The sequence below is a fragment of the Brachionichthys hirsutus genome, chromosome 12 (genome assembly GCF_040956055.1).
Source record: "Brachionichthys hirsutus isolate HB-005 chromosome 12, CSIRO-AGI_Bhir_v1, whole genome shotgun sequence".
In the NCBI taxonomy this organism is placed as follows: domain Eukaryota; kingdom Metazoa; phylum Chordata; class Actinopteri; order Lophiiformes; family Brachionichthyidae; genus Brachionichthys; species Brachionichthys hirsutus.
In genome coordinates, this window is record NC_090908.1 from 2,064,726 (window position 1) to 2,208,904 (window position 144,179).

At 46.1% G+C, this 144,179-nt stretch overlaps 5 protein-coding genes across 5 annotated transcripts; 2 read left to right on the forward strand and 3 right to left on the reverse strand.

The window, feature by feature from the left end:
* Positions 1-6,406: 6,406 nt before the first annotated feature.
* klhl6 (kelch-like family member 6) lies at positions 6,407-10,515 on the reverse strand. The gene is made up of 7 exons (XM_068746434.1): positions 10,256-10,515; positions 10,012-10,177; positions 9,030-9,479; positions 8,689-8,926; positions 8,098-8,300; positions 7,298-7,511; positions 6,407-6,909 (listed from the first exon to the last, which is right to left on the reverse strand). The coding sequence occupies exons 1-7, from the start codon at positions 10,513-10,515 to the stop codon at positions 6,611-6,613; spliced, it is 1,830 nt and encodes a 609-aa protein (XP_068602535.1). The 3' UTR covers positions 6,407-6,610.
* A 1,697-nt stretch (positions 10,516-12,212) lies between these two features.
* LOC137902381 (immunoglobulin superfamily member 3-like) lies at positions 12,213-21,442 on the forward strand. The gene is made up of 9 exons (XM_068746466.1): positions 12,213-12,261; positions 12,794-13,168; positions 13,260-13,673; positions 13,796-14,199; positions 16,895-16,910; positions 19,633-19,992; positions 20,201-20,578; positions 20,767-21,156; positions 21,237-21,442. The coding sequence occupies exons 1-9, from the start codon at positions 12,213-12,215 to the stop codon at positions 21,440-21,442; spliced, it is 2,592 nt and encodes an 863-aa protein (XP_068602567.1).
* Positions 21,443-31,229: 9,787 nt separating this feature from the next.
* Positions 31,230-89,715, forward strand: igsf3 (immunoglobulin superfamily, member 3). The gene is made up of 9 exons (XM_068746468.1): positions 31,230-31,386; positions 47,521-47,901; positions 68,289-68,708; positions 71,423-71,809; positions 73,847-74,254; positions 76,893-77,318; positions 85,351-85,761; positions 88,727-89,164; positions 89,465-89,715. The coding sequence occupies exons 1-9, from the start codon at positions 31,230-31,232 to the stop codon at positions 89,713-89,715; spliced, it is 3,279 nt and encodes a 1,092-aa protein (XP_068602569.1).
* An 8,149-nt stretch (positions 89,716-97,864) lies between these two features.
* Positions 97,865-100,476, reverse strand: rpe (ribulose-5-phosphate-3-epimerase). The gene is made up of 6 exons (XM_068746353.1): positions 100,344-100,476; positions 99,916-99,995; positions 99,681-99,820; positions 99,268-99,402; positions 98,373-98,459; positions 97,865-98,287 (listed from the first exon to the last, which is right to left on the reverse strand). The coding sequence occupies exons 1-6, from the start codon at positions 100,463-100,465 to the stop codon at positions 98,165-98,167; spliced, it is 687 nt and encodes a 228-aa protein (XP_068602454.1). The 5' UTR covers positions 100,466-100,476; the 3' UTR covers positions 97,865-98,164.
* A 22,956-nt stretch (positions 100,477-123,432) lies between these two features.
* On the reverse strand, positions 123,433-124,560 carry ackr3a (atypical chemokine receptor 3a). Its single transcript, XM_068746269.1, has one exon. It carries the CDS (start codon positions 124,558-124,560, stop codon positions 123,433-123,435), a length of 1,128 nt encoding a protein of 375 aa, XP_068602370.1.
* Positions 124,561-144,179: the final 19,619 nt, after the last annotated feature.

A 144,179-nucleotide genomic window follows, 5' to 3' on the forward strand; every position in this document is an offset into this window, starting at 1 on the left:
CCTGAGATGGGTATTTAAAAACAAATACAGGGAAGTAAACTAAAATCTAATTGATCAAATTGTTCAGTCGGTTAAAAAAGAATCAGGCTTACAAAATAGAAAGAAACTTCTGAGGTCTAATAAATACAGTGAATAAACATAACCATGCCATCATATTAAGTGTAGTAGAAACATTTTAGCATGTTATAATCGTGTATTAAATGTTTATTAACTGCTCATAAATGCTGGACTGGAGATTAAGCAGCACCTTCTTTCTGCTCCATTGTATTTGTACGTATTTAGACTCTGGGTCAGATTTTGTGGCGTCCTCACCTGGGATTTTAGGAGCAGCGACGGACTCTAGGTTAGAAATGGACGCTTCTCTTCCGTCAGCAGCAGCGTCCGGGACATTTGCAAGCACTTCCTCTGCAGCGGCTCTGATCTCGTCTGGCTCTGCAACACCTCTGTAGATGTCATCATTATCCCGCTCCAGATCAGAAGGTGACTCATGCTCAGGCACAAAGGAGGTAGAAGGTGGTGCAGCTGGCTCAGGCGGGGGTCCGTTCTGTTCTAAACCTGAGACGTAGAAAAAAGAGAACGTAAACTCAAATGCTTGAAGAGATTCAATCGCACAAAAGCAGCTGTAGAAACTGGGATTTAATATGTAATACTAACAACTGGGAATCCAGACACAACACACTGATGAGTGTGTAACATGTTTGACGTGACTTATGTGATGGAAAATGACAACCAGTTTCAGAATCTCCAAGGCCATGACATGCTTCATTTTAACTAAACATTTTAGAATTTTGGGAAACGTTTCGCAGCAGGTACCGCTGACGGCGTCCGGTACGCCCTGAGGGTGGAGCCGCTGGGTGGAGGGAAGGGTCTGCGCTTTGGCCAGAAGTTCTGTGTTTTCATCAGCCTGAGGCAATCCCCGATCCGGCACTGAAAAGGATTGAGATTCAGAATCTTATCTTAGAACAAATGATGAAATATTTGCTAATGAGCTAATGCTTGATACGCTTTTTCACACCGGAGACACAGATTGCACCCAATGAGATCCCAGAATGCACCAGTTAGATTATTCATCCATTAGGTCATTAATAATCCTCATGCACCGCCTGCAGGGACCGGTTCTGCAGCATGCTTAGTTAGCACCATGCATAAGAGTTGGTGAAGATATGCACTCTGAATTCCTGCTCTTATCAGCAACACTCCCTGAACAGCAATGCGCAGAGCAGTCACCTGCACCCAAAGGGAGCTGCTCCACCCGTTGCTGCTACCAGTAGTTCGTTCAGTATTACAGGTCAGTGATGTTTGGCAGGAAAGCCCGGCTCACATTCTCCATTCCAGTTCATCCCAGAGGTGTTGGATGGGGTGCAGCTCAGCGCTCTCAGCAGCGAGTCCTGCCAAGTTCTTCCTCACCAACTCAACTTCTTAATGGACTTTGGGCTCTGCACTGGGGCAGTTACGCTGGAACAGGAGACAGCCTTCCCAGAGCTGCTCCCACCAAGATGGGAAAGAAAGAACTACCACTAGAAAAGCACTCAGAGAGCGCAGACCTCCCCCAAGCCGCTCGTTCCCCTCCTAACTGGATCTACACCATCCACATGGTGATCTGGATCATCATCAAAAGGTTCTAGATTGTTATTGGTATCTTTATACACCAACCATGAAAAGTCAAAGTGAATCAGAGTCGACGTGTATTTGTAACAGATTTATGAATCAGTAAATGGAGTATTTGTTTCCTAACTTCAATCTGGATCAGATCCAGAAGACATTCTGCATGATAGTGCATATCAGACGCCTTTATGACGGGGATTTATGGAGAGAGAGAGAGAGAGAGAGAGAGGTCCTTGAACCGAAGACTTAAGATTTCCCTTCGCTGGAGCGAAGGCTGAGGCGCGTCCCAATACTTTTGTACATATTATTTTATACTGAATTTACTGGTTCAAGCTTTTACAATGCAAACATTTTCTGCAGTTGGTGTTTATAACAAATTATAAATCATAATTTAATTGCAGTTTACATCTGAAACTGACCTCTGTCAAAATACTGTTGTGTACCTTGTGCTTCTTCTTCTTTTGCAAAACACGCTGGAAAAAGAGCGAGACAGGAGCTTTGAGAATGCATGACCATCATTGCACATATATTATACAGATATCCGTTAGCTCTCCTTAGACGCTGGATCAGCTTCTTGGATTAAAGTTTGTTGTTTTTACTGTACCTTTATGCCTCAGTTTGCAGAAGACAACACCTAACACTGACAGCAGGAGGGCAAAGCCAACGAGGGTGAGGCTGGCGATCAGCGCCACAGATGAACTTTTGTCTGCACAGAAACAGAGCAACTTTGAATTTCATGACATTCTAAAGCAGCAGCAGCCTGTTGGTACCAAAATCTGTTTGAAGCTGCGATTGAACAGAGCACGAATACATTTATTCTATTATTATTGTCTTGTACACAAAGTAGTACACATCATTTGCGTGTTTGATTTTCTGTCACCGGCAGCTCAGCTGAGATGAAAGAGCAAACTGCAGCTATACTTTCTGGATAAAACACAAAACGAGATCTCCCAAGAGCGTTCAGCACGAGGCTTTTTATTTGATTTCATTTAGTTTAAATTAAGCATAAACAATAAATTCAGCGTCTCTCACAGCCGATGCCTCAAAGTGAAACGTTACCTGAGTAGCAGCTCTTTGCAGTGAAGGAGGCCGTTTCGCTGCTCAGAGGGTTGCTCACTCTGCAAGTGTATTCTTCTTCATCCAACAAGTCTCCCAGATTTATTGCCAACTTTGGTCCGGACTTCACGGTTCCATGCGAAGTCCACTGAATCTGTACGGACTTCTGTCTGGGCTCGATAGAACAGTCCAGCGTTGCAGACTTGTTGCCGCTGGTGTCGCCGTTCATCTCGCAGGATATGGTGGGCACAGGAACCTTGTCTATATCAGCAACATACGGACACTCGCATGAAGAAATGTGCAGTCGGCGCCAACAAAATACGACGCGGAACATAAAGCGCATGAAATTATTAAAAAGGAGAAACTATAAACAGGATAAAACGAAAGTTGAGGCTAGTATTAAACGCATGGAGGCAACGGCTGAGAGGATGGCCGTGGCTAACGATGCAGGAAAGGACGATAATGTCGTTTTTATTAACCGTTTTCAACAAAATAAGAACGTTATGCATCACAGCATTTCTTACTTTGTCTCAGAACATCAACGCGTCTCGCTTTTAGCTGCTAAAACAATAAAAACGAGATACAAAGCAAGCACGCAAACCACCATTAAAATACCTTTTATAGGTGACATATTAAGAGACAATACTCTTTTTGATATATTGATCTGCAGAGTACGCCGCTGGGTGTGGCGGGACAATGCAGGCTTCATGTCTGTCCTCCAGTGGTTGGAGCTCTGAATGTTCAATTCCAGCTCAGAACGTTTAAAAACAACAACAACAACTCTAACAATCAATCACAAACGCAAACCAACAACTAAAAACTAGACGGAGTAAATTCATCTCAATAAAACCACAGCACAGTTTAAGGTTCACAGATTGCAACACAAATATTCTGCAGTACTGCACCTTTAATGTTTTACAGTGTTACGTCTGTAACTCAGTAAACGGCTCAATAAAGATCCGATGAACAAACGGCCGTCTTCAGTGATTCATTCATAAAGCACCGCAGCCTCACCGGCCTCGTTAGGCGAGCCTTTTGCAGCACGACAGCCTCGACTACCTGCAGATCTTTAGTCTTGTCCTTCTACATTCACCAGCCTGCTGCGCCGAGCTCGTCTAAAGACGGATCGATATTCAGGAGACAGGCGTCTCATCCGAGGACAGACCCTCCCTCCAGTACTCTTATCAGTATCCATCACCTAACAGCACCTTATAATCGATATAGGACAGAGCCAAAGTATGCAAAGCATCATAAGCGTGAAAGTAGAATTTTTATCTGACTTTAAAAACTTATATTAGCACCGCATTGGCTTATCGATATGGATATGGAACATCAATACAGTGCAGATCATCATTGCCGATTGATTAGCCACAGATAAACACATTCAGGTTAGTGAAAGAAAAAAAAAAGAGAATAAACTTACCAATCACCCTCAACTTGGAAAGCGACTCGTGTAGTTTCTTGTTCACAAATACTTCCGATTCATACTCGCCGCTGTCTTCGAGTCTCAGGTCTGCGATCAGGAGTTGAGCCGTGTGCCAATCCAGAGTGATCCGGCCCAGAAACCGGCTGGACACGTGTTCCTGATTGCCGTTAAACTCCACCACTTTGTCGCCATTCTGTTTCCACAGAATTTGATCGGCTTGCCCACTGATGTCTGCCGTCAGCTTGGCCTCCTGCCCCCTGAGTGCATATTTTGGAGACTGTCCAGCCACTAGTCACAGAGAAACACGAGGTGTCAGCTTAGCAGCTAATCCGGTTCATTCATTCACTCTCCTGAATTCGCTTATCCTAATTCATGTCACAGGTGTCCTCCTGACAATATTCAGAACGCTCAAACGTGTTTCTGGAAATGTAATAACTGGAACTGCCACTGAGAATTCATTTCACTGTCAGGTTGTCTGCCTTTATTCATCAAGTCTGATAATTGGGGCTTTTAAAATGTCAGAACATTTAAAATAGACGTCTCGTCAGACTTTCTCTACAGCTTAAAGCGATGCCTCAATATATTTGTCTCCTCAACCCAAACATGCTGTCAAAGCCTCTTTCCCCCTTTAAATATAATTACGAGGCGAGTCGTTTAACCACAGCAATTCTGTTTTAATTAAGGAATGCCACGAGAAAAGAGAAACAGTGGAACGAATATTAGTGTGCGAAGGAGCTGAGTGTGGAAGTGATGAGAGCTTTAGAGACAAAAGGATTAGTTAACACGCTGATTAACAAAAATAAAGAATACTTTTCATCGCATGAAAATGAGTTTTGAGACGTCTTACGTCCTGAGCTGCGTAGCATCTGAGTAACGTCCGTACCTGTGGGCAACCCACACACATCAGCATCTAACCCACCCAATCAGCTGATTAAAGGCACAGCAGCCGGCAACCCGCCTCCAGAGTCATTCGTGTGTTTGGCTGAAGAAGAGCCTGAAGCCGCAAACAGGATTCACACGGCACATCCGGTGAACGTACAGAACACCCCAACACCCAGATGCATCATCCCAAGGCATGCTGGGAACCCCAAGGCATGCTGGGAACCCCACCCACCCGTTCCCCAACGCAGGACGACATACAGCCTGAAGTCTGGTTAAATACTGGCTATACAGCCAAGTCGGACTGGATCAGGTTTGAGATTTATTTGGGAATTAAACTCAGAAAGTGAAAATAAATTACCGGTATTCTATTTGATAAGTGAAATTTAAAATATTTTTATTAAACTATTCTACTATTATTACTACGACTAGTCCCCTTCTCTAACCTCTGGGATGCCTGGCTTTAGTATTCCTTCCATCCAAGGCTTGAATAAATACAATACAATAAATTAAGGTACCGGCAGGACTGTTGTGCTGTTAGTTTGTACAGGTGTAACTACGGGAATAAAGTCTAATAAACACAATAAATTAATTTTAATATCCGGCATTTCCACAGTATGGAGGAAAATGTTTATTTGCACAATAGGTTAGGCTGTAAAAGTACATTAGAAGTACATTGGAAGTGAGAATATTCGTTTCTTTACGAACTGGACTCAAAGATGAACTTCACTCCAAACGAGATAAATCATTAACGTTTCATATCAGAAGAGAGAAGAAGGGAACACGATCTGAAGATAAACTCACCGAGACCGGAGGCGAGGACGACACAGGCCAAACCCAAATGGAAAGCCATGTCACAGCGGACGGTCGGGATCCACCGATCCGTCACGACAGGTGTTTCCGTTTACCTGTCGGGCCTCCAGTGCGGCGGCGGAACCGAAACGCTGAACGGTTATTTATTATTATAATTACTAATATCATCCGAACAACTTCGGAGCGTCCTAAAGTAAAGCGGGTCTACCTGCACACAGGTAAGCAGGGTGTGTTCTCAATAAAGGTTTACTGCAGCAGCGTGAAGTAACGCGAGCTTTCGGGTTCTTCATTTCCACGCCCACCGCAGTGGCCGCAAACCGGGCAGGGGCGGTGCTAGACACAAACTGTTATTGGGCTCATTGGTATGGATGCGCAAAAGATTCATGATAAATAACAGACAAATATATAACATGGCCAATAAATTGTAAAATAAGGTTATATTATTATGAAATATATTTGTACTATTCCTTAATATGTAATCATGATTATGTTATTATAATTAACTATTCATCATTAAACAATGTTATACTTTATAATAAAATAATGTATTTGTATTTATTTTCCAAGATTTTATAACATAAAAAACTTTGTTTTTTTTACAAAGTACAATTTTATTTCATAATGTTGTTTTTCAGCAGAATGACTTGGTCTCTCAATCAAAGCACAGAAGGCGGAGCCAGTCGAGTCATCTCTTCTTCTGATCGCTGCTGCTGCATGTTGAAGTTAGCCGCTGAGTGAACGGCCATGATCTCAAAGGATCAAGGCGAGGTCCAACCCTTTGAAGCTTTGAATCCACAGAATGATGTATGATATGATGATCACTGTCTCGCGTCACCGGCGTTCTGAAGCAGCCGCTATTCTGTGGATATGTGTGTAGGACTTCATCAGCGTCACACTGCCATGGTGGGAAACTCCCATTGGTAAAAAACACTCCTCTGTCAGTACCCCTTGGTCAACGTCCCAGCACATCACTGTGGAGATGACTTGGTTCTTGTTATCCCGTCCCCCAGTGATGAAGAGCTTGTTGTTACAGGCAGCGATGGCACAGCTCGCTCTTTCGCCCAAGCGGGTCACGAGGGACCAGGAGTCTGACAGCGGCGAGTAGCAGTACATGGCATGCATGGCCCCACCTGACAGCAGGGCGAGAACGGAATATGAGTATTTGCAGCTCATATGCTTTAAATGTAATCTGTAATGAATACGATTACAGCTTTAATCAGGGGTCCCCAAAATAATTTTCCTCTGAGGGCCACATAACTCTTCCCTTCTCTGATGGAGGGCCGGGGTCAGTTTGTACAGGAAAAGTGTGACGATCGCAGGGGTGCCTAAACATTTATTGTTTTCCAGACAGCCACCAAATAACCCTTTCTTCACAGAAAAAAAAGTCAGGAAAAAAATAATAACACTATTAATAAAATAAATTATAACCAAATAACCCTTTCCAGGTTCATCACCGAACCGAACATTACCTTTCTGGTCGTATTTGATCATCATTAAAATTGTCCACTGCTCACATACCAACTATATAGATGCGGTCCTTGAATGTGACGGCGTTGGTGCATTTGGTTTCAATGGGAATGGCTGCCCGCAGCTCCCAGCAGGCCGTGCCAGGCTCCCAGCATTGGACTTTATCAGTCGCCAGCTTTCCATTCGGACCTCCGCCGATCACGTAGATCCATCTGTCAAAGCTCGCAGCGGCAAAGGAGCTTACTCCAATCGCAAGAGGTGCGACCTGCAAGAACAGCCAGCAAAACATCCGAGTCAGGGCATGCAATGAACACGTGTGAGGCGTTTAGGAATTAATGCACGACGCAAAGAGAAACGTTAATGAACAAGCAGCCCGGAAATGTTTTTATTTACACTTTTATTTCTAAATGTCGGATCTTTGCCGTGATTACGGAGGCCGTGACGACTACCGATTGATTAGAAAGAATTATCATGTACTGTATCATCACTGCTGAAAGACAGGATAAATACAGAGGCCCAGCACTGTTTGTAGTCTTGCAGCGCTGCATGCTTACACAGCCGTTCTTATTTTTAACAGTTTGCAGTGCGTTGCATTGAAAATGACGTCATGGTATATCTCAGCATCGCTATGGCGACCGGTTACACTGTAGGGGGTAGTGTAATGAAACCATGGCAACAAAAAAACATGGTGAGCTGAGTAAAGTAGAGGCGTGGCGAGCTGACGCCATCGGTATAAAAGAGATAAAGACTTCACCTGAATGCCCGTCAGGATGCGCAGACAACGATTGTGCTTTTCACGATTTTTAGCCAACTGTTCTCCAGAATCGTGTAATGAATTCTCGTCGGCTTACTTGTGTCCAGCGGTTGTGAAAGGGATCGTAGGCCTCCACGCTGGCAAGTCTCTGAACGCCATCAAAGCCGCCCAGAGCGTACACCTTTCCCCTGTGAACGGCCATCTTGTGTCTCAAGCGGCCGGTTGTCAGGGCCTCGATTTGGATCCACTTGTCGAGGGCACCATTGTATTTCCAGACATCATGCTGGGTGTCTTTACCTCCTGCAAGAAGAGGGCCGTTATGCAAAAAAAATGACACCAGGTCAGGTGTCGTGTTACAATAAGGTCACAGTGGCGGAGGTGTCAGTTGCCGAGTCAGAAAATACCCGAAACCGCAGCAGCTGTTACTGCACCTTCTTCCTGTTTATTCAGTCGTACTCCATGGATTAACTGCTTCAAGTCACAAAACATTTAAATAAGAGTAAAAACACATCCATGTGATGAATATGCAAAAATGAACGCAAATGAATCAGAGCCACTCTCTCATGCATCTTAATGGACACGTCTCTCGTACGTACTAACTTTAACTTCAGAGAAGCATTATCTGCAGGCCGCACAAACGTCACCTCCACATGTCACAAAAAGCCTTCCGACACATGGCATCTCTCACCCGATATGTAAACTTCATTTCGGAAGGTGACGCAGGCAAACTCCACCCATTTTCTATTTTGGGATTCATCCTCCACCCCTGTGATGGGCAGCCCGGCGACCTCCAGCCGGCTGCGTCTGAGGGGGTCCAAACACGTGACAGTGGAAATGAAGCGTTCGTCTTTGGTGCAGCCTCCAATGATCAGGAACACCTCTGACAGGAAGTGCTGCATGCGGGGTTTGGTTCGCTCAGTCACCACCTGCGTTTTTGACATTAGAATATGAAATGTACGGATAATGTGGAACATGGTTTTGAGACATAGGGATGTGTTTACAGACGTGAAAACACGTTTTTGGTTTGACCTCCTTGCCGGTGAGATGGTAGGTGCGGGCCTCTTGCATCAGAGGGAAAGCCTCGCTGCAGTTCCGAATCAGCTCATCAGACTCCACTTTTTCTACAAAGTACGCAGGCTCCAACAGCGGCAGTCGCACATGCGAGAGTAACCTGGCCAGCGAAGGATGGCGTTCCTGTTGCCGGGCTCTCACCCAGCGCATGAGTGCTTCAAAAACACACTCCTCACACGTCATATCGAGGTCGTCCCTCTGTAGGACCGTCTCCAGCGACTCGGCTGGCAGCTCCAGGAAGTCGTGCTGCTGGACCACCCGGGAGAAATGAGTGGCGATGTAGTCCTGAGCCCCGGCCTTCAGGGTCGTCAGAGCATGGCGCTCGGCAAGGCTCAGGATTCCGATGCAGCTGTCCAGGTGCAGGGACTTGCTCAGAAAACCGGTGCATGCATCCACCACACGGAGGAACTGTGAGAGACACGGCTGCACAGGCGTCACTGAAGTTATGGGTCAAACAATTTTACCCAAAGCCCTGCAACATTTAGTAAAGTTGCCATTAGATCCTTGAACAAGCTGTTGAGGAGGTGAGCAGGAACGCTCGGGCCTTCTGCTCCTCAGAATACAGAACTGAATGTTTATTATTCATTACTTATATAGAGCATGCTGTCTTTCCAGACAAATCATTTCTAAAGCAACATTTTTTGATGATGTGCTCCTGATTTCTACAGAACCTGATGTGTGCCAGACAAGGATGGTGCAAAGTGAACGACGAAACAGTGCAGGGGTGTCCAACTCAATTAAACAAGGGGCCAAAATTCAATACACAGACTGATCTGGGCCGAACAGATTACTTCATGTTGATTGTAGATATATTGAACTGTCAAGTACCTGCAATATTCTGACCTGAAAAGTTCCATTTGAAAACATTGCAGTTGCTTTTTCCTCATTAAAATAAAGTGGTTATCCAGCTGGGCCGTTACCTTGGTAACTGTCATTTTACCTGAAACTGGCTGGCAGCCTCGAGTATTCTCTGGACATTGGCGTGTGTGATTTGGGCTCTGCTGGTGTAAGTGTACTCCAGGAGCAGGTCCATCGTCCCGCTGTCCAGCCCCTTCATGTCCACGCGCTCCTCGTGACTCTCCTTCAGACCGTTGCAAAACATCGCCCTATGCAGAAAAACATAAATGCTTTAAATCCAGGTGTCGCATCGCAGTGACGTTTCGCGGTACTGGATTTTATTTTACCTGAAGTAGTGACTGGCAGCTGCGAGCATGGCTCGGTGGCAAGGGAAGTCGTGTCCCTGAACAACCAGCACCACATCTGTTAGTTCTCTGTGGACGCGAAGGTTGTCCAACCCTCTCTGAAGCTCCGCCGGTAGACCGCCATCTTGCCAGCATAGCTCGCAGCAGGCCGACAGGTCCTCTCTCTCTGCCTCGTCCGGACTGGTGTCCTCCCCAGGAAGAGACAAAGGGCAGTCTGCAGTCCTCTCCAGCGAGAAACTCATCTTTCAAAGGACACACTGTTGCTAAATCTCCCTCCTCAGAAGAACGTTGTGCAGCTGCTGGAGGTTCAGATCCACTGCCACAAACGATCCTGTGGTTTCTGCTTGCAGCGCTTCAGTTGCACTGAAATGTGCATTTGTTTTTTTTTTCCTGCCGTCGTCATGCTTTCTGTTCCTGTTCTGATAGGGAACATGCGTATGCGTCAAAATGGTTGTCGAGACACTTCCTCTTCTTGTGTCTTCCTTTCTTGTTCTGCAATTCATGGCGTTTTCTGCTTTCCTGAGAATCAGACGCCACTGTGAAGAACGGGGAGAGCAGTCGGCACCATTTGGTCGGGATGCTTGTAGTACTCTACTTTCTGCATGCAGGGCTTGTGAGAAGACGCTGACCTTTCGGGCTTGCGAGCCTTTGAAGGGATGCGGTGTCGTCGTGTGACCCAGTTTCACCGGTTACAGATGTTTGTGAGTTGTGAGCAATATAATCAAACTTATTCCGTTCACTCCTACTTTTTAAAGTCTTGTGAAGATATTTTAAAGCAAAAATAAAAAAGCCTTTGGTATCAGAACTTATTTCTTACTAATATATTATACACACTACTACTACTACTACTACTACTACTGTACATTCAACTCCTCCCGTCAGGGATCGCCCTCCCTCACTACGTCCATATATCTTCTTCTGGGTCGACCTCTAGCCCTGTTCCCTGGCAGTTCCATCCTCGGCATCCTTCTACCGATATAGTCCCGGTCTCTCCTCTGGACATGTCCAAACCATCAAAGTCTGGTCTCTCTGACCTCGTCTCCAACACGTCTAACCTTCACTGTCCCTCTTATTGTCTCATTTCTAATCCTGTCCAACCTGGTCACTCCCAAGGAGAACCTCAGCCTCCTGCCTCTCTTTTCTGGAGCAGACCTCCTCTTCTCTAAGGTCTCCTCTACCTGCTCCCTGCTCTCACTGCAGATCACGATGTCATCTGCAAACATCTTATTCCAAGGGTCTTCCTGTCTCACCTCATCTGTTAGTCCATCACCATGAAAAACAAAAAGGGCTCACAGATACAAAAACGATTTTAATAATGGCTATAGAAGTACAGTACTTGAAATATGACATATATTGCTTTAAAATACTTATTTCACCAAATGACAATATTGCTACTGTATGATTGAGGCCAGGTTGCCAGGTTCTCTTCTTCTATGGTCTTGAACTCTCTGGAGGGATTTGGCTGTGGCTGGCCTTCTTGCATTCTTGTCTAGTCACTATCATCTCATCTGTCCTTCATCCTTTACCCTACCTTATCGTACCTTATCTTATCTTCTCATTTTTAGATTAAATTCTGAGCGAGGATTAACAGTTAATCTGAGAGATGCTGTTGCAGCAGATGCTTTATCTTCTCCACTGAGTGGCACTGTCGTCTCGTTGGTTTACAACGCCACTCAAACACAAACCAAAGAGACATGAAGTCATTTCCTTTTTCACTGTTTGTCAGAATTGGACCCAAACAGTTTCCCAGCAGAATTTATGCTTGCCTCTTCTCCTCTGCGTGTTAGTCTGCTGCAGTATTTGTAAACACAGCGCTGTGTGGAGATTCCGTGTGACTGTCTGAGCCGACTTACAGGAAGCATTCATCGCCTCGGTCTCTCTATAAGACGATTGATCACAACTGGTGTGAACGCTGTGTTGCTTCGGAAGCTGGTCCAGGATGAGCTGTTTCCTGCGATGCCTCTGTCTGGGGCTATTTGTGCACTGTGGTAAGTAGGACATTTAGTCCCTGAGTGAGAATATGGATTTCTTTCAGGAGGTTTTCTTTAATCTCTTACTTAAAAACATTGGACTTTGATTTTTAGTTATGTTTGTTTGTGCTATTATTTATTATTGACAATACCACTAATGAATAACAAATTTATGTAGTAAACCTTTTTTTCATTAGACTGAATTTAATTCTATTGATCAGTACCTTTTGACTTTTAAGATACAAATATATGCCTAATTGGAGTTGGCAAAAATGTTATCATGAAGCTGTAAAAGCAAAAACATGAGGATGAAAATGTCTCGTAACAAACCTTGATTTGATTTTCAAGCAATCGCTCTCATCAGTATTTATAGTGAATAAAATGAAGGCTTCACGGCGTGCACTGTAAGATGCTCTTTGTTGAAAAAGTAAAAGCAAACGGAAAGCTGAAGAGTTTTCCTTTATGCATCCGTGCAGCGCTGCAACAAAGTTAGGCCTTTCTGTTTAACAGCGTTTAAATAAAACCCTTGGTTGATCTGTGCATCCCTCAGGAGACGCCAGAGTTCACACTGAAGCGCCGGCTGGGCCTCTGTACCGGGTTGTGGGTTCGCCGCTCTCCATCTCCTGCAATGTGAGTGGTTTCGCCGCAGCCAGCGCCAGACAACACTTTGAATTCCGTGTTACGAAGCCCGAAAACCCCGGATTCGAGTACAACATCGTCAGCACCAGCAGCCAGGGTTTCAGCTACAGCATATTCCTAGATCGCGTGAGGAGTAAGGAGATCACCCTGACGCACTTGTCTCCGACCTCTGTCATCTTTGAGATACAAAGCCTGCAGAAGAGTGATGAGGGCGAATACGACTGCAGTGTAATTAACTCTGAAGCCATTTATGATGGAACCTACAGCGCCTCGACGACAGTGAAAGGTAACCAGACACCTTTCTGCGTCCATCGCATTGGAGACAGAAATGTCACGCTTCTCATGCTGTTTTGTCCATCTCTGATTCTTTGCTGTAGTAATTGACAACTCCCTGAGTGTCTCCACACCCGAGTCCACCTCGCTGGTCTTCAATGAGGGCGATGGCCTCACTTTAACTTGCCAAGCCTCCAGCAACACCGTCCAACACACCCATCTGTCTCTCGCCTGGTATCTTCAGAAGGACAAGGACAACTCTCAGCTTATCATTTCTCTGGACAGAGATCTCACGCTGCGGCCAGGCCGAGGGTTTGAAGAGCGTTACAAAGCTGGACTCGTACGGTTAGATAAAATAGGAGAAGCCACGTACAAGCTCGGCGTTTCACAGCTGGAGCTGTCAGACCAGGGTGGGATCTACTGCCGGGCTCAGGAGTGGATCCAAGACCCTGACCGCGCCTGGTACGCTATCGCACTGCAGGATGCAGAGGAAACTGCCCTGGAAGTCAAAAGCAGAGGCGAGACAGTTTCACCATTCAAACTTCACATCTCGATAAGTTAACCATCCGGCATGTTGTTGTTGTGACATCTGAACAGGAAGTCTGCGGCTCGTTTGTCTCACTGTGCTTATTTTTTGCAGAAGTGGTAAACGACTCATCATCCATGGCGGTGAGCATCTCGCTACATCCTACAACCCTGCAGGAGGGATACGAGCTATCGCTGTCCTGTAACATAGACACGCAGAACCTGGAGAAAAGGTTCTTCTCTGTAGCCTGGTTGAAGGGGGGTGTCGAGCTGGCTCGCATCGGCCCGACGGGCCTTCTGTCTGTGGGGCAAGAGTACGGCACGCGAGCAGAGGAAGGCGAGCTCAGGGCAGCCCGGATAGGGGGCAGGGATTACCGTCTCGTACTGCGGCCTGCCAGAACCAGCGACCGCGGGGAGTATACCTGTAGAGCATGGCCTCAGGACAGAGACCAGGACGGCGTCTTTACACAGGGAGCAGCCCAGGACTCCACCTCTGTAGGGGTTATTCCCCAACACACTGTGTAAGAAATAATTAAACGCACACAAAATGAATCAGGCAGACAAACTTCGATACTTTACCGGTAAGGAGGGACCCTGCTCGCCCAGCGGCTGCGAACAAAAGACCCCCCGCCCGAGACCTCTCGGCCTTTTTATTCACACGGTGAAAGTAGGTTGTCCCAGGTATTTACATAGATCCCTACCCCCTTCGATGAAACTAAAGACAAAGGGAAGTTTTCCTATGGGAAAACCTCGTGGCTTCCTCCATCTTTACAGTTTTACAATGAAAATAAAACGATAACCCTAACATTTCCCTCCTGGAATTTTCATTTCACATGGCCTAATATTTATACTGTAACATCCTTATCTCTATGGTTACTACAAAACATTCGGTGTTAACTAAACATGCTTCAAACACTATACTAGAACTAAACTATCAGAAAACAATGATAAAAAAGAATCAGTACAATCAAAATCAATACCTGAGTTATTACATTCATGATCTGACCTGAATCAGGGAGGAAGGCGAAAAACCCGTAGTTTGCAGATTCCATCTTAATATAGCATACATCTTTCAAACGGGAAAATTCCTTCCACAATCCAGCTGCACCTGCGATTATCTTAACGACCCCCAATCCAGGCATTTTAACAATCCTCCTAATACAATGTCAAACATCTCATTCATCGTCAACAAGGAAAACAAACATGAAAAAACATAAAATCAAATCAGTACAAAAACAATCAACATTCATTTCCACAATCTAAATGTCACTGTCAAACCCTTTATTCACAAATCCTACGTTAGCGCATTACCGATATTTCTCCTAGTTTGAATTACTTTAATATTTTACCAGCACTATCTTTTCTATACTGTAATTTGAAAACAGTGACATGATTATTTTATCTTTATTGCTCCAAAGTTTTAACACATCTGGAACATTCTGAACTCTAAATTAAATTACTACAATGTCTATATTATGTTATGGATGGATAATCATAACAATCTTTTACTGTCTTATTAACTCAACTTGTCACTAGAATTTAGCTACTTTTACTTACTCTAATGCTATCAAAAGTCATATGCCTAGACACTTTTACGTTGTTGTAGACTTATTACTTCTATTTTAGTATAATTGTTAACCTATCTTTCTATTAGCAATTGTTTAGTTAAATTTAGTTTATGAATTTAAATCTACATCCTGCTCATTAGTGTTATTTGATCTATTTTAGGATTCTAATTGCATCGTACGCTTCTCCACTTAATCATAAATTACTGACAGTTGCAATTAATATAGTATAACGATACCAGGTGTTGGTTAACTACTCCTATGAAACTCTCCTAATCTGCATAAATTACTTTATGACGTTCTTCTAGTCACACATCTCTAGACAAACATTCAAACAGATTACACTTTGGAATATGCAAACTGTTCTTGGTGTTAGATCAGTCTGGTTGTTCTCGTTCCTTGTCCATCAGCAAATCTTCTTGAAAGTGATTCAGCTTCACTGTCAGCGTTCTTGTCCTGCGTTACACTGTGAGGGTCTCTTCCTCACGGATCTTAAAATGAGTGTGATTCAATCTCTCACCACCTCTCTCTGATCAGACTTCCTGTCTGCATCTCTGGATCAGTTTGGCAAGAGACGTTTCCTCCTGCAGTGCAACAGATGGATTCAGGAAGAACTCTGGATGTTCACGTCTTGTTGGTGTCGTCAGCATGACCCTGAGTGGTCCTCCGTTCCTCGGTCCGGACCGCCTGCTGCTTCCTGATGGTTTCCATGAAGACGCCGACACCAAACACGCTCTGTAGATTCGCCCTCCTGTCGGGACAAAGAAAAACTTCGGCAGATCATTTGCTCTCTGGACATCGTTCAGAAAGAGTGTGCTTCATCTTTTCACTCAACGCTTCCTCTTCACCAAATCGATGTACTGCATCCATGGCTTTTGGTTTCTTCCGTGCATTGGCCAAACCTCATTTTAGCCTTCTCTACACTAGCCTAGCGCTCTGATATACAGTGACATCTGATCTGCGTGTTGTTTCAAACCTTACCACCTGATTCACAAAATCATTACCGTTATAACTAGTTATTATGGCTACTGGAACAGGATTTAGTGATTCTACACATATATACAGCAAACATTTTTTTTTTTTTTTTAGTATTATTTTTATTCTTCCAGAGTAATTATTGATTTAATTACTGCTGTGCAATCCCTCCTGTTTGAACTATGAACGTATTCCATGGTTCAAACTTGCTTCCATTAGTAAATCTAGTCTACTCTATCAGCATTAGTCTAACTTGGTTGATACAATGTCTCAAAATAATTCCTACTCTTACATCACATTCACAACATATTATATACATCACTCAATTTGGGATGAAATAAGTTCAAAAGAGTTTCCATGTGCCTCTCACCCTATGCTTGTCTGAGATGCTCCTATTGAGGGCGCCATGTGTTGGCTGGAAGGTTCAACACCTCCAGTCCGTCAGGCATCTCCTCTGCTGTTACTTGTCTGAGATGTTCCTTCGACCGTACAGCGCTTCCGTTGGCTGTCGTTTCTGCATCACAGCTTAGCAGTCTCTCCTGGTGTTCCTGGAGCTGCTATCTGCATTCGCAACTCAGAACAAAACACATTTCTTTATTGACACACGATAAAATCTTTGAACCTCTTCCTTCCTTCATTTCATGTTTCACTATTGAGAACCCGTATGTTGGCAGAGTTTATCTGCTCCCAGTCCAGTCCGGGATCTCTCCTGCTATAGTAGAAAAAGCATTAAATTTACATGTTATATTCACAAATGTCAAGTTCCCAATTCACATCTGAATTGATTCAAGTCTGTCTCTAGTCGTCTCATCTTCCTTCAGTCTGAAGTCAGTCTCTAACCTCCTTATCTGTCTTGTACCGTAGTCAAAAGTCCCTTTAGATGTGTGCGTGTGTTTGTGCAATTACCTGTCCGCCGTTGAATCATCACCAATTATTTTAGATTTTATTTAGATCCTGAGATTACTTTGGTTTTTAATCTATCAACAAACTCTGAACTCCTGCTACGTGTCTCCATGGATTCACCCTCTGTTTCAGAAGACCTTTTGTGGCTATGCATTCCACAAACCATGGACATGGGTCTGCAACCAGCCGGTCTCTCTCAAACAAAAAGGTGTCTCCAGAGAAATTTGTATATCAATGACTGTGCCGTAGAGTTAGCTACTCTCTCACAGCACAGACATGGATGGTTCTGTCATGCTAATTTGGAATTCACAAAGACTTTTTCTGCTTAAAGTCTCCATTTTGTAGTTGTCCTGGCCTCCATCTTGGAGGTGCCATGTGGTCTCTTTCTCCATGCTGCTCCTTTGTCTCTTCTGAAACGCTCAGAACAATCTTTGGAAGGATATCCCCCCCCTCGCACGAATGTCCAGTCGAGGCCTGCAGAACTGGTCGCCATTTTGGAGTTGTTGTCTGCATGATGTTTCTGTGCAGCGTCCATCTTCAATTCACCATGCGGCGTGTCTTTGTCTGCTTCTGAAACATTCTCCATCATTTTGAAAACTGTTAAACATTTTTCCCACTTTTTTCTTTTTATGGCATGATCTTGCAAAATGTCCTCTTCGGTTACAGTTCCAACACTTGGCTTCACTTACCTTGTTCTTTCTCCCATACTTACTGGTTGCCTTCTTGTTCCTTATTCTTTGGCGTTCTTCTTCCACCTCTCCATCCAAATCGTGCCAAAATACTTCACCTTTTCCTTTTGTTGCATTCTCCATTCCTGCATCAATTCTTACCAACCAACAATCCACTCCTGCTTTGCCACTCTGCTCATTTAATTTTAACATGTTGTGTGTTCTTTCTATCTCCTCTTTAATCCACAACTGGTGTAAACCTTCAACTTCCTCCTTCACTGGTTCATTTTCTGTTCTGACTCTCATGTGGATATGCATCCCCCTCAATGGTTCTACTTTCAAATGACCAGTGAATCCATAAATTGCTTCCCAAGGGTTTACATTCTCAGAAGAATCTGGGTAGCGATATTTCATATATTTTTTGTCCCCTGTTGGGATCTGTTGCTCACTAACAACAGGCTCTTTTTTCTTTTTCCCGTTACAAATCCCCATTATGCTAAATACAGAGTGTGGTTTATCAAAATACAAAGTTCTCACGGACCAATATTCAGATTCTGAACAGCAAGCTAGCCAGATGAGGCCTCAAAGTCAGCCTTTCACCGGAGCTTTTGCTCAGAACTAATATTGTTTTCGATGCAATTGACAGCCACCTAGATTCCTCATAAGCCAAAACAATATCAATCCAAAATGATCTTCAGCCGTTAACGGACCGTCAGCCAGATGACCAATAATGCTCAGACTTCATTCACGCAATACGCATTCAAAACACAGACACACTCCCCACGTGGCTAACCGCTCTCTCGCTCTCTCGCTCTCTCGCTCTCTCTCTCTCTCCCTCCCCCTCTGGCCAGACTAGTTCTCACTTATTTTTAAGGTAAACATTGTAATAATGATTCCTTCTTGCGCGTAACTTTTCATGCACACGACCGGCGTGCACGTAACTCATACGCGTGAACCCGCACGCGCGTAACTATTCATGCACACGGCCGGCGTGCGCGTAACTCATACACGTGAACCCGCACGCGCGTAACTATTCATGCACACGGCCGGCGTGCGCGTAACCCATACACGTGAACCCGCACGCGCGTAACTATTTGCGCGACCAGCGCGGGTTAAAGCAGCTGCAGTACTTTAACACAAGTTTGTCTTACCTTCTTTAAAACGTGCGTAGGATCGCTGTTCGGGCTCGTCAAACCGTCCGTCGGCGAACCGAAAGAGAAAGGCTGGCCAGTGAAGAAGTTGCTCCACTGGACTTTAGATCCGCTCCGTCGGAGCGCGTGCACGTTCAGCTTCCTCACCGCGGCTCGGAGACGTCGGTTATATTGAGCGCCGGCACTTCGAAGGACCAACTTATGTAGGGGTTATTCCCCAACACACTGTGTAAGAAATAATTAAACGCACACAAAATGAATCAGGCAGACAAACTTCGATACTTTACCGGTAAGGAGGGACCCTGCTCGCCCAGCGGCTGCGAACAAAAGACCCCCCGCCCGAGACCTCTCGGCCTTTTTATTCACACGGTGAAAGTAGGTTGTCCCAGGTATTTACATAGATCCCTACCCCCTTCGATGAAACTAAAGACAAAGGGAAGTTTTCCTATGGGAAAACCTCGTGGCTTCCTCCATCTTTACAGTTTTACAATGAAAATAAAACGATAACCCTAACAACCTCCCAACCAGTTAGCATCTCCCCCCACAGGTCAGCAGGCGAACCCAAACTGGGTGGCATGCAAACATTATTCCACTAAGAGACATGTAAACAATAAAAGGTGTAACTCATATTAGTTAAATATTATCATTTGTCATTCGTTATGTCACACACGCATGTCTTTCTCATCACAGAAAGTGGGCTCTCGCTCGAAATGCAAAATGCTCTGAGTGTAAACGAAGGTGAGCGACTGAGCCTCACCTGTAGAGTGTCTGGGGTCAAAGGTCAGCTCTCCATCACCTGGCAATACAAGACAGCCTCCGGTTTCACCAATGTCATCAGTCTGAGTCAGGAGGGCGTCATGGAGAAAGGCGGAGAATTCGTGAGTCGCAAAGTAAAGGCAACGCGGCCGGCAGCCGACACGTTCACCATGGAACTGGAGGAGGGCGCGCCTTCTGATTCAGGCGTCTACCAGTGCGCCGTCTCCGAATGGAAAACCCACACCAAGATCAGCAGCCAGTCGCGGGTCGCTAACGTGACAGTGGCTCCTGCAGGTACATCCATGAGAAAAAACGGAACCTCTTAAAAGTGCAATTTAATCCTAATTCATTTTCTGTGACATTGAAATATGAGCCTTTATTTAGAGCTGCTGTGTGAGACAGAGCAGGTGCAGAGGGACGCCTTTGACTTATGTTTCGTTTCCACTTTGAGCACTCTTGATTGCAGGTTGATTTTCTTTCCCGTTTTGGTTTTGTGCCACAGATTCGTTTGTGAGAGTGAACCTGATAAGTCGAAACAACATAGTGACCATTGGGGATAATGTGGAGCTGATATGCCGGGTCAGGGGGGTACATGCAGGCCTGCCAATCACCTTGGCGTGGAGCCTGCAGCGTGATGGCTCATCGCTGGACAGCATCTTAACAGTGTACTCTGACGGTGCCATCAGCTGGTCTGGAGAGCAGCACCGCTACCAGCTTCAAGTACAGAACAAAGGGAATGAAATCAACCACTATCTCCTCATCAATGGTGCGAGCCACTGGGAGGCGGGCCGATACCAGTGCAGCGCGTCCATCTTCTTGGCGAATGTCCACAAGCAGCTGCCGCCTTCCAACCAGCTGGCTGTGAAAGTGCAGGATCCAGGTACTGCTGAGATTTGTGTGTGTGTGGGGGGGGGGGGGGGTCGTCATCGTGTCGTCTCCTTGCAAGCTGATGGTCAGCAGAATAGCCGCTTCCCTGCCGTCATGCGTTGTGTTCTCCAGGTTTTGCCTTGTTGAATTTAGGTTTAATTATATGCACCTTTTCTTTTTTAACCTGTGTGTTTTTCACAGTTCAGCAACTGTCCATTTTAAAAGAGGAAATAGAGTTGAATGTGAGCACATCCCAGAATTTCAGCATCCCCTGTGACATCACAAAACAATCCAGCAGGGAATCGGAGTTTCAAGTCACGTGGTTTTGGCAGCAAGAGGCAGACGCTGAACAACGGCCTGTACTCGTAGTTTACCGGAACTCGACCTTACAGATGTTTGGGAGGGGTGATCAGATGAGATTCGGTCACCCTTTGCCCCAACAGTTCCAGCTTACAGTCTTGAAGCCGGGCCCAGAGGACAGCGGCGTGTACTTCTGCGAGGTAGAAGAGTGGCTTCCAACTCCGTCGCGTGAGTGGAGGAAGCTCGCAGTGGAAAAGTCAGGACACATGACTGTTGGTGTTCATGCAGATGGTAAGAAGTTCTTAATGCGAAGAGCAGCTGAGGATCATGCTAAAATGTGTGGCGGATAGAAATCATGTCTCCCTTTGCAGGAAATATCAAAGCCAGCTATGAGCCAGAATGCAGTTTGTATACATGGATCTGGATTCTGGTAGCCATCATCATCTGTGCGCTGTTGGTCATATTTATAATGGTGCTGAAGATGCATGGAAGCGTGGGAGGAAAGAAGATGCAGCAACCTCTGTGGATGGAGCGGCGCCATCTTAAATCCAAACCCTGTGCAGAGGATGGAGCCTAAAACACAAGATGAGAAGGGGGGGTGCACTCATCTATTTAAATATACGTTTACAAAACAAATAAGAATTAAAAAAGTTCTGCTCATATCTTTTATTCCAAGTACAATAATATTTTTATACATGCTTTAACGTGCTTAAATGTTTTAATTCACAGCTGGAGAGGATTTTGTCTTAAAGAAAAATAAAGTTCATTAAAACTCAGATGAAACAAGCATCTTCTTCTTCTTCTTCTTCATCTTGCAGCTGAAGCATCTTTGCATAATCTCTAGCCTTTCTCCACCATGAGCTTCAGACAGCCGAACTCGGCAGCAGATCAGCTTTGTGGCTTTACCTTAGAAGGGAGACACCTTCACTGACAAATTCTTTTTCATGTCGCGATGCAGCAGGCAGCTTGAACGTCTTTGATGGGGAGTCAAAGCGGAGCGTGCGACAGGAAGCAGCTCAGCAATGTGGAGCGTTTACAAACACGGTGATTAATCAAGCAGGAAGTTCTCCCGCGGTTCTGAAGGGGTGCCGAGGCCGTGTGGTCAGAAAAGACTGCCGCTCATACAGAAACTCGGCGGTGGTTTGGTTGCACAGATGCAAAGCGGAAATTGGCCAATTGGTTCTAAGTTGCATGTCTTACAAACAGTTAATTTACTTTAGAGGATCAACCGTGTGGTTGCTAGCTCTATCCCCACGTCCCGTTAGGGTTATTCACCATTTAATTTACAAGTTATGATGCAGATTGGTTAAATTAATATGTTATTATTTGGAATTGTTTGCTCATTTTGATAATTATTCTTACAATCCATTAAATTGATCCATTAACTTCCTTTTTAAACACCTTTGTCTTTGCCTTTTTTGAATGGTCCACAACAAACCGTCAATCATTTCCGTCTCCCCTCATCAGTCTTATCACCTGTCGACACTAGAGGGCGCTATTGATACCCGAAAGGCAAACGGGAAGAGGTATGGTCGTCCAGGTTAACACAGAGGTGGCTGAGCACTTGTCATTGCAGCAATTGGAGACTCCAACACTTTGAATCTGACTGCTTTGACGCGAGTTCTGCTGCAGCCTGAGTGTTGAGAGAGGAAAATCCACCTCCGGGGAGAGACGGGTGGAGACGCCGGGTGGAGACGCCGGGAGTCGGGAGGTGTGGGGGCGACACCTCAGGATGCACTGACGTCTGATGGTTGAACCGAGCTCGGGATGACTGACAGCTGGGTCTCCGTGCAAAAACAAAGGGGCAACACTTATACAGACACACACACACAAACTGAAAACAACGACACTCCAAATTGTTAGGAGCTGCCTGCCTTTTCTTGTTGGGGCCTGATTGTTATCTCCAGAGACTGTCAGAAGGAGCTGGAGAGTCCATGAAAACAACTTAAATGGTGCAATATGAAGTAACAGCCGGTTCTGTTCCTTGTCGAGGGAGCCCTCCAGAAACTCGGAGCTTCTTCCACCCCCCCCCCCCCCCCCCACCCCCCCTTTCACGGTCGCTCTGTTACATGTTGGAACGGCATGGATGCAGATGCTTTATCTTCACCTAAAGATAATGTAACATGCACCAGGCATGTTTGTCTTGTTGCTGCAATCATTCATCTGCATGCTTTGAGCACGTGCAGCCGCTGCCACCTTCAGTATAAAATTATAAGATATAATTTCCCTATGGGATTCTTAAATTCTTAAATTCTGTTTCAGATTCTGTAACATATGTGAAGACCACGATGTGCAGTCCGCTGAACAGATAGATGGAAATGGAGAGGAGGATGACTTCATTAGAGCAGCACATGCGGAGCATCCATTGACAGATGTGTTATAAGGGGGGGGGGGGGGTTGCTGTGTGTGTTGCGTTAAACAACGCTGTGCCCGTAGGCGCATGAATAAAGCAGCAAATCGGAGTATGGATTGAAGATGCTTCTCTTTTGTTGCTCATCCGTTTAACAAGACAGCAAAGACATTTCAGATGTTTCAGTTTGGGTTGAATTAAAATCGAACAGACTTTCCACAGCTGATAAAATGGCCGACACATCTGTGTGGGGTTTCTACATTCACGCATCAGCAAGGAGGAACCTAAAAAGTTCACACTGAAGTTGTTGACGGGAACTTTCCTGAGTGAGAAAGTGGAAAAACAACAGTTAAGCTGTTTAAGCGCCGTCTGCGTCCGGCCCGCCGTTATCTGATCCTGATACCGGCCGGCCGAACAGAAGCGGCCTCTTGGCTGAGAACGTCCCAAAATGTCAGCTGCCTCCAAAGCATCACTCGTCGGGGCCACGGTTTTCAGCGCTGACGCTATCGGGGAACTCGATCAGTAAAGGCCATGCAAGCTGCTAATCAGCTAATATATCGGCCCCTGGCGCTGAAGGCTTTCCTCTGAGCCGGGGCCCATCAGGAGCTCCAATCCAGCATGTTACTGGGGGGGGATAAGAGGGGAGAGAGAGTCACGGTAAATTTGACTTTAGCGAATGAGACCCAAAAGAATGAGACCTGGAAAGAGATTGTCGCCACGGCTTTAGGGTTAGCATCTCAGATGATCCAGCATGTTACTACTTCCTGTGTGCTTTATTTATATCCTGGTGTTTTCGTCCAGTCGTCTCATTGTATAGTATATCTTATAGTATATCTTGTATTGCTAGTCATGTTTCATTCGCCTTCTTTATTATTGATTTGATTTGTCTCCTCCATTATTTATTGCAGCAACATCACTGTAAACTTCACATTTAAAAGATGCGTTTTTTATTTTAAATACCGCAGCCTTCAGAATTGTTATGGAAGCAACATAAATGCACGAGGAGCCTGAAAATGAAAATGAATGGAGCTTTTTAGTTGCTGCTGAAAGTCGCTTCTCTTCCAGCCTTCGTAGATTTATCCCCAAGCCAAAGTCACGCAGGCGAATGTAGAAAAATAAATAGCTGCGCTCAAATCAGACAGCTCCATCAAACAGAGGCAATCTGATAGTATTTGCTCTGTTCTTTCGTTTAGCTTGGCCCTGCCAGCACCACCAGGAGACCCCTTCCCTGCTGAAGTGAGATCATTGTGCTCACAGGAACAAGTTCTCCACACTGCAACACGTGCATCCGACGGTCAATCTGGCAGCACTATATCCACGCCACGATGCCAGTTTGACGGATGCCTCACCCGTTACTAAGAGAGCTACGCTATATTGAGCTGACGCCTTCATCAGCAGTGGCTTAAACGCTGCCATCACCCCTCCTCTTCCTCTGTTACCAGGAACAACGCTCCGGTGTGTCCATCAGCCCCCCATCAGCCCCCCATCAGCCCTTCTCTGTGTTTTGGGAGCTCCTCGGGAAACTCATGCTGCTAATCTGCCAGCAAACTGCACAGTTAGTCCAGAGGCCTGGCTCTCTGACAGCATTCGTACGTGCACACATCTGCAGCCACACACACACACACAGGAGTAAGCACTTCCCCGTGATAAATATGCACAGCTGCATGCATCTGTCTGTGAGAGGTATACAAATCCACACAAACGCAAGTATTTCCTCCTGATGATTTGTGTTCTACTTACGGAAGGATATTTACTGTGTTCTTTTTCTTTTTTTTATTCTACACTTCCTTTCCTTTCCTATCTGCACAGGAAACGCTCATGTTGGAGCATATTCTTATTTAATGTGTTCAGAATCAATTCAGTGAATGATCTGATGACACCCCCCCCCATACCCTCCGGCTACCATGGCAACCTCCTCCTTGAGCATGTTAACAGTGAACATAAAAAACTTTTCATAATCATAAACAAGCCAGCTATTACTGCCATTACTGCTAATTTATTATCCTCACTCTCACCTTTTCCTCTGGAGAATCTTGTATCTGTTGAATCGAGGCTCTGCTGGTCCAATCGGGTGTGTAAAGGCTGCCCTCTCTCTCTCCCCCCTTCCTCCTTTCTCTCACCCACTCTTTCTTTCGCAGCAGCTGGTTGACGCGACGCCGAAGCGAGCAGGCCTGTCACACATCATCAGGGTCTTGCAGCGTGACACACGAGGCCTCGAGGGCACAGAAGTGGGCTGGTCCATGTCTACATGGAGGCTTGTCTTTCCCTCTAGTCAGAGTCAAAGCCATAATGGAGGTAATGAGAGGTCCCATGATACTTTTATGCGATGCTTTCTTTTATTCATCACCTGCCAGTCTCCCTTTAATTATAGAAAACACAGATGCAGCCGCCTCAAAGCTTCTCTTTTTTACTCCATTTATGATTTGAAACCACGAAATGGAAAATTATCCACGATATATGTATTTGCTGCTCTTTTGCAGCTTTTGAATTGTGTGCTGCAGATTTTGTAACGATGGGAAGATTTTGTCCTGTCTGTATTTTGTAAACATAATTGTAAATCAGGCTTTTCTTCCAATATCTCACTTTTTAGTCAAAATAAAATTTAACTTCCCTTCAAATGAGGCAGGAAATTGCTACGGCAATTAACAGTTAACGCGGATCACTTCACGTCTCCAGGAAACGCCATCTATCACCGTAAGGTTTTCTATTTTGCAATTGATTGAGGTGCGGCCAGGAATACCACAGACTGGACATCAACAGCAGGGCCCTACCATCCATCCATCCATCCATCCATCCATCTTGTAGATGAACGATCATAATCATCTCGTCTACAGCCGCAAAGCCGGAGACGGGCCTGAGGCCCTCTAGCATCTCCATCTTTTGGTTTGTAGCCGATGTGAGTTTACAGTAAGTGAAGTTAAACCGAAAGCCCTTCATCCTGAGCGTGTCTGTGCCACAGCAGGCCCATGAGGCAGCGTGCAGTAACTGGTGTATCTGTTGGTTAGCAGCTTCCTTATCCCAGCCAAGCCTCACGCTGTGATATCAGAGCTGCAGAGAACACGGCCGAGCCTGTGCAGTGAGCCCATCAGCAGGATAAACCGCTCCAAGGGGAATATATTTACCCACACAAATCAATCACGCATTTTATTTGGGGGAAAATCATCTCTCCACATCCTGTCATCACGTATTTAAAATGCTATTCTTCAACCTCGAAGCAACAATCGCCCAATGACCCCCCCCCAGCTGCTGAATGTCCTGAATAACAGCACGAGCACCACACAGCTAAAGGGAAGTACGCACATTCATATTCGGGTAAAATGCTTAATGTCATCAAAGCTTATTGGTTTACACCAAAAGCAGGATGGTTGCGCCTTTGATGTGGTAATCAGTTGCTATGATTTCTGTGTGTCGAGCACGTTCTAACGGCGAGAGGCATTCCCAACAGCTACGAGTGCAAAAATCAATTCAAACCTACTCAGAGAGAGGAAAGTTCATGCAAACGCTCAGGGTCATTTTAAAATAGTAAGTCCTGGATTCATGAGGTCTGTCTCCATCTGTGCTGGGAAGGTCAATAGAGTGTCTTTTTTTCTTTCTTCTCATTTTATAAATACATGCATTTAATTAATTTATGAGTGTGTGTTTGCAATGTGGAGAAATAGTTGCATGTGCAGTGAGTCTGTTGTTGCCGTTGGGGCAAATGTTCCGTTTTCTCTGACAAACACTAAAAGTGGTTTTAAAAAGCTTTATATTATAATGCCGTCGCTCATCAGCCATTAAATCCATGCTCAGATGGCTATGGCTGACCCACGTTCAGCATTTGCATGATCTTGAATAGCGCTTCGCTGAAACGTTTCATGCGCTTCAACCAATATCACGTGATTTGTGTTGTTGAGTCCACATATCTTATTGATTTGCTGTGAAATGGAAAGATCTTTTTTCGCCATGGGAACTCTCATTACTGTAAAACAAACTATAATTATTTCCTTTGAACAGCTTTCAGTCCTAAAGGTCAAATCCAAAAATCAATACCAGCCCACAGGACTCATTTCTGGTTTCCTGATGGAGGATGAGAATGTCAAGACTTGCGAATGTCAGAAGATGTGATTTGGGGGGATTGCAGGTCCTCTCTCTGGTACGAGCGCTTTGGGGAGGGATTTTTAACGTGCGTGAAAGTTTGAGAAGAATCTCGTCTCGCTGAGATGCTGATGCAGAAAGCCGTGTGCATCAGTTTATGGACGTTAAACAGCAGCGAGGGAGTTGGATAGAAATGACAGAAGCCTCAAAATGAAGATTTGCTGGGCGTAGCGCTTTGCATTGGTATGAAACCTGAGATACTCTTCAGATCAGACGCGTCAGCTTTCATAATAGGCGTAAGTGAAGGTGCACGTGTGAATGTCTCTGCGTGCAAAGTGTGCATGTTTGTTCAAGAAAGCGAAATGCATGGCTCAGCCTGGGGTCGGCAGGCAGCTCATGTTTCGCCTGTTTGTCAGGACTCAGAGATCAGATCGGCCTGATGAAGCCTCGGGCTCTACCTCGGCAGAATAACCAGCTTAGACGCCCTTATCACACGAGCAGTTTAGGTATTAGCCCTTAGCCTGCCTTGATCTACGCTAACACAATAGAATAGAGCTCCCTATTGTCTATTTCAAGCTTCAATTAAATTAAGCATAAAGGTAGATCAGCCGGTTTTACTCACTCGACGTTTAGAGATGATGTTCGTGATAACAGTGCGGCTGCAGCGCCTTCACACTTATCTGAGTTACACCAAACGCCTTGTGCGACTTATTGTTTGTCGTAATCATCAATTCCTCAACGTGACCTTTAACAGGATTTATTGCTGGCGTCCTGGCGACTGTGGCTGCGTGTCGTGTCTCAGGTTTCACCACCACGATGCGCCATTACAGATACAACAACACAAAAATCATGACCCCTTTCTAACGTTTCGCAGGTTTTGGATCCTTCTTAAGGAGAATATGGGGACCCCCCCCCCCCAGGAGATGGTTGCATAGCGATCACTGAAACCACCTGAAAGACTATTTATGTCATCTGCACAAAATGAATGAAAAATAAATCGAATTAACCAAAAAATAAGGACATAATGGAGTTTGTAGCAAAAACAATTACCTTTGAGTTAAGCTAGTAATGAAGGCATGAAAAGCAGAAATGGGTCCGAGTGAATCAGGAGGAATGGTCCACCTGATGGGGCTCCTACACTCTGTCCTTCCCTCCAGCCACATTCCCACTGCCTTAACACACTGCCAGGCTCGCCCACCAGATGCCCATTCTGACTACAGCCCCCCCCCCCAACCCTAACCCTAACCCCCCCACCTGGACCTGCACCTGCATGTTTCTGCCACTCAACTATTCCATCTCTAGATCGCTGAAGTCATCCTGCGGCTTCCTCTGTCTCAGTCTGGCTGCTACTCCCATTGGCTTGGCATTACCTAAACTTTGAATTTAGCTTTTTTTTAAAGTGTTAGAACCATTTTCCCATTAAATCCCATCCTGTCTGAATTTAGTAGGTCTGCAGTAATGATTTCTGTCAAAGGGAGGCAGCCCTGTACCCCTTAGTGCTGCTGTCAAATCAAATATTCTTTCTTACTCCACACACACAAGGTAGTAATTAGGACTGAATACAGATGCCATGAGTTAATGTACAATCATTAACTCAGCGATGGTTTGATAAGACGATCTTAAACTCAGCACAGACGTCGTCTCGGGGACTCTGTATTTGAGGTAACAGCGATCCATTGACAGCAGTGTGAAACCCATAAACCCATAATTACTCTTTAACGCCTCTCAAACAAAGCCAGGCGGCATCAGACGTGTGTTCAGCATAGCTCAGGAGCAGAGGTTGTGAACCTGGGTTTGATCCTGCATGCTGTGTGGCTGTGTAATGATGGGGGGAGGGGGGGGGGGGTTGCTAGAGGGAACCAGAGACCTCCGAGTTGCAGAATTCACTTTGAATGCTGCGCTCACAGCTTCAGGGACCCAGTTGTTCCCATTTCTCCCAGTTTATTAACTCTAATCTAATTCTGAAATGTAAAAATAAAGGATAGAGCTAAACAACAGTACTCAGAGTGATACATCCCATGATATATATTTCTGTAAAAATAGATCAACTTTCACGTCTACTGTCCCTGTTTGGCAGCTTAGAATACAAGGTGATTCAGAGGTACGGTGGTGTATCATCGGCGCATCCAAAAAACACTTTTTTGCCCACATACTTCCTCTTGCAGCTGTGAGTCATGCCGTATTTATAGGGGAGTGGAGCTTGGCGAGAATGAGTTGCACTGTTCTGCAAGCACCAAGCCCAGAACTGGAGTTTGTGCCGCCGCGTAAACGCAACTTGTATTGGCCAGCTTGGCTTGCCATTAATTGATAGCATCTGCTTTGCTGCTGTTACCCAACAGCAAGAAGGACAAGTCTCTACCTGCGATGGATGGTGATGAAATGTGTGTGTTGTTGTACGATGGGGTCAGAGTTTGGACTGTAAGCTCTCGTCTGCCGAGTGTCTCGGCTGGCCTTGGTGCCCTGGCTGTCAAGAGACAGCGAGAGAGCAGCATTTGTGTGGGACTTTGTCCAGTACACAATAAATGAATAATGTATGACAGTCATTCTGTTTGCTCATTGGGTAACACACACACACACACACACACAATAAAGATGGGAATGAAAGACAAAAGACTGGCAAGGCAGAGCGAATAGGAGAAAGCAACACAAACACATGAAGCTCATTACGCTCAGGTTTAAGGTCCCAAACGTTGTTCTGCTGCGTTTAATGAGAGACGTTGACATTATCTCCGTGAGGCAGGAGTTCATCCAGTTAGCTCTTTAATTGTCCGTATTCTTTATTCCAATGTTCTATTACCAGGTGTGGCCTTTTGTGTGAAATTTGCAATGTAGAATGTCAAGACATTTAGATTTGATGTAATAAACCACACCCATATTAATAATAAAAAAAAAAAACCCACTTAAACCGCTAAAATAAAATAACTCAACCAAAAGGAAACAAGGAAAATCCACACAGGAGGGAAAATAAAATAAGACACAAACACGCATTACACAAATTCTGTGTGGCCCAACAACAATAATTACAACAACTTGGAAGTTATCTATCTATCTATCCATCCATCCATCCATCCATCCATCCATCATCTATCTATCTATCTATCTATCTATCCATCCATCCATCCATCCATCCATCATCTATCTATCTATCTATCTATCTATCTATCTATCTATCTATCTACTGTATCTATCTATCTATCTATCTATCTACTGTATCTATCTATCTATCTATCTATCTATCTATCTATCTATCTGTCTGTCTGTCTGTCTGTCTGTCTGTCTGTCTGTCTGTCTGCTGCAGTGACACAGTTGCCTTTAAACAGTAATTATCAGCAGATAATAAACTGTAAGCTTTGGTCCTTGTTGTAGTGTTAGCTCTGTCATCACAGACAAACAAATAAGAGTTCAATAAACATATATTGGGTGGCACGGTGGCGTAGTGGTTAGTGCTGTTGCCTCACAGGTTTGGTTGGTATGTTGTCCCCGTGGGTTTTCTGCTTAAGCTGCGGTTTCCTCCAAAAACATGAGCGTGTGCGTGAGTCTGTCTGTCTCTGTGTGGCCCCGTGCTGCGCTGGCGACGCGTCCGAAGTGTAGCCCATATCGAGCTGAAAAAAAAAAGTCTGATAGCATGTCTCAAATACACGAAAAAAGCCGACCGGAGGTGAGGAATAGAGAAAGAGACAGAAAATCGTAGGATTGGCAGCAAGTCCACATTAATACTCTACAATAAGAGCTGCGGTGGTGAATAATGAAGCTGCTGGCGGGCTGATGCAACGTAAAGTGACTCTGAATGCATGCAGCGCCTGTTTGATTTGTATAAATCAGCTCGATTATGTAAAAAAACAAACAGTTTGTGCTGATGACATAAAATGATACACTTGACTGCAGCAGCTGTGGATAATCGAAGGTTATCTAACAGTGCAGAGTGTAATTCCCAGCTGCGATGGGGATTGCGGAGCGAGACATCGGGCTGTATGAGGCTTCGGCTGCGGCGACTCGGCTCACGTTGAAGCCGAGCTTGAAGAGCGGCGCTCTGAATTCTGCTTGGGCCCAGCTGGAGCGTTGCCTTCTGCCTTCTGTCAAAGCCAATCGTACAGCCGGTAAATCAGACGGGCTCCTCCGACTTCAGGCTCGCCTGAATGGAATCACAACATCAATGCGATTCAACCACATGTGTGGAGATTAGGAGAAATACTCAGCTGGGAATGTCCATCTTTGTTGACGGATCACACAGTGGTTGTACACAACGCCAGCAGTCTCCATAATAAATGCTCTTTTTCCCCCTCATAATGCGACTGGTGCTCATGACTAATTCATACCAACCACATATTGCAGCATAACTTCTGCTTGACAATGAAATGTTACAATTTCTCTGTTGTCTGTTTATCTTTCCACATCTGGATAATGTCCCTATCCCTCCGACTCCTCTTAGGAAAGCCTTTCACGTCGAATAAATACAGCTAGAAGTGGCTTAAAAAAGTTTTTATTGCTTTTTGACTGCATCAGAGTAAAGTGCTCTTGTTTACTTATTTAAGAATGTCTCTTTGTTTCAGGGATCATTTACGTAATGGCGTTCTCTGTTTACCTTGGATTCCAGCCGGGGTTTATCAACAACACGGATTAATGTGTGATTCCTATTCCAATGAGGCGATTCACAATAACACACCAGTTTGCGTTGCGTGCATCTGATTATTTATGCACATGTTTATGCGTGAGCTGCCTCAACAGTATAGTCCTCCATGCGAAACCCATTCATGTTCCTATTCCTGTGGAAACAGAGAAAACTGTGGAGCGGAATCGCCGATATTCCCGTAGGACGGGCCATGAAATGTGAGTATGATGAAATAAGAGAACAAATCTCTCTCCTTCGCACGTCGAACCTATCGCAGCTATCCGGCGCAACCTCGTTGACACCGGCTCAACACGAAGCGCTGTAAGGATACTGAAATATTAAAATGGGAATAAAAAAGTGGGGCCGTGAAAGTTCACATCAGCGCTGAACGGTTACGCAAGATACGGACAAAAGAAAGGCACTGGCTATCAAGACTTTATTGTAGGTGATGGATCCTACAACGCCGACTCCTCTGTTTCCATGGAGACCCGTTGTGATCTCCAGCACCCACTATACTCGCAAACATTCCTCTGAAGCCTTTTTTCCTCTCTGAATAAACACACTCGTGGATCTGCTCTGAAAACCGTTGCACGGGGGGGTCAAAGGTTATCTCATATTCATGGCAAACAAGATAGATGATAAGATAAATGACATTATAGCTCCTTGTAAAAGCCTGCCTGTTCTAACTGTTCTAACTGTGCCATCGACCGTCCGTGAAATAACGGAGAACGTCCTGTGGAGAACGGAACTAAAATTAGGTACAGCAAGCCAGGTGTAATGCACATGTCCCACCTTGCCGCATGTTTAGCTGCACGTTAGCTCAGCTGCACTGGACCTGGACCTGGACCTGGACCTGATCAAAGGGCTCCTTGTGGCGTCTGATCCCGGTTTGTCTTATTAGTTCTGCTGAAGCCTTTGTCTTTTCTGTGCTAACGTGCCGCACGCTGCCTCTCACCTCCGATAACACTGTTTAAAGACAGGGAGGGACAAATGGATCCGCCCCCATTACGTTATTCAGTTTAACTGTTATTCAGATGTGAGGATGCGGCATATTACTGGCCTGTATTCTGTAAACATCTCTCAGCGCCTCGGGGGGGCGAACACCTTTTACCGGTTTTTCAGAAAGTTTTATCGAAGCTGAAATCTGTGAGCCGGGCAAAGGCAGAAGAATTATCTCTACTGGATTCAAAAAAAATGGCGTTCGTGCTGCATTCAGGCTGCGTTTGGAACGTGAAATTCCCAGTTGATAAAGAGAATACCAGATGGGTCCGCAGCATTACGTTGTGTATGCACATGCAAAGGCCTGCTCATTTATTCATGTATTACACGGGAGGGCGCTTTGGGCCTCGCCACTTTGAGGCCCTTCGGATGCTATATATTTCTGTCCTTCCCACATCGCTACGCTCTTTCACGTCTTTGCACCGAGACATTATTCTCTTATGTTCTCTATGTTCAGTTTCCGTGCACAATCCTGTTCACTCTTTCTATTTTGAGATCCCGCTAATGACGCGGCGGCAGAGCAAATAGCCGAGCTCGTGTCAAAGGGGCGTTTGGTTTAGCTGCTCCTGATCACAATCAACGACGGATGGGATTGATCCGTGACGTGTCGGCAGAGAGGTTCTTGTTCTGATACAGCAAAAGTTCCCAAGCGGAGTGGCACCTCATTATGTTGGCTGCCAGTTGTGTGTTTGTGTTGTGTTGTGTTGTGTGCGCCATCTATAACACACAGGCTGCTGGTTAAATTATGCATGAGAATGTGACTTCTGTGATCAGAAACAGTAAACACCATAAATGAATGGTGGAGTGCTAAAACCTGGAGTTACTTTATTCCCCTTTCAAAGGCCCTGTCATTGTAAACTTCACAGGAATAGCATTTACTGATGCCCCCCGCCCCCCCCCACCCCCCAAGGTGGCTCCAAAATAAAAGGCTGGGAAAATAGCGCGCTTTAGAGACTTTAATTACGCCACTTCGCTTATCCTATTCAAACCGTCAATGGCCTGTCCTAGAATGTAAATTCAGAAATGCAAATGAAGCCCCCACACCCACACGCACACGCACACGCACACGGCCGGGGCGTGGGCACTGATTGGGGGTTGGGACTCTTAACAAGCTGTTAAGTTCTCAAAAGTGACAGAGAAATAAAAGCGGCTGATAAGAACCGAGCTGGGCTCGAACGCGCGTCATGATGGAGATTTATTTTCGGAACGCACGATTGTTCTGATCGTGGACGCGCGCGCGCGTTTGAGGCGTTTTGTCTCGAGTGATTGAGAACCAGATGATTAGAATGGAAGACTTCATTGATTAATCGGATGCATTGTGTCAGCGCGCAAAGGCGCGTCTTCCTCATCTCGCGCGCCCGCCCATCGGGCTCTCCGTGGGGAGGCAGTGGGAGATTGGTTCGAGTCTCCGGGATTTCCGTGGAGAGAGAGAGAGATCCTGCTCGGGCTTGATTTTTTTTTGGGGTCTAGCCCCGCGCCATCAGACCCCCGCGCTGTTCCAGCCCAGCGTGTGTGAGCAGCTTCCCGAATACGCGCAAGTCACGCAAGTCTTTCACCGCGGGGGGGCCACCGGCTGGGAATCGTCTCCGCAGTCAGCGGGGGGGGGGGGGGGTTGGGTCGCCCAGGCGCCAGGCACACACGCGCACACGCGCACACGCACACGTCGTCGGCAGATAGGTGAGCGTGAACTCGGGCAGGAAACGGCGCCCCGGTCGTTTTGGTTTTTAAACCAGACGCCGGGATCACCGGCTGTGGATTCGGTCGAACCTCCCGCTGCGCGGTTCGGGTTCCGGACCAGCGGGTTGGCCCATCCGAGCCTCGCATAAAGGGAACAGTGGAAGTGGATCTGCGGGACAATGGCACCCGGTGCGCGGCTCCTCGTGTGCGCGCTGCTCGGTAAGTCACCGGAGGACGTTCAACCTTCGCTCTTGGCGTGAAATGTTCCTGCTTTGTTTAGATGTGTCCACCGCGGCACACCTGCGTGCGTGACGCGCGCGTGAATCGCGTTGGTTAGTTGGGAGCGGAGCGACTAGTCAGCGTGAGTCACGTGGAAGTGGGTTACATCGGTAATCGCTGCAATATTGACAGATGTGTGCGTGTGTGTGTGTGTGCGCGCGCGCGCGCGCGCTGAACTAGGTTAATGTTATTTGTATTTAAGTCGTAGATTAACCCTATACACCCCGACCTCCTGCCTCCAAGGGATGATCATGAGACAACCTGCTATTGTTTGTAATTTACTCTCACATGCACGTTATAATGTATAGACCACACACGCACGCACGCACACACACACCTACACACACACCTGGGTCACACGTCACCAACACGTCATCCCTTTAAGTTTCCACTTTTTACATTTGCCTGCAATTCATTGGATTTCAGGCAAATGCGAGTTGAAGCCTGATAACTCTGACACGCGCACGCACGCACGCACACACACACACACACACACACACACAGTACATCCTGCCTGTGAACTGTCCCAAACACCAGATGGCTTTACTGTTCCTGGATGGGGAGGCCTGTCGGTGCTGGGGGGGGCAGAAGTCTCCCCACAGAGGAGCCGCTTTGGGCCGGGAGGATTACCAGTCTGCGTCTTGCGTTAGAAATTCACTTTCATTGAGATTGGCTGAGGATCTAATGACACCCACCCCCCCCCCCCCCTGTTTGTTCACTCTGACGACGCTGATCTCGCGGTGGCTGCAGGACGATTACGTAATAATCACGACGCTTTGGTGTTGGAGAACATCACAGGTGGTGCTGAGGTGTGGGCTGGGGGATCATCAGCACGAATCGGGGGGGGGGGCTGGTGATGAGCTCTAATGGCGTGCTGTCAGCATCACCGGTGATATCAGGCTGGCGCTTCTGCAGCTTGACAAGTTGCAAATAAATCCTCCACAGCTAAAAGGACAGCTGAGCGACAGAACGTTCATTGGCAACACTTTTTAATTTATTTTTTGATGATGATTGTGTTTAAGTCAAATCAAATAAAAACGACACAATCCTCGTCTCGCATGTGAATATTCTCATGATCGTCAAAATGAATGCGCCTGAGGCAGAAAAACCGAGAAGCCTGAAGATGTCGCATCGAGCTTGGGAAACCTGAAAAGGGTGTGTTGCCCCCCCCCCCCCCCTTATAACTCAATGAATCAGTAGATTTAGATAATTTGATTAGTTTATTGCAGCCCTAGTATAATCGGCTGAGCTTCACTATAGCAAGAAGAACAAATGTCAAACGACAAATTGAGAAAGCCTCGCGTGCATCATGGCACGGGCCGATGAGTCTCGGTGTGACGCGCAGCATCATCGGCGTGGCTGAGGCCGGCTGCGGGTTCTAAAGTGTTCGGGTAACACCGGAACGCTTCAGGGCCGCAGCATTCTTAACACGGCACCACAGAATATCAGCCGCTCCGCGCCGTCCGCGTGAAAGCATCTGTGGGTTGTGTGCGATCAGCTGTCTGGTTCCTCCGCGTTCCGACCCGCTCAAACCAGAGTGTGTTTGTTAGAGGGAAATAAAGGTGCCCGACAGTCGTGTGAGAGGGACGCCCTTTCAGTCATTGTTAAACCCAGAGGTGCCACTTAAACAATGTTTTGACAGGAAAAGCTTACGTGGGGGTTATTCATGCTTCCATTTTGCAGCCGTGTGTGTGTGCGTGTGTGTGAATGTGTGTGTGGCACCAGGTTTGTGATATATAAAGCATAAAAAGAGTTGCCAGAAGCAGTGACTCTTTATTAGCTTTAAAAGCAGGATGTGATCCGTCTTCCCCGCAGAGTGAAAACCGTTTTATGCTTTTTCTGTCTCGTAGCTCGGCATGCAGTGTAACCACCTTTTTTGTTGGGGGGGGGGGGGGCTTCTGTTTGTGCAAGAATATGTTCAAAATGTGAAGCCGTCTTAAAGAACCTGACATGTCCTGGTTTATCCAACTAAATTGAAATGTAATACGTGAGGCTGGCTGGTTTGACTGTGAAATGCCTGAGTGGTCTCCATTACCGGGCTGGCCGGACGGCGGTCAGGAGGCGCCCGGGTTCTGACGAGCCGCCATTGGTCCAGCTTTTCAGCTTTAGAGCAGCCTCACCTCAGACTGAGGAACATCTCGCCGCTCTGCTGTCTCCTAGAATTTTCTGGACCTGCTCGAGAACATTATTTTTGTTTCACACCGTCGGGGGTTTTATTCACATCTGCAGGGTATGGAAACGAACTGTCAGGCCTTAAACGTGCACCGACTGGATTTCTGCACACTGACGAGAGGCGTGCGTGAAGTTTAAATGATAGAACACACTGCAGGCTTAATGCTATACGGTGATGCAACCCACAACTCGAGACTCCGTACAGGAATAGATGAAGATCAGCGACTACCTGGAGGGGGGGGGGGAAATAAGCTAGACTGGTTGAATCGCTCTGCTTCAGGGGAGGGTTGAGCAATAATATTATGCTTCTTAGTCGGGGAAGTAAAACCTTCAAGTGAAAACGGCGGTGCCATCATTCATCCCACCCCCACCCCCCCCCCCCTTCTCCCTCTGTGTCCAGGAGATGTTTTCTAATGTCGTTTCAGTCGTCCTGATCCTTTGAGATTTTTGATGCTGTTTTTGATCAGTAGTTTAAAGTCAGACGAGGCAGCAGAACAGGAGCCCGTCATCGACACCATCGAACTTTGTGCTCATCAACAGACAGAATGGAAAGACAGTCCTCCTAATTGGCCCAATCGAACTGCATCAAGCAGCTCATTTCCATTTTAGAATACACTTTTTTTTTATGGGATTAAAACAAGCCCTTTTGTGCAGGTGAAGAAGGGCAGCTTCTAAAGTCCCCGAGTATGGATTTGATTATGTGCTGCATCACAATTACCATAAGTGCTGGAATTTAGCCGAAGATTTAAGAGCCACTTTTTCCATTTCCGATATTCTCATTAAAGCCGCTGCGCTTTGTGAATATTATGGCATAACTTGTTTTCATAAAGTTACATCCTTTTTATATCACCAGTTGCAGAGGAAATGCGTCTGCCGCCAAATTAAAGGTGACTTGCTTGTCATAATCCTTTTAATGGTGATGTCAGGGTCATCGAACAGGCATCTCAAACGTGACCCGCATTCAAAGTTTGCAGTGCCACACCCCTGCCACTCCTCTGTCAGAAACAAGGATGACAGCTGGAAAGCCCCCCCCCCCCCCCGATCCGGCAAACGGCAGCTTGTGTGTGGTCAAGCCGAAGCGTCTTCTTCCTGTGCGTCTTCAATCAGCTGTCGCCGTGCCGGGAATGCCTTCCGTGCTTCCGTAAGCCCCGGCTGACGCTCAGAGTCGTCTAGACGGCGAGGCCAAATGCAATAAGTCACCGTCTCGCTGTTTGTGTCGTTGATAAAGAAAGATTTGCCCTGTGTGTGTGTGTGTGTGTGTGTGTGTGTGTGTGTGTGTGTGCGCGCGCGCATGTGGCTGTCCCAGGTCGCATTGCTTGTTATTTTTGCCTGTTGCCTGCCATCAGGAACAGAGGACCTGCTTCCCTCTAGAGGGGGGGGGGGGGGGCGTGCAGCTGTCTGTACCCGTGGTTTGCTGCTGCTTGTTTGCATCACAACCACCAGACCCACACCTTTTGTGTAAACCAATGACAAGATGCCTTTTGTGCGCTTGTTTTTTCCAATATCACAACACTGTTTAGTCAACTTAACTAAATATTCAGGACGGTCCAGATGTAACTCGGTCAGAGGTTATTCATCGTAGATCAATAAATGTGTGCGAGAGTTAATGGTCTAATGGAACAAACCAATGGTTATTGTGCTTCTCGTGTATGTAAATCCTGGTTTCAGTCGGTTTGGTTTCAGAGACGTGTTTCCTGCTTGGCGTTGTCCATTTACGGTCCGGCACATTATTTAGGTCTTGAAATTTGTCCTACTCCTGGGACACGTTGTCTCCGTGAATCAAGCGCCACGTTTCATTAATTCTGCAGCTTGTTCAAATTTCTGTATTTTGGGGGGGGTGTCTTTAAACTCAAATGTTAGATGCAGGAATGCTGGACCTCTGGGGTGAAGATGGAAGTCACGGGCTGGTGGCAGACGTTTTCAGAATGGACTGGTGAACAGGAGTATTTACTGATTGGGTATTTATCTACTGGTGACGCTCCACGACTTGCAGATCATTTAATGACACTGTATTACAGACGTCACGGCTCGCAGGTTATCCGGTAGGAATGGACAACCGTTCCTCTAATGGAAATTCAGAGATCATTGAAAATCGAGCGTTGAACTCGCTGAACTTAATCATCAGTAGAGCATTAAACGAGAAGTGTGGAGGATCGATGCTGTGACGTAGCCTCCTCTTCACACGAGATGAAGAACTTCCTGCCTGGGGTTAATCGGGACGGCGTCTGGAGCCGGAGCAGAGGCAGCACCTTGTCGGGGGGCCGAGGAGCAGCTCCTCCTGGCTAGCAGTCCGGGCTCTCCTCATGTCTGAGATCGTATCTCATGTTTTGTGACAACAACTTAACAACATGCCTTTAGCGGTTTCATCGGTAAACACTTTAAAGTGTTCTTTGGGCTGATTTGCATGGAGCCCTGCTTCCTGCTGACTCAAAGCATGCTCCAGCTGCCGTCTCCTCCTCCTCCTCCTCCTCCTCCTGCTCCAGCGAGTAGCCACTGCCACCCCACCCCCAATTCCTTTTAAACAATGCTATCCCAAGCCCACCTCCTCGTCAAAGAGTGCTAATTACAACTTACCCTCAAAGCTGATATTATCATCTTCCTCACAGTGTGGTGGGAAAATCTGTTTAGGAGAAGCATTCACTTTGGACTATTTACAAGCCTCCTCGTTCAGTTACAAGACCAACCCAGCCCCCCCCCCCCCCCCCCCTGCTGTTGGTGTTGGTGGAGATGATGACTGGTCTTCACTCCTCCACACACAAGCACCCACAGCGGCTGTCTTTCAATGTCAGCCACACTCCAACCAGGCAGATTCCACAGCAGTGGGATTCACGCCAGGCAGCGTCACTATGGCGACGGCTCCTCACCTGCATGCAGCCGATTGCCATTTAGTCTCGCAGCATGCGTGTCTAAAGGTGTTTGTGTACGGGAGTAAATGTCACAGTGTGCGATACATAAAAAAAAAAAATGCTCTTACACGCCGAAGAGGAGCGCTTCACCACGATGTTCTCGTCCTGCGCTTTTCCACTTCACACCTAAAACCGGATGTGTGTGTGTGTGTGTGTGCACATAATTGCTTATGCATAAATGCATGAATTTTAAAGCGAACGTCTTTTACTGCCTGAAAGGCAAAATAAGCCACAATGGCAGGAAAAGCCTGTTTGAAGTCGATTAATTAATAGTTAATTAGTTTCCTCTCCGATCTACAGCGTAATGCACAAACATGGGAACCGATAGCAGGCTGCCAGTCACACAGAAACCAACCGCTGTACCCAGAGTAGACGCAGCTGTGAGGCCTAATTGTGCGCAGGCACAAAATGGATAATGACCGAAGATAGCGGGGCTTTTATAGCATCGCATTCTTACACGACAATTAAGATTCAAACAATCAGCTGAATCTGCTTTAACAGTTGTTCACGAGACAATAGAACTTTTGAGTTGTGTGTTTGTTGTGGGGGGGTAGCAGGTGTCCTATAGCGTTAATGGGTTTGAGTATGGCAGTAGGTAGAGGCGTGTGTGCGTGTGCTGATTCACAGTTTGTCATCTCGCCTCTCATCGTTCTGCAGCTCTGAACAGGAGTGAACCATAAATGTGATGGTTTATCCTTACTGATCACGATTAGCTAATGCTACCTGCCCATACGTTTTAGCATGGCGCGCAGACAGTCCCTCCTCTTCCTCTTTTCATTGCTTACTGATGGCCTGCAACCATCTGTCACGCTGTAAATGCTTATCAGGCCCCCAGCAGAGTTGTAGATCCGCTCTGCAGTGTTGAAACTACAAGAGGAACTTTTGGCATAAGTGTTTTTCTTCAGCATCACGACCTTTCAAATGTTCTTGAGAAACGGGGACTGTGGGTGAGAAATGTTCCTTCCGCTCGGCCCCTTTGTGATTTATGAGCTGCTCGCAGTATCTGATTTTATTTACGTGCTGCTGTTGTGTTGAATCAAGTATGAAACGAAGCCATTGTATTGATGTAGCATCAGAATGGAGCTTGATTCTGATTTGTGAGCGAGCAGTATGTGTGTGCGCTCAGCCTCCCTCACAAGGCGAGGGAGGCGACTCATGGCGGTGACTTATCTTTGGATTATTTATCCCTAATGGGAATGGTAAGCAAATCATTTCAAAAACACACAATTGGCAGGCTTTAATTATATTTACATGCCAGGATGTCATTGTAGCTGTGACATACGTGACTGTGGAACTTGGTTCTGATGCGGCATTCCTTCTTGGCTACAGAGCAGTGCAATTATCCCCCCCCCCCCACCTCCATGTTGAGGGACGGGAGCCATACAGCATTTGATTAACGGTAGCTTTGCAGGGCATGTCTGGCATCGCGGATGAGGTTCAGAGAGGAGTGTGTTTTGTTTTATTTAAACAATCACTTCAATCAAATAAAAAAGCTATTTTGCATTGAAGCAGCTGAGTGTGTAGGAGGAAGGATGAAGAGGCAGCTGTTTAGCGAAGAGGGAAAGATTATGATCCACCCCATGCCGTTGACACGACAAATCCTGCATCAAAAACGGATAGGAAGAAAATGTTAATCAGCCCGCGTGCATTTCAGATAAGAAAGCAGCAGTCCTTACACTTATTTAAGTTTACAGTGTGGTGACCAGAAACGCCATCCCGGCGGTGGGATCAGGGCCCAGGGCCCTGGCGCGCCTTACAGTTAGCATCCGGAGAGCAGGACGGCGCGACACAGAGCGAGCTCACAGCTGTGGACTTTATATAGACTATAAAAAATAAATCAGAACTCTTACTAAAATTGTCAAATCGTTGTGTGAACAGGAGTGCGGCCAGATATCGGGACGTGGTGAATGATTGCTAGCGTTGCTCATTCCAAAGCTAACACAACCGTTTCTTGGCTGCTTCCTGAGGTCTGCTTTCTGTGACGTTGCCAGGCAAGCAGTCCAGACTTCAGACCGCCGGCAGCCAAGGAACACAACCTTTTGGACACGCATTATTCTTCTCTGTTTGGGCACCGTCAAGATGGCCATGCCGCTCCTCTCCGTTCTTCGTGCTAAGCTAAGCTAACAGGATGGCTGCAGCATTGGATTTGGCACACGGCCACGGGGGGGGGGGGGGGGTGGCATCAATCTTCTCATCATCCAACTGTCCCCAAGAAAAATGGCTTCCTCTGAAATGTCAAGCTGTCTCCTTAAAAGCAGATCTCCCCCCCTCATTGTGATTCAGAGAGAGAGCGAGGGAGGGGGGGGGGGGGGATGCAATATCTGAATTTGCAAGTCGCCTCTTTGTACCCCAGCTAGCGGCTGGAGCGCCTGAGAGCGAGCCCAGATAAATGTGTTATGTTCACCGCTCTCTTCCTCGCCCTCAGGCGTTTTCTCCCTGCTTTCCAGTATTGTGAAAAATGTGACGGGGATAGATGCACCTCGAACTGGTGACTCCCCCCCCCCCCCCCCCCCCCATGTAGCCGCCCCCCTCGTTATCCTTGTGTTCACACTGCCTGGTCTGTCTAATTGAGCCATGCAAAGATCAAATGCTGAAGTGCAGCCCGTGCGCTTCATCCTCCCACGCTCGCATGCTCGGCCGTTCTTGCTGATTGCGGCTGCGTGGACGGAACGGGCTAACTGTTTGTCTCCGTCAGTGGCCCGCCGGCCCGGCGGACTGGATCTCTAATGGAAGTTTGATCGCTTGGCCTCCTTTGGCGTGTTAAATTAGTGCAGTCTCTTTAGGTGCTTAGGTTTTCAACGTGCATCTATTTGACGTGAATATCATGTTTCATTTCGTGGCGAGGCCAAACGCCACATAACTGTGTTGGCCACAGTTTGGTTTTTAGTCCCCCCCCCCCCCCCCCAAAAAAAAGGAGAGGTTTGTTGAGTTTTCAGAAAAAGGATGCAGCTATAACGATGAATAACATAAATCTAAAAAGACATTTACGGTTCCACCGCCTCCCCAATTTACTGCGCTTGGACAGATGGCTGCAGCCGCAGGTCCATCCAGGCAATAGGCTATTACTGAACCTTTCAAACGAGAGTCCAAATACAGACTTGGCGGCGCCAAGAAGTGGCTCTTCTTCACAAGATGCTTTTATTTATCAAAGTGTTGTCGGAGCTGCGCTGTCGCTGGAAAAATAAAGTGAAATAAGTATCTGATTATTACGCCGGCAATAAAATGACGCCATCATGACAGGCCTGATGGCTTCGTCCCACGTTGTAAGGAGCCAGAAGTTGTTGCAGCGTGGATTCCTACCTGGAGACGGATGTACGAAGAGGCCTGATTTGTATCTGATGCTGTCTGGAGCCTAATGATCAAAAAAATCAAGGATCTCTCAATGATGCGAGGAGGAAATCGAAGCCAACATGTGGTTCATGTTATGAGGTTTAATCACCGTGGGGTGAGGAGTGAGCAGTCACACATCCACTTCTGTCATGTGGATGGAGTCGATCAGAAGCGATGAAGGAGATCGTCCTTGCGTAGGTCGAAGCGTAACGAAGCGCACACGCGGGATTATTCTGTTGCATGGATTCGGGACGGGATCCATTTGGAACTGCGCTCGCATCGTCTCTATATGTTAACGTTTTCCCCGCTTGAAAACGTCTCCTCTTCCAAGACTTTCATCTTTCTCCCTCCGGTTTTCCCTCATCGTGGAATCTCTGTCTGCCTCGCTCTCGCTCTCTCTCTCTCTCTCTCTGGTAATGATGTTAGAAGGGTCAAATGCTTTCAGGGGCTGAGCGGGAGAAGGAATCGGGAGTGATTTTGGAGAATGGTTAAGCAGCGCTGAGGAGTGTGAAGAGGAAAATACTTTTATGCTCTTCATCTTTCGCCAACGTTTATTTCTCCCCGTCACACTGAGGCGCAGCAGATTAGCCGGTGGGATGCTTGTATACCTCCTTGCTTTAATCGGTACCTGCCGTTCAGCAGCACCCTGGAGGCAGTTGTCATTTTGCGTCCTCCCTCTACCTATTTTTCTTTTCCTCTTTGCTACCTTGCTCTGAGAATCTTTTGACACGGAGGATAACCCCCCCCCCCCCCCCCCCCCCCGTGAGTTAGGACATTGACTGGATACCTGCTTATCCGTTATTCATGTTTGACTGGCTGGAGCAACTTTAAGTCCGAGGATGTGAATCATCTGGGCTGGGCAATTCTGCAACTTATTGTGGAACAATAAAACACAAATCAACACTGTTAATAAAGTTATCAATGCTTTTTTTCTTCTTATGTTATCCATGTGTGGCTCATCTTCGATCACACGTCATGAGACATGTCATGATTGTCACGCTGTGATGTTCTTTCATTTTCTGCGACTGCTTGTGCATGAAATCGACGTCTCTCTGCATCGAGTCAGAGAACGGCAGTGGAAATGGAGACGACATAAACGCCACCCTCATTTCACTTCACAACCTGCCATCGTGTCTGATTACCGGGACTTGGTTCTGATAATATTTACTTAGCTAGATACCGTAACCAAGGAAAGGATCTGCTCGCTAGGGCTGAAATCATTTCTTGAGTAGTTGATTACTATTTTTTGTTATAAACCCTTTGAAGGCAGGTTATCATGGACTATTGTTTGTGTCTAATATTAAAAAAAAAGTGAGAGAAGGTGATGGACATCTCAAATCTGTAAATTGACACATCGCCATGCCGCTGTGGATGTCCTGTGTTTTTACACCCTGCAGGGTTTTTATTATACACCTTACTGGGTGTGTAATTATCCTGTGTCATAGAAAAGTGATGTGACCAGTAGGCATGCTGCTGCTCCTATTGAGAATAAGACACTGGCCACAAATGATTGGATTAGTGTTTAACCCCACTTCCATTTAGCATAATCCTCTTTGCAGATTTGTGCGTGTGTGTGCGTGTGCGTGTGCGTGTTTGAGTCGTGTGCTCCCGTGGCCCGTATCTGCTTCGGCCGACAAACATCAAGGTTATTTAGAGCGCTTGTCTGTTGACTGGACGTATCTTTCCTGCATCTGTGTTGGAAGCAACCAGCAGCAAATTCAATAGACGGGATACAGGAGAGGAGAGCTGGGGGAGAGAAAGATGGAGGGGGGGAGCAGTTGCCAGGTATTTGAGATATGCAAAGATTGAGCTGAGCATTAATAATAGAAAATCTCAGGCCTTGCTGAGAAAATATGGGGAGTTGAGGATCAATCTGTGTAGCCGGAGGTGAATAAATGGGGGGGAGGTTGCAGGCACAGGTTTACTGTGGAAAGTTGGTGGAATAGAACGATAATTTGAAGGTCTGTAGGGTTTGGAATGTCATTGTCAGGCTTTCTAAACAGCCTGCAGAGCGATGGGCACTTTGAAGTTTCACAGAGCCGCTTAAATCCTGCCTGCAAGATGCAGAGAACCGCAAGGCAGAGAGCAAAGACAGGACTGTACAGACAGAAGGGGCAGGACGAAGGAAGGGTGGATGAGAGGAAGAACGGAGCGAGGAGGAGGAGGAGGAGGAGGAGGAACGCGGCACAGTATGACTCGTGTGTTTCCTCTGATGGATGAGTAGCTGCAACACGAGAAGCGGTGATGCAGCGGTTCAGCTCTGACCCGAGACTGGGCGCCGCCAGATTAGCACAGTGATAGCGGCCAGGGAACCAATGGCTGCGCCGTATTAAATCACCCCGTTAACATGATGCCTTCACTTTGTCGTCGGTCAGTCTTATTTGGGAGTCCAGTCTTGAAGAATATTTTTAGGACTCAAGATTATATTTCTTATTATATACATCGAATGAGCATCAGGTGATTTATAATATTTATGAACAATGCGAGCAGTATTAGAGATGCTAAATGTGTAATTGTTAAACATCACTAGTTGACTATTTTTATAGTTTCACACCTTCCATGCCGTTCCTACGATGTCCCTGTGGAGGCGTGTTGTATTTCTGCTGTCGTCATAATGTATACAGAAAGTGTTCCGCCTGCGGCATCAATGAGCGGAGTTTCATAATTCACGACCTGGTTAATTGTGGTGATCAATCCATCCAATAACTAATCAATAAGGGGTTTTTAATTAATGTATAATTTCATGGCAATAAATTCCATTCAGAGTAATATCTGGGTTTAAACTCACTGTAGTGAGCTCTAGCTGCAAGAACAAGTACCGGTAGTTCTCCATCAGCGTTGCACTGAAGGTCATTAAGGTCACCGATGTGTTTGGTTCTAGATCTGATCAAAACCAATCTGCCCTCGTAGGCGTCGCTCAGCTGCTGGCACTGATGTTGCATGTTTGTCACCTGATGATGCGGCGCAGTTTCATGTCAGAAGGCAGGAACAAGCCGCGCCGCTCTTTAGCTTCACAAACGCTGCTGGCGGCACGTGTGACACGGAACCAAAGAAATCGGACTTCTAAAACCACCAGCGGCTAAACCGCTAGCTAAACTGCAGCCCAGCACTACAGGGAGGGGGGGAGGGGGGGGAGATGGTTACTCTGAGAACACGGAGGATGTTGAAGTTTAAAAGCTGTTCTGGTGCATTATTAATGCCCAGCATTGTGCTCACACACACGCACACACACACACACAGCATCTTACAGACCCTCTCTCTCTCTCTCTCTCTCTCTCTCTCTCTCTCTCTCTCTCTCTCACACACACACACACACCAAATGCAAACACAAACACAGCTGCACTCCTTCCCCGGTTGCTTGTGCAGAGCGGAACCGTTGTACTCGTAGCGCTGTCTCGATTTGGGGGTGTGTGTGTCGTCTCTGGCTCTGCCCGCTGTTTGTGTGTTTGAGCATGTTACGGGTTGATGTAACATTTAGTCATATGATGCTGACTGAATATATGGAGAACGTACCCAACGGTCATCACTTGTGTCCCACCCCTCCTCAAAGTTCCACGGTAATCCGTCTCGTAGGTTTTGCGTAATCCTGCCAGCAGACACAGACAAACGACTGCCGGCGAAGAGGTAAAAAGTAAAACTGCGTTCAGCGACTGAATGTTTAAGCTGAATTCATTATTGCCAAAATCAATGTGTTCAATTACTATTCTTTTCCTTCCAGGCAGTGGTTTTAACCTCAGGCATTAAGTGTACTTATTCTTCAATCTGATTTCCTGGTCTGCGGCTTTAATCTGTAGTCCGTGCCCGTCCTTTCTCAGGATGGATGTGTGTTGCAGCCCATTTGAAAAGCACCTATGAAGCTCGACACGCTTCAAACACCCCACTGACTCGTGCTTTAGCAGCTCCCACTGACCTATGACCTCTCGTGTGCCTCTCGCCTCGCTGTAGTACTGTCCCGGGGTGACGGGTGAATGCGTCACTTGGATCTTCGCTGTTCATAAGCGTTGCTGTGAAAGTGTTGGGACGACTGTCCATCTGTGCATAATGCAGCTGTGACAAGCACTCTGCAGGACGCTCAGCTGCACATCGCATTGTTTCTGAACCTCCTGGGAGATGTGTGGGGTGCATAAACTCACTCACATTGCTAAATATTTAAATGGCAGTTTAGTAACCCATGTTCTCTCCTTTCCTTCTCCCTGCCTTCACCCGACCTGCACTCTCTCTCTCTCTCTCTCCATCTCTCCCCCCACCCCTATCTGTAGTTGGTGTTGCTGTGGCCCAAAGAGTCGTCACGGTGCAAGAAGGACCCCTGATTCGGACCGAGGGCTCTCACGTGACCATCTGGTGCAACGTGACGGGCTACAAAGAGGGAGTGGAGCAGGACTTTGAGTGGTCCGTCTACCTGCCGTCCGTGCCAGACAGGGAGATCCGCATCGTCAGCACGGCTCAGCCGAACTATGCCTACGCCATTTATGCCCAGCGGGTGAACGGCAAAGAGATCTACGTGGAGCGGCTGAGCGGCGACTCGGCTGTGCTCCACATCACCAAAGCGCAGGCCAAGGACCAGGGTCTGTTTGAGTGTTACACCCCCAACACGGACGGGCGCTACCTGGGTTCCTACAGTGCACGCACTAACCTGACCGGTGAGTCTCTACATGCACTAAACATGCACGTTATTAGAAAAATACGAATTAATGTACAAAAACACAACAGCTAAAAATGCTTCCATTACTACAGCATAATAAAAGTCCAGGAATGTGCACACACCCAATGCAGCGCACGATTCACACAACTGTGCATGTTATGCACGACATATATAATTAAATATCATTATGAGCTGGCATCCAACACAGGGGCCTGATTTGTATACTGTAGCACCTTTCCAAGGGAATTTGAAGTGACAGTACTAATGTGATATAAATATTTGGCAGGGATTAGCCCACAATAATAAGCAAGATATTAAAAGATGCCACTGAGAATAATAGTATTATTGTCATAAATAGATATTAATTATCATAGCAAAAAACAACCTCAACTGATTCTATTCTGGAATGCGTTTGTCCCGCCTACATTTGTGGACTTCAATTAATCAGGACCTCAAGATAAACATTCATTAAAGCACACCATTAATTAAAGTGAAGTAACAACCTCAGTCTGTAGAAAAAACGAGACGTGATCCCGTCCCTTCTAGAAGTGGTGAGGGGGGGGCTGTGAACTTCTAGGGTCCAATGACCGTGGAAAGCCAAGGACTCCCATCTCACACACACACACACACACCACACCCAAGCCATTCCTGCGGTCCTCGCATTCTGGATTCTGTCCTTGGAATGCACCGTTTTTCTAACATGCCTGGTGTATTTGAGGAGCACTTGTTTCTGCCCTCCTTATCTGTGTCAGACGTTCAGATAACTAGCCCGCACCGCTGAAGACATAAATATCGCAGCTGACATTCCATCCGCTTCTTAAATTTGACCCCCAGAGAAGGATCAGCCGTGTCAGAGATGAAGACTCAAAGTGCAAGCCAAATTGTTATTGACAGAACATTTGAGTTGCACTTAATTTGCCATTTGGCGTTTTTACTGGAAACGGATTATTTTTAGGTATTTTCGGGCCAGACTGCGTAAACAAAAGTCTGCTCAACAGATCAATAGGCTGAATAAATATCGCCTCATATGAGCAGAATGATTAGATTGTGGGTCAGGGTGCTGGAGCAGGCCTCTTTAAGCATGCAGTATTTATAGAAGGGTGTGGGTGTGTGGACCATTGTTATCTGAGCCACCCTGTGTCTTTGACCTCTTAACCCACTTTCATGGGTCACGATGCCGGCTTCTTCCGATCGTCAGCCCCTCTACGACACGCCGGCAGCTGCACGCCATCTCCGACAAACAACACCGTGTCCTCCATCCCCTCCCCCCCTCCTATTCCTCCTCTCCTCCTGTCTTTCATTCTGTCATCTGTCTGCATTCATTAGCCTTGACTCCTTTTTTATAATTTGTTCTTGCCCTGCTGGTAAAGAGACTTTCCTGAGAATGCCTGTTTCAAGGTCGGTGCTAAAGGACGACCACAGCAGGAGAGGGAGGGATGATAGAGGGCGAGAGAGAGGACATGAGGGCCGGACAGGAGGTATGTGTGAGTGTGTTTCTGGTGGAGGGTTGTTTGGATTAATAAAAGGGTTAGGGGGCCACATCTGTGCCCTGAATGTTGCATTAAGGCTCGCTTGCAGGGTTGTTTCCATCCACTCACCTGTGTGAAGAATGGAGGAGGGTTTTATGTGGAACTTATTACCCGTAGCCGAAGGAGGAGAACAGTTTCTGCAGCATATGTGGAGGCCCTTCCGATGCTGAGACGCTGTCTTTTTATATCTTGTGTTACATGACTTCAGCTGTGCGTGTGCGCTTGATTGTCTGAAAGGGCGCTCCTGATGTACTGGAGTCTTTTCTGAAGAGGAGCAGCGGATGGAAAGTGTGTTTGTTTTGTGATACTAATACTTGTGATATTAATCTCCAGATAAATCACAATCTGGATCTCTTCAACCCTAAATAACAGCTCCAAGCATCACACTGCATTTAGCAGTGACTGAGATAACGGTATTTCCCAGAGAAGCGAGTTTCCAAACATATCCTGAAAGTAAGGCCAGTATTGGCAGCTGGGGTGGCTGTGGCTCAGTTGGTAGAGTGGGTCGTCCAGTGATCAGAAGGTCGGTGGTTCAAATCCCAGCTCTGACTGTCTGCATGTCAAAGTGTCCTTGGGCAAGACACTGAACCCCAAATTGCTCCCAGTGGGTCTGGCCGCACCTTGCATGGCAGCAGTCGCCCACTGGAGTACGAATGTGTGTGTGAATGGGTGAATGTGAGGCCTCATGTAAAGCGCCTTGAGCACCGCGAAGCGGTGGAAAGGCGCTATATAAGTGCAGTCCATTTAGTCCATTCATTTAATGCATGCTCAAATTTAAGGTGTGTGTATTTGTATTTATATCTGCTAGATACTTCATTTATAAATTGTGTTTTGCACAAACTTCACTGGAGTCAACATTACCGTTGTGTTTTGGATCTGTGTTTCTTTTCATTCCCTCCATGGAGAAAATGGAGACGAGGATTCGGGAATAGCTTCTGTCTGTTCGTCGCATTTCATTTACAAGGCAGGATTTAAAAACTGCTTAAAGTTCTACACGATGCAATCAACATGAATGTCTTTTGCTAATTAGTAACTTTCATAGTTTCCATTTTAAATGTTCTGTTTCCATGGTTACATATTGAATTTAGGTTTAAGTGGGATTTGTTTCGGCTAGCAGCTTATGAGGCATAAATCAAAAACGTAAAAACCTTTATTAACTTTCACACAAAAACTTTACTCACACATCTCCCATGTAATATAGAGGTGGCGTTAATTTAAGCATTCAAGTCATTTTCTTTTAGAACTTCAGAACTTTCATCTTTTTCCATCTGTGTATTGTTGAAGAGAGTTTGCTTCTTCTGCAAACAGGCTTGACCCCGACAGAAACCAGGTTTGTGTAAGAGACAGTCAGACAGGAAATATTTATACAGATGTTTATACGGAACGTTACTGATGGCGAACTTCCTGTGAGTCTTCCATCGGGGCATCCTGAGTATTCCTTGCTTCTCATTCTTGAATTGAATTTAAAATCTGTGGAGAAAACAAATTAATTTGCCGACCATAATGAATTTATCAAACGTGACACAATGACACTCTCTTAGCGCTTTGATCTAATTTAACGGAGTTCTAAAGAATCGAGCCTTGAATTTTCAATATGGAGTTCGTGGTTCCAGAGGGCGCCCCATTGAAAAGAGGAATCATTTTCCTTTGCCTGTAACACTATAAACATGTGACACAATGACACGTGTGATTATTCTCATGGCCTTCATTCAAGTCATGCAATAAAATATTTTAACAATCAACTAAAATCTCTCATCAAATTGGGGGATCCTGTAGCAAAATCTGAGGAGTCACTGCGATGATTCATGGATGGGTAGATTTCAAATAACATTACATTTATATAATTTAGTCATGGATTTGTCAGATGGTGGGGGTTGTTTGCTCTCTGCTCGGTGGGCAAATGTTTTACAATCACGTGTTTAACCTGGATGTCGCCAAGCTCTCTGCGCTCAAAGGCCACATGTGGATACTCTGATCTTGGAATTTGCCAAAGCTCCGTGTGTTGTGTGCATTTGTGTGCCAGTTTGACTTCCGCCTACACATCAGATTGTGGGAGAAAAGGACAGCAGCCCGATATGGCCGTCATGTTTGTCTTTATCCTACGCACCATCCTGCCAGCGAGCGAGTCCAGCACCCAGCAGAACAACACGCCTCCCCGAGACGAGCTCCAAACCCTCCCTGTCCTCGGCCGAGCACGGGAGTCACCAATCTGGCAGATCCACAGATTCCAGCCTCCGCGTTTGGCAGCAGTCGTTCGTTCCCAGCACTGCTGTAATGTAGCAACGGAGCCAGAGAATGAAAGCCTGGGTGGATTTCAAACAGAAGCATTCTTGGTTCTTTCCGTTGTTCACTCCCACCACATGAGAGAAAGGAATAAAAGGTTTGTCCTCGGATGTGTGACACTAGAAAAAAAATCACATTTGGCACTGAGTGGTGCTGAAGAAAAGAAAGCGAGATGGATGGTAAGAAAAGGCGGAGACGAGCAAATTGAAAAAGAAAGGATTGGGACAGAAGTGACAGATTTGGAAATGGGCAGTGGGGCGATGCTGAATGGGGTGTGTGTGTGTGTGTGTGTGTGACCAATAAATGATGGGTTTGTCCTCGTGACTCCAGTGCGATTGGTTGCACCTCCCTGAGGCATTACCCACAGTATGGCTGGAGTTATAGGGGCGTGTTTTAAATGGTGCCTGGCGCCTGGCGATGATGTGATTCCTGAGATTATTGCAGCCACTGACTGACGTACAAACTCCAAATGCAGTTAGCCTGCACGAACTGAGGAGGACGGGAAGGGAGGAAGACAAAAGGCTGGAGATGCGATGCAGGAAAGTTCTGGGTGAATCATTATCAAGTTATTAAAGTTGAGGTCATTATAATTAGTTTCCATCGGCTGAATGCTGAAACTGACCCAACTGTGAGTTAAACGAACACATAGCCAAGATGTCATCCCACATTCTGTCCATTCCAGCGGGTGACGCAGAGGCCCCGCCTCCCAAGTTGCCCTCTCTCCCTTGGTCTTTGTCTCCTCATCTTCTTGCCGCTCCTGCCATCAATCCAAAGGTCCCGAGCAGATTCAATCCGGGTCGCTACCTCTGGCTCCCGCTGGTGTTGGACTTGCAGGGGCATGGCTTTGTCAATAAAGCTGTGCATTGACTCAAAGGACAAAGACTTGAAAGTGATTGAACAACACAGCAAGATGAGGGGGTTGGTGGCTGGATAAAGACGGGACGGCAGAGGGGGTGAATAGAAGAAGGAAACGTACAGCAGGAATGAGACTGTGTTTAGAAAGCTGAACTGGAGGAAATGTCGTTTCTCTGTCTGCTGCCGTCGATTGGGATCAGCGTTCTGATTGGAGCGTTTTATCCTCCGTCCTCGCCGTGACTCTTCCAGCTCTCGCTTCCCCTCCATTATCCTCCGTCCTCGCCGTGACTCTTCCAGCTCTCGCTTCCCCTCCATTTCCTCGCTCGCCTGAGAATCACCTCTGTTTCTTGCACAAATCATTTCCCACTAGCAGTCCGCTGTGTGCAGACGTGTGTGTGTGTAAGCACATTTTCTGGCTTGCCATTTCCCTGCAAATCTTATCATCTTTGGCGAGCAGGACTTCCTGCCAATCCAACCCCTCATGCGTGAACACAAACAAGCCCGTCACTCAGGACAGATGTTGCACCCATAATTGAGTCTGGGAGAGAAAGTGCTTCATCCTGTCCACTGAACATCAGCGAGAAGCGCTGCAGCAACTCCGGGAATTACTGTGGTAGACAATACAACTGCAGAATGTGCAGCCCTCTCCGGCTGTGAAAGGCAGAGACCGGCAGCAGGCGTGTGGGAACGGTTATCTCAGGCTTTGGCTGGGAAAAAAATTAAATCCTCAAAGCCAATTTGGGTCAGTAAAACCAAATCAAAAAATAATCAATCACATCTGTCTGTTCCACACTATATACTCTAGCTGCCTTCTCGCAGAGACTTGGAATTAGGACAATTTTCAATATTAGATCGTTGAACACATTGGCACATTCAAAGAGGACCACTTTCAAAAACTTATTTTGCTTGTGCAGTGAATGTCCAAAAAACACAAAGCTTGTCCTGTTGGCTCGGGATTCGTTCCCTCTGGTCTGCACAACCTGCCCACACTGCCTTGAATACTGGGGACCCAGTGGACCCTTGAAAACCTTGGATTAGGATGGAGCATTGCGTCTCACACAAAATAGTGCTTGCTGAGTAGTTGTGTGTAAGATGCTGCCATTAAACTTTCAAGCGAACACCATCGTGAGAATTCCTTAGCCAAATTCAAGGAGAGCAAATAAACCTCCATCTCTTCACAATCCCAATATTTTACACCCAAACAGATCTATTTCTCCCGCGCTTCACATTTCATACTTACACATGCATTTCAGGCGGTATATCTCACTCGGTGTAAGAGACACACGTCCTGCCCGTTCTGCTGACCCTGCCTTGAATACTCAATGGACCGTTGAAGACCTTGGATGAGGATCACGTTGAAGGACTGCACCTAATGCAAAATATTGCTTGCTGTAGTCGTACGTAGGACCAGATAGGAAGCCGTCAGAAGCTGTTTGCCGTTAAGCTCGACTCTAAATGTAGTCTGTAGACTATTTCGATTCAGGTGTAATGGCTTTGAAGCATACTTTATGAAAATGGAAATAGCATCAGACGTTCTTCATTTAGCACAACACCCACGCTACTGAGCTAGGCTAATGAGAAATAAGTTAATTTTAACAAGTGTGTTTGTGTGTGTGTGTGTGAGAGAGAGCTCACTTATGTTGCGTGTGTATATATGTTTATGGACATTTGTATAATGAGCTAAAGATGTGCTAGCGTAGTTGAATTGATTAGCGCCAATCCTCAGGGGCCTGCCGCCTCTCCTCTGTGAGATTAACAGAACAGAGTCACAGTTTCAATATGAATTCTGCATTAATATGGATGTGAATGGATATGCTAATGAGTGTTTGTGCTCATGTCGTAATGCGTGTAAGTAAGAACAGGTAGCCTCCAGGACTCGAGGATGTGGTCCAGGGCAACGCTGCGTTGTTTGATGTCGGCGGCGGCTTTGAAGCTTTATCTGAGTGTGTGTGCCTCGTTCAAGTCACACATCTGATTTAACCCCCCTCACACACACACACACACACACACAGGCAACAAAGTACATTCTAGATGTGTTCATACTGTATGAGCATGCATGGATATTTGAAATGGTAGAGTACTGTAGCTGGGCAACTCGGGGTGGCTACTGGGCGACTCGTGGTGGCTACTGGGCAACTCGGGGTGGCTACTGGGCGACTCGTGGTGGCTACTGGGCAACTCGGGGTGGCTACTGGGCAACTCGGGGTGGCTACTGGGCGACTCGTGGTGGCTACTGGGCAACTCGGGGTGGCTACTGGGCGACTCGGGGTGGCTACTGGGCGAGTCGGGGTGGCTACTGGGCGACTCGTGGTGGCTACTGGGCAACTCGGGGTGGCTACTGGGCGACTCGGGGTGGCTACTGGGCGAGTCGGGGTGGCTACTGGGCGACTCGTGGTGGCTACTGGGCGACTCGGGGTGGCTACTGGGCGTCTCGTGGTGGCTACTGGGCCACTCTGGGAGGCTACTGGGCGACTCGTGGTGGCTACTGGGCGACTCGTGGTGGCTACTGGGCGACTCGTGGTGGCTACTGGGCGACTCGGGGTGGCTACTGGGCGACTCGCGGTGGCTACTGGGCGACTCGGGGTGGCTACTGGGCGAGTCGGGGTGGCTACTGTGGGCGGGAAAACATTAAGATGAAGAAACATTTTGTCTGTCTTAAATATTTGCTGGTCGGTAGCCAGCAGCACATGATGCAAAGCGTTGTCATAAATATTGAATGTTACATCTTTGCAACTTTCAGTGAGCAAAATTTGATTGGATTGATTTGGCCACAATGCAATATTATTGATACGCTTTCTGTGTCAGTTTTAAAAGCCAAACTGAACCACAAATGCTACTTCCACTCATCTCAATTCACAGCCATGCAGCGTTGGCCTTGGCGTCGGAGCCCACCAATGCCACATCCTCTGATGATGGATACGGTTTAAGTCACAGCAGATACTCCTTTCAAACCTTCCTAAGGGCGTTTGCTAAGTGCGGCGATGCTTTTACCACCTCCCTTCTCCGTCTTGGCATCCCCATCGTGATGCTGTCACTGTGGATTGCTGATACCGGTTTAAAGATTAGCATTGCACCCAGCTCATTAAAATGCTAATCACGGCCTCATTATTTGCAATGGGAAAGGTTTAGCTAAAATGTTTGATGGCGGGGATTTAAGTGTGGGCCGCTGAGCCAGCCGCCGGCTTGTTTAGAGTCGCAGTGAGAGGAGGAAATGGATAGGAGTCAAAGGTTAAACTCATTTGAAGCAGCACCAACTTATGCAAAGTGAAGGTCCTTGTGCTCCGTCCCAGGGACACGCCGCGATCTCACGTCTGCAGTGCGGAATGTAATGAGTGCACACTCTCACCAGAGCTCCGTTTGGTGTAAGGCAGCAGACAAACGGTGTGTCCACCACCTGTACCCCCCCCCCCCCCATGCCGAGGTGGGTGTTGGAATACAACTGATGGGTGCAGGGTGGGGTTGGCAGCTCAGACAGTTGCTCCCTCATCTGCTGCCTTGCCAGGATGCCTACCTGGTGAGTTTAGGGCTGCCCATTTCCCTCAGCCGCCCTTTTGCCCCCCCTCACCATCAAAGACACTGCCTCACACACCGATGAAACACATGCACACCTGCTATTATTCACCTCTGGCCAGATCCCACACATTGAAGCGACGCTCCAGATCGTATCGTTTTATCTCTATTCACAGATGCGACTGTGTTCCTGGAAGTATTTACAGGTGCACCTTTTTAGGGGAGAAGGCATGTGGAACTGGCCTAAAGACGGGGCTTTGTACACAGATTAAAACACAGTGATATGTTTTGTAAGTCTTATTTACATACACTCACTCACACACACACACACAGAGAACTGGTCAGATGGCTGGGGCTATAACTGGTTCTATCCTCGGGGAGGTCTTTAATTGGTCACAGTGCTTTACCATCTGGGGCTGTGGCAATAGATGGAGGGCGGGATGGAGGCAGGCGGGGGGGGGGGGGGGGGGGGTGCTCTAAGGGCTGTGGAAAGGGAAGAGGAGCTGGGATAGACAGTAAGTGCAGCATGGGGATGCAACGTATTAGTTTTAATGCTGGCACCTGCAGTAATATTAGAATCATAATATAGTTGATAAATGCTGTTTATAGTGCACGAGTGGGACGGTGTGTGAGCGCGGAGGCACGTTTGTGTGCCTGTGCGTGGCCACGCCTGTCTGCAGACCAGTTATTGCATGGCACCGTGCGTTTGTGCTGAAGTCGGCAAACGCACCAAAACTACACACACACGCACACAAACACACACGCTAACAACCTGCAGGAGGGCAGAGATGAGGAAGACGAACTCTGGCGGCGTCCGCCGGCGAGGAGTCGCCCGTCCGGAGCTCAAGGGTCTGCTGTAATTGGATGCATGAGCGGAGAGAGAAAGTATGTGACAAATGAAGCGATGGAGAAAGTGGGTCTGCAGATGAGAAGAGGAATGTTGGGAAGAAAGGAGCGGGAGAATGGACTGAATTGGGGCTGTGGGTTTGGGGGGGGGGGGGGGTATTTCATGTGTGTAGGCATGATGAGCAAATCTTTGATGTAAAGGATTTCAGTCAACGATGGCTTTGCACACAGCTCTTCTGAAATGCTCTTAGGAAGATTTGTCTTTCATACTCCCACCTCTCCCCCGACTACCCCTCCTCTCACGCCTTGCCTTTTAATCTCCCGCTTGCTCCCCATCTTCCTAACACACTCACTCAGGCTCGTTTCCTAGCGGGGCCCCAGCGAGAGGTTGTGCCATAGCGTGTGTGTGTGTGTGTGTGTGTATTAGTTGCTGTTTACATAAAGAGAGAAGAAGAGGATTTAACACCATCTCATATTTGAAAGCAACTCTTCACCGTGGATTCGTCTCTTATCGCGGCATTCAGCTTTTAAACGCCGCGCCACCGTTCCTCTGCAACAATAATGGAAGCCCACTTCTTCGCTCATTGCCCATCTTTCTTTTCTTTTCTTCTCCTTCTTTCTCCCTTTGTGTTACCCTCTCTGTTGGAGCGGTCCATATAGAAACCTACAAACATTAATGCCAAACAAAATAAAAGATTTACTTAAATTTTCTTTTCTGGGTTCCTCTTACGCGAGTAAAATGCGAGTCACCATGTATGATTGGAGGAATAGTCCAACCCAAACTCATTATATAGTTGGTACAATTCCACACATGGCTAGCAGAAACTCTAAAGGATCTCATCATTGGTTTCTTCATTTTGATTATTTTGTACATTTTTAGGCACATTTGAAATCATGTTTCACGTCATTCTGCTATTGTGTTGTGATGGAGGTCGTGGTCGATCCAGGTAAGCACAAATTGAGTTCTTTATTTTCCGTGCTGTGGACATCCACAAATCTAGTCTTTTTATTGGAAACTTATTTCCATTTTATTTTGTTCTCATGTCTTAATATTCTATTTTGTGTTTCTTTGAACTTTTGTTCACATTTTGCTTATTAACCTTGTAATTTTCTGAAATAGTTCATTGTTAATTCTAAAGACATATTTAAAAATGTACTCGTATATTTATTACTTATAAGGTAAACTGAGAGTCTTTAATTGACACTTGAAGCGGTTTGAAACCTCCATTCATTATCTTATTTATATCTTTCCTGGCTCAGCGAGCCGTAAACCCGACGCTGACGATCCGTATTCTCGCTTTCTTAAGTTCATGAACATAATTTGTAAATCACAGTTGCCTGTTTTCACATCCTGCAGACATTTTTAGTAGTTCCTGACCTCGAGTTATATTTTTCAACTGGCAAATAATAGTTTAACAGTTTATTTTATCTGTTATTTGTGTCTACCAGTTCTTAAGGGAAATATTTGGCTGTTTAGCTGCTTAAAGCTCCACCATTTCTACACTTCTAATGTCTGGTTGTGTCTCGCTGCTATTCAGGTTGTAGCAGGAAGCCCCCGGTCAGCCCCCAGTTAACCCGCTACAGGCTCCGTGCCAACCAGAGATGTTCACGTCATTTTTTGTTCGTCATTCCTTGAGTCTTTTATGGGTTCTAATGCCATCCGCTCTGATTAGACCACTCCATTAAGGAGTCCAGTAATACTGCATTAATCTATAGCATCATTATTGATCGTTTGGTGTGACGGGATATTACAAAGCAACATGAAACAAGTCCCTGTTTGAGTCCAGTGTTCCTGGAGTCCACAGCACGGCTGGTTTAGGCCTACCTGTTAGCCTGCTCGCTGCAGCTCTTCATCACACGTCTGACTACACCCAGTCAAACTCTTCCTCTGCGCCGTATTTAAGAATGACTTGATTTTGTGACGCATTTAATTATCTATTATCGTATTTTAAGAGGCTTTTACAGCAAAGCTGCGAAACTGGGAACGTTTGATCAGCAGCATCGTCACACAGTTTCTATAAAGCTGAAGGGAATATGATGAAACATCAAAAAGAGAGCGCGAGCAGATATAAGTACAAACAGCGACACAGTCGAGATACTGAACTTTCAAACCTTAGAGATTCAGCTGCACGTAGGAGCTGGAGTTTCTACTCCTGTTTCTCTCGGGTCGCCTGCACAGGCACGAGTTTGAAACTCTGTACTCTGCATATTTAGAGCGCAAATGGAAATACAAATCTGTGCAGCCAAATGTACCGATGGGAAAGTCCAATTAGCTGTAAAACCAACACAATGAGCTGAAAATGATGAATGCGTGGCAAAGTGCAGAGCTGGTTGATCATTAAGCGACGCCTCGCACATCGTTCACGAGGCCGTGAAAGTTCTTCAGGATTCAGCCCAGCATCATGAAACACTGCACATTTTGAAACACTTTTAATATTGATGCTGTGTAATATAACGTTAAAAGCTATTATCTATAAAGAATTACGTGCGTGCGTGTTGTAGTTGCACATATCCGGGGATTTCTATTCTCGATGTAATGAGACGCCCTCTGAAATACACTGTTAATAAGCAGCACCCCCCCCCTGCAGCTGAGTCACAGCTCTGGAGGACATGTTTGGGCGAGCAGAGGGGAGCACCTCGCTCCCTTGTACTACCCGGTGTGCCAGGCAGCAGCTGTCCCTCCAGGCGTGTCTGCGTTTGTGTGTTTGGGTGGGTGTGTCAGCGAGACGGTCGGGTTTTGATGCTTCTCTGCTTGAGGTATAACGAGCTCTAATAGCCGCTGGGCCTGGCTGTGTTTCTCGTCCCCTCGCGCACAGAGCTGGTGTCGCTCCTTCTACTAGTTTCACGGCCCTGCAGGATCAGGAACGTTTGACTGACACGTAGAGTAAAAGCTTGTAAGGGATCAGTGCTCGGCGAAAAGAGCTGGGGGAGGAAGGATGATGAGAAAAACAGAAAAAGTGATAATTGGGTGGTGAACAAGCAACCAGCCAGACCGAAGGGAAAGGCGCTACGTGGTCGCGAGAGGAGGGTGAGGATGAGGATGAAGGGGGTGCATAGATGGGACAGAGCCGTGTAAAGAGAAAGTAACAAATGCATCAGAGATCTCTTTGTTAAATGAGGAGTCCATTTTCCCTCATTGTGACCCTTGTCTGGTACGCACACACACACACACACACACACACACACTCACTCAGACGGATGTTCCATTAGCAGGAGAGCCAGCTGAAAATCTCGTAAGAGCAACTGGAAGATCTCTCACATCCTCGTTTTATCGCTCCACATTTCCAGGAGACGGGATCTCTAACAGAACTGCGTAAAGGCCTCATGGATCGTCTGAGACAGACGCCAACACTCGCTGAATTCCTTCAGCCTCATTTTCAACTTTCATTATATTAGTTTTCTATCAAATCTCTTAAAGAAGTAGCCCTGGTCATTGCAGGGGTATGAGACTGGGTATATTCCAGCTGTGCACGGCTCAAAGGAAATGGCGTTTGTGAAAAATGTCTATTTCATTTTAGTGATTCTTCTGACAAGCGATGAGTTTAAAATCTATTTAATCAAGGCCCTGCATTCTTCAGATCCACTTATTATGCAGGAAAAACAACAGTTTGAATGTGTTGATTTTGTCAAACAGATGAACAGGTTCGTGACAAAATTACAACAAAATATATTCTGCTTTGCAGAATCGCGTATGCCTCTGATTAAAATGCTGCCGTGTCAAACGATCAAACATCTGACAGTTTTTCAGAATGACGGCTTCCTGCTAGTCACAGCTGCTGCAAAGTGAGGCCTCAGTCACCTACAAGCAGACTAATGACTGCGCTGTAATGATTCCCATTAAGTAGGCAGGTCCCGGGACTCCATCAACACCCCACCATCAGACTAAATGTGCATCACGCAATTACATTTAGTTATTGTGATGCTTTTGCATTTTATTAGAATCCTTCAATGGATTGTATTTTTTTTTTTTTATCCACCTCTAATAGTTTGCACACGCTGAAAAGCAGCAGTCGTGATCTGGCCTGCCAGCAGTTCTGGTTTTCCTCCACATGCCAACGCACCGAGCGCTGCGGCCACAAAACACGGGACAATAAGAGGAATAGTTGGAATATGGAGTTTTTCCAACTTCCCAATTCCACTTCCACCTTTGTCATTTCTGAATTGAAATTGAAGCTTAAATGTAAGCCATTGTGTGAGACGCAGCCTTAGCGCTATCTGTATAAATTACCATCCAGAACATATTCAGAATCCTCTTCGTAAGACATGTTAGCTTTATTAGCTAGCCAAGTCAGCCTCTAACGTCCGCTGTCCTAGCGATATTTGAATTTGACATTGTTGAAAGTTGCTGGTTAGTACAGAGGAATATATTTTATTCTCCTTGTTTCTAAACTTTTCTAGAAATAGGAATTTTTTATGTTTAAATCTTTCATTTTCACAATATGCATATAGTTACAATGCGCCAGCAGCTACGATATGGAGGTTGCCACCTTGATCGCCCCCTTGTGGCTGACTGGAGTAAAGGTTCTACATCAATATTCATTAACCACTCAGGAGTTGGGACACAGGTCAAACTGAAAACTTTAAAGTGCAATAAACTTTTCTATCATTTCAGATAGTATCACAAAGATAGATATACAATTTTAATTTTTGTATTATTATTTGATGCCCTTATCACATTTGACTTTAGTACAAGGTGGCAGGGCTCATATCTGGAATATTTTGGATTCATTTTTATACAGGCAGAATGTGAAGATGTTTTAATTTTAATTTTTTAAATGTCAATGAGCTGGTAATAATCACAGGTGCTGTTGAATTACAGTGGCCGCTGGCCAGATCATCCTTCAGCACACAGCAGAGCGTCGTTGAGTAAATTAAAATATAAAATCCCTGTGTACTGTACGGTGTACAAAGAAATAACAGGCTTTAGTCTATGCTAAACAACACATTGTTAGGAATTCACAGGAGAATGTCATTTTCACAAACGTAGCATTTTGACATCAGAACTTAATGAAGGCATAATTTCCCTGGATCCAACAATGCAACACACCTTTTATTCCTGTTACATAACACACACTCACAATGTGAAGACATCGGAACAGAGAGACGACAGAGTGGTGCTCCGTGCCTCCACTCATCTCGTCCTGTGTGTGTTGTCTTATGAATGCACCCCGTGCTACGGAGCCACGTCCTACAGCACGGCCTTCATCTCCAGCCTCGGCCGCCTTTTCTTTGTTAAAGAGGTCACCCACGCTCCTTTTGTTCTGGCTCAGAGGCGGCAGCTTTGTTCATCTTCCCCTCTGCTGCTCCGAATCCTGTCCTGATTGTCTGCACACACTTTTAGGGAAAGAGAGAAGACCTCGGTTTGTAACAGTTTTCTCTACAGGTTGCTTGTGGGATCTGCTTGACCCCCCCCCCCCCCCCAGTCTCCTGAGAACGTTTTCCCTCTATGTGCAGGTTTTTCACCGTGTACACTATCTATATATAGGCTACAGGCAGAACAATGATCATCCATCTACTTCCTGCATATCCTGCACAAGGACTTTTGGTGCGTGTGCATCATGGGTTGTTTCTCTTTTGCGTTGTTTTCTGTTCATCCTCGCATTTCTTTTCTGAACTCTCTTACTTTACTCCTCTATCTTTGCACCTGATTTTACATTTGAGCCACTCCATCGCCCAGCCTGACTCATCAGCAGCTCACAGAGAAGAACAATGGACTGAAGGATGCGAATGAGGCAGGTGTGGGCATACTTCCTGGATCTATTCTATTATTTTCTGACCCAATACCACCTGCATATGTTGCAGGCTTCCTGGGTAAGGGACGCTTGACGATGAGGCTGGACTCGTATGAAGTGGAGCTGAAGATCGCCCACTCGCTCTGGTTCTTTCTCAGCAGAGTAATTAACGATAATTACCCTGCTGGCTTTGCCAAATGGCCGTTTGCTCTTCAACATACAAACACACGCTTTCAGGCCAGAACACACCAAAACGCCTCAAAAGCTTCATGTTCAGATCATAGACTGATGCGGACACCATCTCCATACGCCTCTGTGACACAGGAAAGGTTTTAAGGGACCAGTGAGGGCAGGAAATCTGATTCAGGAAATCCAGTTTGCTTTAAAGACGCATGTTTATTTTGAGATGCCAACGGTTTGCAGAATTAACAAGACATTTTACAACTGATTTTACAGCTCTGGAAACGGGCAATTATCGTGCCTGGTTATCACAAAGTAAACCGTTGAATTAACTGTTCACATCATCACATCCTTCAGGAATATGGGCCGACAAAAAGCTGATTGGCCGATGCTGCGCCTCACCAGATGCACCGCCAGACCAGCGTTTTCTCTCCACCACTCACCCCCTTGATCCGAGTACAGCATTACGGATTCTGAGTCGTGCGTGTGTGTGTGTGGGGGGGGGGGGGGCTGTGCCGATGCTTGACCTCAACCCCGCCAGGCCTTTGGGATGAATTGTAAGCTCGGTCTTATTACCAAACGTCCTCGGTCGCTGCCCTCGTTTGGTACCTGAAATGGAGCAAATCCTTTCAGCCACTTTGCAAAGTCTTGTGAAACCCCTTCCCAGCAGAGCAGGGTGTTAGTTCAGTGCCCATACTTGTGATGTATAACAATCGACTGCATGTCTATGCATCCATGTTCAAGGTTCCCAGTAGTCTGGTTGTGCTTAGCCGTTAGGGTCAGCAGAATGTCCAAGCTGAGGCAACGCTGGTGCCAGACGCTCGGTGAAAAAGGGAACGCAGCCAGAGACCTGCTGCCTCCACACCTAAACAAACAAAAAAAGCATTTACGTTTGTGTAAGTGAAGCGGAACACAAACGACATCTGCATGGAGGCACACGCACACGTTTGAGTGTCTGTATCCGCGGTAACATCAAGATGCCAGTTCATCCTTCAAGGCCACTGCAGAGGACAAGCAAGCATTGCAATTTAAATTCTAGCCGTTCTTTCTTTAGTCTTAATGTACCGTCGCAGATGGATGTTAAAATCTTGACAGCTTGCAGAATGTACAGGCAGATCAAGCTTCATAAATTATCATTATCTTCTTTTTTATTTTTTTAAACCTCCTCTTCTCCATTCCCCCCCCCCCCCTACACACACACACTTCCATCCCTGTGTGACTGGACTTAAAAGGCCATCTTGAGGTATGACAACCATCATTCACTTCAGAGGGCTGAGAGTGTCGGGGAAGATCTGGAATGGAGGCGGATGAAAGCAGGAAATGCAGATGAGGCAGAGCAGGAAGAGAGTACTTTTAAAGATTTATAAAGGATTGGCGGCTTCGGTGTCAGTCACAAATGCAGAATTACACGGGGATGCTTTCTCCTCACAACCTCGCACGAGAAGCCGGATCTCAAAATGAGACTTGCGGATTCATCGGTGGAAATGTTTTAATTGCCACGCTCTGAGACTCCTGTCACTACAAATGGGATCCTAAAAAGGAAAATTAACCATAAAGCCCTCAAGTCCTGGATTGGTTACTTACTTCATGGCTCATTGACTTATTTTGCAGCGCTGATTTGACAGTGCCAAAAGCTTTGGCTGCTGTAAGTGTGCTGAAACGAGCCATTCCCATCAGCACCAACTCTGGCAGGTTGTTGGGAGGGTGCGGGGGGGGGAGGCGAAACATTCAAAGGATATGAATATCTGATATTTGCTATTAGTAATGCAATTAATGTCTTTGTTTAGCCCTAATTCACATGACAGTAACCATCCCTTCATCCAGCTGGATGCTGTTGTCACACACCCCCCCCCCCCCCCCCCCGTTGTGGATGCTGTAGTAGTTTGTGTGCCATGTCTCTGTACCCGTGTTTTGCACTGGTTCCATGTCGCCCTTTAGGATCTGTTGGCTGTTTTAGAACCTCACTGATCAGAGTTGAGCCTCGTAGTGAAATAGAATTTAAGGTAAAGCAAATACAGAGTTCCTCAACTGGTCACACATTAATAACATCAGAATCAATAAAGATCTCTGCTTATATCCTGGCTTTCATATTGGACAAGTTTAATATGTCAATACATTGTCCAAATAAGCGACGCACCTTAGTGTGTGTGTGTGTGTGTGTGTGATGGGAATGCCATCGCTGCTCTTCCTAATCCTTCTCAGATTGAGGCTCGGGGGGGTCATTGAGGCCTGCTGGATTTTCTGAGCCATCTGATTGGTTCTGCTCACCCCACATGTCTTAGCATAGAGAGCTGATTGGTCTGGAGGACTTAGGGGACCTAATCTTTTTCTGAATTGGGCTGGTGTTGCTGTAGGTTTTATAGTAACTACCGACTATTCTCAAAAGCCTTCGGTGCCTTGTGGGAGGGTTGCTATGGAAACGGGAAGTTGTAGCGTGGGAGTGTTGTTGTGGTAACAGTGTGTCTAGCCGAGGCTGCTGTTGAATGGAGGTTTGGAGGGGGCAACTCCAAGTTCATTAGGGAGCAGAATCGGATTTTGATTATGATGAAAATGATCTTCTGTCTCTTTCTAACGCATCACTCAATGACCTGTCATCGATCTTAAGTCGCCTCTCCTCCACCGGCCCCCACACCTGTTAAACCTGACTTCACTGAGCATTATTTAACATTCGTTAGAATCACAAAATGATTCTACCTCTAACTTTGATGAGTAGTCGCCACAATTACATTTCAGCACACAACCAGCAAACACATTTATCTGCAGGATGGCTTTAATGCTGCCCATGACAGCCGTTAGCCTCGCATGCTACGGGGCTGTTTATCGACGAGGTGATGCAGGATGCAGGGTGGGGGGGGCATATTTCAGTCAGACTTCCACAGTGTTTTCCAGATAGCTTGATGCGTTCTCAGGTAACTGAGATATTTGTTTCTGTATTCTGCGTATATCATCTCACTAGAGTCCCGCCTGATTGATCCTTCTCTTTGCTGCCACTTCTCTCTAATCAGCGTCTTCTTTCATGGTGAATCTTGTTAAACTCCAGTGACCAGATGTCAAAGCCTCTTTCCTCGGCTTCCTCTCTTTCGTTTCTCATATTTGTTTCATTTCATCAGCAATGCCTTTTTCCTCTGTTTGCTCAGACCCTCGTCTTTTAGTTTCTCTCATGTTTTCATGCACAGACACACAAACTGTATGAACGGTAGACAACTGTGTGTGTGTGTGTGTGTGTGTGTGTGTGTGCGTTGAACTGCATAAACCAGCAGCTGGTAGCCCTTCCGGGTTATTCTCAGCCTCCAGGAGAAGTTATAAAAAAATAAAGATATTAATCTCTATAGTGTATCTGGGCAGATTTACAGTATCCTGCTACTAGCTTCAGCATTAAGCCAGAATATTATTATGACGGGTGCTAACATGGTAGTAAAAGTGATCGTGGGCATTTGTTATTATTAGAAAAAAGTGGGACAGCAAAGTGCCAGACTTCGTTCGCTCGTCCAGCCCTCAGACGTCCTGTACAGACGACACAGACGACGTCTGTGTTATACTGCAGGGCGTGGCGGGTCAGGGCGTGGCGGGTCAGGGCGTGGCAGGTCAGGCCCTGGACCGTCGGGCCCGATGCTCACTCATCGAACTTGTATTGTTGTTGCGCTGTACTTGTACTGCGATGACAATGACAATAAAAGCTGTATCATTGTCGGGATTTTAAACCCTCCTTAACACCTAAAGTTCATCTCGGTGCATAATGATGATGATAGCAATTAAATTAACAATTGGCAGTGTATTATATCGGCATTTAACGCTTGCAAGTCATATAAGTGTCATAATGTCATGAGGAACTGACCTCCCCTGAAGGTCTGATCCCAGAAGCGCTCCTGTTAGGGCCAATTACAGCGTCGGGTCAAAGCGACCAATCTCCATCTCCTCGTTTCTGTTCAGGCTCTGCTGTGCAGCAGGCAAGGCGATCTGATATGCCCTTCCAATAAATCAGGAGGTTTGATGAGAAGCGCAGGCTTTAGTTTTCTTGTGCGTTAGAATAGAACTGCTGTTAAAGCAGAAATGAACATTTTATTTCCCTGCTTTGTTTTTGAGATCGCTGCTCTCCCTCTTTTTTCACTCCAGTTTCTGTGAGCTCCACTGATCTCTCTTTCTTCCCCTCTCCGTCTCTGAGAAAACTTCAAAAGCTATTCATCTGCAGCAACTGACAAATCATGCAAAGTATGCATTTGGAATATTACATCGGTGGTCCTTGATAATTATTACATTGCTTGTTCCCAGATATGGGGTCTGGTTGGGGGGCATTCTGGATTACCTTTTCACTTTATTAAACAACAAAAATACCAATACACAGGCATCAACAACCAATGATTAGGATTATGACGATGCACGTTGCGTCACAGTATGGGAACGAAGAGGGGTGCAGACTTGGCACTGGCACCAGAATGTCACACAGATAATGCAAATTCATTTATGTTTTTTCTGTTCAAACTAAGAGTAAAATATCTGGACAAAAATATTCTGGATCCGCCATTAAGAAATATCATAATTTTGTTAATAAATCACATACTACTGATGGTATTTTTGATTCTTCCAGATGCCAGGACACGGTTTCCAGGGTCATGGAATTAGGTGGTGTTGAATTGGCGTGTGTGTTCTATTCCCACGGTGCAAAATTACGACTATTGACAATGGAGGTGTGTGCTCTGACTGCTTTCTAGTCGTCGTTCTGTCCTTCAGTCCAGAAGTCTTGGACTAGCCAGCCTCCCTATTATGGTACCCCTGCGTCTTGTTTTGTCATAGCAGGTGAATAAAGGAGAAGAACATACCTCAAACATACTAATTGTAGTCTTTACAATGAAAATCCCTTAAGATAGGGATAGCCAAACACTGCGACGGAGCATTCCGCCAGCGTTGACCCTCCGTTTCCAGAGAGATGGTCTGTCTGAATTCATTTCAGAGTCCCAAGGGCACAAGATAGCGTCCGTGTAGCCCCCCTCCTCAAAAAGACATCTGTAGATGGGTGTCACTGCTTTCTTTGCTGTCGTAAATGCACGACTTTTATGGAATATGAGGTATGAAGTTGTTATGTTTGCTTCAGACTGGGGGGGGTTCGGAGGGAACCAGCTGTTTGAGAGCGAGAGGATCCCATCGAGGCATGTGGAAAGTCATGGAAGGAGGAGGAAACAGAGGGCAGTCTCCTGCATTAACCCCTTCTCCTCTCACTGGGGAGTAAATCCCCTTCAGACCCATTTTCAGCAGAGCCTATTTCACCGCGACAGTCGGCCTAAAAAGAGTCGGCCTTTCCACGTCTTCCACATGTAACAGTAACAAGATTACAGTTGTTTCCTAAAGTAAAATAAAAATCATTTTGTTTAATGTTCTGCAACGAGTCCTTATTTAGCCTCCTTAAACTGCGTGCTAATTCTCTGTCCTCTTCTTCTGTGCTTTTATGTCTGTAGTCGTCGCTGACTCGTTAACGGTGACGGCTCCAGCCCAGACTCTGTCCAAGGTGGAGGGCGACACGCTGCAGCTGACCTGCGAGGTGTCGCGGACCACCGTGCAGCACACTCACCTATCGGTGGGCTGGTACCTGCGCTCTCCAGAGGACGCGACTGCCTCGCCTCAGGAACTGGTCACCCTGTCTAGGGACTTTGTTCTGCGCTCCGGGGGGCCGTACAGACAGAGGATGGCGGCGGGGGACCTGAGGCTGGATAAGACCAGCGCCACGTCCTACAGGCTGACGATCCACAAGCTGCAGCCGGTGGACCAGGGCCTGCTTTACTGCCAGGCTGCCGAGTGGATTCAGGACACCGATGGCAGCTGGTTTGCTATGACCCGCAAGCAGAGCGACAAGACTCAGCTCCGCATTCAGCCTACTGGTGAGTGAAAAGGGGGGGGGGGGTTCTGTGAAGGTTGATACGGGGTGAGTGAAAATGCCAGTTGAGCTCCCTCCGCTTGTCCTTTTGACGGATAAACACAAGAATGCGTTCCAGCTTTCTGGAATTGCTGATCAGTATCTCAGCGTAAGCTCATTAGCTTACTAAAAAGGGCTCGACCAGACCTCCACAGACCCGACACGTCTGCTTGATGGGTAACGTTTGTCACGGGAGGCGAAAGGATTCCATAGTTTCGTTTTCCCCATAAACGAGTGGCCCAGAGATCAGAAGCCAAAAGACGTTTCCCTCGTGCTCGTCTAGTTTTTGCATTAGCAGGAGAAGCCATGCTGCTTTAGTGCGGCTGCCGGCTCTAAAGGAGGAGAGTGTCTAAGCGAAGGGAGGAAGGGAGATTCCAACTGGGGAGAGAAAAAGAAAGGGGGCGAGCGGAAGGCCTGGGGTGATGATGATCTAACAAGCGGTCGGAGGTGAAGCGGCAGACACAAAGACGGCTTCACACACGCTTTAACCTCCCCACCGACCCCATCCCGTCACACGCTCAGCCACATCCCGCATTCATGAAGAAACTCCTTGTATGCGTCCTCGGAACTGGCCAATGAGCTGCTTTGATATGAGCTCATTTTCGAAGGCAGACAAAGTGGCACGTCAGTAAATCATTTAAGCATCAGATCCGCTCTGACCACATGCAGCTCGGTCGAGCCTGATAGCGCGCCGAGGAAAAGAGGAGGATGTGAAGCGGGTTTGTCAGAGGAGCTGGCGCCACTTCAGGGAAGAGACAATAGAGCCCTCCTCTCAGCGCTCCTCCTCTCTCTCTCTCTCCTCGGTCATAATGGATGGAGGTATTGTCTTGTGACAAGAAGAATACAACAGAGTTGTTTGTAGCCCTGGAAGGAAGTTCTAGACGTTTAGTAGACGTTCAGCATCAACGTGCATTCATTTTGACGTCTCTAGTTCATGGATTCACAGCGAGGGCACCGGTGGTATTCCTCAGGGATCGCTCCTGGAGTTGCATCTGTTCATCTTCATATTTGACAGAGAGACTTTTGGAAAGGAGCAGCTCCTCCATTAGCTGCTTGTTATAAAAGATGGAGTGGATCTCAAGATAGCCCCCATCGTAGGCTAATCACAGCTCCAGCGACGGAGAGCGACGCGATGGACAGAATCCTAATGGAGCTTTCACTCTCGCTTTTTATCATTTCTCCCTTTCTGTCACTTTGTCACTCATCCTCCTTTCCCTCGCATCTCGCCTCCTTCCCTGCAGTCACTGATTTTTTCTCTCTCCTTCACCTCCTTTCACCTCCTGCTGCTTGCATGTAATACTCTTTTCTTTTTCTTAATTAACTCTAAACATTGATGCATGCCAGACCTGATTATTTTTCATCTTGGGATTCTGCTTCCTCACAACCGGACTCTTCCGGAGCTCCTTGCTGAGTGATGGAAATTTCTGTCTTCTGCTAACTTCATTGTTTAATCACATTTAAATATCTTGCAGGAACAGAAAGTTGATCATTTAGGCTGCAGCCTGCTGTGTGACCTACCGCAGCATTAGCTTAGCAAAGTTCTGTGGAAATAAGTCCAAGGATTTTTCTTTTAAATGCCCATTCAAAAATAAATCAGGAGTCTTTCATGTTATTTATTTTCAGGTTCCCTTTTATCCAGATCTACTCCTAAATTTTCAGACTTTTTTTCCTGGCTCTGACCAATCCCTCATCTCCATCGTGCATTTTTTTATTTGCTAACAAACAAACTAACCAACCACTGGTTAGAAGTAAAAACATAGCCAGAGGTAAAAACGACACACAATCTACAATGGAAAGATGTTCCTTTTGTGGACCATTATCTGTGTAAACTACACCCCCTCTCCCTTTTCCCAGGAAGTCGGTTTAAAGTCTTTGTAATTACAGCTCGGGGCGACCACCTCTCTGCGAGGCAGAGCGCTCGTCTTTGATGCATGCCATGCTCATCATCTGGAAATAAACGCAGCAAATAAAAAGGGCACAAGCAGCTGGACGCATGCATGCAAACGCAGCTGCACGTGCACAGATGACATGCATCGTCTGGCGAGCACCAGCGGTGTTTACGCTGACGGTCGTGGCTGAGACTGTGCAGGAGGGGAGGAGAGCGTCTGACTCGGTCTCAGACTGCTGAAGAGAATTTTAATTAGATGTTTGTTTGTTTGTTTTTATTTATTGCAGAGGTGAAACCGGGGGGGGGGGGGGGGGGAGAGCAGCGCTTTTCTGAAAGATCAGCATTTGAGTGGAATGATGCACTCTGCGACCCCCCCCCCCCCCTCAATTTTCCCTTTGGCACTAATTGATGCCATTTTATTGCTCCACTCTTCCTTATCTACCTCAAACACCATCTGCATTCGCCCCACACTTCCATCTCCGTTCTCTCGCTGTTTTAACATTCAGCCTCCTGTGGATATTAAGAAAACAGCATCGTCATATATATTTAGACAGACTTGTTTAAACTTGAGAAAACAGGTTTACAGGTAATGTAATGAATGCCATTTTCTCCCAAGAAATCTAAACGCAGCTGCAGCTTTAAATAGAATAGATCAAATTCCCATCGCATGATGTGCAATCCTCCCAGGAGGGAGTTTCGTTTCACAAGCGGCACCGCTTTGTGAACCCACCTGACACTAAACATTACTCGAAGCATTCTTTTTTTTCCTCTTCCCCGCCCTTTTCACTCAGATCGGGACTTCAGCATCCAGGTGAGCACCGAGCGACGGTCCTTCACGGCCGGTGAGTCGCTGGAGCTTCGCTGCGCCATCGAGGCCCAGAATGTGCCCGAGCGTTTCTTCTCGGTGTCGTGGGTCTTCAGCAGCTCACCGGTGGCCGTGGTGGGCCCGAGTGCCGTGCCTCTCCTGGGCCCCGATTACGTCGCCCGCGAGGCAGCCGGTCAGATGACGGTACGTAAGGAGGGCCCCAACGTCCACCTGCTCAAGCTGCAGCACCTCCACCCGGAGGACGCGGGGAAATACATCTGCCGCGTGACGGAGCGGGAGAAGACGCCCACTGGAGACTTCATCGACCGCAGCAAGAGGTCGCGCAACGTCCAGATCACCGTCCAGCCGCTCAGTGAGTAATGATCCGACCAGGACGCCGCCGGCTCAGGTTAATTTTATCTTCATATAGGCAGTATTGGATGTCATGCAGGGCTCCCCGCCAGGTTCTGCCTGTAGCAGCACGGTGTCTATTGTTTACTGAGTAAGAGGAGAAATGATCATTTAGGCTCAAGGCTCGGTAAGGCAGCTTTGTGGTCCTGCCCATTGCCTTGGCTTACCTGGGTTGGAGGGTAATACTATACTACACTATACTATACTATAGTATAGTACTATAGTATAGTATAGTATAGTATAGCAGGATAATGGCGAGCAAAAGGGACCAGACTCAGGACGGCTGAGCTCACAGCCATGGAATTAAAGCATGGATGAAGAAAAGAAAAGCTCAGTGGCCCTCTAAGTGGTCCCTCAGGTTAAATGAATGGCTTCGGCTGGAGATGGACCCCTTCAGATGGGTTAAACAGGGGCGTCTGGTGGGGTGGTGTCAGACAACCTTTTAAAAGCCTGCTCAGCAGTCACTGATTTTTCTCTTCATCTTGGCGGTAGCGCTAAAAAACATCCTCCTGCCTGTGTGGTCATCCGTTCATCACTCCTGCCTGTCTCCAAATGCGGAGCTGCTACCAACAGAGCAATATCTCCTCTCCGCTGACGTTACCGTCTCCTGACCGCTCTGCACCCCACCGCTAAATAAGCCCCAAACAAAGGTTTCCAGCCAGAAGCGGTCTGCAGGGAGCATCTCTGCATGGGAGGCTTTGTTTTCCCAACAAAAGACCTTAATGCCCATAAATACTGTTTATAGGGTTTACACAGGATAATGGCCGCAGTTATTGGAGGAGAACGCACATGAAACACAGAAGTTATGATCAGGTGGACACGTACTTCATTAACAAACTGGCCTTGCATGCCCACCGTCTCTAAGGTGCAAACATGCACAACATTTTAAGCTGCGCTTCATCACTATAATTGGCGGGGGGGGGGGGTATGGAGAGAGTTTCTAATAGGGGTTAAAGCTGATCAGTCAGAGGTGATGGCAAAGGAAAACCAACCAGAAGCAGAGTGCTTCTGGCAAATCAAAGGTGATGGATGAGTTTACCGTCCCAAAGAGGAAAGGAGACGGAGATATACGGGCAGAAAGGACGACGACACAGGTAGGAAGAAGTGCCATGATGTAAATGTGGTGCAATTACACACAATGACTTTAATATAAATGACACACAACCCTCTAATAATCCTCTTTATGTCTCTGAAAGTGATCAACTTCAGTATACTCTTGGCTATAGAAGGAAAAAAAGCAACTTTGATGCTGTTGCAATGAAATAGAGTGAGGAAGAGGAAAGGGATGGAGGCTTTACCCTTTGTTCATTTGGGCGTGATGGAAGTGAGCAGCCAGTTTATTCCATATTCACAGAGAGCTTGTCCTCATTAGGAGGACTGGCAAGCTGAGGGAGACGCAGCGAAGCCTGGCCTGAGGGAAGATCCGAAAGGAAGGGAGAAACCTTAAGCCACAGCCCCGGGGGACATCAGCCCTGGCCCCCGCAGAGCTGAGAGCGCTTCTGGGTCGGCCACAGCGCCGTGATGTTTGATGCACGGTGAAGCGATGAGTCAAAGTAGGAAAACAGAGCAGAAGGGCCAGTAAGGACGTTTCATCCTGCTCTGCTTCTGAAGTGCCACTGAGCCCTGTGATCTTCGCTCTTTGGCGTTCCCATGTGGATTTGGTGAAAAAGCCACACAGGTTTCAGAAAGAGAGTCTGAGACCACTCACAACATCAGGATGGCCTCCTGCACTGGCTGCACCACCGATGTGCCCGAGGCCAGTCACCAAACCGCTCTATTGCCCTCTCACACACTCACACTCGCGCACCACTGCTTATACTCCGGGGAGAAGACTCAGCGATTTGTTTTATTGCCCCCAGCCTCCGGTACTGGACTCTCAAAGTGAGATTTTGCTTTCTCCAGGATGTGGAGTTGAGCTGAGTAACTTTTTCTCCACTCCGTTTTGTGTTTTATCTCTTCTCCTGCTCACTTCTATGGCCGTCCCTCTATTTCCTCTTAGAGAGCAACATCACCGTGGCATTGTCCAGCAACTCCTCCGAGGTCCTAGAGGGTGATGTGATCCAGCTTACCTGCTTCGTCCACGCCGCCACCGGCCCCCTGTCCGCTACGTGGCTGTGGACAGACAAGCAGGCCACTGGGCCGGCCCAGGAAGTGGCTTCCGTGGATCGAGATGGCACCGTTTGGCACAGTCCACACTACAGCGAGCGCGCCAGCTACGGGGAGATACGCGTGGAGAAGGTGCGGGGCGACGCGTTCACGCTGTCCCTGTATAACGCCTTACCTGGGGATGAGGGCCAGTACCGCTGCACGGTCACCGAGTGGCTTCAAACTGGGGCTGGGCTGGAGCTGAACTGGGAGAAGATAGGAGAGAAGTCGGCCACCAAGGCAGCGGCCGTCAAGACCGTTGGTAAGATTCCGTCTCGACATTTAGCAGCTGCGGCCCCTCCTGCTGGATGGAGTACAAATGTGAACGTGTGAAGGATGTATTAACCTGCAGGGTGGTTCTCTATGACAATGTGAGTTTTCTATGTCTGGGTGTGTCTTTTTTCCCCATGATATTGGTAAAATATCAAAAGCCAGTGACTCACACTATTTTAAAGATGGAGAAAAAGTGATTAAAAATCTGCATCTGCCTCTGAACACGTCAGTGGAATGTGGTAAAATTCTGATAACTTGCTAAAGATGCAGGTGCAAAAGAGAGAACCCAGTGAGACGTATGGTTTGTGATTTGCTAAAGTCTGGTGAACGGGGCAGGCAGGGCATGAAGGCTGCGTCGTAGAACACACACACCATGGTTTATTCATGCACCGCTCAGGGGAACGAGCTATTATGACACACACACACACTCACACACTTTCACACCACCCAGCAGCAGTCACATTCAGTGCTGCCATGACACCTCATTACAGAGTGGCACACACACACACACACACACACTAAGACAGAATTATTAGAATGGAAATCCAGCAGCAGCGTGTTTCACAGGAAAGTGTGGGTCCACTCTGAGAGAGCTGCGTGAAGCTGAACATCCTCCGTGCAGCAGGAGGAAACCACTGGAGCGGAGCAACACAGACACACACACACACACACAGACACAAACACACACTTAAAACGAGCTCCAAGACGAGAAATGTCAGTCTTTAAGTGGCTATTTGTTCGGGCAACAACAAAAACATTAGTTTGAGGAACTTATTATGCAAATCAGGAGGCAAATTCTGAATCTGCTTGTCGGTAGATTTGTTGTCCGACATTGTTGCCCCCCCCGAGTGTGTTGATCAAAGGATCTTCTGAATGTGTGTTGTTGTGCGATGGTCAATTTATGAATTCCAACTAATCTCGGATTTGTTTTTGACTTAATTTATCTTTCGACTTTGCTTTCATGAAGTCCAAACCTGCCACACAGACAGAAAACTGGACAGCTTGTTGTCTCGCTCGTTGGGTTATAGCATCTAAAAGATTTCAAAAGCAAACCGCCTCAGTTTCCTTATGAGACCCGAGCCATGATTGGGCTTCACACCGGCGAGTCGTCTTTGGCGAACCAGTCTACAGACTACAAGACATTATATATGTTCAGTCTAGTTCATAGACTCTTCCGGTATGGACCTCCTGGCCGGATCGGGGGGGGGGGGCTGCCATGATGCTGGGTGGTGAGGGTTCATTCCAGATAATTGGCTCACGGCTCTAAGGGTGCCTGAGGTGGCGAGTGATTCCAAGTCTCCCATTCAACCTCATGCATCTCGTACAGTGAATGAAAACAGCTCATCCATGTTAATTCACAAAAATAACAAGACAGAGTTGTATGGGTAAAGAGATCAGCGTTGCAATCCTCTTTTCTGTCACGGTCAGCCAATGAGGAAAAAGGATGGATGAATGGAGGAGGGGCCCAGATAAGAGATGGCGTACGAGAGGAGAGTTATCGTCTGTTGGAGAATTATGGCCCTGGGCGGCAGTCCCAGCAGGAGCCGAGTCTGGACAGAAAGTCATCGATTCCACGCCATGAAGGACACCGGGGGGGGGGGGGGGGGGGGCAATGCCTGTCGGAGGGAGACAGAGTCTGGATGACGGAGAGGAAGCGACAGGAACATAATGGAGAAATCTGCAAAGTCTCAAGGAAATGAACTCTGAAATCAGGCTTCGTCAGCATCCCTCCCGTCCACCAGCCTCTGTCTTTGTGTCTTTCTAATATTGGAACTCAATCATTCAAATTCATTTAAATGCTCTGAAATAGGCACAGAAGGGCCCTTTTATTTAAGGGACTTTTTAATCTCATCTCTCTCCATCTCCCCCTGACTCTCGGCTCCCATTCCCTCCGATGTAGACGTATCTTGGCAATAATGTGGGGAGTTGGGTGAATGTTTTCAGCCTAATGAGGATAGTTTAGATTTGGCAAGGAGTTGAGTGGCGAACATCCGTGCTGAGTGGAAATCTCTCCCCTGGGTTATCTTTGTTGCATCATCAAGTGCATTTTCACACAGGCATAAGGTAGCGCGGCCATACGAATGCACACGCATCAGTGAAACTGCAGTCTTTCAGCTGAGAGAGATTCTTGCAGAGATTATGAGCTTTTTACCAGCAGGGTCATTTCCATTGACACCATTATAAATGCATCACATTTAATGTTGTACGGATTTAATTGCAGACAAACGCAGACGAGGTAGGCGGAGGACGCAGCCGTCCTCCGCCTACCTCGTCGGCGTTGCTTTTGCTGCGGGACGAAGCGTTTGATCGACCTTTGCTGACCTCTCTCAGCAGACCTGTCATTATTCTTTGAGACCAAAGTAAAGTAACACAAAAAGGGTTGTTTGATAGGAATCCAAAGCTGTTATTAGAGGCAAAATTACAAAAGAATATAGACTTAAAAAAAAAAAAAGAATTGGTAATAGAAGGTTTTTAAGAGGTTTTTCTTTCAGCCAGAGTGAATACACCTAAAGGGAAGCCAAACTCTACAGCAGGCCGTGTTGTGGTATTAATCTGTGTTTGATGGGTTCGTCATTAGTCAGATAAAAAGGTCATTTGACATCCTTTCCTTTTTCTCCACTGCCTAGAATCCTCCTTCATGGTGTCGGCCTCGTCACGAACACCATCCATTAACTTCGGCGACTCTTTTGACCTCCTGTGCCTGGTCAAGCCCCGTCACAACCCTCGTGTCCCCGCCTCCGTCACTTGGCGCTTCATGCCGGCCGGCACAGGCGCTGACGGTACGGAGCAGGGAGGATTCAAGGAACTGGTGACTTTCACTCGAGAGGGCACGCTGCAGTGGGGGGAGACGCTCCTGGGGCTGGGAACCCGCACCACCGTGGACCGATCCCACTCCAACACCAACTTCAGGCTGTCTGTGACCCGGGCAGGGCGTCGCGAGGCTGGTAAATACCAATGCACTGCCATCCTGTGGAGGAAGAACCACGACAGCAGCTGGAGCAGAGTAGCCAACCGCACCTCCAACCTGCTCGGGATCAGCGTCCTACAGCCAGGTAAAGTCCCAACGCTGCATGCCACACGGCGAAGTGGAATCGACACAGACCAGAGCACAAACAGGGACAGACGCACACAAACACACCAAGCTTTAGCCTCTAATTGGAGTGTGTGTGTGTGTGTGTGCAGGGCAGCGTGGGGTCTCCTAATGGAGCACATAGAATAGATTGCTCAGTATCCCACAGGAAGTGAAAGCAAAGTGAAAAAGAGTTGGAGAGCGGAGGATGGAGACAGAAGATGAGAGAGTGTTAAAGACAGCGACAGTGATCTGTCCTTGAACCTTTTTCCTCAGCGGAGGCATTAAACCGTCTACGCGGCTCTCATTGGCTGTCTGAGCACACACAGCCCAATTAGTGGCTGAGCAGAAACGACAAGCGTGGATACACACACACACACACAGTGTACATTACAGCTTTACTCAGGTGAAGGTGCCCAAGGTAAATATTCATCCGAAACACCACGGCGGTCCGGATGAAGATTCCAGAGGTGTTTGGGTGGGATGAGAAACGACTGCTTTTCTCTGTGTTGTTATTTTTGTGGTCTTCACCAGCACATGGATAAATATGTGCGAGTGTTCAGTCTCTCCGATGTTCAGGTGAGGATAAGAATGATACTGCGTTAAGAACTGCGCTGATCAATAACACTTTCAGAGTTGGCCAGTGGAATGTGTGTGTTGTGTCTCCTTCCCTGTTGATATTGATCCGCGTACCGATGCCAGCCATGAACGCCCCCCCCACACACACACACACACACACACTTACTTGACTGAATGTGTTCTGACCTTACCCGTTCAGGCAGAACGCAGCATCTCTGGGCCCTTCAGTGCCCATTTGGAAATCCACTCGTCTTCCTGAACGCTCGTTTACCTCCTCCCTGATGCTCCGTTTACATTGTTTACCCTTAACTACAAAAGTCTCCACCGCACAGCCTGACATTTCGCAGGGGAATTCATGTTGGAAGCTCCTCCCACTCCATTTACTGGCAGCATCTTTGGTGGTGATGCCATCAGCAGAAGAGCCAGTCGGTGGCCACAGCGCTACAATCATTCTGCGTGAGGGCACGCTGACTGGGGGGGGGGCGAGTCCTTTGTCTAATTGGAAGCTGAATCTGGCTCGGGTCCTTTTCATGCGGCGCTCGTCTCCTCCACATCCTGCCTTTTTACGGGGGTTTAAGGTTCATTACCTTACCCTAACCCTAACCCTAACCCTTCATTAGACGGATGATTCATTTATCAGAATGCAGGACATCTGTTCCTGCCTCGCCTGGTTCTCTAAATGTTAACCGCTGCTGGTTAAATGTGGGACCATTTTCACATCCTCTCAGAGGTGTCAAATTTGAACGAGGGGGGGGGGGGGTAATAAGGTGTGAGCAACCCTAACCCTAACCCTAACCCTAACCCTAACCCAAAAGCATGGAGGGAAAACTAGCCGTCGATCCAACCGCCATGCATCTGAGATAAGTTGAATGGACTGATACAGAAGCAGCCAGCTGGTCAGCGAGATGATTCCAGTAAACGAGCTGGGCGCCTGCAGGCCAGGCCAGGCCCGGCCCACTTCCTGTTCCAGAAATACATTAGCCGCTCAATGCCCGAGCGAGTCCCACGGGTCATAACCGGGGAGTCCACGCCGTATCTGCACCCACCTGTAATGTTTTTACGTCCCGTGTTGGGGCACCAGCAGGGCCATAATGATCCACCACAGGCTCCATGCACACACGAGTACACAAACCATTACGCCCATGTACACACCAAGGATGCCATGCACAGCAAAAGTGTGTTTTCCTAATAGCATAAAACAATTCAATATCAGCCCTCGCCCAAAACACACAAACAGGTGCACAACGCCACGTGCGGTAATATTGGATTTCACCTGATTAACTTTTCTCTCTGTCTCTGTCTGAAATGCAATAATGGGAAACACATGTTCAGCATGGCAGATCACCAGGGAAGCCTCAGTCTCTACGACACAATCTAATATCGACTCATAACTCGAGCTGCACACACACATGCAGAGGAAACACACAAAACTAATTATAGTGAATCTTCCCTAATGGAGCCAGAGTTTAGATTAATGATGGTTTGGGGATAAGATGTGTTCTCATCGTTTCTGCGTGTGCGTGCTTTATGTGCGTGTGTCTGACATGAGAAGTGGGATATTAAGACCATCTGGTTATGGGCTGAGTTGGAATGATGATGATGAAGAGGAAGGGGAGATTTTCCCATCTCTCCGTGCACACCTACGCCTGGCTGGCTACCTTTTGCTCACATGATCAAACATCACAACGAAGGGATGGATCCTCTTGTCTTCGTCTCTTGTTTTGCTCTCTCGTGGTTCCGCTTTGAGTTAGAGGATATATGCTTCCTACTTCATCATGCGTGCCTCGTCGTTCTCTCGTTCTCTTCTTCTTCAGGGTGTATTCCCATTTAATATGGGCTGGCACGAGCAGATGCTGCTTGTGCTCTCCTTTCATGCCAGTGAAGTGCTTGCCACCCGTCCTGCATTGATGGCAGTGGCACCGCTGTGGTGATCGGGATGTGGATGGGGGGGGGGGGGGCTGCCCGTCTTCATTAGGGTCCTGCTTATCACACTCGTGCCCTCCTTTCTCCCTCCCGCTCCATCTCGGCTCTTCCAGAATTTGTTCAAGCTCTTCCCATAAGTCTCTTTGAATGTCTGCGTTCCCCTCGACTCGCACTTAGCTGCATGTTTCCCTTCCTCGCACGCCCCCGGTTTTTCTTTCTCACTCTTGTGATTTTTCAATATTTTATAATTCCCTGCTTCCCTCTTCCTCCTCGTAATTCTCTCTATTATGTTTACATTTCTCCTCCAACAGCTCCTTCACCATTGTTGGTCTGTCTCCTGCAGCTCGTACGGTGTGCAGACAAACAGTGGTCAGACGGCGCTGGCCGCGTTTCCCTCTGTTGCACACGCGTGTGAACACAAAGGGTCATCGTGGGTGATAAATGGGGAGCCTCTGAGGGGCGCGCTGGAACAGAAAATCATTCCATAGAAGACTTTTGATTCATCGTGCCTGTTTGAGGCATTCAAGGTCGGGCTTTCCTGCCCTTGTCATCCTCATCCTCATCCACCCTTATTCTTTCCCGAGGAAGAGCACGGGAACATTTCTCTGTTTAAACCCAATCCAATCGAGGCCTCGATTCCTTGTTCAGCCAAACCCGCAGACACAATGAGCGCTTCTCTGTGTTGTGTCCTTCAATCTCTCTTAAGTACCTGTGCGTGCACGTGCGTGCGCGTGTGTGCACGCGCAGGTGTAATTGAAGTCGTAACTCAGAGCTAGCTACAGTGCCGCCGCTCCCCATGTAAATCAGCGGCTAATAGTATAAGAGCAGAGCAGGAGAGGCTCAGCAGTGCTGCCTCCTGAATGCAGACACACACACACTCCCACACACACACACACACCAGCCTCTAGCGTGTAATATCTGAGCTCCCACTGTTCTCTGTGCTTTAATGAGCATAATGTGTTTTATGCTTATTGGTCGGTCATTTCAAGCACACACACACTCACACACACACACAGACACACACACACACCCACACACAAGCGGTTTGTTTGTCTTTATGTTCTCCAATCTGTTTCTTTCGGGCCATTAATCTACCAGCGTTCCCGTCTCCTGACCTCCTGCCCCCCCCCCCCCCTGCGCCCCCTCATGTCCGGCCGGCCTGCACGACCTCGTCGCTGTCGGGCAGGGAGGAAGAGGGGAAATGCAGGGCTGTGTGAAGTGATGAAGGAGAAATGGAGTATGTATAGAGAGCGGCTGCTCTGTTTGGATTTGCTCGTGGCTGCCGCTGTGAGCAAAGTTCCCCGTAATTAGCCCAGACTTAATGATATCGGAGGGAGAGTTGGGAAAGGGGATGAACGAGGAGTTGTAATTTCCCTCTGACACAATGGGATCATAGATGCATAGCAGTCATTAGCATAGAAATTAGGCCCCCGGTTTGGCAGAGGAGCCACTCTTCACTCAGGGGAACCCCATCCCTCTGATCCGTGCTCCCCCAGCGATGGAGGTCCAGACGGGCAGGGTGTGTGCGTCTTTGTGTAGTCAGTGCAGAAAGCCACAGTAAGTTGTTCAGCTGGGGATCAGGGCCCTCGCTCATGCTGGGGGGGGGGGGGTTTGGCCCTGGCTGTGCTAATGCGAAGGCGAAGGCGGAGCAGGCAGCCGTTAAGACTAAGCCCTCTGCAGCTTTCAGAAATTCCCCCAGGAGAATGTTCACACTTTCCGTCTTTTACATTTCTCTCATCTGCACCAGGTTCTCTTCCTCCTGCGAACTCATTCTCACCCCCCCCCCCCCCCCCACTCTCTTTTAGTAGGTGTTTGCGAATATCTGTTTAGTTTGCTGAAATCTCCTCTTTTACTCTCATCCTGTATTCTTTAAAACAAATCCTCCTTTGTGAGTCTACCTCTCTACTCGTCTTCATCGTTTTATGTCTCTCCTAATCTCTTGGCCACTCTGGCTTTCTTCATCAGAAAGGAGACGTGGTCCAGTGGACATTAAGCATGTATTCCACTCGACTTTCAAAGGACCAAAAGAAATATCAGAGAACCCACCAGCAGCCCTTGTGTTTCCACTTCATTTAGGCATCATTAATATTCATGAGATCCCAGGTGAGCCTGCTAAATATTCCGGTTTGTGTTAGGTGATTAGGAAGAGTGTGATCAGGAGAGACAAATATCGTCAACGGTGACCGGGGGGGTGAAGAGGTGACGACCGATCAAAACAAAGACGGCGATGAAAGGGAAATGAGACCGACGTTTCGTCCCGTCTCGTATTAAAAGGCTTCACCTGCAGCAGGAAGGAGGGAACATGGAGCCTCTCTTTGATCAACACTCGTCCCAGCACTTCCTGCGCCCCTTTGAAGTGATCCTATATTGTTTCATGTGCTTATGTGTGGCATGTCTGCCGACGCGTCTCGGTGTCGTCCTCCAGCTGGACTCGTTTTCATCTGCTTGGCTTCACAAACAGCCGTTTTGTGCCGAGGCTTCTGGGCTTTGGGTTCCACTTTGCTGTTTCCTCTCCTTATCACAACCGGGCTGCTGCTCATTTCCTTTGTGTACTTACCTCCGCTGATAAATAAGAGGAAAGAAGAAAACGCTTGGTCTCAAGTCTTCTGTTCCTGTATAGCTATTGAACGAAGCAAATCCAGCACACTTGGGTGGGGAGCCGTGGATTCAATGGGCCAATTAGTGGCTGCGGTGTGTGGATTTGTGTGTACTGTAGTGATGTTGCATGAAAACACAAGTATGCCAAGTTGTTAAAGAGACACTCGGTTCAGCTCATATCATTCTGCCTCATAAAATATTTTTTTCACACACACTTTGCAGGGACATAATTAGGCCATTAATTAAAGGTAATTTAATCGTGCCACCAAAAGCATCTTGCCTTGTTTAATTGAGTCTGCTCTTTGTTTTTACTGTGAGATAAGACAAGTGGGGTCCTTAAATTAATCTCTCCCACACCATGTTGTTATCGGAGGGTTTCGTGGGGGGGAGGCGGGCTGGCGGCGTCGTGAAGGAGAGGCGAACATTAATTCTTAAACGCACGGTATGTCATTCCTGCCACTGGGGCTTTTCAATCGATACCAAACAAAAGATGCAAGCAGCACAGGATCGTGGGAGTTGTTGTCTTCGTTGCCGAACAACTGTTCGACACAGACGAGAGGCTGTTTCACCGTTTTCATGCCGTTCACTGGCCTCTATTTAACCCGCAGGGACACCGAGTGAAACGCATCGCTGCCTCGGGGGAACAGATTTATATCGGCTTGAACGTAGTTGGAAACAATTTGGATGAAATAGAAATGCATTTGAGCAAAATGCGAGTGGGGGCCCGGCTTGACTGACACTAACGCAGTCAGAGCAGTAAGAACAAGGGATTCCAGTTATGGATTTATCTGACGTTGTGGGGGGGGGGCCCTTGGGGCTGATTAAAGACACACAGCGGTGAAGAACGTGTGATCTCACTGCAGCTGAGGGAATGCACATAACAGAAGCTGGCTAACGATACATGATCGAACTGCAGCTCTCTCCTCTGCAGGCCCTCGGCGATATACCGGGCATCCGCTGCACTGTGTGCACGGCATGCAGAATCTTTGGCTTTTCCTACTGCCTGTGTCAGCAGATGCGATGAGATGGACGATGGGGACAGACACGTCTCAGGCTGTGACAAGCTGCTGATCTCTGAGACATTTCACAGCAAGGACGGCCCCGGAGGGAGGAGAGACTTGAGAGTTGTTTCTGTTAAGAAAAACTCAGCATTTCTCAATTTGACTTCCCACTTTCTGTCCGTCTGCCACCATTTTTTGACCCTTTGTCTCTCCTCGTGCTCTCGTATCGGCCAATGATGCTAGCAAGTATAGCTTGGATTATTAGCATTGTTTATCTATGAAAAGGACTTTCTGTATCGCTGATATACAGTAGCATGCTCAGCCCTCGGTGTTTTCCTCCTGGCTGCCGATTCCATCTTCAGATGGAAACGTTTGAGAATTGCTTTGTCCTGTGCCAATCCAATCCCGCATGGTTCCACTTCAGGAGGTTCAGAGGTAATTCTCCTGCATGGGGAAAAAATGATTGCCAGGATTTCACTGGGCTCTGCTGTAATTTCAGATGGGGAGATTGTCAGGCTTCCTTGTAAGTCTCCTGAAGTCTCTTGTGGGTCCTGAGGCGATGATGGAGACTAATTTCAGATGCTTGTTCAAAACACAGTTGGGTGTTCTGGCGGTGCAGCCAGCCATCGTACGCACAGTAGGTACAGTGCAAACATGCCGAATCACAAATGGTGAATTTTTGAGCACCACACAGCAATCTGTGGAAAATGGTGAGATTTCCTGGGAGGCTGGTTGAGAGCCTAAGAAGGAAATCAGCCGGTCAGTTTTGCGTGAGCTTGGAGAGCACAGAAGATTGAGATATGGTGGATTCTTCAAGAATACAGCAGAAGAAAGGGCATGAAATGAAAGGTCGGTAGCAGCTCATCAGCAAACGTTATGTTAATCTGGTATCAGACTTGCAGCATCAATGACAAAGCACGACTCTTTTATTGATACCTTATTCATGAACAAGTAGAACTTTGATCAGAAACATTGATCCGTCTCTGTTCTGTAATAGATGATCCTATGCAGGCCAGTTCGTCGCGGGGTCAACACGTACTCTTACGTTGCTGATTGAGATGTTTTCTGCGAGATCTGTCCATTTTCTTTTAAAGAGGCTTGAAACTGTAATTAATAAATAAACATACGTGGTGCATTAAAAATTGCCAAGCTGTGTGGCACCTGTTTAACACGGCGTATGATAGTTTCAGACTAATCTAAACCATCCAATATTCATTTGAAACATCTCTCGATCTCCTCGCGGAGCAGCACAGAACGTCCAAACGGTTCATGTGTGTTGCGTGTAGACTACAGCCGGTCCTGGCATGAAAGAAGACAATCTCACTCCCTCAAGCGTGTGACAGCAGGGCCCTGCCAGCAGTCACACCTGATGTACCTGCAGCTAATCCTGTCCCACGACCCAATGTCCCTGTAACCAATCCTGTCGGAGCGCTCAGCTCCTTCCTGACATCTCAGTCACACCTCTGTATCATCTCCACCCCCTCCTATCTGCCGTCTTCCTACCCTTGCTTGACTTTCTAAGTGCATTTCTTCTTCCCTTTTCTTGCTGGCAGACAGACTGACAGACCCCCTACCCCGCTTTTCTCTCCTCTGTTACCTAATTATATCCATACCCGTGCTTTACTATCCACTCCCGTCTTCTTCACCTGTTCTGTTTTTTTATTTTTTTACGTACCACCAGACCTTCTATTCCCTCGGCTTTGATTCGTCTGACATTTCCTCTTTATCGCCTCCCTTAAACACCCGCCCACCTACCTCCCAGGAATAAAACCATCTTCAGTTTCTCTATCACAAAACCAAAATGACATCGTGTACCTGTCACCCGCGCTCACATTTTCTGACACCCAAAGGATTGACTGTCTTCCCTCTCTCCTTCCTTTCACCCTTCCCTCCTTCCCTCCTCGTTCTTTGCAGAGAGCAAGCTGCGGGTGCAGAAGACCAACCAGTCTCAGGTTTACCTGGAGAACAGCCGAGTCAGGATCAACTGCTCCATTTCCTCCCAGACCAGCCAGGATTCCCAGCATGCCGTGCTGTGGTACGTAAGGCGCGCAGCCGGGTCAGAGACCGACGAGCTCCTGCTGAGAATTGAACGCTCGGGGGCCTTTGAATACGGCGCCTACGCGGACGAGGAGAGGCTGCGGCGGCGGGTGCAGGCCGAGAGGTTGTCGCCCCGCCTCTATGTGCTCACCCTGAACAAGGCAGAGAGCAGCGATTCCGGGACGTACTACTGCCTGGTGGAGGAGTGGCTGCGTGATCCAGATGGAGACTGGTATCGACTCTCCCGGGACTCCTCCGGGTTCACGCAGGTTCTGGTCAGACAGCCAGGTGAGCAAGTCTAGATCCTGTAACATCTGTCTATTCCCTCAGGCTCTGCTCGAGGTGTCTCACCCTCATGACTTTCCAGCAGAGCTGCTCAGAGCTGAAGCCCTTCCAGCTCGTATGTGCCATGCAAGAGACTCTGAATCCATGCACTGATTTTTATAGGGAAACTTTTTCTGTTTTGCAACTAGCTTTTTATCACTGCAGTGTAGAAAATAAACATTGTTAATTAAACCTGCTGCACCCAGAGCTCCCAGCTCATTTGCTGACAAAAGTCCTCCAGGTGATGTCTTTTGCCAGCTCTCAGATTGCTCTCAGAATTTCATTTTCCTATGCCCCCGACCTCTGTGCACAAAAAGAGTCAGGTGGAGTGAGAGAGCTGCCTTTGCTGCTGCGTTGGAGCGTCTCTCCAAACTGTGCAGCACCCATCGTATATGAATCTGTTTCTCAGACAGGCCATGGTTTTCTTGTCCTGCTCCTGCAGCTTGCATACGTCTCGTTTGAAAAGTTTCTAAAGCGTCTAATGGTTTTATCTGCATACAAGCTTGTTTACCAGCTGAGCGTCCTCCAGAACTGTCATGTAAGCACCAGCTTTTTTTTGTACCACTAATTTCAGAAATATTTGCATAGACAGCCCAGTTTATGACAAGACCATTTTCCAGCAGTAAAAGAATACTTTTGATGCAAATTCCACCACATCTCCTCATCTGCAGTCGACATGCATGCCCCCAGATTCAGATAAATAATAACCATCCATCCTTCACATAACCTTTCTGTATGAATCCAGTCAGACACCAGCTGAAGGTCACTTTTCCCAGACTACTATGAGCGCAGTGTTCTTCTGCCAGCTGTCCTCTTTATCATGCAGAGAATAATCCCTGATATGGCATCCGTCCAGCCAGAATGAGGCTCGAAACGGCCTCACATGAGCCAAAAGGGCGAGGAAAGCGCGTGCATCCTACACAGACGTGGAGCTGACGCAGATCAGAAGTCATACAAATGCAAATATCTGTAAAGTTGTGTGTGGTTTATTGTTATTTGTGTGGCAGGGCCTCGATTTCAACTTGGACTGGGAAAGAAAACTGACAGATTGCATTTGGAGACTCACTCAAGGCCTGCATTTTAATGTTATGCATGTTATTTACAACAGTAGAGCTATTTACCTTTGATGAATCATAAACATCTACATAAAATGACTAGAATATGCTGATTAAAATACCATAGATGCTCAATAAAGGGTGAAAACATGCATTGATCGAGGAAGTCGTCCAGAAAGCTGTTTTATCTGGAGGGAAGAGGGGCGCCAGCACTGACCGTTCTGAAATGTGAGCGAGAGTAAACTGGAGTGGGTCGTCGTGCCGCCCCTGCAGGGTTGCAGCATACCAATAGAGGCGGGCAGACATGCTGGCCTTAGGGCAGGATCTGACCAGCTGGAACGCTAACCGACTGGCTGTAGCTCCGGGCAGCGCCGCGGGACTCATTTATTCTGTCTTTTCTTTATAGATGCACGTTTTAAAACATGTATTCTCCTTGTTTGCAGTAATTTGGATTCTGTAACATTAATTGAAATTAACGGGAAAAGATTCCCTGGCATAAATGCTAAAGGTTATCTGTGAAAAGCGTTTAATCTGATTAACGGTTTAACGCCCGGTGACCCCCGTCTATCAGCTAGTCACGCAATCTGCACGTTTTAGAAGCTCGAACAGCAAACGTCTGAATGTTTCTTTGATTTTATTGGTCCTAATTGCTCTGCTGTATCATATTAAAGTTATATCTTCATGGATTTAATGGAGCATAAATGCAAAGGGCTTTAGAGTGATGGTGTCCAAATAGTCATCAGTGTTTTTACAGCTTTTCTCAATTAGTTTAGTTAATTTCTTGAAACTGCAATTCCATTCTGAAAACACGTTTAGCACAATATCCAAGTGAATAGATCTTGTTCATCGAGTGTTGACTTCTCAGTCTAATGGTTTTTCCTTCTAAAACAGGCATCACATGCATAATAGTCTGTTCAAATGTCAAAATGAATCAGCATCTGTATTGTGACCATGAAAACGCACATGAATCTCTTGGAACATTGGATAACTTGAAACTAGAACTTGACTAATGAAGAGGGAGTTTCAGACGACCAATCAAACAGTGTGTTTAGTTGCCTGACAGGTGCTGTACATGATTGGTCCAGGACTGAAGACTTGGCCATGACATTATTGGCCACCGGGCCACAGTGGGTTTCGTGTTTATTATACAGTATGTTACGGCGTATACATTTTCTTTTTACTCTGATGTATGGAAGTTACTTTAAGTGTGTGAATAAAAAGGTACAGTTTCCGCAGCACAACGAGTGCAGTGTGTGATGTCAAACCTCTGCGGCTACACAATTGTATTCTGTTAGCTCGACAATAAAGACGAGCACAGCAACCGTTGTCAATGAAGGACGGGGCTCAGGCTGATAGGAGGACATGAGGGATGCTGCAATGGTCATCTGTCATGGTGACACAATGCCAAGGGGACGGTGCATTTTGGGACCCCCTCTATTTATACGGGAAGGGAATTTAGTTTTGATACAGTGTTGGGAGAGACGTGAGCTTTTACGAGTGAGCTGTGGTGAGCTCTAAGACTGTTTCGCCAAATAGCCCTAGAGATTTTAGAATGTACTTTCTGTTTCAAGAAATTAGTCAAACCAATGGAGGAGAAATTGTAACGCAGGAGGAACAGAGAGCATCAGTTTACTTTGGGTTCGTCTCCCTCAATATCTCACCGTAACAACTATTAAAAAGTTTAAAGTAAAGTGACTTTAGCTGCTTAATAGCACATTTGTAAATTCCAATGGCTGACAGCAGTTGTCATTTACATCACAAGAATTTATCTTGACGCATTCAAACATATTTACTGGAATATCTGTAAATCCATTGCATTTCAATGCATCTCTGCTCTTTCTGCTCCTCTTTCTTCTTCTTCTTCTTCTTCTCAGAGGTGCGACTTCAAGTGGAGGAACTGGATTCAAATGTGACCGTGGAGGAGTCTGACGCCATCCAGTTAGGCTGCAGCATTCCCTCGCAGTCGTCCCGAGATTCCCGCTTCTCTGTGTCCTGGTATGTGGAGCATGAGGATGACGAGGACCAGCTGGACGAGGAAGGGAGAAAGCGGGAATGTGTGTTTTCCATCGGCCATGACGCTGTTTTTGGAAATGGAAATTGCAGTCCAAGAGAGGGGGTGGGGCCTAACTCTCGCCTGCAGTTTGGGAGGATGACCTCTGACCAGTACAGCCTGACCATCCAGGGAGCACGGCCAACAGATGCAGGTCGATACTACTGCCACGTAGAGGAGTGGCTCCTCAACCCCCGCAATGCATGGTACCGCCTGACCACCAACAACTCCGGGGTCACCACGGTCAACGTGGTGCAACAAGGTGGGTCACCTTAAATCCTCTGAGCTTCCAGGCATTTGGGCCGAAACGGAAACGATGCAAGTCAACTTTGAATGTTTACGATGGCCCAGTTCAGATTGACAGACCTCTTGTTTAGCATTAAAGCACCAACACATGCTAAATAATAATGTAGACAAGCTCTGCTTGGAAATAGGAGTGTAGAACAGACCAGTTTACCCTTGAATGATGTAAGACTCACTTTTCAGGGCTTGTCCAAGACGTTTTTTGTTCTGTTTTTTTGCATCTGAAAAACGTGCGTTTCTGTTTTCTTCTGTTCTACAGAATCCACCATCCAGTCTGTGGTGTGCTCCAACACCTCTCTGTTCTACTTCATCTTCTTTTACCCATTCCCCATCTTCGGCATCCTCCTCATCGCTGTGCTGATTGTGCGTTACAAGAGCCGCAGCCACAGCAAGAGTCAAGAAGGCAAGAACGGCGCCCCCCTGCTGTGGATTAAAGAACCTCACCTCAGTTACTCCCCCACCTGTCTGGACCCGCCTGCGCTCAGCCTACACCCCGGCTCCGTCGACTAAGCGGGCCCCCCCCCCCTTTCCCCCTGCCTCATCCAGCCAACACAATTCCAGGGAGCAGATCTGGACTCCGCCTTCAGACCTTTCTGTCATTCACTGCTGTGTTGAATTAGTCAATCAGCTGATCGGTTTAAACATCCCCACCCTGGTGGCTGCCTGTTTTATGTGACAACAGTGTGTGTTTGGCTGTGTGCACCAGAATGGGTGTGCCGTTTCAGCACGGCTGATTGGTCGAGTGCGATATTGACGGTCTTCGTTTTACGTGAAGCTTTGGTCCCATAGCTGCATTTTTATTTCTCTTTCTTTGACTGCTTGTTTCATCACGGCCAATCCAGGAAGGACATTTAAGAGAAGGGTCTCAATAAACGACTCTGGCGCTGAGTGGATGCCGAAAAAAAGTCTCTGCACTTATCCAAGAGCAGCCACAGCCTGGGCCACTCTATTGGTTGCCATAGTGATTCTCTGCACCCACTGACTCTGTAGCTGATGACTTGGTAGCCAGGCCGCATAGAGACAAAGACGGAACACATGAGTCTGTGTCCTAAGCGAGGATGTGTACCTCCTTGGCAGACAGAAACGAGGCCTCATGCGCCTCAGAGAAGACTGCTCCACTCGTCCCTATAAAGAGACGTCGAGAGAAATGGGAGGGCTGTCAGACATGATGGAGAATGAATGATCAGTCCTTTCCTGTAAAGATACACGTGACCCCCCCCCCCCCTAGTGCCAAGACATCCTTATTTCCACTCTGTCCTCTGCAGCTGATGTTTGAAGTTTTAAAGACGTGGAGAGGAGACGCATTGTAAATATGTCTGCTCATCTACTCTGGGTTTATAGGCAAAAGGGCAATTTTAGTGAAATCACTTGAATTGTCCCGTTTAAATAATGTAGTGGAGGTTAACTAAAATTAAATTCTTGCACACTTCTTTTGTGTTTCCCAATGTGCGCCCCCCCGTCCCGTTTTAAAATATCAAAGCTCAAAAGATGCATTAAGAGCCACAGTGAAAACACACGTGTAATGAACCACTCTAAAGAATTCGCGTTTGTAGGCGTGCGTGAATCTTTTGACTTTTGCTTTGAAAGATTTTGTATTTATTATTTTCTACGACTTTTGATAGCTTTGTAAGGCTTCTTTTTCTTTTTTTTTCTTTTTTTGCGCCTTGAAATTCTCTAAGAACCATGCCGTTTGTGTTGCCAGGCAACTGTACCAAGCAAATTATGTCAGTAGCCTGTGTGTTGACAACGTGGTAGACGTAGAAATGCTCGACTTGTCCTGCGCATTACAGTCTGTAGCATTTCATACAGTTTGGTCGATGTCACTGTAAAGCTAGAATGAAAACTGCTGTGGCTACATGTACAATAGTGGAACAGAGGAGTCACAAAAACACATTCACTCAATGCTCTCTTTGCTTGAGTCGCATTTATTTAGTGAAATGTGATGTAACACATAGGTAGGTCATTGGATCAGAGAATTGTTGAGCCGTCCTCTAATCATGGACTCCAGCGTAGGACCTCAGCCCCGGTTCTCCTCGTGCAGGGACGAAGGCTGGAATAACAGCCACCCCCCCCCCTGGAGAGGGGAGAACCCCTCCAGCTGACACAGTCCTAACCCTTTCACTGCCAGACTGGACGTGTGAAACACGTGACATTGCCGTCTCAATTGTGTCAACATGTATATTGCATGACAATAGGGAGGAGTTTCGGTGTTTTGTACATTTTGAACTGAACATTGTGTTTGTGTGAGCAGTGCCCACACCTCACCCCTGACTTCCTGAGCCAAGAGTCGACACAGAGCCCCGTCCCTCGTCATTTTAGTCGATCCGACTTGCTAATTCCAGACGCCCTTTGATCCTGTGAAGTAATATATTTTAAGAATGGGTGTTGTGGAGATTGTGTTTGATATTATTGCTCATATTTGTCTTTTTAATGCTATTACGAAGCACTCCATGAACTGATTTATGTAAAAATAAAAATACAACCGTACATAGCTGATACAAACACAAGCCACCATGTTCTACGATTCCATCCTTCACTCCGTGTCACGGTAACCGATCCATTCCTTGAGGCCACGCTGGGCGGTGCTGTTAAAGCAAGGCAGTTGGAAATTCAGCTACAACCAAATGTCTTCCCAAAAAAAAAAGGCCCATTTATTTTCAGTCTACTTGTCTTTTAAATTTGAACACTGAGTAAACAAAGATTTAGAATAATGTGAAAACCTAGTCTCAGCGAAAGAGCAATAGAACACACTGAATATTGCAAATTCCCAAAGAGTTAATGAGGCAATATTTAGTCTTTATCAGGAACATTTCCACAATAAAAACAAAAAAATAAAAGACAATTGGAGAATTAGTGGAAAAGAAAATCCCCATAAGCCAAAACGATAATATACTAAATATGGTGATACACATTTTGACCAATGTACAATATTGTGATTTGATAGTTTGGGAGACATCTATGGATCGTATTGTGAGCTCTTCGTTGATTTGTTCTTTATTTTCGGGCCTGCTTTCCTCACACAGGTGATTGGCATGTCTCATCATTAAACTGCAATATTCAGTGTGTGGACAACGTCGCTCCTTCTACCTTACTTCAGCGTCCCGTTGCTAGTGAGGGGACTTGATTGTGCTCGTCAGAGCGGGTTCAGCAGAGCTGCAGGGATTCTTTCTGTGCAGTTTCAGGCCCCGTATATCTAATAATAATGATGCTGTTGAATGTCACAGTAGTAGTTCTATATCTAATTAACAGTCACTGGTGGTAAATGCTAACAAGGATGTGATTTAAGATTTTCATGCACAATACTCAAAAGCTTGTTTGTTCAATGACTGCCTTTGATAAATCTTTCCCAGAGACGCAGCTTGTGTGAAAGGCGCCGCTGAAAAGGTGCTGCAGATTTAATTCATGCAGAACTGATGATCTTGCGCCAGGAAGCGCAGAGCGTGGCCGTGGGAGACCACGCGGCGCAGCAGCCTTCCGGCTGCGTATCAATCCCATCCATAGTTGCCTCCCAAGATTCCAACATCTCTGAATGTTCTGACAGTGTTGTAGCTGCGTTTTGGGGGCTGCATGTATCGACTGTGAGCCGACTCCAGAATTTAGGTGTAAAATAGTTTGTGGTGATGCTTTTATTTCAGCCAGTGACGCGCTTTGTTTTCAGTGCTGTATTTTTATATGACCATGGTTTGTTCATTGTTTTGTTTTTTTATTATTCTATCAAATAGTTTCCGTGGTGACCTTTAAAAAGTCACTTTGCTATTGTCTTTTATTGCAATAAAATATATCCAGTGCGTTGATCTGCTTCCATCATGTATTTAATAGTTACTGAAACATGGCGGTAGAATTTTGTGTTTTCTTTTCCCCCCCTCAAAACAACAACAGCAACCCTTCCCAGCCATCGAGCCGTCGACTCCAGAGGTGAATGCCCTGCAGGGAGGGGGGGGGGGATCGAGTCGGCTGCTCTCCTGACCTCGGAGCCGACGCGAGGGTTTCTTTACTGGGTAAACTGGTGTGTTTCCAGTTGGCAGAGAGAGCGAGTGGATCAGCATGGCAGAGGTGAAGCGAGTCTTCGAGGTCCTCATGTAAGTTTACAAGGCTCTTCTTTGGCAGCCTCGACCATCTCCACGTCACATCTAACATTCATAACTCATAAATATATTGCCTTGCTTATTCCTCCGGCTCACACACACACGCACACACACACACACAGGCCATGTGAATCATTAACCGATCTCTGATATACCCAGTGAAATGGAAAAGAACAAACCCATCCCATAAATCACAGCGGTGCAAAGAGGAAACAGAATTTGCTTGTGGCGTCTTTGGATCATTTTGTGGGTGCTGCTATGCATGCGGGTCCCCCCCCCCGCGTGCAGTGGACTATTGATGCTGCTGGCACTGATAGCAGGCGCACTGACACTGCTGATTTTAGCTCCGTCAGTTCTTCACAGAAGGCAAACGCTGAATCCTGCCCCCTTCGAGCACTCGATCCTCCTGTCCCACTTTCTCTCTGATTTTTTTTCTTTTTTTTTTTTACTTTCTCAAGTACACGCATCCTGTTAGAAAGATCTCCTTCACATAAGCAACCCGCCAAAATCTATAGTCCCCACTGAGGACTCAGACACCAGAGGGGGCACGCATGGCCAGACAGTGTTAACGATCCAGAGGAGGGGGGCGGCACTCAGGCAAGTAGATGAGGATTTATTGGCTATGAGAAAGCAAAGGAAGGACGAATCTCCTGCTTTCATTGGATGCATCATAGCAAGGACAAAGAGAATAATCAATGATAACTGGTAGAGAAGGGCCTGCTGTACCTTAACAATACTCTCCATCCTTTATTCGTAGGACATGTGTTGTAAGTCCTAGGTGCTGCAGGCCAGAGAAAAGACGCCACTCACACCTGGCCTGTGTGACACATCGTGCACCACACGCTGCCGCGTGTTGCACAGTGTGACTCACTCAGGTGTGAGTCAGTGAGAACAGTGTGAACTCTTGTTACAGCAACTGGAGCTTTAAGATCTCCTGTCGTGCACCAGCAGTGAGGAAATGTAGGTGAGCCCGGGGGGGGGGGGGCGGATGCATCATCCTGTACTGCTATATAGCAACACAACTTGTTATTGATGAGGTAAAGTGATCTTAGTCCTGCTGGAAAAACTAACGGCCTGTTATTTAAGGCTGTTCACTTGTAAACCTGACGACTGTCAACTAAACCTAAAGCACGATAAGACAAGTCTCATTATTTATTTATAGCAGTGGATTTTCCACGTGCCTATAAATTGATCCATCGCGTTAAACGCTCGGTGTAGCGCTTTCACACGCTGATTAACAATCCTTGATAAGTTTCTGGATCCAAAGAGTGATGTGGCTGAGCCAATATCTCCTAATCAATATCTCTTCATAGCTATACAGACAAACAAACAAATCAAGGCCCGTAAAGAACATTCCTCCTTGGCGGAACTAATGAGCTCAAAATACGAGGAGCAACAAAAACACAGCGTCCCATATCATTCATTATGTATTTAAAACATGCACAAATGCACAAACACACCAGCTGACACGCGCTCTGGAATATTCTCATCGTATCCATAATTGATAAACACTAAAATGGTGTGTGTGTAGCTCCGGATCTGCCAGCGATAGCTGAGTAAACTGAAGCTAAGGTTGCTGCTGGACGGCGTCCCCGGAGACCGCTGCATGTCCCGTCTCCCGTCTCTCCGGCTCAGATTGAGCTCATTAAGCGCTCCAGTCCGTCTGTTGTAGTTTCTTTATTCAGAATTGTAATAAATGTTCAGAACTTGCATATTTTATATTATTTTATAACTTGCAAGGAAAGATATTTGCCAGGCTCAAGTTTCTGCCTGTTGAACGAATCTTAAACTTGATGGATGCGTTTTTATTTGAACTTTCCACCCATTTATTTTGCAGATGCAACAATTGTCACGGGTCTGCCGGAGCCTATCCCAGCTTGCTGTGGGTGGGAAGCAGGGCACACCTCAGACGAGTCGCCACACAGAGACAGACCAACACACACACTCGTACAACTTGGAGTGATCAATTCACCTAGATTGCATGTTTTTGGAGGAAACCGGAGAACCCCCCCCCCCCCCGCCCCCCCAGCAACACGAGAACATACAAACTCCACGCAGATAGAATTTGAACCCAGTACCTTCTTACTGTGAGGCAACAACGCTGACCACTACGCCACCGTGACACTAATTCTAACTATCCAGATGTTGTTTAATGTCCAGCTGCTCATTCATTCAGTATTATTGGAGCTAACGGCCATGTTTGTTCTACACAAGCGATCAGCAATGTTACATCACAGTCGTCTTGAAGGCCTCCTGAACGTGCCCACCAGATTTCGTTGTGATTTTACATTAGCTGTGGAAATATTCACTATCTCTATCTCTAATATCGATCTAATAGTGGTAGAGGAAAGGTCAGGGGATCGGATATGACCGGGTTTGGGTCGGGGAAGTGATAACGTTCATTGCAATCCAGTAGTTTTTCGATATTTCTGTCTGGACCAGAGAAGTGAAGTGACTCAGCCAGCAGCAGGAAGGAAGTTGTGACGACCTTGAATCAATCACAAACCCAGTAAGCAAGTTAAGACTTCTCATCCGTGACGAGATGTTTGCTCATGATATAACAAACCCATTTCACACAGCGCTGTAGTGAAGGGCATAGCTGTCTCATGACCCCCCCCCCCCCCCCCCCAACTGAATCAGAGCTCTGCTGTCCAGCACAGGTATGATGCAAACCGTCGAGCACCCAACCTTGCTTCAGGGCAGGGATGTTCTTCAAGCAAATAGATTTTTAATTTTTAATAATCTTTAAACACATTCAAACAGACGAGTCCTTTCTGTGTAAGTAACAACTAATCAGCTAATCAGCAACATGCATCTCGTCTTCCTGTGGGACGCCAAGTAATTATGAAAGAGCAGGAGCAGCCACAGCGACTAAAGATGAGGAGAGATTGAATTCCACTAAATAATGATCCCAAAAATGGTGGCGTGAGTCATGAAGCCAATGAGAAGGCAGCAGGGAAAAGATGGAGGGTACAAAACAAAAAGCATGTTCCCTTGGGACAAATCGCCATTTCAAACCGTGTCTGACAGCATATAATATATGTAGCTTTCTCAGTAGCGCACCGCTCATGATCTGGAGGAGGAACGCTGCTAACGGAATGCTGGAGCCTGTTGACACTTCCACGTGTGTATGTTACACCTACTGATGGGCTGTAGCTGCAGTGTGTTCCTGCGATTGTGAATAGCAGTCCCTACCATCCATGAAGACAACTCGGCAGGGGGGGGGGGGGGAGAATCACACTTATATTTGGTGTAAATGTTTCTCGACTATCTACTCCCGCCCGCTCTCCGCTGTAACTCCTGTGTCTTCATGCCGACCATGGAATGATCGCTGCTCGTAATTCTCAATTCCTTATAATTCCATCAACACCAGAGAGAAAACCGGGAAAAGCTATTAATGGAATTATTACGAGACTGTAACACGACGTTCGGAGTGGAGAGCATGTGTTGGTGCTGCCGACGCCCTCAGATGGAACCGTGTCCCACATTTATGTAGTGACGTGGCAGACAAAGCATCCGTCAACAGAAAGTGGTCACAGGAGAGGCCAAAAGCACGCGCTGACTCTACGGACGTAGACGCAGGTCTAATGAGTCTAAAGGATGGCATCATCTTCCATTGTAGGAGACGGCAAAAGGAAAATACAGATTTTAGACATCAATATTTCAACAGGTCTGTGGATTGCCTCCAAGATGTCGTGCATTATTAAACACGAGCTGCTTGAAGTATGAAATACGTCGTCTCATCGACGAGAGCAGTTCATTCAGCACACGACAATAAAAGCCTGTCGACATGTCTTTAGTCTTCCTGGGTGTCCTCGGGATCTATTACAGCCCAAAGACACCCGACGTAACGTTACGGATTCTTTATAACACAAACCCCCGCCTCATTCCAGCCGTAGGTTCAGCAGCACTGCTGCATCCGATTGAGTCGACAAGGCAGCACATCTCCATCACTTAATTTATTCTAATTAATTGGGTTTCTGAGGAAAATAAGGTTAAAATGCACATGCGGACAGAAAGTTTTAATCATTCATAGTTTGACATGCAGGCGGACCCTGTTACGGTTACAGACGAAGAGCTTCCTCTTCATCACAACCTGCTATAAATTATCCACAAGTAGTCAACTAAATATTTTACTCAAGGTAAATACAAGGGGATTGGCAGTGTGTGTTTATCGATGGCATAACAGGACAGGGAGAAAAGGGAATGTCTGCTTCACTGCCTCTTGTCCCCGCCTGCATGAGGTCTCTGATAGGACTAAGCTCCGCCCATCAGATGCCAAGAAACCAATTGACGCAACCAATTTAGAAGAACGTTATTAGCATTACTCCAAATGATTTATGAATTCTTATGACTGGGATTACGCCTGTAATCCACATGTGACTCGACAGTTTTTAAAACTATAAAACTAACTTTCATTTAATTTAGAAATGCAGATCATTTTTGGTATCACATTTAGGACGGTAGCCAACAACCAATCAAACAGCAGAAAGACACGAAACTGATTGGACGACAGTTCAGATAGAAGTCAAGAAATCGCAGACATGTTAAGCACAATGCTCCTTTGGCCGTTTTATTTCCATAATTAATATATACTTTAAACGTACAGTGTGATTCAGATACAATGAAGGAATGTTTAACGACGTGGAATCAGCTTCACCTCACCTGCAGCTCACTTTGTTTTCTCTGTTCAGACGTGTCTCTCGGTTTTGTCGAGGCGCCACTCATCTGGACTGACAGCTAATGCCTCGGACAGACGGCAATGCCCTGACCATGACCCCTGACCCCTGACCCCTACCCTTGAACTGTCTGCTCCACTGGCTGCTGTGTTGCGTTTCTGGGACAGGCCAGGGTCAACCAACGAATCCGACGTCTCAGCAGTCCAGCGAACGTTTCTGGATTGCGTCGGCCACCACAGTGCGCAGGAGAGCGATGACGGACCGAGGGTCATCGCTGCCAATCACAGCGCTGCCAGACACAATCATGTTGGCGCCTGCCTGAGGCAAACACGGAAACGCACTCTTACTACAGGCAGGACTCCCCAAATGAAACAAACCAATGCCTGCGTTTTCTTGTCCTTACCTCTGCACACTTGTGAACGGTGTTGGGACCAACTCCTCCATCGACTTCGATGTCTAACGAAGGAAACGCAGCCCTCAACCAGCTCACCTGGGGGGCAGTGGACAGAAACAAAAGAGCTTGAAACCACGACAACAATTCTACCGCTATGCTTCCATCTGGTGTTCGACTGCCCCCCCCCCCCTCGGTTACTAAAAATAGAAGTTCTCTTTTGTCCCGCTCTCCATCAGGGCCTTGAATGCCACAGAAAGGAGGTGACCTCGCACAGTGTTCACTTTCTCTGCTGTCAATAAAAGTGAGGTGAAGTTAGTTTCACAAAGAGAATTCTTAAGTTCATATCTTCGCCTGTGCCAGTCTAAACTTAAAATCTGGCACAAAAGTGTACCGACCTCGACAAACTAATATCGACAGCGAGTGACCCAAAAAACTATTTCAATCAGTACACAATTTTGGATGTGCCAAGTACACAAATGATAATGGCAACATTTTAAATGTGAGCGATCAACTTGACTGACAATATATTCTGCAAAAACGTGCTTCGGCACATTATTCAAAGCCGCAGCCCAGAGAAAGAAGCTGTAAACACGTTTCACACTTTGCTGGGTGCTCGATTGATGGCACTAATCTCGTGTGCCCACCTTGAAGTAGTGATTTGTGCGGGTCTTCCTTGCAGCTCGCCGTTTTGATTTGTGTGAAGCATCAGCATTTTAAAGCTCGCAGCTTCTGTGCGGCAACGTTCATAATTTAAGCAGAGCAGCATGCCTCGAGCTCGCTGGACTTGCTGACACTGACCTGCGTGACTGCTGTTGCATGATCAATTGCTGCATGCATTATGCACTTGGAGACAAACATGAATTAAAACTGAAACACTCGCGCATTCAAAGCTTCCTATCCTTACCTTGGGCATCATGTCTTCCATGAACTTCTGTCCTCCGAAGCCGGGTTCAACAGTCATCACCAGAGCCATGTCGATCTGCTGAGCCCAAGGCGCTAGCGCTTCAACAGTAGTACCAGGCTTTATGGCCAAACCTACCTGCAAAACTCACACAGCATTAGTAGAAAGTTGTTAATGCCGCCGCCTCAGCACTGGCGTGTTCGTGGGCGCAGCCGGTTTCTTGTTGTCCTTTCGCCATCGATCGTTACAAATACTGTTACGGAACTTGCTTCAGTCTTTTCAGGCGAGCCAATGCAATAAGTGATTTATTTAAAAATTTTAGAGATGAATCAAGGGTTTAATTAATTTCCGTCACTATTGTTTCAGTGGAACTGTAAGGCTTTTGTCTTTTTATAAAGGCACCATTGTCTTCCTACCTTCATGCCACTCTCCCTTATTTCCTTGATGAGGTTTCCGGGGTTGGAGCTGGCTTCTAAATGGAAAGTGTACTGGCTGGCTCCGGCTGCAGCCATGGGCCTCACCCACTGCTCTGGTCGAGATACCATCATGTGCATGTCTGCAAAGGCGATTCCATCACAAAGCTGCACTCCACCAGACCCAATTCAACTGGATCATCGTTTTAAATCAGGCATAAATGTGATTTTATCTCACCAAAGAAAGGGTCCTGGCCAAGTGAGCTCCTGAGGCTCTCTACCATGGAGTGACCAAAAGTGATGTTTGGGACAAAATGCCTTCATAATGAAATAACAGAGATATCAGCTTCGACTGCGATGACTTTCTCTCATCTCGCTGCTTATGTTCATGTCGAGAATGACACAAGACGTCTAAAGCAGTTCGGGGGAGAAGGAAGAAGTAAAATGTTGCGACACAGAAGTGTGTTTAAAACCATTTGCGTTGAATGCCTCTCGTAAATGAGTAATAAATGAGTAATAAATGATTAATAACTCAGATATTAACTTTTGGGTTCCTCTTCCTAACTTTTGACCGGCTAGCTTAGCTTGTTGACGTTAGCCGCACACGTACGAGACATCCATCCAGCCTGCTAGCCGTTAGCATGTTAGCTTAACTTGTAAACTGACCCGTCCATAACATCGAGGTGCAGGTAGTCCGCCCCGCACTCCATCATCCGCACGCACTCTCTGCCCAGGCGGGACAGGTCGCTGCTCAGGATGGACGGTCCTATTTTAGCGGTGTAAGCCATGCTGCTGCAGGGAGGGCGGCTGCTTTAAGCTTTAAGTACCAGCACTGCGTTTCCGCTGAACTGTCAAAATAAAACAGGAAAGACGTGGAATATTAGCCGTCCCCTATCAAAACAAAAGCGTTGGCAGTGAGAGTGACTGAAAGGGGGATTAACCGTGAAGTCTGCATTAGGATCGATAAATACGTTGCTTATATGTGATTGCTTGATCTGGGGTCAGTTTGAAACAAAGACACATTTTCAAAAACATTTAATTGTTTGCCGCATCGATACGTCGGGCAGGTTTTGTGATGATTCTCAGCAAATCTTTGGTCAAGCATCACGTAATTCTGTGAGCAATCCTGGGTCTGAAAATGCATTTTTCTTTTTTAACATTAGGGAGAAGATTCTATCTACAAAAAGGCGACAGCTTGGGCACCACGGCCAGGGTTACGCTCTTGGCATACTGGAGGCGGTGGTGAGTTTGGCAGCTTTGAGCCCCGACGTGAGCCTGAACGCGTGTGGAGTTGTTGGTTGGATGAGTAACTGTGACATTGTTCATCCTCCACAGATCGGCAGCTGTAACTAAAGGGTGGGCTGCCATCTCCAAGGATGAGTAACCGATTATGTAAAAATGTTACATACTTCTGTTGTGTCACCCAAGAAATGTATCACCAATTACATTTTATGCTTATTTTGTACAACAACAACACAACAATAATACTCGTCTTTTCTTATTTCTCTTTTTCCTTGTCCCGTGAGGGGTCGCCACAGCAACTCAACCTTCTCCACTTCGCCCTGTCCTTTGCATCGTCCTCCCCAACACCAGCCACTCTCACGTCCTCCCTCACTACGTCCATGTATCTTCTCCTGGGTCGACCTCTAGCCCTGTTCCCTGGCAGCTCCATCCTCAGCATCATTAAAAAGTAACAGTTGTAAAATATGATATAGATTTTTCTTTATTTATGTGGTTGATTTATTGTTTGGTGTATTTCTGTGCACTAAACACTGCTCAGTATAGTTTTCCTTTGAAGGCAGAAGTGATTCACTTCTTTTCCCAGTTTAACCAGTAGTTTTATCTTGATTCAACTCTGACTCTTCCACCTTCAGATTGGGACAGTGCCTCCCTTGTGACGCTAGATGGCGCAAATCTCTCGTCCGAGCTCCGATGATTTCAGGTCAACGTTCAGGAATCAGCAGGGCAGAAGATTTGCGTCAGTGCGCGCTTTTTTGGGATTCGATCGCGTTTTCCACCTCAGCAGCATAAATAGACAAAAATACTGCTGAAATCAAATTCTTTCTCTCCTCTGCTCAGAAGAATGATGAAGAACTCTGGAAAAACATTCTTTATTTTCGCTTGCTTATAGTTGCGGGTTGTTTAACAGATGATATGCGTTTTTAATCAGGGTGTTGTATTGAGTAGGTCACTAATGAAAATACACAGAATTTCATTACAAATCCTTTCTCATTGTTTAAAATCTCTCTGCATTTTGTCCACTGACGTCAAGCTTTATTTTCTCCCTGAGATTTCAGACTTATTATTGTTAACCTCTATGCACCCTTTATCTGCCCCTGTCAATCAGCTTCGCCAGAATATGAACAATACCTGCATTTAATCATATAGAATTGTCAGATTTCATAATAATAATGCACGTTTTATAGATTCGAGCAGCTGGCTGGATGAACAATTGTCTGTGATGAATCCAATATGCAGAAAAGAGAAAGAAAACAAAACCACTATAAAGGCTTTAAACATCGGACACCAATCTGAAAAATTAGCCAATAAAAAAAACAAGCTCAAAATCTTCTGGTAGAAAATGAATACAAGTGTTTAAAACCTGATGTAAGTGATAAGTATTAAGTGATTATACCAGCTGAATTATGGGATGTCATAATCTATAATAAAACTGATTTGATGCAGGTAATTTTTACTGCATACAGGACATCTGAGGGAATGTACATTCATGCAGATCTTAATGATCTATATGCGTGCAGCATCTTATTGATTTACTTCCTGTCCACTGAAACGGTATGCTTTCAGACGGGCGTGTGCGTTGTGATTTATAAGAAGCAGACGACTGAGTGTTTAAAAAGCCTCTGCAGATTTCTGCTGAAGCTCAACGCACAAAGAGCCACACTCAGACCTGCAGAACAGAGCGGAACATTTATGAGCTTCTCTGACGGTGATGGAAACTTCGGTGGCACACCCTTCTCTGTGAGACAGGAAAATCTTTCAATGAAATGTGATATCTAAGAAAGGTCGAGGCAGAGTAAGTTGGTGTCGCATTAAATATCGGGCGCCTCAGGGGTCTGATGGAGTAAAAAAAAAAAGCGTCACGCTTTGTAGATGCAGGGGGCTGAATATCGAATCGTTCCCTACCAAAGACCTTCACGCTGAGACAAAGGTCGATGTCACTGGAGCTCATTAAGCAACAATTACCTTCTAAAATGAGGTTATTGCAACTTTATTTCCAGTAAAAAAAAAAAGATTTTTGCAGTGGTTAATCATCTTATTTTGTCGGAGGTTGCACTCAAGGTTGATGCATCGAACCGAGCTGGACTTTAAGAGGAGTCATTCTTTTACTGCAGCTGCCGCCGAGATGCATTCTTCACCCTCACTGTAAACACCACGGACATTATTCCAGTCAAGCAGACGTCTGTTTACTGGAGCCCCCCCCCCCCCCATTACAGACACATTATAGACACCTTTTTCTACTTTAGTGGAGGAAGCTTGGGAATGTGACATAGTTATTTCCAAGATGCTGCCAAGCTGTTCTCTTTTGCTGCATCGACTTATTCTGGTGATAAAACACATCAGTGCTGTAAGAAGGTGCAGGAATCGTATTTGGTCCGATCATATCACTGTGTGGGAAGCCAGTTTGATGATGAGGCATTTTTTTTGTATCTGGTTTAGACTTGTCTTTGAGTTTGTGAATTTGCACTGCACTGTGCAGAGCAATGCTCGAATGAAATTAGTGGGATAAAGTCAGTCATACCTCGACTTTCTTCCAAATTAAGAACTTCCCTGACCTGCCATCAAAAAGCATGAACCTCCTTGAGCGTATCACTTTCATGGATGATAATAATCTAACAAAGATCCACCCCAACGTTTGGACTGATCTCAGGACTGCGGTTACTCTGCCAGTCATTGTGGCTCCAGCAGAGAGGAGCGTTTCAAAAATGAAAGTTGATCAAGACCATGTCTCAGGAGCGGCTCACTGGCCTCGCCGTCATCAGTATAAATCACTCAATAGGGGAACAGATTTTTTATGCTGATATTATTGATGATTTTGCATCAAGGAAAGCCAGAAAGGTTAGGTTTTAGTTTTCGCTTGTGTTTTCTGTTCTTAGTGCAATAGTGGAGATTGTCTTTAGTGTGTTTTTACATGTGTGATATTCAGAATATTTATTCTCTATTGTATTTGTATATTATGCTTAATATTTTATATTATAGTATCTCTGCTCTTATTTTTTTTTAATGAGTGTATATATTTGTTTTGTTCATGGAGAACCGCCATTGCATGTCTAAGTCACGGCTGTGGCTTTAATCTCACCTCGCTGTGAAACTTTTTTATTTAGTTTCTCATTTAACAATGAAAGTTAACGGGAGATTGGAATTTCAGCCGTCTATATTACAAATACTAATCTTCAGGGGAAACGACTTTTTCATTAGACATAGGAAAGGATTCCTGCGTGTGCTTTAACTGCTCCTCAAGATGTGTGCCTTTGCATTCAGCAGCACATGAGGTGCACCCTTGGCTCTAATGGGCTTTTGTGACCTTCAACCCCCGTAGGAGAAAGCAGGAACAGGAATGGAAACTGCTCAGGTTATTTTTGATGAAGTGGCTGGTTTGGCACACGGCCAAACTTTTCATGATTTATGTTGATGGAAACCTTCCTCCTGCTTCCCTCCAGCAGTTGACTCGAGCCTCCTGAGCAAACAGATAGCACAACACACTTTCTTGTGATGGTCGGAACATGTGCCGTTGCAGCCCTTCCCTTCCTGGACTTTCTGTTACAGCGGTCAGAGTCGGGAGAGTACTGCCTCCCGCTGCTCGGCTCCCAATCAACGTTGTTTTCCCTGCACAGGCGGGATGTTTGCGAAGGTTCCGTACGGACGCTCGGCACGCACATTTTTAATCGAGTATTTGATGGCAGGATATCCATAAGGATAAGGAGTCAGATTAGAAGAGAACACAAAGGAATTGTTTTTATATCCTGTGGACTGCTGCTTGAATTCCTACATTTAGGATCTAATAACAAATTTAATCTGTCTTGATTTCTTTAAAGAAAACGAATGAAAAACATTTGTCTGTTTCCATGACTAGGATAAAACAAAAGAGAACAGAATTGTATAAAAACCTAAAAAATGTTCGTTGAAATGTATCTTTATTCAAAAAATACAAAATATTGTGAACTGTTTTTTTTATTCTAATACTCTGGGGTCAGATGCTCGTTGATCGTCTGACTTGAGGACGAAAGACTAATCAAACAATCTCGTAACTGGTTCCCTCCATAATTTCTCTTGGGATGGCTGAAGTTCAGAGTTTCACAGTTTAATCTGGTGAAACTGATGATTAGAGGTTTTAGGGCTGCAGAGAACTCAACTTATTCTCAAACTTTAAATTGGCAAGAAGCTCAGTTTGCTGACGGAGCTGGGCAAAAATCTGATGTGAAATATGTACAATTATATATAGGTTTTGGCTACACTAGACTGACCGGAATGCTTGGAAAATACTAAAAATGTCACCACTTTGTGTTGATAAAATGTAGACTTAGATACTTAGAACTCAAATTCACAGACGTTAAGTCAACAATAACTATTCATCACAAATTGAGCTGGAATCCAGTAAACTTCATGATCCATGATCGCAGGACATAAAATCAGCCAAGGCGCCTTTTAGCGCAGGATTTTCATCGAGGATCTGAATTGACAACAATGATCTGTTTGAGAATATATTGTCTCAGGGTTCCTCAAGTTTTCTTTCAGTGAAGAAAACATTCATCCTGCCATTGTGTTTGTTATGGATGGAATTATGGTGAAAATAATGATTCCCCTCTTTGGTGGGGGGCCCACTTTAAGAACCACTGTTTCCACAAGAACCTATTATGTGGATTGATGTGTGTTCTAACATGACCCCAACTTTATTTACCTTGACCACAGGACTCGTGGATGACCTGCAACAGTAAATCCCTTTGAACCCCTCCCCCCCTCTAGGGATGAATGGACTCTTCCAGCAGCCATAATTTACTGGTTTATGGAGGACACTTCAAAGGGCTCGAAATGAGACCACAGGGGCACTGGTGACATTTCAAAATGACTGCATGCGGTTATGGAAGAATGAAAACACAAATCAATCTCAATATTTTGGTGGGGAATTAATTCCCAGCAGCCCACTGTTAGCTTTATGGGAACAAAGCTCACCTCCCGACTTCATAACACAAATCCAATCCGCCTAGTTTAATCTTTAATATTTGAAGATTGTGGCTACAAGGGGCCTGCTGGCAGCAGGGCTTAATGTTATCTCCATGTTCCTAAAATGCAGGGGTCAGGTTATGAAAAAGGGGAAATCCAGTTCGAATAAAATTAGTATTTTCCCCCTCAAACTAGTCTAAACCCGATTCTCAATCATTTTCCTCTCCTTTTTGCATTAATACTTTCATATACGCGTGCGACTGAGACACAATCTTAAAGTCAATTTCTGAAAATATTGTGTGGCAAATATCTGAGCAAGGAAGGATCTGTCCTTGCTCTGCTGAGTCCAGCCTGTTTCGTATCCAAACTGCGCTGGCAGCACTCTGGATGCAGAGGATGCTCTCTGCGGAGCCTAATGTGCTGACAGTGATTCTGAGCATGAGCACAAACATTCAACATGGACATCAGCTGCACAGCATTACCAGAATGTGCAGAGAAACACTTTGGCACTGAGCAGCCATTGTCTTTCGAGGCTCTGTTAAGAACACTGGCTATGAATCCTGACCCCATGTGGCGTGTCCAACAGCTGCTGGACCCACTGAGGAGTGTGCGAAAAAACAACTTCCAAATCAAGCTGAAGCACACACACTTGTGGACAAACTTGAACACACACACACACACACACCTCTAGCGCTGAGGTCAATGACAGGCCTGGAACAGGATGACTCTGCAGGGAGGCCAGTTGTCAGTGAACCATATACTGACTGCACACAAGATTAACATTTACACATTTAGGAGTTATTAATTCTATCGCAGCATGAGATTAACACGTAGTTCCAGAAGAGGGCCCCCGCTAGCGCAGGTGTATTAGCAGGGGAACAAGGAGGAAAAATAGAAGTTAAACGTTTCCCTCCCAGAGATCATCCATTTATGGAGCTGATAAAGGACCTTATTTATTCTGAGCTTGTTGATGGTTACTGTAAGTTTGTTAAAATCTGTAGACACAGACTGTTCAAGGCTGGAACATGGTCAGATGTGAGGACTGTTGACCTGACCTCGAATCAGAAGATTGACCTTTGTATTAGTGAGAATGTTCATTTGCACGTTGTTTTACTGTTTGCAAAGCACTGCTTGATGCATGTGGAAACGTCGGGCCTGTTTTACTGCGGAAGAGTCGTCATTGCAGCAATAGTACCCAGGCTTGGTAAAAAAAAAAACACTGAGACAGGCAGATCACTGAATGGATATGACAGCCCTCGAATCAGCATATTTCTGACTCATCATAGAGTCAGGCACTCGAGTCATGGCTACTAAATGCCAAGTGTTAAAAAAAAATAAAAGGGCGATGACTTTCTGTCTGGAGGCTCAACTTTATTCAGTTAGTAAATCCTGATCCAGAGATCAAGATCTCCTTCAGAGGGGAGACCACGGTTTAACAAATTCAAAAGACGACATCTGAAAGAGCCGCCTTGTTTCATTATGCAGGAAAGCCACATGACACCAGACTCTCCCTGATGTTTATCAGTTCAGAAACACACAGACAAAAGTCAGAGTCAAAATACATTAGAAAATAATCCTCCAAATGTACTCCAGTGAGGCGTGTGCTGCTGTGAGACTCACGCAGGTTGAGTTTTTGTCTTCGGTCCTGACAGTGAAATATGGGAGTGCCTTATAGAGGAAATCAGTCATTCCATTAAAAAGCGTACATCCTGAAAAAGTCTTGTGTAATTAACCTCGCACAGAGAATGGACGGAAGTGTGATGGGTCACAGCCCCCCCGGGAGGCACACACAGCCCTTCACCCGGCTTCATTCTCCTTTACTCCTGAAGTATTCCAACCAAGTGGTTTCCTGCAGCCTTTAGATCTCCTTTGAGGTATTTTTATTCATTTTTCTCTGCTTTTACTGCTGGCTGCCAGTATAAAAGGCTAATATTGACTTTGTGCATGTGTTTGTTTGGGGTTTTTTTACATGGGAAGGCTTCTGGCCTCATTCGGTGCCTCATACCGGAGAGCCTGGCAGATAGCCAGCATCTATAGCCGCTAATAATGAAATCAGGTAATCAGAAGAGAGGAAAGGAAGTGGAAAGGAACCTCTCTGATTTGGGTGAGTGTACAGTATATGCATAGAAATGCATTCATTTTTTTTTACTGCTTTTGTATTTTCCATGAAAGGCAAATAATTGATTTAAAAGTTAGAGCCTGAGGAAAAAGTTCTGTATTTGTGTTTCATCTTTGTTGCAAGGGAACCTCTGATGGCATTCAGAGAGAAGAATGGAATACGTAAAGTATGGATTAGAGTTCAGGAGCAAGGCTCAATGGGCTCCCCGCCAACAAGCGGCTCCATCAACAGGAGCCGTGGAATGATAGGGAGACGTGCAGCACAAAGGAAACCGCAGCACGAGCCTTTCCCCCAGTAATGCAGAAACGATCTGGCAGACAAACAGAAAGAACCGCCCAGTTCTGAAGTTCAGCAATGGAACAAATTCACGTTGCTTTTCAGCTGGCTGGCTGCCTTTATGCTAATGAGCAGTCCTTTATAATTATATTTTAACATTGAAACCCATTTATGGATTAAAAAATCTTTAAAAATACACATCAACTCTGATTCACTTTTACTTTTCATGGTTGGTGTATAAAGATAGCAAGAACAATCTAGAACCTTTTGATGATCAGATCGCCATGGGGACGGTGTAAATCTAAATGGGAGGGGATTGAGCAGCTCGGCGGAGGTCTGTGCTCTCCGAGTGCTTTTGTAGTTTTTCATTCAATTCATGACCAATTCATACCATAATTTGCACAAACCAAAATCTAATTTGCTTTTCTTGTCTAGAAATATGTGGAAACAATAATTTAATAAGTCCGGTCACTCCCATTCATTTTAAGCTCTCCCAGGATTAATGTGGATTGAGCAGGTGGTATGTAGAAAAACTGTGTGTACTATCCAATCTCATTGGTCCAGCATTTGTTCCCAAACACACTCTTCTCCTAAACACATCCTGTTCCCAAACACACTCTGCTCCTAAACACATCCTGTTCCCAAACACACTCTGCTCCTGGCTCCACCAACCTGGGCTTCATCTGCTTTGTTAGCTTCGCTGACTTACTATCTCTCAGCAAACAAAAGTATACGGTTGCTGTGATATTACTGCATGCTGTTGGGTCTGTACACAGAACAATTACAGGAGTAGTAGTAATATCACATATTGATATGCAGGGAACTGGATTAAAAGCTGGTTCTATTTTCAGTTTGTTTTGCTGTTTGTACATGTCAACGTAGCGCAAGTCATGTGAGAGACATGATGAATGAGACGAAGGCAACAAGAAACAAGTAAATACTTTTGCAGTATTTTGTAGTTTGTAAATTGTGTATAACATTTCAAAATAACTGGCAACAAATAGAGCTTGTTCTGCACCGCGCAAACAAACAAGAAACAGGATTCTGTTTGCGATGTGCTGGTTTATCTGCAGCAGTCCTGACAGTCATGTCAGTTTGAAGAGTTGCATTCCTGTGGTATTAAGACACTTATGGATCCCGAGCAGGAATCTCCCCCGGCTCCGTCTTTGTTTTCTCTGCTCTGCCTCTTGAGGTGAGGGAAAGTTCAGACGACACTAAATCTGGAATCTGAAAAAACGTCTTCATTTTTAATGCGCATAACTTTCCTTTGTGCTACGACACGACGACATTTGTTGCTTTTTATATATTTTGCATACTTTTGGCATCTTGAAATAATTCCGTGTTTTGTTTTTGTTCATTATGTTGAGTCATCTTGCTTCCCAACGTGCTCTTGTGCAATGTCTGAAATATTTGAGAAATATGAACACAGAATACAATCTATAACAAACCCATGAATAAATATGAAGATAAGCTATGATTGTGTTGATCGGGGGGGGGGGGGGGTGGCGGGGTGTTCCTTTGGCTGTAGACAAAGTGTAAATATATAACATAAGACTAGGGTGTAAATAATACCAGAAAAACACCCAGTGATTTCTGTCATCGCCTTGGCAACATGTCAGAGCTCTGTGCTCATTGTCATCAGGGGCCCATTTTCACCATTCTCTCCAGAGGCGTGTTCTCTGAGTAGTTTATAGGTAAATAGAGACTATAATCGATCACCTTGACTCGCATAGGTTGTGTGAAAACGTCCATGAGTGTTGGACATATTCCTGGATGGCAAAGATCAGGAGAAAGGAGCCGTGGCTGTATGGGTGGGACGCTTGGCTTTCCTTCCACGTCGTCCCTTGGAGGCGGCGGTGGAGATCATGTCCAGATGTTTTTCGGGGTTACACTGCACACGGTGATAGCGCCCCTCTTTGCCCCACAGCTATCTGTGTTACACAGTACAACATCTGGACTCAATAATAATGAGCTGCTGCTGGATCAAAGTGTGATGTGACAGTGGTTGCTCATCGTCAGGAATCAATCAATAATTGACTCCAGACTTTCCGAGTCCCGTCTGTGTTTTATCACCTTTTTGTCGCAGCTTTTTTTTCCACACCGTCTCAGCGCTCTCATCTTTACTGGCGGAAACTGGCCGCTGAGGCATTCTAGAAATCCGCCGTGCACAACCTGCACGAGAGAAGTTAGCATCTGGCTGTCAAACAGAACGTTGCCTTTAGCCGCAGGAACGATTTAGCTAAAGACGTTTACCTTGGCAGATGATGGAGAGGAAAAGCTTTAAATGAATTTCTAATGTTCCTCTGCATTGGCTCATTGTTGTATCAGCTGTTTACTAACAGTTTGTCATGTAAATGTTAATTTATAGGTTAAGCGGGTATTGTTCACAGTGTGTGTGTGTGTGCATGTGTGTGTTTGGCCCAGTCAGTTAATGCAGGTCCAAATCGTTTGAGACAACTGTCCGGCTACTGTCCCCTGTCCCCTGTCCCCTGTCCTCTGTCCCCTGTCAGCACACAGCTGATATCCTCTGTGAGGCCTGCATGTGTGTGTGAGCCATGTTGAGATTCCCCCTGGACTGCTGTGGTTTCCCTTTGCGAACGTTTTGAATTTATCTGGCTCCAGAGGCCCGTTTGGGTTACGTGCACACTTCTGCTTCTACTTTACACGTCGGTATTGTGTCCACACCACGGCTGCGTGAGCCCACTTCTATTGCCACTCGAGTGGAGACATTCCTCGCTGCAATTGTCACCCTGTAAATCACAAACTATGAGGCGACCAAACTAAAACGCACGTCGCAAACGCCGATGCTCATCCTGAAATCATGATAATCTGTGTTTGTGTAGCGGAGCGAGTTTCCTTGAGGCAACGCTTGCTGAATTCCTGACGGCAAAATGAATGAGGTAATGCTGAAGGCCCCTATATTACCACAGCGTCGCCTCATTCCTGAACCCAAACTGTCATCCCATTTATCTCACATTCATCATCCCGCTCAACAGCAGGGACTCACTTAAATACTTCGTCACACCTCCATCAATCATCTCGCTTCAAATGTTGTAGCCCTGGAGGCAGAAGAGCAGAAACGGTTGGGTAGGGGGTTCAAGCTGACCTGGAAAGTAAACACGGCTGCATATGAGCGACACTGATGGCCCGTGCTTTGTGCCGACATCTGCTAATAGCAGCTAAAGTGTCTCAAACGTCAAGCCAGGTTGGACAAAAACGTTCTTGTTACAACAGGCGAACACAAAAAGACAAATTATTAAAATCACCCTCGAGCAGAAACGGAAAACCAAAAGGGAAATAACTAACAATAAGTTTGGGTTCAAAAGAGCACAAATCGAACACAATCTAGATGTTCAAGTTTGTCATTTAGATCCGGATTTTTATCCCAGAACCTTTTACTGGGAGTAACTGAGGCAGTTCTGTCAGCCCATGCTCTCTGCCATTTGAGAAGAACCAGGCCGTGAGAATATGACCAAATGCACACTAAAGTACGCCACGCATCTCATGAGTAATGCTAATGGGAACGCAGAGGCAATAATGCTGCTCAGAACTGTTTGTTACGAACACCTTTACCTCGGTTCCCGAGGCCTGGCAGTGAAACGGCCGAGGGATGAAGCAGCGACGCTCCGATCCGCTCCCGCCTGAAGCTTCTACTCTGCAGCCACGTGTTGTCGTCTGCTGCCATTACAGGCACACGTGCATTTCAAGACCGGCATGTTCGTGCACATTTGCAGCAGGGCACACACATCTGTGAAGCATAAGTTCTGAATGGGTAGAGTTTGAGAGAAATAGCTGCGCCTTTGATATCTGCGTGTCTGTTTCTGCTGCAAAGCCGCCGACCGAGCACTATTTATACAAACATAATCCACATCACGGGAGAGAATGGGAGCAAAGTAGTGGGGAAAATATGTGAGGATTTAATTAAGAACGAGGATTAGTCACAATAAATGATTACACAGTGCACCGACAGGGAAGGAGGGGGAAACACGTCCCTCTCTGTTAGACATGGAAAGGGCACCTGCGTGTTTGTCGGTGACCTGGGTTTTATGTGCGTTTGTATTTGTACAGCCCCAGAGGTATCGCTCTGTGTGCGCCCAGTCTGTGGTGGAGATCAGGTTCGCTGTCCGTGTGTGTGTCCCAGTCGTGGACCCCCCTCTGGTGGGCCGAGGTGATGGATGACGCCTGGAAGCTCTGAAGCTGCTCTTATGAGTGACTTCTGAGCAGCTACTTGACAGTCACGCATGATGGATGCCTGCGGGTTTGTGCGCTCGTGTCGGTGCGTCTGGATCTGCGTGAATAACTTCTCACGGATGGCTGTCGCATTCCGGGTGTTATTCTAGCATTATTGATTACAAGGTGACACGTATGTGAAGGGAAGCCATTTAATACTGTAGCAGAGAATGGTGAAACACACACCTACGCACATCTCCCCCTAAACTTGTTTGTTCAACCCCCCCCGACTTCCCCTATAGAGTTACCAACTATTTACCAAGTGTAAGGCCAGGATGGGAACCCCAGTGTGGATTCCAGTCTTGACTGGTGACGTATCCACCTCAATGAAATCGCTCATCCATCAGTCTGCACCACAGACAGGTATGGGTTTACAGATGAAAAAACATTCCCTCTGCTGAACCGCATGATTCCTGACAGGACCTCTTCACCTGTCTGCTGAGAATACATGTGTCTAAAGACAAAGAGCCTGTGTTTTCTACAGGTAAGTACTCCAACGTGTGTCTTCACCGCATTGCTGATCCTCTTCAATACTTTGTGAGAGCTATTTAAATAAAACCTAAAGGAATCAAACATTTAAAATGGACTTGAACTGTTTCGTCATTGGCTGCTCAAAGAGATCCAATATTTTTGCACGTCAGAAAACACAGAGATCAACTATGATCCAGTGGCTGTAATGTGGATCTGCCTTTGAGCATCTATGATCAACAAATCCACGTCTAAACAAAATTTGAAAAGGAATTAGATTGTTTTGCTCCTGGTTTCATCAGAAGGAGGGACAATTTAGTTAATCAAAAATGATGACAGTTCATGAAATAGTGTTTTTGTTTTCCAGCTGTAATCTAAACGGTGAAGTTTAGGTTGAATGTTTTTTCCACGTCTCATCGTTTTTATTCTATTTATTTAGTTGTTTGTATTTCTTGTGTGTGCGTTGGTCCTTAGCTATTTGTCGTGTTTTCTTTGAATCATGGCTGGCTCCAAAGAGGTTTGGTTGCGCCGCTCCATTTCATCCCACATATGCATCCATCTGGACAGAATTAACACAACTACAGAAGACTCTGTCCACATTCATCCGACGGTGAACAGAAATTACCCCGACGTATGCTGTTCTTTTGGTCTGAATGAAAGTGCGCCGAGATGAATCGTGCTCCGCTGCGTTTTTTTCTCCTGCCTTTCATGTTTTCTGTATCTGCAGGGGCTTCCTTTCAATTTAGAGGCTTTCCACTCAAATCAGAGAAATGGCACATTCCACCTATTGCTACGCTTTGCATCTTTTCTATCGCCTCTGACTAATCATTGATGTTCCTTTGATGTTTCATGTTTAATTTGATGGGACAAAGCCACAATGCCAAAATCATAAATTTTGCCTCAGATAGGTTCTGAAAACGGAGCGCTGCTGCAGGCTTGTTTTTCATGTCTATATGTTGAGTCATTTACTTGCACTCACATGCTGACATCAGGGATTTTCTCTTATTGATTGAAGTTATTGACCTGGAGCTCCTCAGTCTCGGATCTGGATCATAAAAAGAGAATTCTGTGGTTGCGTCTGATTTAAGTCTTATCTAAATTTACAGCATTCAAACTTTAGCTTTTCTTCTACAGCTGCTGTTTAAAGTGGTTTATTTTTGAGCAGTGCAATGGCTGCAGCTGAGACAACTGATGATCCGAAGCAAACATGAGAGCTCACGGATAAGTGGGGGCCGCCCCAAACTGCAATGGAAAAGAAAAAAAAAGAAAAATCAGACAAACAAAGGACAAACCCTGAGTTTGGCTTCTGGAAATCTTCTATTCATAGAGCTGGGGGCGAAATACAATCTGTGGCATGTTTTCATTTGGTCAATTGTGTGGGTGAATGCTGAGATTCGGTGTCATGCACACGCAGACATTGGGCGTGTCAGTGCTCAGTTTCCCCACTCAAACTGCCCCAATGCCCGACAACAAACGACGACTTCCTCCCCCATCCGTCTCTCCACAATTTTGTTTTATTTCTCAGGAGCTGTTTTACAAACTCATTTGTCACGCCTTACTAAAGTTTATTGAGGCCTGTGAAGCCAAGTTTAGGCAAACAGTGGGAAGAAAAACAGTCCTTTACATGCAGAGAGAGGATTACAGAACCCACAATCAGCTTTGAGGTCATTGTGCAGAGGCTAACTCCAGCAAACCTCAGCTACAACGAGGTACCACATTTCACCGCCAGCTTCAAAGCCGCTTTGTGCCGAAACGGTCGCATGGAATCTATTTTGTTTGTATGGGTACGTGTAAGCTCATAACACTTGTCACAGCAGGGTGTGGGATGCGCCTCAGAGGTCGCTGAGCTGGAGTCGGCAACCAAAACAACACACTGGAGGAAGAGTTGAGGAAGCGGCAGAGGAGCAGAGGAAGGGTCACTCCTGTGGAGGGAGGAACCGGAGTGTGGTGAAGGGCGATGAACACCTCGTTTTAAGCCGAGGCGTGCTGCGATGGTTGTTCAATGACACACAGACATTCATTTTCACCTCAGGGTGGGGATTTGTGAGTGTGTCTCATGTCTCGTCATCACTGACAATATAACTAATATTCTTTATCTGCGATCACCAATGAGAATTGCTCATGTAAAAAAAACGGAGAAATGGAGAAACGCAAGCAAAATATAAAGACGGCATCTTTTTAATTTCAATTGTGAAACAGCAAATGCATTCTGTGCCCTTATTGTTTTTCTTTCAATCGTGACAACTAAATGTAAATTGTTAAAATTAAAGTTATCAGTAAAATGATCACGGACAAAACATTTCAATGAATTTGCCCGTGGGGTTTTTCTTCCGTGATGCCATATGCATGTGCAGCAATAAAAGCATGACTCAGCGTTTTAATGGTTATGTTTATGCACTCTGAAGACTGTCTCATTAAATATCCAACGTGGCTCGGAGGACAAGACGTGACCTGTTTAGTCTTTCTAGTCGCTGTCTTTTCCAACCGTAGCTTCAGCTAACAAAAAAATGAATAGCACTCAATTATGTTTCCTTACAAAATGAAATTAGAACTTAGCAAATTTATACCTTTTTGTGTTGTTAATCTATGTCTATCTATGTAGAAAAATTACAAATGATAGTGAATATTGAGAATATTGTTTTACATGGAGTATTTTGAAGACGTCAGGTCTTCTAATCACCCTTAATAATTTCCAGAAACACTGGAATATGGTCAATTACATCATGGAGGATACTCTGTGTTCTATATGAAGTGATGAATATACTGTTTAGTGAGTACTGGCGTGTGTTCCAATGCTTTATTTCATCCCAGAGATTGAAATAAGACAATCAGAGTGCAAAGGAAGAGAACATCCATTGTCTGGGCTGCATTAATTTGTGATGGGAGGGGCTAGTATTTCTAGTTTAGTAGTGTATCACGCTTCTTTGAAAAGAAAACAAATGAAACAAATGCATAGGCCTTAGTTATAGGCTTTTCAAAGCCAATATAAACTATTGAATATTATCAAGACCCCTGAAAGTCCCTGACACTGGGGGGGGGGCTGTTTTTCCAGGGACGTCTCACGAACCTGACATGTCCTACAAATTAGAGAGACTGAGGAGGCAGCAGCAAGTTTATGGCCCACGTACTGCCCCGTGTCCTGGGGCAGTCACGTCGCGCTGAATATTCTGGGATGCCCTGTTTTTCTCTGAGTGAATGTTTTTCAGCAGAGACTGCCTGACCTCAAACAGGAACTAGAGGAGCGCACTGTGTTATCTGTGAAGGTCCTCAAGCGCCATCACAGACACAACATCTCGTTCAGCAGTGAGCCAGGCGGAACTTTTTGTCTCCTCGGAAAAGCGCATAAATCTCGCTGTTGATTTTAGCCGTCAACGTCAACACACACGCGCTCAGCTGAGATAAAAGCGTGTCGACACCTCGGCTCTATCATTCCCCCCTCGGAGGCCAAAGAAAGCTATCGTACCGGCAGGCAGCCTTAACGCTCGTTCATTTTCCATCCACTTTAAAAACAACCGACTTGAATGAGTGAAAGATTATATACTACTTAACTGCGCTAAAGATTTTGGGGCTTTTTTTTTTGAGTGCAGGAAAAGCTCCTGATGTTGGGATTATATGTCTAATTTATTCTCGTCAGCTACAAACCGGAGCCAAGAAGTAGCGCATTTAATCTGGAAATGTAATCAGACAGATTAGGGGAATGTCCCATGAAGTTATAATCAACTGCCTTCGCGTTCCAAACACATTAAACCTGTGACAGATATTGGTAACAAAGTGAATAGTGATCATTTGTAAAGTGCCTTTTCTTCTTCTCTCAGGTTTCCGGATCGGCTGAAACAAGCCACGGTAAACTTAACGATGCGCATCAGGCTGAGCTCTGAGAGTCGACAGGATGCTGGATAAAGTGGGTGATGTCTAAACACCGGATCTGCAGCCCGGGCACGGAGTGGGGTATAAATCACCCCCCCCCCCCAAATATCGAGCCCCTCCAGCCGTGTGTGGCTGGCCTATCAGTTACATCTGTGGATCTGGAAGAGATTAGAGCTTTCACACTAACCATAAGCTATGGGATGCTTTATGAGTAGTTGGTCATTATCAGGCATCGGGCGGCCGGCAACAGGAGAGCACCTCACAACACATAAGTCATGGTGCACGTGAAGCTCATTTTGGAGCGCAGTGAGTCTAATCTGTGTTTGGACCATAAATAAATGCAAGAGGCCGTGATGGATATTTCAGTCGGCAATCTTGCCGGGAGTGGGAAAACCCAAGAGCTTCTTTTATGGGTTTTAAGCCATAGATATTTATACTTTTAAGGAGCAGTTGCTTATGTTCTTTATTCAGATTATTTCTTGAACGAAAGCTCTCCCCAGCACATTTCGTCTTAAACCTGAGTCCATGAAAGGTTGTGCAGCTAAATAATAAATGTAAGGTCATGTTTTCTATGGGGTGCTGTGGCTTGGACTAAAGCCTGGGTTGAAACGCAGTCCTGTGGTATGTCTTTGCCGTCTTTGCATGGTCTCCTGTGTCGGCGTGGGTTCCTTTCACGGACTCAAAAGGAATTGTTAGAAGGATTGACAACTCTCAATTGTCCATAGGTGGGAATGTGAGCCTGAATGCTTGTTTTTCTATGGAGCCACATTCTCACAGAGTTTCCTTTATCCTGCCCTGATGTTCCGTATAAACACCATGAAGTGATGTGGGCGTGCTTTGTTCTCGGCTCTGTGACGACGATGGAGACGGGAACAGATGAAGCTGACATCAGCGTTGGGGGAGATGGAAGAGCAGACCAGACCTGGTTCATTTTGATGATGAGTTATATTTGTGGAAAGGACTCAAAAGCTAGTAGCAGCTGCCACTTTTCATGTTAGCCCTCGCAGCAATGAAAGACACTAGTTTAAGAACGGCCTGACCCCAAACCAACAATCGAGTAACTGTCCTGCGAAAACATTGAAGAAAGCTTTGTTGGTTCTGACAGGAAGGTGTCAGAATGCACCGCGCATCGTAGTCGGCTGCATATCTTGCAGGTCAGTTGGGGTGGCCATGCTGACCCGTCCACTGGGAAAAGTGCCAACAGAGGACATTTGAACATCAGAACTGGGCCGTGGAGCAGTGACAGAAGGTGGCCTGGTCTGAAGAATCACTTTCTGTTTCATATCAGGTGGACAGAGGGGTCAGGATGCGTTGCTGGCCTGTGGAACAGATAGCAGGATGCACTATGGGAAGCATATATATAAGCCCTGTGGGTGTATATATATGTTGTTTCTTTAAGAGAGATTTTAGTTTTTATTTTTTATTATTATTTTGATCCTGTTCCGATGTGTGCCGTGGGCCTTCACACGATTTTATTATGTTAGCATAATGATAATAAAGTATCTTGAATCTTGAATCTTAAATCTTGAAGGCAAGCCTGCAGAGGCGGTGTAACGCCATGGACTATGTTCTGCTGGGAAAACTGGGGGGGGGGGTCATTGGTCATTGGCCCTCAAAGCCCCTCAAAGACCTTCATCGACGTTAGCTTCAGCTCATGTGTTCTTGTCACACACCATAATCTGTCCTCAGATTAATTTGCCTGCAAACCTGGGAGGTTATTAAATAAGCTGTGACTCTGTAAACCGATGCGCACCACTGATGCTTGATCCAAGTTCAGGTTGGTCGGACTGAACATCTGTCCAACATCTGACCGTATTTCTTGCCTTCCTCTCCAGAAAGGAGAGCGGCTATGGAAAACCAAACTCAACCTTTCTTTAGATTCACACCACAAACTCCCAGTGAAGAGAAGCAGCTGCTGCATTCCCCGTCTTTCATTAATTATTCAACAGCCTACGTTCACTTTTAAGTGCTCATGAGAAATGCCTTCCACACGTAGAGAAAAATGCTCAGACTTAATTGAGTCTCGAACTTATTCTCAATGCTTGGAAATGGACCAGATGCATGCATGGGCAGTAGATTGTTTTTTAAAACATGCTCCTCCTTCAGAGAGAGTAAAAATCCAGTTGTTCTAAATTACGCTTCACCTTTTCACGTCCTCCCTCTTTCATTATTCATCAATGTTATCTTTCCACAGTATGGGGTATAGATTATCATCATGCTGCAAAGCAGCACTCCCTTAATCGACTTCATCTCTGGCCTATTTCCCATTTTTTTTAAATCAAACTAAAACAGATAGCTCCATTATGAATGCACCGTAGCTCATAAATGAACCATTCGTAGCAAAAGTCTGAGGAGGACTTAATTCATTATCCAGTTTTTGACCCCTGAGCTTGTTACTGTAAATCTAATCTCTGTTGTGGGGAGGATAAATTTAGACCAATGCATGAGTTCCAGGTAGTGACAACAGACCTGCAAACAGCGAGACCATGTCAGGCGGCACAAGGGGAGCCTTTCAGAGTTTACTGCTGTGTCGCTTGGGGAACATTTTACACATGGTTCCCACATTTTACTGCGTTTGGGATTATGCATAGAGCACTGGCTCAGCAGTACAAGTCTTTAATAGCAACATATAATGGGAACAGAAGAGAATCATACCTGGGGAACTGTGAAAGGAAGGAAAACACGTCATAGCATGATGCCAAATATAATGCAGGCTGTTCAGTCACGTAAGAGCAGAAGTGTGTGTTTCACTCTGTTGGCCCTGAGTGCATTCATATATGACCGCAGCACCTAAACATCTGGGTGGGATCGTTTGGAGTAATGGGTTTTCTTCTAAAATGCGCTGCATGCACGTCATCTGGAATCAAAAATAATTCTGATTAAAATGACCTGAGTACTCGTCCATCTCAAATTCTGTATACAGGTTCTGGGGAGTACTGCTCCCCATGTAAAAACAAACAAACAAACAAAAAGGGATTTATGAAAGCCTTTAGTGACTCGACACAGAGATTTAGAAAAATTGATATATTTTAGTTTAAAAATGCAGCTCGGCTGAAATAATGCAAGTTTTTCTTTTTATTTAACCTCTATTTAAAATTCTGTTTACAAGGGAGTCCTGGCCAAGACTGGCAGCAGCCTTCGTCACTACTTGAGAATAGCAGCACAAAGCTGCATTCGAGATGAAAGAATAATTCACCATCAAATAAACCTGCATTGTGGGTAAAGTCGATGCCCAGATTTGACAGGTGAAAAACATAACCTTTATTAACCTAATATTTAAGTACTCGCTTACTATATACATTGTTCAGGTTCTCATTCTAACAAAACATTTTTATTTCAGTCGTTTGTTCTTAAAGCTTATTCTTTATTTCAATTTAACCTTTGCGATGATAATCAGTGTCATAAGCAAATGTGGCTTTTCACACTTGCTGCAGCTTCGACAAAGCTCTCTTGTTTGCCTGTTTGACACTTGGTTCATAACTGTGTTGGCCAAAGTTCCCTGACCTGGAGCGAGCTGTCATTGGGCTGCGGCGGGGTGAAGGAAAATATTCACACAAGAAAGGAGAGGGAGGCCACGGCTGTGGCAGAGGTTAGCGCCGCACACCAAGCCACACACCAAGCGCCGGAAGATCAAGGCTTTCACAGGGGAAACAGGAAGCTGGATAAAGATAAGCCACTTGGTTTGAACTTTGGAACGCCCTCCTTGGTTTCCTCATCCGAAATTATTTTCAGAAAGAATAGGCACACAATAAAATATATGTATAACTGAGTGGCTCATGATCCACATTTCTACTTTTAATTATAGGGTGATAAATGACTCATCATGGGGGGGGGGGGGGGGGGGGTACTGTAAGGAGCCGCATCAATGCTCCTCTTCTCAGGCAAAATGACCTTAGCTTTGGCAGGACGATTCCCGTGGGAGATCAAAACCTCCCAACCCCCGGATTGTGACGAGGCTCCTCCTTCCTCGCTCTTATTACACGTGGCAATAGCTCTGCTACGAACGCCCTTCACTACGGCTTTGTTTGTACACTGTTTGTTTACATGGAACAGAATCATGCAGCTCCCGTGTGTATTGTATGAATAAAGCAGTGTTTAGTTTCAAATATCAGGCTGCACTTAGCAAACAATGACAGAGATATCATTGATATGAGAAGAAGGGAATAGATTTAAAGGAATGAAATCACTCCTCTGCTTCCGAGCAGGTTGAAAAATGAGCTGGTAGCCGTTAGCAGCTGACTCCACCCATTTTGCTTTTTTTTTTTACCCCTTTATCTGTAACCAGGTCACGGGTAGTGCTGGAGCCTATCCCAGCTGTCGGTGCGAGAGGCGAGGTACACCCTGGACAAGCCGCCAGTTCATCGCAGAGCCACACACAGACAGATAATAATTCACACACACATACGGACAATTTAAGGTAACCAATTCATCTACGTTGCATGTTCTTGGCGGCCTTGAAACCGTGAAAAAAAAGCAGCGAATGGGATCATCGTTTGGGGGGAGGGGGAAGAAGCTTCCTTTGGAGACTGAAGTACTCAAAATTTGACAACTGATTGCAAGGAGGCCTGATGTCCCGGGGCATTGTGGGTGTTGTCCCTCCCACAGCACAGGAGGTCTCGTACCGCAGAGGAAGGAGCGATTGTCCCATCTTACAGCTGCGCAAGAAAATGGCGAGAGGTGGGATAGAAAGCAAAGCCACAAAGCGGTTCACACGCTGGGGGGGGGGTTGGCTCTTTTGAGGAGTGTTTCCTTTATATTTCAATAAATTTATTCTGGATGCAAATCAAGAAGCCAGTTTAAATCTTCTCATTTTACTCTGGCAATAAAAAAAGAAACAGTCAGCACCTTTAAATTTGTTGTCGTTTGACATCCATGTTCTCCATCAGGTTACGCACATGTTTCATAAGTGAGCTACGACTTGTGAAGTCACACGGCAGCTGGGAAGCTACACATGCTGATGTTTTGGCTGAGACTGGATGACTTTGTTTGCCTCAAATGGAGCAGTAAAAGCTCTTCTGGAACACGTTCCCACGCGTTAAAACGTCGTGGTCGTCATAAATTGTGAGATTATTTTGAGGAGAACCGAAGAAATCACAAAGTCTTAAAGAAATCTTGAGTTTAATATACGGCAAATCAAATGTTGCACGTGACAATGCGAAGGAATGTCTAGGATCTTGCAGACACATGTTCATGTTTCTGGAAACCTTTTCAGCGTGCATGTTAGCAATCACATGACGCTGTGCTCCGTGTTAACAAGCGTTATCAAAAGAATATGTCGTCTCACAAGAGACAGCGAGCAAACAAAGTGTACTTATACAGTATCTGGTCCTTTACACACTTGGCTGTTTTACACCACAGCTGCTTTATTCAGGTTATTTGGTCACAAATGTTTCAGTCAGCGGTGGCCTGTGTGCTGACACAGCAGAATTATGGCCACATGCGTTCACCGTTTGCACCGATGCAAAATATAATACCGGCTCTGCACAATGAATATTCCATAACAAACCTTTCGGATGCAGTAGGTATATTTATCTTTACTTTACCCTCAGTCGTCCCAGTTGAAGGCACCAGGGAATTATTATAACTATTCAGAACCAAAAGGATATTAAGAAGTTAATAATTTGAGGATGATCTAAATCTATTGTAAATAACACCCTTATGCTTTCTTTAGAGGAACTATGTTTGGTAAGCAAGCTTGTTTACTTTGTTGCAGGGTTCCAGTTGTGCACGAGAAGATAAAGCACTTTTATCTCACGTTTGGATGCTAAATATGAAGCTGAGATATCTTGCACGGCGCAACGAGTGAAAGATAACAAGGCATCGCTGCAGCTGAGAAACCGTCCATTTTACACTTTGGTTTTTGTAAAGATTAAATAGATGATGGTCAACATGGTGTTAAATCTTTAGCTTCAGCGCGAGGCTAGCTGTGTCCCTCTGTTTCAAGTCTTTGAGTTCATGAGCAGCCGGCTATGGTTTCAAATTTAATGTGCATATATAAGAGTCTCTAACACCAACAAAATAAAATGTGTTATTTAACCAGGAAACACTGACGGCATACGTTTTAAATAATGCATGTATAATGTACACAAATTAGATTCATGTCATTTGTCTGCAGGATTCATTCAATGTGTCATCGTGGTCGTCAGCGAAGCAGCAGGACTGAACTGATGATCCGGCTAACATGAGGAGGCAGCACTGCGCTACATGGAGCACTGAGCAGGTATCAGTGTGTGAAGACTTTGATTACCAATGTGAAAGAGTTCAAATATACAGTACATAAATACAAGTTGACATGAAAGGATTAGCAATACTACTCAGCTGATACCGTCAATATTCAAAGCCTGTCAAATTCTACACACCACGCTCACACAAACACACACAATCCAATCCTTCTACTCGGTACAGGCAGCGAGAGTACGCACACACAAAAGAACAATATTCTTGTGATTTCAGTAACAGTTGCGATAATAAAACTGTTTAAGTGCTTTTAAATCGGTCCAGAGTTGATGTTATTCTGGATTCAAGCTTTCCTACAAGCGGATTCTGATTCCAGCAAATCAGCTGCAACTTTACACTTCATTACAGAAACAGTGTTCATCAAACGCTACTTGAGTTTCAGATCTGAGGTGGATTTTCTACCGCTACAGCAGAGTACTCGGTCTCAGACATGTTGGAAGCCTCGATGAGCCGTGCCAAGCCCGTCCTCGTGGAGTATTTGAAGATGAAGGCCTTCATGAGGTCATAGCGGTAGTTTCTGTTGATGAAGTTGTAGAGGATGGGGTTGAAACAGCAGTGGAGCAGGGACAGACACTGGGTCAGGTGTAAGGCCACGTAAATGGCGTTCTCCAGGCCGCAGGTCAGCGGCACCAGGCCCAGCTGGGACAGGGAGTCAACCAGGAGGACGCTGTGGTACGGCCCCCAGCAGCCCAGAAACACCACGATGTAGACCAGAATCACCCTGCGGCTCAAGCGCCGCTCCTGGTCCACCGAGGACGAGGAAGAGGAGCGGATGAACGCGCTGGCCAGTAGGGCGTAGAACATGGCGATGACGGGGAAGGGGAGCACAAAGCCCAGCAGGATGAAGCTCAGCTGCACGCCCACCATCCACTCCCTGGGGTGCTCCTCTGGGTACACAGGCTTGCACAGCATTGTGTCTCCATGCGTTGCCTTCACTGTTCTCAGGAAATAGGTGTCTGGTAAGGACGCGACCAGAGCCAGAAGCCACACCCCTAGACACACCCCACGGCGGATCAGCTTCTGGCGCACGCCTCCCTCGGTGGCTCTTTGCTTCGTGACGCTCAGGTAGCGGTCGACGCTCATGCAGGCCAGAAAGAAGATGCTGCTGAAGAGGTTGACCGAGAACAGCAGGTGTGTGAGTTTGCACGCCGCCTCACCGAAGGGCCAGTGGCCGTGCTGGGCCAGCGAGCTCACCCACACCGGCAGGGTGGCGCACACGCACAGGTCCGCAACGGCCAGGTGGGCGATGTACATGTGCGTCTCGTGGCGAGGGGTGGGGTCTCTTTGTGCGCGGATGTTCACCCAGAGGACCAGAGCGTTGGCAGCTAGCCCCACTATGAAGATGAACGTGTAGAGCACGCACATGGAGTGGAGCAGAGCGCTGCGGTTGAACGCCGTGGCGCACACCATCGCATCCACACTCGTCATGTTGCTGAAGGACTCGGAAACGTTGGGGTCGCCGAACCACTCGAGCAGGTCCTCCAACTCGCTGGTGCTCAGACTCATCTTTCAGTGACGGGAAAGGGCCGCACACACTGCCGAGGAACACACACGCCACGTCTGTTCGGTATAGATCCTGCAAAAACACGAGAGAAACACGGGAGATAGAACTTTAGCCTCTGGTAAATGCATTAGCCAATAAAACCCAGAGCCACCGGCGGTATCCTGAAGACTAGCCGGTAACATGCTTTCAGGAGTTAATGGGGGCTCTCTGTTGTATGTCACAAATAGTTCCGTGTGGCTGATGTGCAGTACAATAAATGTTTACATTCAGTCCACTAGCGCAGAGTACATTTGACATAAGGAAGTGGGATCGAGAAATCCAAACATGGTGTATATCCGGAGCTTTCTGGGCATTCCAAGATAAAGAGTTCGCTCAGGGTGGGAAACCTGATGCCATTTTAAAGAGTGTTTTCCATTAACATGCTTGTTATAGTAAAGAAAATTCCATGTTTCTCTTTTGCTCCTGCAGGAGAGGGTGAGAAAGGAGCTTTCACCACCCAGACGATCAAACAAACGACTGCTCAATACGTCATTCCACAGCACACATGCGTGAGGTGCATTATTGCTATGAGAAAGGTGACTGCAGCAATGTGTAAGATCACAGAGGCAGAAGTCTGGTTGCCAGTTTGGCTCCGTTAAGCCTGAAAGAACAGTCAAATGCTGAACCTAAAAAAAAAAATTATGTGATGTCTCTTTCAACTCCCATAACTGGCAGCTCGCCACAGTGTGAAAGATCAGAGGTGACAGGTAATAGATCAAAACCAGAACACGAGTGACTTAACCCTGCTGTTGCGCCAGACTGAATTGTGCATCCAGAGTGAACTGTGTGCAGAGATCAGTGGGAGACTTCACGCCTGCAAAACGGTCTAAAGGAGGTTAAAAACCGGGTCACTATCCAGTGGGCGACACAACATGCCGGAAAGCAGTGAAACGTGAACATCTGTCAGAGGGCTGCACACTCGATAATTGGCACAGAGTCTCAGAGGATGATGAAAGAAAGTCATCTGAAAATAAGTGGATACACGGACACCTGGAACACATAAAAATGTGCACCGGTTTAGTGTTCAGTCTGTTCTTATTAAGATGTTTATTTCAGAGCTTCACAACAACACATTTGAGGGGCCTGATACTGTACATTTAGATCTCTACCGCTTATCTAATGTCCACGGTAGACGCAGCAGCTTTTATTTCAAACATCATAAACATTCTGTGTGATGAGATTGTAAAATATAATGAATTACCACAAATGGTAATTACTTTTTTACTTGAATAATCAAACAAAACTAGTGATATAAAGCAGATAGTGTTAATCTAATAAGCCTGAAACCAGAAATCACTAATATATTTGTTCATATTTAAAACACTGCAGACAGACGCTTCCTCGCTTTACTTTATATAATGTTATATTTATGTATTTTTATAAGTTATACATTATTATACTCGGTAGTTGATCTATGTCACAGAATCCTGCCAGTTAATTTGACTTTAAATGATTTTGAGGGCGCTCCTCATTCTGGGGTTTTCTGTGCTGAGATAATCCCTCACAATGCTCTCTGTCTAATTCCTCTTTATTATATGGAAAATACCTGGAGGTGCCAGGTAGCCCAACAGGCTTCAAACACCCGCAACATCAGATAGCTCTCACTCTATCTCTCTCTCTCTCTCTCTCTCTCTCTCTCTCTCTCTCTCTCCCTCTCTTTGTGTCTCACCCTTTAAACCTTCGAGCATCCAGTTACAAATTAGCCGAAAACGTCTATTGTTACTCAATACACACGCAATAAAAGCGCCTGGTGACCAGTTTCATGTGTTAATGCTGCAGGTGCAGCGCGTTCCTTGGTGCAGTGCGAAAGGGGAATCTTTCCAATACTTCTTGGGTTTGTTCGACGTTACGCATGAAAGTAACGAGCCCAGCCAAAGCACCCGGACTGAAATCACACACAATCTCATTGTTGTCATTGTTGCTTTCTATCAGCAGGCTGTAAACAAGCTTTTCTTATCTGTGCTTGACTCTGTGCTTGGAAGAGGAGAGAATAAACTGCGCAAAGGTGCAGACGGAGAAGCAGCTAAAAAAGATTTGCATAATTCTGCAAGAACGTACTCTCTCTGTTTTAGTAATAACATTTAGAATATAGTTTAATCTCCGTTTTTACCAAGTCTAAATGTCCTTTAGTAACTTTATGTCATAAAACTACACGCTTCATTCTTTAACCTACTTTACGCAGCTTACCTGTGAGATTCCTCCTCCCTCCCTTCTTTCAGAGATCAGATTTGCTGCCGCTTCGTTCTGGCTCTGAATGATAACCAGCTCTTTGTCGGGACCTTGCGTGCGTCACCCCTCCGCCTCCTTCAATGAATCTGAGCCCGTTTCAGTTCTGCACTTGCCGATACTCGGCAAAGCTACGCCTCCAAGGCTGCTCCGATCCACCGTGCGTCCTGACATGGCATCGCTCCAGGCGCGCACCAAACCGCGCGCAGCCAGCAGAGCCAGTTTCTGCCGCAAAGCGAAGGGGAATTTCCTGTTTAAGCGACCATGTGTAACAACTGCATTTAATTTTAATGCAACACAATACCGTGATTGAAAAACGTGTTGCTTCATGCACGTCTTCACGTGGAATACAAGTCGCCATGCATTTTAGCCTAACCTGCAATTAACAGGCTGATTCAGTTAATTTTGTGTTGATGAAAGAAGTTCGAAGAAACTAAAAGAAATAAACACATTTGCACAATCGCCCAAAAATCATCATTAAAATTGCTGCCTTTAAAAAAAATCTTGCTTTAAAACACTTGTGGAAAAATGTTACCAAAGATTTCAAAGTGATCCAGGATCTCTTCTGGATCACCACCAAAATGTAACCGTCTGTTCCTGATAGCCTCAACATTTCCTGAAAATACCATCAAGATCTGTCCAGAACCTTTTGAGTTATCTCGGTAACAGACGGCCTGATGGACAGACAAACGATTACAAGACCGGCGCCTCGCCTTGGCGGAGGTAATAAATAATACAACCAATCGATTTATGTATCTTGCAGACCATTCTACATTATTATTATTATTTTAATGATTTTACTATGATTTTAATCCTTTTTACGCCGATTGTTTTTTGTTCTGCAGGTGCTAATAATTCATTAACTCCAGTAAATCTAGTCGATATATTAAAACTATATATACTGTATGTGAAAGAGAACAAATGCTATTTCATCTTTAGCAGGGTTTTGTGAGCCGTTATTCAGTCGTTACATGAAACCATACAAGCGTACCTCCTTGTGCTCCCCACAGCGCCCCACCCAGCTACCCTGCAGCGAGTTGGTAAACCACATTGCTGTCTCGAAGTTCCACCCAAAACAAAAAAATAACCGGTTGAAGCAAGCATCCACCCTCACAAAGTTAACGGAAAACACTTCTGAGTAACGAACAAAGCCAAGAATTTAATTCATGACGGTTCCAATCTGATTAGGAATAGCTTCATATGAGGACAGTCCAATGTGAAGGTGCAGGGGATGCATTCTTGCGTTTCCTTCTTAACCCTTTCATGCATGAGAGGGTTAATAAATAAATAAAACCATCCTGAAGCATCAGATGCAGAAGCCCTGCTGCTTTGCTGTCATTTGAGCTGTTGCATTTCTACCACATTACATGGAGGCAGCAGAAAGGTGTGAGGGGAAAGATGCTGAAAGCTCACCTGCAGCTGTTTGAGCCTCCCCGCCGCCCCCATCGGCAAAATGAACCCCAAGTTCAACAAAGACAGACTCAGGAAGAAGAAACGGAGGAATCTGTGAAGGTATTCAAATTGTTGTTGCTTGAAATGTCAAATCATGATAATATACTTTGATGGAGGTCGTGAGGGAGTGTTTCTTTTGATGTGCTGCCCAATGATCGAGGCATTGGTGTAACCTGGTTGCAGAATGCCCGGCATGTTTGCTTTGGAAGCAGATATTGTTGATTCATACAGGTCGCCCTTCTGAAGTTTATTATGGCAGGACTGTGATGAAATACAGCCAGCAGGCGTCTCTGACCTCATTAAAGACCAGAGTAGTGAAGTCGGTTTCAATGAGGCCGTAAAGAAAGCTCCCGCTACGCACGCATAACCATTGTCCTTCATATCAGGAGCATCTGGGGGATTTGTAAACCTTCTGATAAGCATCCACAGCCCTGCAGACAGCTGCCAACCTCTGTCCTGCAGTCCTCATTCACAGAGAGCCCGGGCTGGGAGCAGCAGGGGGGTGTTTCTGGAGGAGAAGCAGTCCAGCTATACCCTATGAGTGATGCATGAAAAGCAACTTAAATATAGAAGGTATAGTTTGTGAGAAAAGACACCTACAAAGCAAAATTAAATTAAATGAAGTTTAAATTTACTGCACCCCTAACTGAATGAATCACGTTTTGCTGAATATTATGTCTCATACTCTATTTAGCCAGAATAATTTTCCCAGAGGTCGACTGGAACCAACCAGAGCTTAAGGGAAGTGAAACTTAGACCTTCATTAGATTTCCAGAGTCATGAATCCAACTGCAGCTGGATTTGTAAAAAATAAATTAAAAAAATAACAAGCAAACCAGAAGGTATTGATCGCTATTTTATTTTCTATGTGTTCTATGAGAGGAGTTATTGTTGTTGCTGCTGCAGGTTCTCTTATCTTTTAAAAAGTGTCTTTTTAAGCCTCTTTGAGACAAATTTGTGACGATAGGCTGAAGAATAAAATCAACCTGCTCTCAGCGTTGATGAAGACTGCGTTGCTAGGATGCAGAGTTTCTCCACTGCTTTGTGTGTCTGTGCTCCCGCACAGAGCAAAACACATTTAGGATAAACAGATGAAGAGATTAGAAAGTGGGAACGGGTCGGTGACTGGAAGAGGAAAACAGATTGGGGGTGGAACATGTCGAAGAAAAGGGAGGAAGAAAGATGGAGAGAGTTATTGCTAATGGCTGCTGTTTCTATTGTAGTCTGGGCCTGTGTGACAGCGGGGGTCTGACAGAATCTATTTTTGTGCAAATCTCCATTCAGGGGGGCCTCTCAAACTCATTCCCGACCGTCGCCTCCCCTCCTACTCTGCTGCTGTTTGCACATTGCTCACATTCCTGATCTTCCATCCTCACTCGTCCTCTGCTTAATTACTCTTTCATTTTCAGCCACATTTCGGGAGGATAATGGCCCGTGTGATTGAGGCTATGCTCACAAGGAGAGGAAGGAGCTTCGGGAGGAGTCTGCGAACAAGAAGGAGCGACGGACCTTTAAATTAATCGAGAAGCAAAACATCAGCACTTCCGCTGCGCTTCACCTCAGGCTTCCGTCGCAGCTCGTCTGGGAGCTTATGATGATGTGGTCCTTTGTGTCCCGTGTTCATGCAGGTGCATGTCGGGCAGAAAAAGCACGTTCCTGTCAGGAAACGTAGCGAGCAACACATTCCTCACATTGACAGATCATCGCTCACGCCAGCCTGTGTTTAGCACCGAAACCTGAGAGCTGCTCACATGTCAAACATACAAAAACAGATAATAAAGCACCGGGCTTTGTTTCCAGCAGGCCTGTGCCGTAAATTATTTGGCTAAAGCTGATGCTCTGGCTGTGGGACAGCAGATAGGCTCACACAGTCCATTGACTTTGTCTGTCATCTCGTGCAGCAGTAACTCAAGCAAAGGTTAAAGTCTGCTTTCCCAACGCATCGCAGGTCCCTTTTCACCCCCACCCTTTCAGCGCTATAGCCGACAGAGAAGCACATGGTTGTGGTGAGCCAGGTCATTGGGATCATACAGAAGAGCTTAAAAAAATGCCTTCCCTCGGGGGGACAGTGAGTGTCCGAGTGTCCAGTATGGATCAGCGAATGATAGAATCCGTCCGCAGGCTGAATGAGAAGGCGTCCGTCTCACTGTCTTCCCTGAGGGACGCAGCTCAAATCTAGTAATCCTATATTGGCAATCCCAGCGCACGCTTCACAACACGCTGCTTCCGTGCTGCCGAGGCAGAGTTCACAGATAAGGTGGGTAACTTTCTCCCCTATTGTCCTGTCGCCCTGCATTAAAAGTCCACCCCAGCGCTGCTGGAATGTGCTGAAGCCTGTAGCAACGGCTTCACTTGCTCCATGGAATTGAGGCGTTTTCTCGCCAGCCTTGGGTTCTGCATGACGGATTCAGACCTAGCGTGCAGTCAAGTACCCGGTTTAACTGGAGTTTGAAAGTCTGGAGCTGCATCAATGGTAAACAAGCCCGTTTAACATTAACAAAGTGCATTTCCAATTGCAAACAAGAAATGTCAGGTTTTTAAGAGCGCCCAAACCCAAACACTGCAAGGTTTACTGGATACAAACACAACGCTGCAGCACTCACAAGAAGGAGAGCAGATAAACACGCAGAACGGAGCCCCATTCGCATTCAGGAGAAAAGATTCTGTAAATATCATGTCCTTTAAAACGTGGCCCCGCATCTCCAGAGCAACATGTGATGGAAAACCACCTGAAGCCGTTTTTCACTCTCCCAGGTGGTTTCTATTTTAGGCCTCCTCACCAATCGCATATACATATGTAAGCGTAGCACTGCGGGGGGGGGGGGCGTGGCCAGGATGTGGCAACTTCAGCAGCATCTGGAGTGAAGTCCCCGTGAGCTCCGAGCACCAGCACTCCGACTCCGAGGCTCAGGTCAAGGCCTCGTCTCTCACCCCGAGCTTCATTTGCATCTCTCGCTCAAGGATGAAAACACATGAGGCCTTGGACAGTTGTCCATTTCTTATGCTGATGAAAATATACAAGGTGACGCCTGAAGGAGAAGAAGACAACGGATTGGATCAGAAGCAGAGAGGGAAAGCGGCGGATCCAAGCAGGGATGAGGAGCAGGATGTGGCGGGTTCACCACGTGTCTGTTTCTCCTATCGTTCTTCAGATTGATGTGGAGATAACAGAGATCTGCTCGTATAGAGCGGAGAAAAGTATTCAGAGTGCTTCACTGCGATGTTAACTCCTTCCCCAAACCTCTCAGCTGCACTCAAGCCTCAAATGCGAAACAGCTTTGCTGCCTCATATCAGCTTCCCACTCCCTGGCAGGCCATGCATCAGGCCAATATCGCCTGCTGTCCATTCATTCATCAGAAAGGCAATGGCAGACCTTCTGCACAGGCTGCCGAGGCCACATCGATGGCAGCCGGGCGGACTGAAGTGCATGTCAGGAGCCTGATTTGTGAAAGTGTTTGTTTATGTGGTGAAATGAATCCGGTTCCCCCGAGAACCGGATTCCTCCATTGAACATTCAAATCCCTAATGGGCAAAAGATGTGTGAGAAATCCCATTGTGGAATAAGTTTCCTGTGTATTTTCACATTGGTAAGAGGAGAAGCAAACACAAAAGAAGGATGGAGGTGAGGATGAAAAGAGCAAGACATGAAAGACACATCCTGCAGAAGTTCATAAAAAAAGGAAGGAGGTTGTGATTGTTGTTGTTTTTTCACCCGTGTCTTTCTCTCCTTTCTGGGACCGTGTAAAGAGCTCTGTTTGTGGTCGTGTTCCTCCACAGCTGTTCCAGTCCTCTTTTTTTTTTTTACATTTTTATAACCAGCTGTTCAGGCTGTGACCACAAGCCTGGGGCCCTGGGATATTTGTCTTTGCTGCATACACACATTCATTTTCAGATTCTAGCGTAAGTGGTCCGCGCCTTGGATTCATGAGAAAACACAGCCATAAAAATGTTTTATCTTCTGTCACGCCAAAGGCGGATCAACCTGAAATATTTAGCAGCAGGTACGCAATCGTTGCACCAATAAGCCATTTTATCAAAGCTGATTGCTTGAGAGAGGGAGACATAAAGAAGCGTTTTGTCAGACGATCAATCTTCTAATCTTTCTTTTTAACAAGGACTGTGTGCTGCAAGAAAAGCCTCATTTAACAGTCAGCTCTGATTGGTGCAGCTTGGGAGAGGATTGTGCTCAGATGTCAGAGTGAATTCCTTTCCTCATAATTGCGGGGAACACACAAAGGACACTCTGTGATGCGAAGGTGAAGGGGGCGGTCAGCGATTCAGCTGAAGCATATAGTAAAACGGCAGCGCGCGTCTTCATTAAAAGCCTTTCCTGCTGCCAGTCTTAATAAAATCACCCCCGACTGCACCCCACTCTCATTTGTGAGCACACAGGGACTCACTCACACCCCGAGCCACGCGGGCACAGTTCAACAGGCTTTGCTTTTTGCTGGGCTAATTAATTGGTTTTTAATGCAGCCCCTGAAAGACGGAGGACAGTTGATATAAATAATTGACCTCACTTCTTAGCTGAGCTCTTTTTCTCATGCGCTTCGCCGTGTCTCTCCTTTCCTGTCTGTTTTTGGTCATGATGTTTAATGGCTGACTTGTTGCTAGCCCGGTGACATCTGGTGCAAACACAGGGACCCATTTAAAGCCTAATCAAAACACACCAAAGTCAACAAAGAGCAATCAATCACACATGGTTCACCGCCGGACTCTCCATTCTATCGCTCGGATCTTAAAGTATATGACAGACCTCTAAAGGAAGACGGGATGATTTACTTTCTCATCCAATGTCAGAGAGGAGAGGATCAATAATTTCCTTAGTAGAAAAATGGCGGGGTCATTTCATCTTTGTCTCAAAGTTACCCTAAACACCCCTAAAATGCTTTGTTGTGCAAAGTATAATTAATGGCATTCAGCCGTGGTTCAGCTTCAAAGTTAGTATCTCTGTGCGTTTAAACGCGCCATTTAAACCTATATTTATTGTTTCGTGCTGCTTGCCTCCGGGCTTGCATCTGTTCTGCCCTACAACCTTGTCTATTTCTCTAAATGTCGTGATTTCAGCAGATGGATGGCATCAACTTGTAGCAGACGGGAAACGTTTGAATCGGCATCAGAGGTAGCGAAACAGTTTATAAGTGTGTTTCCGAAGGATGTCGCACTATTCCTGCGACACAGTCCTACTTGTTTCCGAGTTTATTGTTTTGTGTGTGTGTGTGTGTGTATTGGAGCCATCAGTTAAGCAGGATTTCTTTTCCGGAGACTCTTGTTCCACGACTGGTATTAAACGGTGCCCACTTCCTCCCATTGAAGGAACCAAAAATGGCCTTCCCTGTAGCCATGGTGGGAAAACTGGGATGAACAATGGGAGAGCAGGATGGACAACGGATGGGAGATTATGGTGGACGGAGTATACACAAAAACCCAAAGCGCCCAAAATCAGATTCAAGCTTCATCACCTTGTCGCTGGGACGGTGATGCTTCCAGAGCTCCGGGATGACAGCAGCAGCCTCTGGTGGTTGTGTTTTATGATTAAACGCCTCACACTCCAGACTCAACACAACCGCACTGTGTGATGTGGGAAGAGTGTGTTCAGATGAGAAACCTGCTTTTTTTCTCTCCTAATGTTTAGTAACAGATGTTCAGCGTCTTATTTTAGTCGGGGACAAGCGACTGGATTTCTTCCGTTTTTGACAACAAAAGCAGGAAATGATTTGGCAGAAAAGAAAGCCGATTATCAAACTGGGTCTGACTCAACACAAACAAGCACAGCGCCTTGTGAAACCCTCGCTATCGTGTTCCTACATGACCCGGGCTGTCGTCTGGACACTGCCGTCCAAGGCCATTTCCTTAAGTTTGCCCTCTCCAACCCAGCCCCCCCCCCCCTGTCTCATTTCCTCCATACCCAAACAAAAGCTGCTTCCATGGGAAGCCTCTTGTGTTTCTGTACAAACCTGCTCACAATCAGCCCTTCGTGTCGCCAGTGTGTTTGTTGCAGAGCCTCTCCCTGATTACGTGAGATATTTGTTCTAAATGTACACAAGTCTACTCACGAAAACATTCAAGTCGAATTTTCACAAGACTCAGTGAGCGATGGCGTTTTGTGATTGCAGAGCCAAAAGGGCGGCTCTCCTAACCAGCCGTCCTCTTGCATTGGGTAAATGGATACAACCGGTTTCTGTCTATCCAGCCTCCAAATAAACAACTAGAACTTCACTCAGGATCTGATTTACTATCAGAAATGAGAAGAAACACTGACCGGTAATCAGCTGAAGGGCTCCTCTGACTGACAGAGACTAGACGCCGTGTCTTTATGCACCAAGCCCTGTGGCTCCTTCACCCAGATGCTGTCTATCAGGTTTTATCATTGAACGCATCTGTAGATTTAACCCTTTAGAAACAGAATAAACCTCCAAAGAATAGTCTCCTCCTTAGACTTCAGGCCGATCTGTGCGTTTCTTGTTGCTCAGAAGGAGGCAGGAAATGTGTTGTTAGCTGTCTGGGTATTTCAGAGCATGCGTGTCTGTCTGTGTACAAGATGTTTGAAAAAAGCCCAAATGTGCCACTCCTCATGTGTTCAGACCACATGAAGCAGATGTGGGCGAGTGAATGTCTAACTCCACGGTTACTGGTTTCACAGATCTGTTTTTCTTTGCATCACTCTCATCTGAAGAAACGGTTTCCTGCGGTCAAGTCTCCTCACGAATGTCACATCTGGCACCAAAATCACTCCGGTGCCCTTTTCAATCCAGCCATGAGGAGGAGGGCGTGACAAACGACTGCTACATAACAGTCATAACAAGAGAAATGCTTCCTCGTCACTATTTATTCACTTTTGTAATTATTACGATTGATTTGAAGCTTAAAGAGTCAGTGTTTTACCGGATTTGTCAAACCACAACATGATGGGTTACATTTAATTGTGAGGTGTTTTGGTGTTTATGAGGTCTCCCCCTTTCATCTCTGCATCAGTTCATGTGGTAACCATTGGTTGCTTTCGCTCTGTTATGACAGGCCTTGCCTGGCTGCGAGCAAGAATGTCATTGTTTGTAATTTACGATGCTGCATAGCACGAGACTCATTTGTTGCTGCGTTACAAGATGAACTCACAACTACGTCTCATTCTTTAAAATGCAAGTCAGATCATTTCAAGGCTTCAAACTGGTTTTCTCTTCATCCTTTCCCTGGCATAGCTTTAAGAAAGGACCTTCTACAGCCCGCCTTTAGGAGCTCCTTTACAGGTAATCATTACCCTGTAATTAAAGGGTACATAGGAGGGAAAGGTACACGCAAATCACTGACACACACAGAAAGACATCTTTGGGCTTGATTGCGGATGCAACTTGAAAATGTCGTCTACAGCGTCCTCATGTGGTCAATATGAGAACTATAGTTTGATCTTTTTTTGAGCAGAAAACGTTAATAATTTAAGTAATATATCACAATTTTATATTTATAACAACACAATAGTAATTTCCTATAATATTTCTTATACAGGTGACACCAGACTGGCCTAGCGGCGGTCTAAGACCTCCAGACCAAATAGGGGTCTCTCCACGTCTCCTTCCTGAAACTGAAGTTGTTTCTCGGTGATGATCTATGTTTATTTAGGACATCACGTGAGGTGTTGCTTAATTTTGCATACACCTGCAGAGTGTATCCTCGGGCTGCAAATGGCCTACATTTAAATAGATAGTGAAATTCTAGTATGCTCTGCAGCAGAATGTAGGTGAGGAGTTTGTTTTTGTGTTTCCTGAGCCTTGCATTGTAATGCATTTTGTTTGGTCAACCCCCCCCCCCCCCCCCCCCCCCCCCAGCATGTGAATACCTGCCAGAGCTCAAGGAAGCAAAGGCCAAAGGAATTGACAGAGAGACGTAACTTGTTTTGGCAGATCGAATCACTGTAAAATATGCAAAGTCTAGCCTTATATGTGTGTAAATGCTCACGTCCTGCTAATGTTCTTGCTGTAGCAGGAGTGCAAAACTGTGATTAAGATTTAAAATATCCCACAGAAGATGGTTCACCTTCACAGATTACATTAAAGCATGTAGAGAAGAAACAGACCGGATCAGGGGAACTTTGACTCGCCTTCTCAGTTGGATTTTATTCAGTAATGGTAAAAACAAAGAGTCCAAACTAATCCTAACTGGAAACGTTCAGCCCAACAGCAAAACATTAGCTGTAATCTTGTGTCTTGATGTTTTCATCATTTTGCATTCATGACTGTTCTCGTAGCAGACCATGAACTGCCCTCAGTTCAGCTGAAGATACGATAATGATCTGCTGCAGCTGACGGCCGTGAATGTGAGTTGCTTTGTGATGAAATGTCCCAAAATGAGAAACATTATTCTTCTTCCAACAAACAAAAAAGACAAACAAAGAGAGGACAGAGCTGAATTTCATTTTGCATCGGCAAAGCTGAACTAAAGAGTCTGTCCTCGTTTGTCGCTACGTCTTTTTGGATTCTGCTCGAATTAAATTCCCTTTTAGATGCCGACTGCCACTGCAGCTTTTGCAGTCTCTCGTTACATCATGCTTTTCTTCTCTATCCTCACTGGGATTATATGTCGTATATTATATGTTTGTCAGATAAGCGGGGTTTCCTCAGCCAAACCCCCCCGGAGGCAGTGCCGTGAAGTGATGTTCACTGAACTGTGACAGCGTCGAGCAGCAGAACAGGGAGTTTCATTTTTAATGGAAACATGCACGAGGTTTTTGTGCATGTTTATTTAATGCTACAGCACAAGTATGTACAAAGATATGAGTCACTGCCTCCAGAGTAAAATCTCTCTCTTTATCGCTGCCCCTGAGGAGGCAGAAACAGGTTTCCTCCGTAAAGTCCAATGTAAGTCGTGGGAGTAAGAAACAAATTGAAGCAGCTGCTTTTAACTTTGAAGGAACTCAGATTGGAACAGAGATAAAACATTTTGCAGGCAGTCGCTGTTATTCTCAGGTGTGCTACAAATCCCTTTGATCCATTATGGTCTGTTTACCGCCTCGTCCTGGCGCACTCAGTCCTTCTTTCTTGCCTTACAGATTGGAGTTATTTTAACCGGACATTAAAACTAAACTAAACAAACTGCCAGAGTGGAATTAAAAAGCTTGTTAACGTGTCTGGAGATGGAGTTTGTCCACAAACAGAAGAAAAGATGAAAAGTCAAATGATCGGTACAAAAGAAGGCAGAGAAGATGGACAGACAGACAGACAGATGTTCCCACCGATCAGCAACCTGCTGTGCTTTTTAAACTCTTACCATTTGGACCAGAGCCTCCCGCCACAAGAGCAGCTTCTTTCCATCTCCTCCGTTATAGAACAACTTGAGTCCTGCTCCTCAGCTTCTAGCCTCGCTTCCTTTCCACCTGGTCTCCTGGACACACAACAACCTTTCACCTCATCATGTTCACCAGCTCTCCTTGCCTTCCTCCTCTTTGACCCACAGTAATCCGATTTCCAGCAGCGTGCCGATTGAGGTCGTTGTAAACCCGGGCCTCGACTAATCCGGTTTGGCTTTCATATTTCGAGTTGATTGCATGCTTAATTGTTGAATTTGGTTCATGTTGATTCACTTTTCCTGGAGGCTTGCTCTTTCAGCACCTCGGACAGCGCAGACTCTTGCAGTGAGTGCAGCGCACCGACAGGGGGCAGCACAGGCCACATGAATGAGACAAGGAGATCCGAGCTGCAGTTTATCTGAACCAAATCAATCCTGCCTTCACAGATGGAGCACAGCCATGATGTCTCCTGCAGCAGCAGAGGCCTTGAGCTGTTAGGACTTCTAGAGCAAAGCTTTTAGCTGCAGCATTGAAGGAGCTAGCTTCTAAACAAAGAAAAGATTAGTAGAGCGTAAACAACCCATCAGAAACATTACAAGCTCCGATACTGCCACAATCTTAGCTCGATCAGAATCTGACTTGCTATCAGAAATGAGAAGGAGACACGCCCATTTGGCACCGTGTGAGGTTAACCCATCAGTTGTCATCGCTTCGAGTTTTTCGTTGTGTTGAGTACTTTATTTATGTTTTTAGACCGGTTCTTACATTTAATTCACTCTTTCTGGAGGCTCGCCGTTTCAGCACCTCGGACAGCGCTGAGTCTAGCAGCGAATACAGAACTCCACCAGCAGGGGGCAGCACGAGGCCCAATCACACAAAAAACAGAAATCTGAGACCCAAGCGGATCCATATATGTGATGAACACATGCTGCAGCTTTTCTAATAGAATAAATCATCAATATATAACTGTATTCTTGGACATATCCTTCACATTTGTTTGGGAGAAGCATTATTTGGACAGTTTTCCTTCTAATCAGTTTAAAGAAATATTATATGCTGTATATAATAATTCCATGGAGAAATTAATATATAGATAATATTATGTAATATATTAGTGTGTATCTTTACAAAGCACGTCTCACTGTTATATTGTAGTTGGCAACTTATTTTCAGTGACATGCTTTATAAGTTGGGACTCAATCAGTGCCGTCAATCCTACCGACATATTTAAAATATAATATCATTAAAATACATTTAACCGATTTCTCAAATACAATTACATACATGACGTGACTTATTATTATGTATTAGCCTATGATTTATCTTGACAGCTGAATTAATTTTTACACCAACAGGTTAAACAATAAAATAAAAAAGACAACATGTTTTTTTAATTCATATTAGTTAATTCAGAATTAAATTAAATGAAACAGTTTATCCACATTGCAATAACAACAATGTTCACAACGTTATATAAACATTACAGTATCACATATTAATTATTATTTGAGAATATTTCCAAATAAAATCCTCTCAACCATTTTATTATTATTTTATTTTTTTAATTTGCCAAAAGCAAACGCATCTTCACGGATCTGTACAGATATTCACGATGAAGGTGTTCTCCAAGACACTCACGTCATTTCCGGCCCAAAAGTTAGAAACAAGATCAAATCGTTTCCAAACATGTCCAGATGCGTTTCTACTTTAGTTCAGGATTTCTTCCAGTCTGAGGACAGAAGCGGGACACTTTGGTCCAACCGTCCTGGAGACTGTTTTGTGTGAGTCGATTCCGGCTGAACCGATGCGCGAGGAGCGCAAAATGCGCGCTGCACATGCGCCAAATCAGAAGGAAGGAGAAGAGGCGGAGGAGGCGCGCCAGCAGTGGCAGGGAGCGTGTGGGCGTGTGGCGTGCGCTCCCAACTCCCTCCCCCCCCGGACAGGAAACGGTCTGTGATTCATCTCCTACCTCAACCTTGGTAGATCAGGTCCATGAAATCAAGATAAAGGTTACTGATTAGACAGTAGAGGAATCATCTGTGCTACTTTGTCCATTGGTTTTGGTTCTTTGAGCAGGAATAAAAAACAAAAACACCAAAAACACAGAACTCCTTAAATTTCTCAGATTAAACAAATTATTGAACAATTTCATCAATCAGTAATGAGTGTCTACATTCAGCATTGATTACGGATGATGTCATCCTAGGGCTGAGGGATTAGTGTAAAACCTTATAGATACACGACTAAACTCAAAATGAAATCAAGATAGTTATTCTGCAATTGGGCATATTTTATTTAGTTTTTTTAACTTGTCCAGAGTAAATACTAATAGAACACACAGAGCAATGTCTTTGTGCTCTAACTTTGTGTAACGTTAACTCGGTGGAAGTAAGCTGCACTCAACACTCAGACTCGTAGGAAAGAATGTGAAGGTTTCTCTGTGTTTTATGATTAATGTGATTAATATTCAAACTGAACAGAGCAGAAACTTATACTTCATTTTGAAAAGAATCCTGATCTGATGCTGGCTTTCTTTTTGACATTTAGTCAAATGGAATAATAAAACATTTGCAGTGTTTCCGTATGATTTCCTGCTTTGGTTTCTCTCTCCGTTAGTTAGAAGCTCTCTGTGCTCCTTTTCACCTCCCTTTATATGCATCTCTGCAGTGTAATGTGGCCCAAGGGGCTGGAGCCATTGTTCATGTCCACTCCAGCAGCAAGAGCGACAACCCTTTGTCTACACACAGCACGATACACACTCTGTCTACACACTGTGTGCAATGCTTATAAAGAGCGGAAGCCAAGCCTAACAGCAGCTCTGAAGATTAATGGGACGGGGGCAGTTGTAAAGCCCGAATATAATTTGTCGTGGATATTCTGAGTAGTTGGAAACAGCGTGGGTCAGATCCTGGATCAGGCACTGTCCTTAAATCTGCACACTGTTGTTTGGAGGTTAAACATCATCTTCCCTTTAATTTATTGTGTGTGTGAACAGATTTGGAGCAGATTCGATGTCTTCAAAGCCCCTATGTTTCGAGTCCTTTCTAAAATTAGGAAGTATGACCATATTAATCCAGTATTAATTCCCTGGACTGGCTTCCTGTCACAGCTGGAGGCGGGGCCTATTTCCCCACATTAACTTCTCATGTCTTCCAGATCCTCTTGTCAGCAATCAGCTCATTCCGGTCACCTGTGCTCCTCGGCTCACCTGCAGCTAATCTGTCATCAGCCCGGACTCTACATCTACTCAGCTCAGATGCCACGCCCAGATTGTTTAGTGACATGATCCTACTTTCCTGCACTCTGCCTGACCCTGCCTGCCTGCCTGCTGACCCGGCCTGTTTTGTGGATTCTGCTTGTGTGCCTGACCGGTTGATCTGGATTGCCTGGTTTCTGGATGCTGCCTGTTTTTTGGCCCTTCCCTTTGCCTGCCCCTCCGGATCTGTCTGCCGGTTTGGACTGACTACCCGGTGTGTTTAAAGAAGAGCAGTTTCTGGATTCCTCTTCTGTTGTACTTTTGGGTCTTTACTTTAGGAACCATGTCGGACTCTGAGAGCCTCGGGTGGGGTCTCCTGCAGGTAGAGTCAGGTCCAAACATGGTGATGCTGCCTTTCAGTTTTGTGCAGCCAGAGTCTGAAGTTAACCAGAACCACCTTGAGGTTTTCTCAACTCTTTCTTGTAGCAAAATCTAAACACGAGTTTATAAAAATCCTTTGAGGGAATTTCCGAGCTCCAGTATTGTCTGAAGGGCGCCACCTGGTGGCCGCCGGCTGTAACTACTCCGACTAATGCAGTGGTTCGTCTTGCGCCACCGAGCCTTCCTCCTCTCTCGCTGATAACCACAATGGCCAGGCTCTTATGAGGAGCTGCGCCTGTCAGAGCTTTACGCACGCCTCAGCAGCAGCGCAGCGGCGGAGGTTTCCTTCATTCAGCGCGCAGGACGAGATGACAAACGCCTGACGCATCGCAGGTGGGTCAGCTAACCGATCATCGCGCTACCGCAACCTGAATTAGCCTGCCTGCCCGGGGGGCGGGGGGGCGGGGGTGACCGATCATATCCCATATGTGTGTTTTTATTTAGACCCTTCTCCTGTACCGGATAGCCCGCGTGTAAATGTGTAAGAGCGGGCAAACGCGTGCGTAATTTGCCGTGATGGTGCCCGCCGCTGTCGTTAACGGTGCCCTGGATGTAAATGAAGCCGAGGCTACGGCTGTGTAATAAAGATGTAATAAAGATGTAACATCACACCCCGCGGGTCCAGTCCAGAGACCCGCGCAGGGCGAGCCGCGCCTGCGGGGTGACCGTGCGCGTCGCCATCATTGGCGCACAGCTGGATGAGGTGTTCCTACGACCAGCCACCGCTGATGCTGCAGAGAGGCAGCACCTCCACTAATGTGTGACTGAACCGCCCTGATTGGCGCTGTGGAAGGAGGGCGAAGGAGATCTATCATCTGGAAGCCGTTATCGATCAAATCAAAGTGTTGGCGGTGCTTTTTCCTTTTGTCTTCCAGCCCTGCGTTAAGGCTGGCAGGACAGGAGCTAATCACGTGACGCTGCACCTTCCAATTTGGATAGCAATGCGTTGTGGGGCAGCATATGTGCGGACTGTAATCAGGTATCTGCTCCGTGAGGGGATCAGAGGGAACCAAGGTTGCATTCCAGAGAACTTTGTCAGGTTTTAACTTTCTGTTTCTACCCCCGGGGGGGGGGGGGGGGGGGGTCCAGTCACTCGCAGGTCAGGCTTGCTGTCTTCATATAACTGATCAAATGTCAGTAGATCCTGACGAGGCCATTGGAAGTGCTTAATTTTGCTCATCTTTGGGTCTCATCATTGATTTCTGTTTGATCAGAAGCCGGTCTTTGATTTGCTCTCGAGGTCTGACTCGTCTTCATGTTTGTTTGTGTGTTTTGTGTAGATAACCAGAAGATTCAGGGTCTTCGGGCCAAGTATGACTTGATACAGTAAATTAAATGTTATTGACAGTTGAACTGCTGGTTGGGCGACATAAGCAGCTCGAATATTTGGCCTTGTGTTCCAGAAAACAAAAACAAAATCTGGAGCCTGTATTTAGAGGGGTCCATATGCATTGGCTCAGTCTAGTAAGGGGGGGGGGGGGGGCTCAGATGAGTCATTCAGATTTATCTCTTTAATCTGTGAGGGAAACTAACCTATCAGACTGTCTGCTGCAGGCCAGACAACGAGGAAGACAAGGGCTAATGGGTGTGAGGTAGGGCACTGTTGCCACGGTAACAAGACCTCAGCATGTGCCACGGCCGGGTTGCAAGGCTGCTCCATCCTCATGCAGAGTGCCAACATCGTGCCGACCACTTAAGAGAAATCTCCGATTCCACGCCTTCAGCTCTCTGCTCGGATCAGAATCCAAATTGAAGCCAAATTAGATTAAATTCAACATTCTGAGTTGTATAATTGAATAATGAACGGCTCGTCCGTCATGAGAACCTCAACCCACTGGATGTACTGACCCCTGCACACAATGGATCAACCTGTTTTTATTCTTCCAGTGGAATAAACCTCTCGTCTGTGAGCCCAACCGCATGGAGCTGCAGCAGCCCCCACTGTGCCCCCCCCCCATCCATTAGACAAACACGTTAATGAGTGTTTGTTTTGCATTAGTGTCACTTTCTGCCCTTGTGGAGATCTCGTCAGTGCAGCCGACCAGAACGGTCTGCAGTGATGCGAACGCACTTCAGTGGAGAATCCATTTTCCACACTGAGCCGTCCTCATCGGAGCGGGGCTGAGTGTTCCGGGTCTGACCGGAGGAAGCGGGCAGCCCTGCGGCCCACGAAGCTACGCCCGCATGCTTTATTCATAGTCGCCTGTCGGTTTGTAAATGATAGTTTTTCTTACCCCACGGCTGCAATTTTCCACATGGCCTGGTTCACTGTGCCTCTTCATGCTCGTCTCGTGGATGAGTGGCCTCGCAGAGGAGCGTCTTGGCCCACATACCACTGCCATGCGTGTGCAGATCAGCGCACGGGGGGTTAACGGCGCTCATTCAGCTCAGACGCTCATTCATTTAACCACATGGGCTCTGGGTGTGATGAGAAGTTATTGTCGGCTCTTTCTTGATGCACACATAAGTGAATTATACAGATTCACTCTCGGCAGGAGGGATTGGTTATTGCATCCAGATGGGCCTCCTGTCTGCAGCGTTGTCATGGCAACAGTGGACACTCCAGATATGGATGGCTGTGATGAGATGTGACTTTCCTGTGAAATTGTGCCTTGTTATTTTGTGCTGGGACAGTTAGACGTGTGTTTTGATGCAATATTTATTGAATGTGCAGCCCTGCCTTGCTCCTCTGCTCGCAGCAGGAACACCCTGGTTAATAGCAGGTTATTATAAAGGCCTCATGCACGAGATGCCCTGCATACAGCCACTGGTAATTTATAACACATTTAACATGCATGCTGTCACATCTGTGGTCTAGTGAAAGGATCGGGAAGGAAAAGGAAATGTTCAGCCTTGTCTGTGTTGTCTTAATGGAAAACGGCTGCAGCTTCTTTGTCTACCGAACGTTTTTATTCATGATCTCCATCGAGCTGTGATTCACAAGCCGAATATGCGAATGGGATGTTTTAGTGTTTATATGCACCACTGT

Coding starts and splice junctions, on each gene's coding strand:
- klhl6 (XM_068746434.1), bottom strand. CDS start 10,515: ATGAGTTTCTCGCTGGAGAGGACTGCAGACTGCCCTTTGTCTCTTCCT. Junction 8,301..8,688: donor AAATGAAGTTTACATATCGG/GTGAGAGATGCC, acceptor CTCTTCTTGCAG/GAGGTAAAGACACCCAGCAT. Junction 6,910..7,297: donor GGACCGCATCTATATAGTTG/GTATGTGAGCAG, acceptor CCCTGCTGTCAG/GTGGGGCCATGCATGCCATG.
- LOC137902381 (XM_068746466.1), top strand. CDS start 12,213: ATGAGCTGTTTCCTGCGATGCCTCTGTCTGGGGCTATTTGTGCACTGT. Junction 13,169..13,259: donor CGCCTCGACGACAGTGAAAG/GTAACCAGACAC, acceptor TCTTTGCTGTAG/TAATTGACAACTCCCTGAGT. Junction 21,157..21,236: donor TGTTGGTGTTCATGCAGATG/GTAAGAAGTTCT, acceptor CTCCCTTTGCAG/GAAATATCAAAGCCAGCTAT.
- igsf3 (XM_068746468.1), top strand. CDS start 31,230: ATGGGGATTGCGGAGCGAGACATCGGGCTGTATGAGGCTTCGGCTGCG. Junction 31,387..47,520: donor CAAAGCCAATCGTACAGCCG/GTAAATCAGACG, acceptor CCCTATCTGTAG/TTGGTGTTGCTGTGGCCCAA. Junction 85,762..88,726: donor GGTTCTGGTCAGACAGCCAG/GTGAGCAAGTCT, acceptor TCTTCTTCTCAG/AGGTGCGACTTCAAGTGGAG.
- rpe (XM_068746353.1), bottom strand. CDS start 100,465: ATGGCTTACACCGCTAAAATAGGACCGTCCATCCTGAGCAGCGACCTG. Junction 99,996..100,343: donor CACCTCGATGTTATGGACGG/GTCAGTTTACAA, acceptor TTCATTATGAAG/GCATTTTGTCCCAAACATCA. Junction 99,403..99,680: donor TAAGGGAGAGTGGCATGAAG/GTAGGAAGACAA, acceptor TGAGTTTTGCAG/GTAGGTTTGGCCATAAAGCC.
- ackr3a (XM_068746269.1), bottom strand. CDS start 124,560: ATGAGTCTGAGCACCAGCGAGTTGGAGGACCTGCTCGAGTGGTTCGGC.